The sequence below is a fragment of the Hemicordylus capensis genome, chromosome 2 (assembly GCF_027244095.1).
Source record: "Hemicordylus capensis ecotype Gifberg chromosome 2, rHemCap1.1.pri, whole genome shotgun sequence".
In the NCBI taxonomy this organism is placed as follows: Eukaryota; Metazoa; Chordata; class Lepidosauria; order Squamata; family Cordylidae; genus Hemicordylus; species Hemicordylus capensis.
Genome location: NC_069658.1, coordinates 311255512 through 311399690, shown reverse-complemented (window position 1 = coordinate 311399690; position 144179 = coordinate 311255512). Strand labels below are relative to the sequence as shown.

Here is a 144179-nt window from a genome sequence, read left to right as displayed (position 1 = left end):
TTATAGCTCATTGTCCAGTTGCTCAGACTTCAGTTTTGCTATCTCTGCTTTGAATTTTCATTCAACCTTTCAGCAAGTGTAACCCAAGTTGCAACTTTGTGCCATTTTATGCCAGCCTAAAGAAAGCAAAATGGATATAAATGACAATGGAATACTTTCCTCATCCAACATCCTCAGCCATACTTTGAAAGAAATTATTCAGAATGTTGACATAAAATGATTTCAATTTTTTAAAAAAATAGAAAACAAATATTGAAAAATAAGTTGGAGTTCAGGCTGCTTTCTTTTTTCATATTCAAAAGGAGTTTGATGAAAATTTTGAACCAGCTTTTATTACTGTGCTATGCAACAATAGTGAACCCCAAATATCTGTTTCCACCAGAGAAACTACCAGCAAAACAAGGTTGAGAAAAAATTGTGCTCGACCAAAATGAAAGGCTGTAAAGATACTGGCAGGAAAGGTAGAATGAAAGGCAAAGAATTCCAAAGCTGTGCATAGCACTAGATGAGAAGATAGCAGAAACAGGGAACATGAGGCTTGTTCACATGATTGTGATCGGAACCGTGCACACTCCTGATTTTTGGCTGTGTGAAAGTGAAAAACAAAGTAGGAGGCAGGGAGTAGGAGCATCTGCTAAGCCCCAGCTGAGTAGGACAGTTTCTCCTCCTACTTCATTCAGGAGTTGGCCACACAAACTGGGTAGGTTGGGCTCATCCTATCCAGCTAAGGCTTAGCTGACGATCACACCTACCTTGTATTTCACTCGTACATGATCAAAATTCGGGAACAGGCACAGCTCCTGAAACAGTTCATGGCTGTGTAAACAAGGTCATAAGAAGCACAGGAATGCAAAGTGAACACAAGAACTTGAGAGGCCTGGGGAGATGGGCAAATATCCTAGGGCCTAGTCTCTAGGTTACAAAGTGATGGGCCTAGCTGGGGCTGTTTGACAATGCAAGGCTGGAATATGCAATTTACCTCTAACATCACCCTGACCAGACTGGATCAGAGCTCCTCATCCTGCAAATTACGTGGTTGGAAAGTGTGGTGAAAAGGATAAGCTGGGAAAGGGCCAGTAACCAACAGGAAGACAAGCTGAAGTTTATACCTATGGCATTAGCATTGAGCAGAAGTGTGTAAATGCTTCTTACATACCATGTTCCCTGTTTCTGCTATCTTCTCATCCATTGCCATGTCCAGTTTTGGAATTGGTTGCCTTTCATATTACCTTGCCTGTCAGTATCTTTACAGCCTTCCATTTTGGTCAAGCAGAGTTCTTTCCTGGCCTCATTTTACTGGAAGCTCCTCTTTGGTGGGAACAGATTTTTAGAATGGAGGAGATGAGATCAGGCCCACTGCATTGCCTTTGCGGGGGCCAAAATTTATTTGATTGGCCGAGCCATAGGTAAACAGTAATAAGGACTTAGAAAGAAAACGGCCATGAGTCCATTAAAGAAGGGTAAGAGAGGTAATTATTTAGAATAAATAATGGTACAATGCAAGCAAATATTTGTGTGGATAAAATATGAAGTTTTGAAAATCTCCATTACATATACATATATTCACTCATGCAATGAAGATATATTCAGCAGGTCCATTTTTGCCGGTGCTCGTATTCATCCATGAACATTTGTTGATACAGGTAAAAAATCCAGATTTCTGAGAAATAATTACCCTTCCAAACTATTTGTGGGTATAGTAAAAGAACACAAGTATGTAGCACAATCCCAGGATCTAACTACAGACCCCACAAATAGAGAGAAGTTCAGGTCAATGTGTCTGGTATAAGAGGACTACTTTTGTATAATTGAACACATGCTGTGATGTAACGTAAATGAGCATCTTGCTTTGACAGGGGCAAGCCTTGCTGAGTCATCAAAGCATGTATGTCTTGGAAATTCTGGACTAAACTCTGAAACTAATTTTTGTTTATGCCAAGTGTTACTTGTATAGACACTTAGTTTGCATCTGTTTGCAAAAGGCATCTTTCCAAACAATAATTTGGACATAAATGAAAGGAAGGCATCACACCTATCATTGTGAACACTGTCAACTTAATGCCAGATTTAGAGAAAATAGACCAAGTACTGACATGTCCCTTTAGTGGTTCAGAGAATATTTGAGAGAAAGCAAGAAAGGTTAACCAGCTGTAGGATACAAAGCTGTCATATTCTGATGTCTTGTGTCAAATAGCAAAATACAAGCATAGATCTTTTAGCTTCAAGACTGGAGAGCTTCTTCTGATGTAACATTTTCCTCCATGGCAACAGTTCCTAAGAAGGTATACATTTGAAACATTACATTGGAGCTAGTGATTCTGCTGTCATTTTTTTCTGGAACAATCCCCAAAGTGGAAATAATTTATTTTATCTTTCAAGTAATGTGTTTAATTTGTGAACTTTATTAAGCCACAAAACATTAACAAAAATCAAGGTGTGCTTTTTTTTAAAAAAGGATTCAAATATGATAGTTCCACCCCCAGCTCCTAATAAGTTTATATACACATCCTATTCACAACTATATAGATTCACACATATCATACAGAATAAAAAGCAGATTAAAAAGATAAAATAATAGAGTATCATGAAGAAAAATAATTGGAGAAAAAGAGGTAAACAACTAGGTAAGCTGCCTAGGGTGAGACTGTTTTCTTTTATTCCCAGTGGTCTGCATCCAAAGAAAGTTCGTCATGAAAAAGCCCAGTGAAATTAATGAGACTTAAGTTAGTCATGACTCACCTTTCTTATTGATTTCAGCAGTGCTTAGTCAGGAATAACTTGCTTTGGATACAATCCAATGTGCTCAGTGTAAAACTTATTTTCAAGTGAAATGATCTTTACAAAAAAATACGCAAGTGTGCTGCTTTAAAGAATAATGCCTCCTGGGAAAAGTAGTAAGAGGGGCAGGAAGTGGGAATAAGGAAGAGGAGCCATGTGTGTATATTAATGGGGTGCATTCACTTATACAGGCTATAACAGCAAGGCATTCCATCTACTCATAGTCTCAATACTCATGGCCAAACAACTTCCAAGGGTCAAACCATCACCATTTTTGACCCTGAACTTCATGGACATGTCAACAGAAGATGGTTTTTTTTACCATGGGTAAGGGATGAGCAGAACCAACTGCCTTGGTCTTGTGGTAGCAAGCATGAATTGTCCACTTTATTAAGCAGTCTGACCTAGTTGGCATTTGAATGGGAGACTACATGTGAACACTGTCAGAGATTCCCCATAGGGGATGGGGCCACTCTTGGAAGATCACCTGCATGCTTGCATGCAGAAGGTTCCAAGTTCCCTCCCTGGCATCTCCAAGACAGGGCTGAGAGAGACTCCTGCCTGTAACCTTGGAGAAGCTGCTGTGAGTCTGTGTAAATAGACAATACTGAGCTAGTTGGACCAACGGTCTGGTTCAGTATAAACCATGTTACTATGCTTATAAAGAAAATGTCACCTTGAAAATAACCTTTATTGAATATGCTGGAAATAAAAGTTATTTTATTTTCTTGCATAGGTACTGCTGTTGCTTTTATGCAGACTTTATGTAGCTGTTTTGAACCTTCATAGTCTGGAATATTAAAAGCCATGAATAAAGCGGAAAGGGAGGAAGATGAATTAAGATACTTGGGAGGTAGTACTTCGAATTATTTCTCTTTTCCCTTCTTCTCACCTTAAGGTATTTGTTAGGTCTCAGAATGGATCTAGCCCTTGTGCTTGCAAAGACTTAAGCTTATCAAAAACGTTTATATCTAAACTGTTTTCTTTCAAAATCCAGTTCTAGCATTTGGTTCACTCCATCACTCAATGAGGAGGGTGTACTTAGATCTCTTTTAGTCACTGTGTTGTACTCAAAGGCTAGGGTTGCCATGTCCCCTGGAATTTAGGGTAGCCCCCGGATTTTGGCTCCTCTACCTGGCTGCTAAATTCCACCTGGATTTACATGGATTTCAAATGCGCTGCCCAGATTGCCCGGATTTTACTCTGAATCCGATCACATGGGAGGGCAGAGGAGGAGGGGAAAGTATGCAAACCTGTCAAATAAATAAATAAAATGCATATTAGTTGCACATGATTTGCATAATATGCAAATTAGGCCACCTGGATTTGGGAAGCTTGAATATGGCAACCCTATCAAAGGCGTCCTTGGTCTGGAAGAAACTTAATGGCCCTCACCCCTAGTTGCCTTTTTTCTAAACTGAAGGGGGATCGGAGTAAACGGAGTAGGGATGTGAATGAATCATGATTTGAAGAGCGATTCGCAGCACATCCAGGGCACCTTTAAAAGGGAGGAGAGTAGGTTTATACCTGCTCCTCCGCCATTCACTGCAGCTTCTTGTATTGGCAGCGCTCCCCCCAGCAACCACTGCATACTGCTGTCGTGCAAGAGAAGCTGGGGGGAGCTCCACTGGCATGCAAGGGTAGCTGGTGGGAGTGCCACTGATACAGCAAGCTGCAGCGAGTGGTGGAGGAGCAGGTAGGGACCTCCTCCCCTCCATCATCATCATCATCATCATCATCATCATCATCAATTCAATTTCTATACTACCCTTCCAAAAATGGCTCAGGGCAGTTTACACAGATAAATAATAAATAAATAAGATGGATCCCTGTCCCCAAAAGGCTCACAATCTGAAAAGCAACATCAGATAGACACCAGCAACAGTCACTGGAGGTACTGTGCTAGGGGTGGACAGGGTGAGTTTTTAAAGGTCTCAGGGCTGTGCTGCAAATTGCTCTTAGAATTGCAATTCGTGCACATCCCTATCTCAGAGAATTTGGGAAGGTGTTTTGCCCCAGTGTGATTCACTATACATTTTTTTTTAGTGATAGTAAGGCTTAAGGGGAGGATTAGGCCCCTGGACTAGGCCCAGTTAGAGCAACTGCTGGGTGGATGGGCCTTTCCTAATAAAACTAGCCTACCCGCACAAAGCATCTGTGCGCTTTTTGGGGCTGGCTGCTCCCTCCTGCCCCACTCTTTCTTGCCCCACTCTCTCTTGCCCTCCCTTCTCCTTCCTCCTGCCTCACACTCTCTTGCCCTCCTTCCCCCTTCCCTCCTGCCCCCCACTTTCTTGCCCTCCCTCCTGCCCCACACTTTCTTGCCCGCCCTCCCCCATCTCTCTTGCTCTCCCTCCCCCCTTGCTCCTGCCCCACACTCTCTTGCCTCCTTCCCCCTGCCTCCTCCCTCCTGCTCCCCTCTCTCTTGCTCCATGCCCTGCCCTCCCCTCCCCCTCCCTCCTGCTCCCCTCTCTCTTGTCCGCCTCCCCTTCCATTCCTATCCTCCTTCCCTCCCACCCGCACTGTGCATCTTACCTCAGTAGGTGGCGAACAGGGAACCTTCTCCCGGGCGGCAAAGTCCCACCAACTGTTTCCCTCCCACCCCAGCCTCCAACGGGAGCTGGGGCTTCGCGCCATCGCCTGTTTCCCACTCACCCCCTCACTGGCGCCTACTCTGCCTGTCCTGCCGCCAGCGTCGCCTCCCACTCCCCGAGGCCAGGCCAGGCTGGGCCGCCACCACCACGACCTTGTCCTTACTCGGGACGGCCTGACATGGCCAGGCTGTCCCGCTGCCTCCCGGCGGCCAGTTGAGCCCACCTCCTCAGGCCGTTTTGCGCCCTGCCGCTACCGCCTGCTGCCATTTTTCCTGTCCGCAACTCTCGCCCTTTGGCGGAGGAACTCTCGCAACCTGTCGCGAGAATTCCGCCGCCAAATCCTGGGCACGTATGCTGGCTAAGCAAATTAAATATATAGATGCCTGGGAACTTCAAAACTTAAGCTCCAATCCAGAGGACTGGGCAGGAACTACTTACACCTAGAGAAAGCTTTGCTCAGCTGGTTAGTTCTGTCACAGGAGTGCCCTGAGGAAGCAGCTGGCTGAGAGCTGCTGGGGAAATGGGAAGGTCACAGCCTATGAATAACAAGTTAGGACCAGTTCATTTAGACACATGAGGGAACTTATTTTTCTTTACTGTATTGCTTGGAATCTGAGTTGCCCAGTTTAATGAAAACTCTCTTACAATCTACTTTATGAAGAGACAATTATTGTTATTGCATACTGGTATTTTTATTTTAATCTAACCCCTGCTAACTTGGCAAAGAAGCACCTTTTAAAGTGGTGATTCTCTTTATTTAGCAGAGAGTAACTGGCCCTATCCACCCTCAGCACAGTACCTCCAGTGACTGCTGTGGGAGTCATATTTCTTTTAGATTGTGAGCCTTTGGGGGACAGGGATGCATCTCATCTATTTGTTATTTCTCTGTGTAGACTGCCCTAAGCCATTTTTGTAAGGGCGGTATAGAAATCAAATCAATTCAAATCAAATACATAAATAAATAAATAATCCTTGTTGGTAAAGTATGCTACTCTTCATTTGGGGCCTGCCTTAGTCACACGCCTAGGACTGCTCAGCCTTTCTAAGGAGGGTTTTTGCCACTTGAACCTCCCCCAGGAATCTTATGTGGAAAGAGGGGTTTGTCCCACATTAAAATAAAGTGGATGGTGGCAGCCTACTTGAATCCCTTGCAGTCAAGGATTTACCCCAGTGAACTCCTCTGGCTCTAGTAGGAGTCATGATACACTTAAATACATTGAACTATACTTGCCATTCTATTGCCCCTTTGGAAAGATCCTTTTGGAGCTCTTCACAACCCATTTTGTTTCATAAACTGGATAATTTGACTCAACCAGACTACCTGAGCACATCTTTGCTGTATGGGAGCTGGAAGACCTGCAAGAGTGAAACTGGTGACTACTCTGTATCAGAGTCAGTTCTCCAGATATGGGAACGAAAATAGCAGAAACAGATTATCTGCCATATCATCCTATGAGACTTAGATACCTGCACTGTAGTTAGGAGTTAAATATAAGTTTCCATGTACTGCAAAACCTATACTAATAAAGGATGCGGCCCTTGTTTAATCCAATAACTTGTGTCTCATCTCTTCATTCTCTGTCCAGCTGCTTTTACCTGCTGCACTACAAGCATCTGCTTTCATAAAGCTGTAAACTGGCTTGGGCAACCTACTTAAAAAACCTGTGCCTATCAAAAAGCAGCAACAACTGAGAGCTGCAGACATTGGTGCACTGAAATGCTTATGAATTTTTTCAAGCCTGCTGTCTGATGCTTAAACATTTCAAGTTCAAAATCTTGTTTTGGCTTAATGTCCACCGAAGTGTGGATTGTTAAATTACTTCAATACTAAGGCTCCCCTACGCATGCTTTCAGTGGAAGTAGCAGGGAAGAAATCATCCTTGGGATTTTACCTTTATCTAAGACTATCGTGAACATTCAGGAATTCTCAGCTGCCTTGCTTTGCCAAAAGTTAAATAGTTGTAATAGCTTATTTCCTGCCATTATAGCAACTGCCTCACTTTTTATTTATTTTCGCTCTGCATAAGGTCCTAAAAATAATTTCAGAGGCAGTTTGTAAACTCACTGCATTGCATTCCAAACTGCAATCACCACATGATTTGATATGACTGATGAGGACTCCCAGAGACTTTTTCTGTCTATCTAGTTGCTAAAAACTCTTCCATTGAGATCTCTGGTTTCACATGCATTTTAGCTTTCCAGCAGTTCAGGAGAGTTGACAGATCATGCAGTTACCTTGTAAGGGCACTTATCACCATTCATCCACCCACCAAGGTTTTTCCTCAGGATAATGGCTGTTTTGGCGATTCATCTTACAGACCCGGCCCTTCCTTATTTGCACAAAATATCCTACACCCTGCAATAATTTCTGGGTCAGGCTTACACCACACATGTGATTTCCTTTTGGACAGAGAGACAAGAAAAGATTAAGTTAAAGGTTAGACCTTTTTAGGTCAACCTACCCCACTTCAACTTCTAGGTTATTTCAAGAGCTATCAATAGGATGCTATCAGATCAGTGAATATTCTCAAGGGTCCAGCAGATTGTCTGTGTGAGGCAGCATTTACTGTTGTCTCACTGAGGGAGGAAAGGGAAAAACTGTTCTGCTGTTGTGCTGGAAAATTTCACCGTTTCTGTCTCTAGTGGAAAACAGTTATCACTAACACATCCTGGCATGTAATTTGCCTCATTTATTATTGTCTCGTATTGGCTTAGAAATGCACAATAAGCAGTAAGGTACTTCAGGGGGTTGCAGTTCTTTAAGGAAACATCACACAGAGATGCCAAGAACTTGCAGATTTTTTTACCCTCCCACTCAGATTGAGATACACCTTCAAAACTATGACAAATATTATTCAGGCAGCACCTTAAAGATGACAAAGAGAATGACTAAATGCAATAATGAGTAAGTGCAATAAAAATCAGTAGACATGGATTCTGTTCCTGTTTCCATCACATAGTCCTATAGGCATGGAAACATAATAAAAGACAACATTTTACTCATAACATATTAAATAATTGGTACAACTTTGTTAAAGCTTTAGTAACAGATTAAAAATCCCTGTCCCATCAACTATCAGAGTTGACTAAAGTAGTGATTTCAGCATTCATGTGAATGTTGTATTGCCTCCATATGCACTGCTAACATAGCAAAGAGGCACCTTTTAAAAGTGGTGATTCTCTTTATTGAGCAGAGGCAGAGCAACTGGCCCTACCCATCCCCAGCACAGCATCCCTCCAGTGGCTGTTGCTGGTGTCTGTCATATTCGTGGGCCACCTCCAGCCTCAAAGACAGGATGCCTCTGAGTACCAGTGGCAGGGGAGTAACAACAGGAGAGAGGGCATGCCCTCAGCTCTTGCCTGTAGCCTCCCAGTGGAATCTGGTGGGCCATGTTGTGAAACGGGATGCTGGACTAGATGGGCCTTGTGCCTGATCCAGCAGGGCTATTCTTATGGGGTTTTTTTAGATTATGAGCCCTTTGGTGACTGGGAGCCATTATATATATATATATATATATATATATATATATATATATATATATATACATACACACACACACACACATATATATATACATATACATACACACATATATACACATACACACACACATACATACATATACATACACACACCGCTTTGGGAACTTTTGTTGAAAAGCAGCATATAATTATTCGTTATTGTCATATTTGCTGGTTTGGAAGCATAAATATGGACTGCCCTGGTCGTCCCAGTCAGCCTTTCAGATCTTGATGCTAATAAGATTATTTTATCAATTATATATTTCAAAAAGTTTGTGTGAAATAAAGTCATACTTCCCAATTACCTACAAATAACCAAACTTTGCATACACAATCCTGTCACTGAAATTAGCTGAATGCACTACTTTTAACATATGCTGGGTCAAAAGTTATGTGTGTGTGTGTATGTGATAGTAAAAATGCTGAATATAATGATCATATTTGAACAGTTATTCTCAACAGTTTTCAAACAATAATCAGACCAATAATTCAAAAACAACATAATGCCCAAGAGAAGCAAAAGATCATTCTCAGATTCAAATTTACTACATATGGTAATTATTCAATAAAATATTCTTTGAAGCTGAAGTCCTACAAATTTAAAAACTGCTTTAGTCCCTTTTGCAAACACATTAATAAAAAATTCTATGACATAGATTTCATTTCTTGAACATTCCTATAAATGTAATCTACACAAAATGACTTTTCCCAGTCAATGACAGGCTGCACCTCCTAGTAGGCTATATTGACAAAGCCCCAGTCTCCACAATCAATTGCAAATTTCACCAGGGCAACTGTGAAGACATCTCTCTCTCTCTTTCTTCCTAATCTCAGCTTGGCATTGCATGCCAGCCTTGTCACTTTCATTTGCCCGCGGTCCTTTTTATTACAGGAAAAGCCATAACTTGATTCAGACATTATGTTATACGAGTGTACAGATGTCTGTACACTAGAACACGTGTTTGTGTGAATGACTGTCCCTGTGCTCAATCATTTTAAAAGTGAACCTGGAAACAGGCCTTTCAAATGCATGGTAAAGATAGGAATTGTACTAACGCGAATGAACCTAGAGAGAAGTGATCTTGTAAAGATTCTTTTTGAACCAATTTAGGTGGGGGAGGAGATGTGACTTACACAGCAGTGGGTCAAACAAAAACACATGGCTTCACATGCTTCATTCCATATTTACGACTCCCAAACCGAAATGCATAAGGGGTAACAACAGGGAACCGCCCCCACCCTCCAAAAACACAAACCATCACCGGCAGCACGACTAGGTGAAACCGAACGGCGTCGACTGCAGTCGCAGAGATGAGGGCGTGCTTTCCTTTCTGGGGTCACGCCCACCACATTCTAACAGGAACAAAAACGGTGGCCGCGCAAACTAACTTTTTACGAACTACAGTTCCCACAATGCTCAGCAACTCTGGAAATACATGTTCTGTGTTAATAGGCGGACAGAAGGGGCCGAAGAGACGCTGGTGCCTTATTTTAAATGAAGCAAACAAACAAACAAATGTCATCCGTCGACTTGAACGTAGATGGGATGCGTTTTTGCCCCTCATGAAATATATATATTTATTTATTTATTTAACATATTTTATACCGCCCAAAACTTACGTCTATGGGCGGTTTACAACAAGATGTTGTTAAATATTAAGTCAAATTGGATGATGGATAGCCTGTGTGAGTCTAGTTCTTTATAAGTCTATGCAGCTGACAGTATGGCTCTCCCGGGGGAGGGCAGAGCAAGAGGCTTCAGTTCTGTCTCAGTGTTTATGAAGCGCTACTTCCGGTTCAATGAATTGAGCGCTCAAAGTTGACAGACTTGGAGACCTCCTCTCCTTGCAGTGCCTACACCACCTCCCCGCCCACCAAAATTAAGTAGTGTTACCCTAAAACCGTGGTTCTTAACGTGGGGTCCGCCAGATGTTGATGAACAACAAATTGTGGCTGGGGATACTGGGAGTTGTAGTTCAGCGACATCTGGCGGACGAGCCCACACTAAGAACCACTGCCCTGGAATGATCCTATTTTGCCGTGTCGAGTTCACATCGCTCCCCGTCTGGCCACCCTACTCCGGGAAAGGCTCCTGTTTCTTTAACAGCCAGGCTTAAATTCAACTGCTGGAGGTGCAGTGATAGGAAGGAGGTCGCTTGCCCAAGTTCCACTTTTCTAGATTTTAAAGAAATAGAAGTTGTAAACTCTTTGAAAGCATCATGCTTTTCACTCGAAATACTTTTTTAAAAGTTGCATAGAGCTGAAATATTAGGACAGAGGACCTGTGACTTTAAAAGGCTGCCTGACGTGCAGGAATACGGTAGCTAGTATAGTCTCTCCCCCTCATTAATGAGATACAGTAGTACGTTTGAAAAGGAACCCGGAAATGGTCCTGGAAAGACTCTCTCGGATAGACATGAAAAAGTACTAGAATTACACACTCCTTGCTCTCGCTTCGATCTTCAGGACTGACACAGTTGGAAACGGCTAGCTATCACTTCTCTCTCTCTTGCCCACAGTAAGCCGGCTCTAAGAGTAGTTATGGCAGTGCTAAGAACAATGATGCTCTCCTGTTTCGTGCAGATCATGTTGATCTCAAAGCTAATGCACGGTAACTCATTTAGAAATCCAGTTGTTTTCAGTTGCCTAATAAGCAAACCTAAGGTAGCTTAAGCTTTTTATTATTGTGTGGGGTCTAGGGAGAGCATATTTAAGATCTCACAACAATAAAGTCCTGATGGAAGTCCTTTCGTTCACGCCTTTCATGGTTTTTTGGATTGGGTGGTCATTTTCTTCAATGGGGCTTATTTTCAACAAACCCTGCATAAGACTGCGGCATTCGAGTAAATCCTTCGCGTTTACTAGGAGTTCCGTGTGTTTTATTAGGGCTTAATTTCAGGTAAATGTGTTTAGGCTCCAGCTGCGAAAGGGTTATTCTTCTTTCACGTAGACATAAGGTAGCCCTGGAGATGGCCAGAACAGATTTCGCCTCTGCTTTTAAAAGACAGGCTTAACAGCGACCAGCCCTGCCAGTTTTGCTTTTTGACCGGCAGCGTAAGAGACGTATTAGCTCCGCCTTAGCTGCGAGCTCTTCCGATAAATGCACTTGGGTGGGGCGAGGTGAAAAAGAAACATCCTAGTAGTAGTTTGCTTGGGCGGTGGGCGGCTCCGAGAAGCAACATGAGCGGCGCCGGCGATTCACTTACCTTGGACTGCATTATCCACATCTTTTCGTACTTGGAAGTACCAGATCTACTCAGAGCAGCCCAAGTGAATAAGGTACCCGGCGGCGCCAGTTCAAAGGAAGGGCTGCAAATCCAATTGTGCGCGGGGTTGGCCGCTACTGGCACTTTTGAGTCGACGATTAGCGAAGAGGTTTTTGCCCAAGTCAAAAGCACGCATTGCGCATGTGTCTTTGATCTGGGCAAAACCTAGGCAACATTCTTCTCTATCTAGTCCTCTAGTCAAATGTGCTAGTAGCCACCGCACCCTAGAAATGGAATTGAAGAGCCTAAAGTTCTTCAAATACCTTCAAGAGAGTAATCTGCCTGGCCAGTGCCCAATTTATAAGATCCCAGAAAGATTCCATCCTGATTAAGTACTCCCTAGGGCAATATTTTTATAGCTGGTATAAATAGGTCTAAGCGTGGCACAGATTTTCAAGCACGGTTTCCGAAAGACCCAGCTGACAATGTCATCACATTTCCTTCTGTTTTCATTGAGGCTGTGCCTTGGATGTTTCTGCAGCACAAGCAAAATAATCAATACCCGTGGTGACTGTCTGATCTGCAGAAACTTGGTGGCTCAGCGAACATATTGGTGTGCAGAAGTCGATAGAATAGCGTCTAAGATTGTGGCTCCTGGCCCGCAGGTCTCTGAACCTTTATGTTCAGCATGAGCCAGCGTTGTGTAGTGGTTAGAGTGCTGGACTAGGACCGGGGAGACCTGAGTTCAAATCCCCATTCAGCCATGAAACTAGCTGGGTGACTCTGGGCCAGTCACTTTTCTCTCAGCCTAACCTACTTCACAGGGTTGTTGTGAAAGAGAAACTCAAGTATGTAGTACACGGCTCTGGGCTCCTTGGAGGAAGAGTGGGATATAAATGTAATAATAATAATAATAATAATAATGTTGTTGTTTTAGGACAAACAAACATTCATGTGGTTAAAGCTTTCCCCCCTCATATCTAGATTCCCTGAAAAACTTCACCAGCTGAATTTGTTCTAGTCCTATGGCTGTTACAGACAGAAGGAGTGGGAGAGATAAATTTCTTGTGTGTGTGCAAATACTTTTAAATTACTTTAAAGCAACATGTAATACATACATGTATCTAAAAGTGCAAAGAATTCCCCTAGCCCTAGGTGCTCAAGCATGGTGTGCTTCAATCCACTGAATTCTGAGATGCTGCTTCCTAAAATCTATCCTCCTTTTCCTTTGTAGACATGGAAGGAAGCAGCAGAAACCACTTTTCTTTGGAGGTGAGTGTGGCAATCAGAGGTATTAAATCATTATTACTAAATCATTGGTGTACATAACACTTTATAGTATTTGATAAGTAAGGAGTAGGTAGGTCCCTGCCCTCAAGGAGCCTACCATCTAAACTTTATACTGCTAAGCTTTAACAGAGAGAGGCAAGGAAATGGTAGCAATGTAAAGAACTTGGCAACAGCTGAGGAAGATAATTAAGGGTTAAGTCAGAAAGCAAGCTCTGAGGAGAACTTTGAAGGAAGAAGGCATACTTATTCAGGAAGGGAGCGTGCATTGGGAGCAGTAAATGAAAATGGATGGAATTGTGTTGGAGGGCAAGGAATCTGAAGTAGTAGAAGAGCAAGTCTGAGTATTGGGATTTAGTAGCAAACAAGAGCTGAAAGATAAAGTGGAGGACAGCTGTGGAGGGGGGCTTTAAAAGCAAGAACAAGGAGTTGGTATTGGATATGGAAGGAAATGGGATGCCATCAAAGGGTTTTTGAAGAGCAGTGACAGATGTGAATTGTTTTGGCAGCAAAGTTCTAACAGAGGTGAGATAACTGAGGAGTGATGGAAAGGTCAAGAGAGAAGGCTGAAGCCATTGGGAGGTGACCAGAACATAATTTTAACTGGGGAATAGAGAGGCAGGAGCAGATGTTTGGAAGATGCTGAAAGGCATCATCTCCTACTGTGCGGGAGATGGCAATGGTAATCCCTCCTGTATTCTACCAAAGGCAACCACAGGGCTCTGTGGTTGCCAGGAGCTGACACTGACTCCGCGGCACACTCTACCTTTACATTTAGCAGATGTTTGCAGTGCTGTGCATGGCAATAAAATAACATCTAGCTGTTAAACTTTCCTGAATAACCATTTCCTGTAGTTTGCAACCTGGAAGGGTTCACTTTAATGTTGTTTGTTCAGTGAAAGATTGTGCAAATGCTGTGCCTCTTGTACATTCCTTCTGCTCATCCTCTTCCCTCATCTCCTATAGCAAAGAGTGTTTTAATATAATTTGTCTCACAGAAGGTAGAGAGGAGTGTGAGCAGGAGGACCAGACTGGAATAGACAAAGAGTTGTGGCAGCTGAAAATCTGACTTTTTGCTTCAGATGCAAACATGTCTCTGGCCTGTACTGAATAGATATAAGACCAGTTCCAGAAACTAGTGAGCCTCCTATGAGACATAATGGATCTTCTCAGAACAACTGACTCTGGAGCAGAGCTTTTCAATCAATCAATCAATCAATCTCTCTCTCTCTCTCTCTCTCTCTCTCTCTGTGCAAGTACTGTAGTATAGCTGCTTTCAGAGTTTCCTGCAGTATTACAGATCCCAGAAGTCTGTGCAGCAGAGACCGGAAGTGGCAGCCGAGATAGGAACACAAACAGAGACTCAAAGAGACTGGTAGGAAACAAAAGGCTTAGTAATAGGGTTGTCAGTCAGCTGTCCCGCATTGTGCCGGATGTCCCTGCTTTCTGTAGGAAAATGGTCGATTTCTCCTACTCCTTGACCTTTTCTTTAATCTTTTCTCCCACTTTTTTACTTTTAAAGCCGCTGCTGCACGGTGGCGATGGCAGAGCTGGGATGGTGGAGAGAACGCCTCCCGCCTCCCAAACTCCGTGAAGTTAGGGGCTCGGGCGACAGGGACATTGCGACTGAAGGCACTGACTGCAGGCGGGACGGAGAGAAGGCGGCAATAGAGTTCCTTACCCGGGCCTGCTTCCTCCCAAATGAAGCAGATGTGTGCATGCACAGAAGCCTGAAATCTGCCCGATCTGCCTCATTTGGGAGGACGGCAGGTCCGAGTAAGGGACTCTTTCACTGCCTTCTCTCCATCCCACCCAAGGTGCTCCCCCCAGCCCCCATTCAGTGTCCCCGTCCCGATTTCAGCCAGTGCAGCATTGGCAACCCTACTTAGTAAATATGTTAATTTAAATGTTGTTAAAAACCTTAATAAAATTCACATCACTGGAGCTATTTATTAAAGATTAAACAAGAGCGTACCAACAACTAGTGACGAAGCTGCTATATCAAACAATCACATCAGCATGTCTACCTGTACACTGAATACAAGCTATGGATGGACTCCTTTACATTCTATGAAATTGCTATTAGATAAGGAAGATGCTATTAGAAGAGCAACATTGCTGCATTGTCTGGGAGCTCCATTACAGTACTTTTTTTTTTTCAGTCTGCCAGGGGAAAAGGATACCTTTTTACAAGCTAAAGCTGCCTTAGAAAAGTATTTCACTTCACCCAGAAAAGTCATGATGGAACAGTTTAAATTTGGACATAGTATCCAAGCACCTGGTGAATATGGAGATACATATGTTAACACACACATAGAATTAGCTAAATCCTGTGAATATGGAGAGTTAGAAGCCCATTAGATTCAGGATTAAGTAGTGGGGAAATGTATATACAGAAGAACCCTGTTATTCGTGGGATTTCACTCTGCGAGGGGGCGCATGGATAGCAAATCCACAAATAGTAGGGCATTAGGGCAATAGGAACCAGGGAGTTAAATTCCTGGCTACCGAAAATGGGCCCCAAATCAGCCGAAATGGTGGGTTTTGCCCCGTTCCCCGCCTAATCATGCCCAATCACCCCCAAATGGCCTCTCATGGTGCTCTACCATACCCTACTGTGCTGCATCATTACCCACGGGACAGAAAATCAGCTGAAAATCTCATGTTTTGCCTCCATTTTGAGCCATAAAATGGCTCCTGATCGCTCTGGCAGTCAAAATGGCCGGATATGAGCTCCGAGTTCATTCCCACCCCCAACCCATGGATTTAACCCTTTTTTCTCTCCACCTTTTTCCTGCATATACCAAGGTCGGCTACTAATTACCCAGCCGCGGATATATGAAATTATGAGTGCTGGACCTGCAAATAGTGAGGTCCTCCTGTACAAAGATTTGAGATAAATATTTGCAGAAGGATAATCTGACATTAGATAAAGCAATTAAAATGGACAAGCTGTATGAAAGTGCTCAAGGAGAAAGCTGCTTAATGACTGCACTAAGTAGTGACTCTGCAGACACTTCTGTTAACCATGTCACACATCAAGTAAAGACAAAACGATGTGGTAGTTCGAACTTCCAGGGATCCAGCATTCCATGATAGGAATCAGCAAGGTATAGACACTCCATGTTATTGCTGTGGATTATTGAACACTAGAGAACAGTATGGTGCCCTGAATGCTACTTGCTTATATTGTTAAAAGGTTGGGCATTTTGCTTGTATCTGTCAAAAAAAAAAAGAGCCAAGGATGCATTACACAACCAGGACACAAAGCAAGCACAGGCAAAAGGCAAATTGGTTAGAGCGCTCGGAACATTGAGAGCTGTCTTGGCAACTGAAAGTGAGGAGGAGGAGGAAGAGTTTGTTTATTTTGTGGATTCTGAAAGAAAGGAAAGTGTGCAAGTTAATGGAAAGCAACTGAAGATGGTCATTGATAGTGAGAATGAATGGAACTTTATTTGTACTGAACTTTATTCTACAGTATTTGCAGCCACGCAACTAAAGTTGCTACCAACAAAGAACACATTTTTTGCTTATGGTCAGTCCCATGTTTGTGTTTTGAGGCATAATTTGCTGACATTGAGCCCCTCATCAGTTCTAAGAATACAAAATATGACAAATATTTATATACCGCTTTTCAACCAAAGTTGCCAAAGCGGTTTACATACAGAAATTTAATTAATTTATTAAATTAATTAATTAATTACTTTAATGGCTGCCTGTCCCCAAAGGGCTCATTGTCTAAAAAAGAAACATAAGAAAGACACCAGCAACAGCCACTGGAGGGATGCTGTGTTGGGGTTGGATAGGGCCAGTTGCTCTCCCCCTGCTAATTAAAGAGAATCACCACTTTTAAAATGCCTCTTTGCTCAGTTAGTGGAAGTAAATGATATTAATAAAGATATTAACATCTTTACCCAGAAATAAAGCTAGGCCCATGTTGTTAGGGGGCTGGTTCACAAAAATGCTTGGAAAGCATTTGAAAATAATGACTGATACTAACTCCACTTACCTGCACGGTGGCGATGGCAGAGCTGGGATGGTGGAGAGAACTCCTCCCGCCTCCCAAACTCCGTGAAGTTAGGGGCTCGGGCGACAGGGACATTGCGACTGAAGGCACTGACTGCAGGCGGGACGGAGAGAAGGCGGCAATAGAGTTCCTTACCCGGGCCTGCTTCCTCCCAAATGAAGCAGATGTGTGCATGCACAGAAGCCAAAGCAGTTTGGGTGATATGGTATGATGGGTACTACCTACCACCCAACCTTCAAAACTATTGGGCAATCAGGTGATTTTTAATGAATTTTTCTTTTTTATGAGTCAGTAGGTCAACCCCATCCCTACTCCAATGAGGGGGGAAGTAGTAGGTTATGCCAGCATGTTGTGGTGGTTAAAGTGATGGACTAAGAGCGGGGAGACCTGAGTTCAAATCCCCATTCAGTCATGATACTTGCTGGGTGATTTTGGGTCAGTCACTTCTCTCTCAGCCTAACCTACTTCACAGGGTTGCTGTGAGGAGAAACCTAAGCATATAGTACACCACTCTGGGATCCCTGGAGGAAGAGTGGGATATAAAATGTAAAAATAAATACATAATTAAAAAATATGTATGCCCCCTGCATGGAGGCAGAGCTGTCCTGACAACACTTGGTTTTGAATGTCAATAAGCCAACCAGAGGAAAGGAAATCAGAAGCCAATTGGAAGACAGTGGCAGAAAACCAATCAGTAAAGAAGAAAAACAAACATACAGAAAAATTGGCAGCCACCATAGCCACTCAAACCTTCAAAATGGTTTGAACCAGTTTGCATCAAACCGGGTTTGATCATGCACCAGCCACCTTTCCTGAGGGCTGGTCCAGCCCACAATTGAATGGATGAACTGGCCAAGTTCGAGGAGAACCAGTTCATTTTGAACGATTTGTGAACACTGAATCTGAGACGTATACCATATACCCTTTTAGAAGCTATGAATGAAGAATTAGACAAGATTTTGGAGAATGGCATGTTAGGAAGAAGTGTTATCTTTCAACAACTTTTAAAAGCTGGACAGTGTTTGGTGTTTGCGTTTATTTAATCTAACAAAGGCAGGGATGTAGTGTAGCTGCTTAAAGAGTTTCCTGCAGGACTGCAGATCCCAGCAGTCTGTGCAGCAGAGATAGGAAGTACCAGCTCAGACAGAGACTGGTAGGAAACAAAAGGCTTCGTAAGTATTAAAGTTAAATGTTGTCATTAAAGACCTTAATATAATTTACAAATCTGGAGCTATTTGTTAAAGATTGAACGAGAGAGTACACAAGTATCATTGTTTCTAGGGACAGCTGCTGCATACAGGTATAGGTGGCTTACCACACCGTTATTCCTACAGAGAAAGAGAGAAAGGCTTTTGCAGTGGCTGCAGCCTTCTGGTCTTCCATCCATTCTGCACTCACCTTCCCTATCTTGTGCCTTTTTTGAAGGACGGGGCCTGGACATGTAATTGGCAGCACACTGCCATGCTGGCCATCTTCATTCCAGTGGAGTCAGGCCATTGGCCCGTAGCAGCAACAGTGCCTCCCAACATAGAATAATCTACATAGCTATGTACCACACCATACTGTGAAGTTCCACCAGTGGAACTTGTACCACTAGCTGAAAATCTCTGTTCTCGAGATGTTGGGAGTTCAGCATATTCTTCAGTATATACATCTTTAATAGGGGTGTGCAATTTGGGTTTTCGGTGATTCGGTTCGGGACCCGAACCGAATCACCCCCGTTCTGTTCTGTGCCCGAATCTGGGCTACCCGAATCACCCCTGATTCACCCCTATGTGTAAATAGTGCACATAGGGTTCCAACCCCCAACAGGGTTCTGTTGTTTCAGAGGTATTCTGAGTGTGGATTTTATGATAGCTAATGAGATTTTCAATGAAACACCATGAATCCACTCTAATTTGCTATCATAGAATCCACACTCAGAATACCTCTGAAACAACAGAACCCTGTACTCCATGGGTTAGAAACCCATGGGGGTGGTTGGCACCCTATGTGCACTACACTACCACTCGCTCTGGGCCACCCCAGCACGCCCCAAGTGCAGTTATGGGGCTGCTGAAAGCTCCATGTATACCCTATGAGGAAAAACCTTAAAAACGCGTAAACTTCAACAATTCCCCAAAAATCAGCCCTCTGCCCAAATCCTTTGAAAAAATTCAGGTAGCTTCCTTGACCCTACCTGGCACTACCACCAACCCCACACTGCTCTAGGCCACCCCTTTGCCCCCCATGTGAAGCTATACATTTGCTGACACCTCAGTGCTTCTCTATGGGGAAAAACCTTAAAGACGCGTAAACTTCAACAATTCCCCAAAAATCATCCCTCTGCCCAATCACTCTTAAATTGGGGTGGTAGCCTCCACCCATTAGGCACTACCACCCCACCCCACTCTTTTTGACCAGATCCCACGCTATGCCCCCGAACTGCCCCAAAGACACTAAAACTTCAAAAATTCCCCAAAAATCAGCCCTTTGCCCAATTCCCCTGAAATTTGGGTGGTAGCCTCCATCCATTAGGCACTACCACACCACACCACTATTTTGCCCCTGGGACCTGAAATTCGAGCTGACGTCACATCAGACCTTTTTGCATTCAAATCAATGGAGGCAAAAAGGCGGGAAATTCAAAGAGACGTCATCCCGAATCACCCGAATTTTTCAGGCACGAATCAGGGGTGATTCGGCTCGGCCCCGAAAAATATCGGGGGACATCGGGGTGATTCGGTTCGGACCCGAATCACCCGAAATTGCTCGTTTCGGGCACAGATCGATCTGTGCCCGAAATTTTTTGCACATCCCTAATCTTTAATATTCATAATATAATTTCAAACTACTGAACCTCTTAAAGCACAGTATAATTGAACTGTAGAAAAATAATGAAAAGACAACTCCTAAATTTGCTTCTAGCAGGGTGGCTGTAAACCAGAAAAACCAGCCACTATATCTTCTTACTTGCTTAGTATTTCTGCTATTGCCAGAGAGCCCATCCATTTGGGTTTTTCTTCTGTTCAGTCTGTTAAACAAAGTCAACTAATAATTGGACTTGGCAGTCTGCCTCAGAGGCAGAGTACTTGTTAGCAATCTCACCATTGCTTGCTATACTTAAAGGTTTTATTTCTCAGATAAATTAATATTTATATTACCCCTGCTAATGGAGCAAAGAGGCACCTTTTTAAAGTGGTGATTCTCTTATATTTAGCAGGGGGAGAGCAAATGGCCCTATCCAGCCCCAGCACAGCATCCCTCCAGTGGCTGTTGCTGGTGTCTACCTTAAGTTTCTTTGTAGAATGTGAGCCTTCTGGGGTCAGGGGACCATCTTATTTATGTATTATTTATTTTTCTAGGTAAATGCTTTGAGAACTTTGGTATAGATATGTGTTGCTGGTGTATTTGCAGTGAGTGAAACAGGGTTTATTTCCACTGCTTGCTTTGTATGGAGCTGCTATAAAGTGTAGGACTACTGTCTGAAGGTCCTTCAGCTTACAAACTTTACATTGCAACTCTAAAGATTTGCACCTGAATCCATAAGTTACAGGTTAATACAGCCGGTGTAAGTCTGTACTTATTTTTCCATTGAGAATCTTTGACAATTGCTATGTAATTGGAAGCAAGGCCTCAGTATTTTACTAGCCACTTGGGCAGTTCATGTGACCATGAAATGGGTATGAGAGGAGTCCTACCCAGTTTCAGGAGTGGGGAGAGCTCCTGTTCTGCACTTGTTGCTTATAAAAAGCAAGGTTGGAGGCAGGGAGCTTGATCATCTGTCAAGCCCCAGCAGAGTAAGCTGTGCACACCCTCCCCAGATTCTGTCCCCAACTTTGGAATAAGGTAGGCAAAAAAAAAATTAAAAAAAAATTGTCCTTTACAACTGGGGCTTGACAGACTATCAAGACCCCTGGCCTTGCTTTTTACAAGCAAACAAATACTGCTTTAGGATTTGAGAATATTCCAAACAAATGAGGACCTTAAAAAAATCAGTTCACCTAACCAAGACTGGCCAACTATGTTTCTGTTTGTTTGTTTGCTTAACATATTTATATTCTGCCCAAAACTCTGGGCAGTTTGCAATAAAATTTCACAATTCTAATCGCAGAGGGTAGTTATCACACATTTCTCACCAGTCTTTACTACGATGGGAACAACTACTAATTCAATGAAACAATTCTGGAGAGAGCAATTTAAGATTACCAGTGTCCAATTTAAATTTTAGAAATATGTGCCTAAGTCGGTGGGCCTTCTGCAATGTCTCAGTAACCCCAAGAATGCAGACTTGGAAAAAGTACTATCTCCACCGCAGCAAGCTTGAGAATAAAATGGAATCGGGGAGACCTTCAGCTGACTATGTATGTAAAGCCATGAGAGGACATGAAGGTACGTACAATGTGCTTGAAACCTAGCATTTCGTTTTCTGAAACATAATTAAAACTACATTATTTATGATAGTGCTTTGTGTTTAAAAGCATTTAGGAACAAAATTCACTCTAAATCAGGGATGTGCACATAACTGTGTATTATCACTAGCATTATGCAAGAGGCAGTTTCCCTCATAGCACGTGTAAACACCCCGTGCGCACCCCCGCACACACCCCTCCCCCCCGCACCCCTCCCACACAAACACCCACGCCCACCCCACCCACAGATCACTGGAGGCTTATGGTATTTTTGTAATGATTTGATTTATTCACAAGTATACAAGTTGAACATTAGATGGAGCTGAAATAGTCAGCAACCAAGGTCACATCAGTTACCCAGAAAGCAAACCTTACACACCTGTCCCTACTCAGTTTCTCCATTCCATGCTCAGTCTGTGCTTCTACCTCTACCCTGCCCACTGCATTGCTTCTACTAACCAGGGGCGTAACTATAATAGGGCAAGAGGAGACAGTTGTCTGGAGGCCCCCCAGAGGCAAGTCACATGACTGACTCCCCCAGCTGCGCACCCGCCCAGGCTACGCTTCAGTTGTATTCATCCTCCGAAATTGATGTGAGTGTTAAGACCTGGAGCTACCAGAACAGCATGTCTTTCTCTAGTACCATTAAATGACTTGCATCGTTGACAATTTACAAAACCTTTTAAAAAATAATTTAGGATGATGTTCTATTGTGGCACATAGGAGATATATATATATATATTTGTGACCACTGTTCAGCCTCTTTTATGATTTCTTTACTTCATGAGCTGAGCTTCAGTGAGGGAGTGCCCATTTTAAAATCCTGTCTCTGGGCCCACTCCAACCTTGCTACGCCCCTGCTACTAACCACACACATCCAGTGGGGGCTGGGCTGGAGGTAGAGAAGGAGGAGGAGGTGACTCACATCCCACCAGGTGGCTGAGATTTCTTGCCAGCAATCCTCCCTCCCGATTGATACCCATTAATGCCAACTGGCACCCTGTTCTATCGGCCAGTATTCATAAATGCAAGCTCAGTGCCCTTTTACTTTGAAAACTCAAGGAAATATGAATCTGGGAGGTGGGGGTGGGGATATGAATCAAGGGAATATGAATCAAAGTTAGATGGGAGACGCGAGGGAGCTGCTGCTAGACAGTTGCTAAAAATACCATGTGTTGTGTACCTTAGTATTGCATCATGTTTGCTGCAGGTATCTCTACATTCATGTTGTGCTGAAAGTGACAGGAAGGTCATTTTTAAAAGCAATTCTCTTCCTCAGTAGTGTTTAGCATTCAGTGGCTGATAGTCTACATGTAATTACTGGTTGTGCGTGCAGAGAGGCATTGGTTTGGGGAAGATTTATGTGCACATAATTGTATGTGTAGGATAACAGCCAGTATTTGTTACAAAGATAGTGAGCAAGAACATTATAAATCTCATTTCATTCCAGGGCATGTTCAACATTATCCTTTTCTGACAGTTTTGTTTACTCTTTGCAATAGAGATTATACTCCTTTCGTATAGGGAGCTGGGAGTTGCCATACAACTATAGGGCTGCTCATAAACCACATGATGTATTTTGTGAGTTATATCGTACAGCTGTACATTTCAAAAGCTGCTTGCAACATAGCTTAGGAGGGAAGTCAAAAAGCTCCGCTGCATTTGCAGAGTTAAGTGTTCTCTGGATAAATCCATTTTCATTATGGCAGCATCCAGAATTAGTCATGACTGCATCTTACTGGAGCAAAAGAAAACTTTTGGATCCATGTGCTCAGGGCACTAACCCCAGAGGCCTCAACCTATACAGCACCTGACATCTCAGCAGCAGCCTCCAATCCTAGACTGCTAAACATGCCATCGAGGACATTCCATAACAGTCACTGAAGCTATAGTACCTTTCACATGACATCAGAGCAGCTGAAGAAGGTGGAAGCTGAAATGTCAACAACTGATCGATCAATCAATCAGAACTTCCTTTCAAAAAGAAACATTACCAAATAGATTTTAACCTTACAAATTAAAAGTGTAACGTTATCTTTTCATCGTACATGTTATAACTTTGCTTCCCAAGCACACTGGGATTTCTTGGGATTATACAAAGGCTGCAATCCTAATAACACTTACTAAGAAATAAGTTCAACTGAAATTAATAGCTCTGGCTTCCATATAAATATATTAGGATTTAACTGTAAGAAATGATTGAGAGGATGAAAAGCTAATATTTAATTAAAAAACCGATATGAATCACACAAGTTAAGATGTATGCAGTAGGGATGTGCACAGAACTGGCATGAGCCGGTTTGACGGGGTGGGTGGGGGGTCTAACTTTAGGGGCAGGGGAGGGTGCACTTACACACACCCTGCCACATTTCCCCCACTGGCGCTCACTGAAAAACCAGTCTGGTGGGGTGGCAGTGTACCTCCCTGCCGCCCCATCCACTCCTCGACTGGAAGTGACAGGAAGTAGCGTGTGCGCATGTCGGATGCGTGTGTTGGGTACACTCACAGAAGCATTTCAATTTATTACATAACTCAGATTTCAGTATTGAGAATAAAATGGTGCAATAACAGATGCATCTATTCATTAATAAATACAAAAGCATTGGTTTGGTAAGTGTATTTGAAACATTTTTGTATTTTAGAAATATTGTGAACAGTGTCTTTGACTCTGTGATTATGTCTTATTTGCAGTGTTGAATTTTAGAGTTCTGTAATCAATTATACTGTATAATGCATGTCCCTTAACTCTTTTGTAATTCTATATTAAGCTTATTGACCTAACAGTACAAAGCAAGGTGACCCCAATACTAGAAAACAAATATTGATATTTTATTTTATTTTATTAAATTATGTTGTTGTAGGACCAATAAATACTATGGCTTACCTGTCGGACAGTGACCACATGTTTGGCACAGAAGAGGTCAAGTCAGTTGTGTGTACAGCATCGGTAGATGGCACTGTCAGGGCATGGAACGTCCAAGAGGTAAGACAAAAGGCTGCATAGAAGACAAATGTAAAGATCTTAAATGTTGCAGATGTTAGTGCATACAAAATTCAAAAAGAAAATGGAACAAGACTTCTAACTGGGAAAACTGGATGAATATATATATATTCAGAATTATTTTGAACAAGAGAAGAAGGTAAGCAAGGGGTGTGTGTGAAGTTATTTGTGCCACTCTTTAAGAAGGCTGTAGACAACTTGAAACACGTTCAGAGAAAGTTAACTAACATGAACCAGTCCATATTCAGCTAGTTCTTGTACTAGCAGAATATATTTATGCAAAATCTTGCACAGTCACTGTGTACCCTTCTCACACGTTGCACAATATCATGCAGAACCACAAGTTTGCACAGCTTCACTAATGTCTTTAATGTTTGCAACTTCTCTTGTTGCAGTAGTGTATCACTAGTCTGGATGTCAGATACTGTATTTAATGAGCTGATAAATTTCATACTAAAACTTCTAAAATAGACCATTATTGGACCAGGTTGTAATGTACACTCTACAAGTTGTTTGGTATGTTCAGATACAGATTGCCTGGAAACCAGTTGGAGCTGCCATACTGTACCTTCCTTAACTGCAGATAACAAATGATTAAGAGAAACAGAAGGGAAGAATGAAATGTAAAATGCTGAAAGGCAGATATATGATAAATTTTAAGGCTGTTTGAATGGTAATGGAATTTTCCAGATCTCCAGTATTCTCAATCTTTGAGTGTGACACAAAGCACAAGCAACATTTTGATCAAATGAAAAATATCAGTTAACTCAAATTATATAACTTTTGTTAAAGTTTTTTGATTTGCTGATCAGAACTTTGAATTATAATGAGGACAAGCAAAACATCATTATGAACCAACAGATAAAGAAATTTAAGATAACAAGGTGGAGGCAAAAGAAATAAATGATTAGGTGATATTTTATATAGCAATAGCAAAATAATGATCTCCACCCACCCCCAAATAGATGGCTGTTATAACATATAGAATACAAGAAAATATACCTTCAGGGAAATATATTTAAAAACATTAGTACAAAACTTGCAATTCTGATAGCACTTACAGGAAGTAGGGATGTGCACAAAACCGGTTTGCCTGGTTTGGTTTGAATTCAAACTGGGTTTGAACCAGGAGGGGGTGGTTCGGTTTTGGTTTTGCTCAATGCCCCCCTAGTTCGGTTCGGTTTTGAACTGGTTCAAACCTCCAAAGGTGGGTGGGGTGGTAGCTGGCAAACATGGGTACCTGCCACCCAAACCCCAAAGCAATTGGACACTTGTACGATTTTTTATGAATTTTTGAAATTTATTTTTTGTTTTTTCTCATAGGGTATAATGGGACTCGAACCAGCCCATATCCCCTATTGTGGAGCATCTAGGGGCACAAAAATGGGATGGGTTTTGTTGTTTCTGAGGTGTTCTGAGTGTAGATTCTTTGGTAGCATATAAGATTTTTAATGACAAACCATGAATCCACTCTCATTGCTAACCTTAAAGACACACAAACTTCAAAAATCACTTAAAAATCAGCCCTTTGCCCAATTCGTTTCAAATAATTCTGGTAGCTTCCTTGCTCCCCTTGGGCACTACCACCCACCACACTCCGCTCCAGGTGGCCACCCCTTTGCCCCCGACGTGAAGCTAAACATTTGCTGCAATTCTCATTATTCCCTATGAGGAATTGAAAAATACTTTTAAAATTCACCAATAATCAGAGGAATGTCCGATTGCCTTGGGGTTTTGTGGGTGGTAGGCATCCCTGGGTGCTCCACAATAGGGAATAATGGGCTGGTTCAAGTCCCATTATACCCTATGAGAAAAAAATTAAAATAAATTCAAAAATTCCACCCCACTCACTTTTGGAGGTTTGAACCAGTTCAATCCACTTCGAATTGGTTCGAATTCGAACTTGCAGCTTGAACCTGATGGCTGGTTTGGTTCGAATTCAAACCATCAAACCACCCTGGTTCGAATTCGAACTGGTTCGCACATCCTTAACAGGAAGCTTATTTTTAATTTTTTTAAAAAATAGATCATATCTGCTGACTGTGTTTGTTTCCAATTAGGGTACACAGATTTGGTCAAGTCCCAAACAGGAAGCACTAATAGTAAATATGATCACTCTCCCTCATTACAAGTTGGTGGTTACAACAGATTCGTGTGGCATGATCAAACTCTGGCACGGAGACACAGGAGAAGAGCTTGCAGCATTTTCAGCATCAGCATCCTCATATTGCTCTTTAGTTGCCTATGCAGTAAACAATAAGCCATTCCTCACAGTAAGTGAGTAGTCCAATGGTGGACTGTTGTATACCTCTTGCATTCCTAATCTATAGTAACTGATGTTTAGAGATTGATGGAAACTCTCAACATGCTTAAAATCTGGAAACAGACAGGGCTACCATTGGGCGAACGGGTTCAAAGAACCTGGGCCACGCCCAATTGGGCCACACCTCACGGCCCTGACACGCCCACCGCGTCTGACGTCAGACTCAGGGGTGCTGGTTTAGCTCCCGAGCAGGGTCCACGCAGCCCCTGTTTAGGAGTTAAATGGCTGCTGCATTCACGGCGCGGCCAGGAGCGGTTCTTCCCTGCCTTTAAGGCAGGGAAGAGCTGTTCCTGGCTGCGCTGCGAATGCAGCGCCAGCCTAAGTAGCTCCTGAAGGGGCTGTGCGCCCCCTTAAGTAGTTAAATGGACGATGCTGCACTCGTGGCTTCGCTGCACACGCAGCACCAGCCTTCGTTTAGCTCCCAAAGGGGCCGCATGGCACCTTTGGGAGTTGGACTCCATCTCCCGGATGGAGCCTTGCGGCTCTGTTCAGGAGCCAGACCATACACCTCGCTTCTCATGTCAGACGTGGGGTGAGCGGGGGCCGCCAGTGGTCAGGCTCCATGCCTGTCTGGAAATTAAGGAATTTCTATGTAAAGATACTTTTCAAACACAACATTTTTGACAAGGGGCAAATTAAAATATTTGTTGGGGATTACACACATTTCCTGGTTTGAATATGACAAAAATTCCCAAATGAAAAAATGCAGAGTCTTTGAACAGCCAATATAGAGGTTAGAGAGCCAGGCCCTCTCCGTTAGCCTGGCTGAGACCAACTAGCTAGCTCCTCCCCTCAAAGAACAGGATCTACCTGCAGCACTACCATTTGCAGCCAGCCAGCTGGCCACCCTCCCTCAGATATGGAACATAGGAAACTGCCATATACTGAGTCAGACCATTGGTCTATCCAGCTCAGTATTGTCTTCACAGACTGGCAGCGGCTTCTCCAAGGTTGCAGGCAGGAATCTCTCTCAGCCCTATCTTGGAGAAGCCAGGGAGGGAACTTGAAACCTTCTGCTCTTCCCAGAGCGGCTTCATCCCCTGAGGGGAATATCTTGCACTGCTCACATATCAAGTCTCCCATTCAGATGCAAGCAGGGCAGACCCTGCTTAGCTATGGGGAAAAGTCATGCTTGCTACCACAAGGTTAACATTTTAATGTATATTTGTATTTTGTTGATATTATAACCTGCGTTGGGAACTACAGTTGAAAAGAAGGATAAAAATATAAACAATAAATATGGACTCCATATATTGTTTGTCTAAAATGTATAAAAAATTCTTACAGTAGGGAAGAACAAGTAAAAGTTTATATGATTAAACAGGCACAACATGTTGCTAAGGCCTTCCTTTGGCCTAACCTATCAAGGTTTTTCATATGTGCCAGGTTATGCTGTGCAAAATGTTGGACATGAAATGTCTCATAATGTTGACAAGTGGGAAGAGAATTTTAGCCATTTTGCAGTACCTCTGAAATTATTTGCTATGGTACAAGTTGGAGAAGAACAATAAAAGTGTAATAACTGGAGACTGTTAATTGTGTATTGGCAGAACAAGACCCATTCTTAAATTGATTTTAATCATATATTTGATTATGATACATGGATCTATTCTATAGATTTATCTATGTGTATATTCATTGGGTCTTTGTCTTAGTGGTAAAGGTTTATTTTTTTATTGATTGATTGATAAATTTGTATACCGCCTTTCATTAAAACAATCCCAAGGCGGTTCACATAGAAAAATCAAAACAAGACTATAAAATTGCACAATTGAAATATTAAGCGAGAATAAAAGGTTGTCACTGTGTATTAAATCTCTTATTTTATTTGAATTGTTGATATGTTAATTTGAGATAATTTAATTATCTCTATATTTATTTCTCCTAGGTGTACCAGTTGCTAATCTCATGTGTGGCAGCTCTCGCGAGAGTTCATATGCAGCTGCTGATTAGCGACGGGGACAGGGAGAAAATAGGGATGCTGGCCAGCTGGCTGCCAGGAATTGGTGGGCGGGCGGGAGGAGGTGGCAGGCTGGCTTTGTGGCCGGCCTGCCAGCCAGAAAGCATTGGGGGGTGGGAAGCGGGCTGCTCCTGCCAGTGGCCAGCTGGCCGGTGGGAGCAGGTGGCGGGGAGCAGGCGGGGGCGGGCCAGCTCGGCCGCTGGGAGCAGCAGGTGGTGGTGGGCCGGGCTGGCCACCGGGAACTGGCAGGTGGGAGGAGGTCGCAGGTCGGCTTTCCGGCCAGCCGGCCTGCCACAAATCGCAGCGGGGAGGGAGAAGTAGGCCGGGCGGTGGGGAGAGGCGGAGGCACAGATGCTCTGCAGCCAGCCCGGCTTGTATATAAATATTTTTTAGAAAGAATCTCTCCTCATGCCTGACTATTGACCATACTCTTAATATTTTCCCCTTTTGATTTAGGTAGGTACCGAAGAAGGTAGACTCTATACATTGGCAGCTACTGATCTAAGCCAGATCTCATACACAAAAGCGTTTCAAAACTGTGGCATGAATGTGTCACTTTGTTCCCCAGATGGGCAATGGATTGTTGTTTTCCCTACTGATTATGCTCAGTCACCACCAAAGGTACAGTTATACTACCGTATTCTACACATTTGTTCCCTAAATACAAATGATCACTCTTTTTTACATTTTATGGACAAATTCATTACCACCAATATTCATGTATTGAATGTGAACTGGAACCTTACTCTGCAGTTAAGAAATAAGTATTTTTGTTTTGGGCTAGAACCCAAATAGCTATTTTAGGCGTCTCCAAGGGTTCAGATGTGCCCTTAGGAAATGTACAAGCTTTTTTTCTTTGAGCAATGGACTCCCATACCATAACTGTAAGATGAGCTTGAGCCTGCTCCATTTCAAGAGATTTGCCCAGCAGCATTTGGTAGGAGAGGCTGCTGTTTGACAAACCCAATTTCACAGCTCACTTGGGCACAAGAACTAGTGGTGCAGTGTTTTGTTTTGTTTTTGGATGCAGCCCTTTTATGTTCCCCACTTGTTTTCTGATCATGACATTATTCTGGTCCTGGGTTTATGAGGCCAACAGGGCTGTAGGTTTGGTCTGTCTTGATCCTGTTCCCTTCCCCTGCCTCCTGTAAACTGTTTTTGAACTGATGGGTGTTTCAGTAGTAGTTGGTGACATGTTCTTTGGGTGGGTGAGATCTTCCATTCAAAGGAAAATGCCAGACATCGCATAGAGCTAGAACAAGGCCCTTGCACATGTATAAGCAGTTTTTTGGATCAATTTGTATCTGTTGTACAGTATCTTTTCCCCAGCTATGCCACCATACAGCAATCTTTAAATTATTCATTCAGTTACTGAAAGTGAACATGAAGCAAAATCTCACATTTCTGAAACTCATAATAAGTATGGGGATTTATTTTTAAGAGCGGTATCAACCATTTTTTCTAGAGCAGGGGAAACAGCTGTATTAGTGCAGATGCATTTACTGTTGGATCAATGTTATCCAAATTTCTGTATTGATCCTGAGATTACATAACCCAAATTCCCATGTTCAGCTACTTGATTTTTCAAACTGGGTATTTTTGTATCATTGATGTACTTTATTTTCTCGCTGGCATTTATGTATAAACTCCAGAATGCAGATAGAGCTGTAAGCAATAGTTACGTGCTATGATAGTGTTTAGTCTAGTTCTGTTATTCATAGGCCTTTCAAACTAAGAGAAGCTGATTCTTGCAACCAGTCACTGTATCCTCCTGTTCTGGGAGATGCATTAAGATATGACCTTGACCCTTCACAAATACAGCCACTGCTACCAAGAAGAATAAATTTGTGTGATAAGAAGCGGTGAGAGAGAGTGATGTAACGGGTGAGCTAGAAACTTAGATTTCAGCTGCAACATTTAGGAGTGTTGAAACTCTAAAACATAATGAGTAAATCACAGATGTAGCAGCTGAAATGCATGGGTTCCCAGCTCACATGTTAGGGTTTATTTGCAAAAAGCTGGTTCATGCAGTTGTCTTCATGTAATAGATTGTATTTATAGACATACATTGACGTGGAAAGATCCTGGGCCTTCTACAAATCCCATCACACTTGTTCCACCCATTGTGATCACACAAATTGCTTCTTGGTAGCAGCAGTGGCTGGATTTGTGAAGGGTCAAGGCCATATCTTATGTTTCTCAAGCAAATGCATCTCCCAGAACAGCAGGATTCAGTGATTGGTTGTCTGAATCAGCTTGTGAGATGTCAGTGAAAAACAGAACTAGCCTAAACACTCTCATTGTTTAACATAGTTACCCCTGCTAACTTGGCAAAGAGGCACCTTTGAACGTGGTGATTCTCTTTATTTAGCAGGGGGAGAGTAACTGGCCCTATCCCTCCCCAGCACAGTACCTCCAGTGACTGTTGCTGGTGTCTATCTTATGTTTCTTTTTAGATTGTGAGCCCTTTGGGGACAGGGATCCATCTTATTTATTTATTGTATCTCTGTGTAAACCACCCTGAGCCATTTTTGGAAGGGCAATATAGAAATTGAAATAATAATAATAATTATTATTATTATTATTATTATTATTATTAATCTGTTCAACTGGAAGCTGTTTGTTAGTTAATAAGTGATGCAACACTTATTAACTAACAAACAGCTTCCAGTTGAACAGAAAGGAAATTGCCCGAACACCAGAGGCACAAAAGACCAGCTGCTGATTGACAAAATGATTTTAGAAAACTGCAAGAGAAGAAAAACCAATCTAAGTGTTGCATGGGTTGACTACAAGAAAGCCTTTGATTCATTGCCTCACACATGGATACTAAAATGTTTAGAAACAACTGGTGTCAGCAAAAACATTCAGATATTTATTTTAAAAAGCGAATGAGCATGTGGAGTACACAGTTAACAATCAATGGCGAGGCACTTGGACAGGTTAGCATTAGAAGAGGCATTTTCCAAGGGGACTCACTATCCCCTCTATTGTTTGTAATCGCCATGACCCCACTTTCACAAATACTAAACAAAACAAGCCTCGGATACCAAACATCTAAAACATCCAGTAAAATCAACCATCTGCTGTACATGGACGATCTGAAGTTGTATGGAAAGTCCCAGTCAGAAATCGAATCACTGCTAAACACTGTCCGTATATTCAGTAGCGATATAGCAATGGAGTTTGGACAAGACAAGTGTGCTGCATTAATAATGAACAGAGGGAAAATAACAAAAACAGAAGGAATAGAACTGCCCAATGGAAGCAACATCAAGAACCTGGAAGAGAAAGAACATTACAAATACTTGGGCATTCTCCAGACTGATAACTTTGCACACACTGAAGTTAAAAGAAAAATTGGAAGTGAATACATCAGGAGAGTCAGAAATATCCTCAAGTCCAAACTCAATGGCGGGAACATCATACAAGCCATAAACACCTGGGCTATACCTGTTATTAGATACACTGCAGGAATAATAGACTGGACTCAGGGAGAGCTAGAGACACTAGATCGTAAGACCAGGAAAATCATGACCATCAATCATTCTCTGCACCCCCGCAGTGATGTCGATAGGCTATACCTCCCTCGCAGCTCAGGTGGAAGAGGAATGCTGCAAGTCCATCAAACAGTAGAGGAGGAGAAAAGAGGCCTTGAAGAATATATAAGGGACAGTGAAGAAGATGCACTTCAAATGGTCAAGAACGCGAAACTATTCAACACCAATGAAATAAAACAGGCCTTCAAGAAAGAACAAGTCAAGAACCGAGCAGAAAAATGGAGAAATAAGCCCCTGCATGGTCAATATTTACACAATATAAGTGGAAAATCAGACATCACCAAGACCTGGCAATGGCTTAAGAATGGCAACTTGAAGAAAGAAACAGAGGGTTTAATACTGGCTGCACAAGAACAGGCACTAAGAACAAATGCAATAAGAGCCAAAGTCGAAAAATCCACAACAAACAGCAAGTGCCGCCTTTGCAAAGAAGCAGATGAAACAGTGGACCACCTGATCAGCTGTTGTAAGAAGATCGCACAGACTGACTACAAACAAAGGCATGACAAGGTAGCAGGGATGATACACTGGAAGATCTGCAAAAAATACACGCTACCTGTAGCCAAGAATTGGTGGGACCATAAAATTGAAAAAGTTGAAGAAAATGAAGATGTAAAAATATTATGGGACTTCCGACTACAAACAGACAAACATCTGCCACACAATACACCAGATATAACTGTAGTTGAGAAGAAAGAAAAACAAGTCAAAATAATCGACGTAGCAATACCAGGGGATAGCAGAATAGAAGAAAAAGAAACAGAAAAAATCACCAAATACAAAGATCTACAAATTGAAATTGAAAGGCTGTGGCAGAAGAAGACCAAAATAATCCCAGTGGTAATTGGCGCCCTGGGTGCAGTTCCAAAAGACCTTGAAGAGCACCTCAACACCATAGGGGCCACAGAAATCACCATCAGCCAATTACAAAAAGCAGCTTTACTGGGAACAGCCTATATTCTGTGACGATATCTATAACCATTGACAATAAAATTCTGGCATCCCAGGTCCTTGGGAAGGACTCGATGTCTTGATAAAACAAACCAGTCAATAACACCTGTCCTGACTGTGTAAAAAAGAAATAATATTTTAAAAAATATCATAGCACATAACTATTGCTTAGAGCTCTATCAGTATTCTGGAGGTTCAGCTGCAAATAATGGCCTAGATCCATAGCTCCAAGTGCCGAAGGGGACATTATACGTGTGGTTTTGAAAAGCAATTCCTGATGCCATATCACAAATGACATTTGAAATGGAAACAAGTTTCAAAAACTGTTTGACATGGCATGGCACTCTGCAGTTTAAAGCAGAAAAGCCCCACTGAATATCCCCAAACACTTAAAGTAGCCATTTCGACGGGCCTATATATATACAAGTCTTATTTTTGTATGCTAGGTGCTTTACACCCATTGTGCAACTAATCCAGAAGATGATGAACTGATGTTAACTAGTCCTCTACCAGTGTCAAATCAGTGTCTTGTATCCTGCTGGTTACCAACAGAATCAGCAAGAATAGCCATACTGCAGAAAGAGCGACTGAATTTTCACATCACAAGCTTCGATATAGTCAGTGAAAAGTCTAAATATAAATTGAATATCACAGGTAGGTTTCTTCAGACTGTTGTCGAATAGTAGTAGAAGTGTTCCAGAAGATGCCCCAAAGTGATACTTACTTACTCCTTTTATACATTGCTCTTTCCAGATATTCATTGGTAATTATGTTAAACTCAGCGTGGTGTAGTGGTTAGAGTGCTGGACTAGGACCAGGGAGACCCAAGTTCAAATCCCCATTCAGCCATGATACTAGCTGGGTGACTCTGGGCCAGTCACTTCTCTCTCAGCCCAACCTACTTCACAGGGTTGTTGTGAGGAGAAACTCAAGTATATAGTGTACCACTCTGGGCTCCTTGGAGGAAGAGCGGGATATAAATGTAAAATAATAATAATTAATAATAATATAGGCAAAACTTCTTTAGGCATTTAGTTTTTAAACAATAGTTAAATCTGAGCAATTGCTTGGCTTTCTGAAACTCTCCAATTATATAAACAAGCAGCTGAATTTTGTGCACATTTGTGGCAGCAAGCCTGGATCATTGATTTCCTTTTTAGTAGCGGATAAAGTTAGCAGATGGACACTTTCTTGTATGGGGTAAACAGAATATGTTTGGGGGAGAATGGTAAGCTGTAACAACAGGAACCATCCACTTCTGTATTGCTTTGAAGGGTTAAATATTAGAACTTTCTGTTATGGGCTAGTTAAGACTCCACCCCTTGGACTTTCCTTTGCTCTGCTTTTCGTTTTTAGTTTAGTTGTGTTCTCTACTCAGGAAGCTGCATGTTTGCCTGTAATTAGAGAAGTGCAGAATGTTTTGATGGTAAGATGCCTTGACTTGAAACAGAACACCCTTTAAATAAAAGGCTGTTTCGAGTTTGGAGCAGAACAACCCCATTTCGATCGATACATTTCAGTGTTTCGAGTGCAATTTTGGAGGCCTGTTCTTCTCTTGATTATTTTTCTGGCACTGGCTTCCAATTGGCTTCTGATCTCCTTGCTTCTTGGTTGGCTTGTTTTCACACAAATCAAATGTTGTCATGGGCAACTGTGCCCCAATTGGCCGGGGGGAGGGAAGGGGAACACAAAAGATTTTGCCAGCACTGTTGTTTTGCGGGCTCCCAGAAGCCTCTCTGCTTATGTCTGGGACTGTAGACTTGTAGTTCCCACTCTTAACATGTTAAGTCTCATGGGACTGTGGGCTCACTGCTTGTCAATATATGGGGACAGGTCACTTAGCAGGCTGTGGGACGATCGTTCCCAGGTTCGCCAGCTCTCAAACAAATTGAAAGGGGATTAGCCTCGCGCCTTTCGCTCTATTGGGAATGTCTGAGCAGACCTGAGTTCGCTTTCAAGTTAAGGTCAAGGAGTCTCTGTCCAGAGACTGACTCTACCACCACCACCCCCTTGGTTGCATCAAACAAGCTAAACTAATTATCTCAACAGGAAAGCAGATAAGGCACTGTGAATGCTACTCCTCTCCCCAACAAAAGAGGCCGATGGGCCATAGGAACTTGGGAGATGCGCTCATTAACAATACTGATTGGTTTACTGGGTCCTTCCAACCTGACAGATAGGTCCTTGCATGTCCTTTCAGTCCATTGACATACAGCTGGTTCTTGACTTATTAACACCCATTGTGCTTACTCTAGCACACCCAACAAAGAATGGATTCTTTTGCGATCCACCGGAATTCCTTGCCTCAGGAAGGAGGCGGAATCAGTTTTTCACTTCAGAGCACATTTTGGGGTATAACTGGCCGTGGTTTCATGAACCAATGTGCTTCATTTGGTCTCTACACTTTGGAGTCACCCACTGTTTGGACAATTGCCCTGTCACCCGCCATAAGACACCCGCCTCTTTGAGAGTTATCCGGTTAATTTCTGTAACGTGTTTTAGTAATAATATTGCCTTAATCAAATCTCTTATTCTGCTGTACCCCTAAACCCTCAAAGCCATGCTTTATTTTTGAACTCCAATCTCTTTGTTCAGTTCTTTCAGTGACCTAAACTTTGAAGAAATTATTATGAAGGTGGGACTACTCCATTCAAAATAGCTAATTCTCTCGCACAAGCCTAAAATGTAGCTAGGGCTGTTCTTGCCGATCACCCTAGAGCAGTTCTATTAACAGAGGGGATTTCAAAATGTGTTCAAAGGAACTGGGAGGCAGAGAGAGCACTTATACTGTGCCACTCTTGAAAAGGATACAGTGGAGGAGGAGGAACTGAGTATAATATGCTGTGATATTGCTGCTATAACTGTCTGGTTTTGCTGGATCTCAGATTGACAAAGGCAGAACTTAAGTGCCTTCCTTGAGTTGTGGTTTGTTTTGTGTTTGAGATGGTGTTGAGGGTGAGATGGCAGTGCTCTCTCACATGTTTCTTGGTGATTGCTGTGATGAGCTCCATGTCTGGCCTTGAGACTAACTTATGCTTCATTCACTGCTCTACAGTCTGCAAGGCGTACTCTGTCAAAATGTGGCTGAAGCTGTTCTAGCTGAGTTTATGGCTATGCTTGCTGCTAAGTAAGGATGCTGCTGCTGGAATACTAGGAAGTAAGGAGTCATAATTGTGTGAGAGAGAGCCATTTGTACCAATTATGTCACTGCAACATAGGCACTGTGACTGGCAGTGGATTCTGGGTCAGTGGTTCTTTAGAGGCCATTTTTGGACTGTGTTTGAAATGTGTGTTCTGTGTTGGGAAGAACAGATTCCCTTTTACTGTGTGTTCCTGCAATGTTTTTCAAGGCAGAGTTGCAAAATGCATTGCAAATTGTGATTCAAAACTTGTGTGCACTCTGTGAATGCAGTTTGTTCCATTCATAGGGACCAATGAGGAAACTGGAAACACCCTATTGTTCCCCATGTGTAGGTCCTATGGACACCAAAGTGGGTTGTGTGATAGGGCATCATGGGTGCTACCTACCACTCAACCCACAAAAAGATTGGGCAAGCGGGCTATTTTTAACAAATTCTTTAATTCCCACCCCCCCCAAGGATCCTACCACAAAACCTAATTTTCATTTCCCTAGGAGCTACTCATGGGGAACAATGGGGTATTTCAAGTTTCCCCATTCTCCACTCGAAAAATATCGCGTTTGTTCCATTGAAACAACTGTTTGGACAAGTTGTTTCATTTTGGCCATTCGTTTTTCATTCTGAGCTTGAAGCAGAATGCAAAATCAGTTTCATGCACATCCCTAACTGTAATAAGAAGGAAGTTAGTTTGTTCTGTAATCATAACAGAGCAGGGTTAGGGTCGTAAAGGGTGCAATAAAGAGGTGACCTAAAATGATCTGGATAAAAACCTACTTAAATTGCCCATTACTTTTTAAAAGCACCCATTATACAATGAGTGGCACTGGAGCACATAATGATGGCAAAGCTCACAGGGCTGCACAACTTTGGCCCTCCTGCAGATGTTGGCCTACAATTCTCATAATCCCTGGCTACTGGGCACTGTGGCTGGGGGTTATGGGAGCTGTAGTCCAAAAACAGCTGGGTGGGGGTGGGGCTAAGTTGAACAGGCCTGCATACTACTGGGCACATTTAACAATAGCTGGCTAGCCATTTATACTGTACTGTACTATACCCAGGTCAAGACTTCAAACATTACAAAGTTGCACCATTTGCCCTAGTATTTCTGGATTTTCTCAAATGTGTACACAGCAGCAAGAGTCCTTTTCAGGATTTCTGGGCAGTAAAATCTATCCAGCAATCAGTTTTTAAAAATCCAATTCTTTTCCATAATTAGTTTCCAATTGCTGAATGAGTCCTTTAACATGGCAACCAATTAAAAAGTTGTCCCTGGTCAGGAACAAGACTAGGAAGAGGAACCCTCAAGGGAGGACTTAAAACATAACCCAAGGTCCTGATTTCCTCTGTCCTTTCAAAAACTATTAGGAGTTGTTTATGGCTAAATTTGTTGTTTGGGTGGAATCTGAAACTGAGATACTTAGTCCAGCATCAAAGCCAAGCTTAACATCCTTATTTCTTATGAAACAAAAAATATGCCAGTCATTTAATTACTGATGCTCGTAATGAATTTTCTGCTAGCTTGACTTACATATAGTCCATTATATAAGTTAACACTCTCTGCATGGAGGGGGAAGGTTGCTGCCTTTCCCCTTCCCCTCACCTCCTCCTCCAGTAGTGAAAGAGGGAGAAGTTTTATTTTCTCCAGGCTAATACTCAGCTCCAGTGTTCCCTCTTAACAGGGATTCCAAAATGTCATTGACTACAACTCCCATAATCCCCAATCAAAAGCCATTGCAGCTGGGAATTCTGGGAGTTGTAGTCAATGACTTCTGAGAATCCCTGTTAAAGGGAACACTGCTCAGCTCCTTCAATCATTTGTCCACTGGACTTGATTTCTAGACTTCTCAATTTTATTTGCCCTCCTCTGAACCTCTTTCTAGCTTATCTATATTCTTTTTAAAATGTGGTGCCCAGAACGGTGTATTCCTAACTCTTGGATTTCTGTATCGGTCCCTTAGCTGCATTAGGTAGTGGAACAAAAATCATTAAAGAGTTTTCAAGAAAATATACTTCATTGTCTACTAGCAACAGTGGAGACTGAAAACATACGTCGTTGGCTGATGCATCACTTTCTTGTTCTGCTCTGGGGATACTGCTGGGGTGAGGGAACTGAGGAATTCTGTAATATTGCAGGCCTTTGGTGCATGAGCTGGGGCAGCTCTGATTTGGGGGGGCGGGATACTGAAGGGCTGAGGAACTTTCTCTACCACCATCTCTAGTGATCCTGGGGGTGGAGTTGGAGTGTGAGGGGAACAGAAGGCAAGCTACAGACCATGGGGGTGCTTGATTAGTTACACTGAAAGATCAAGGAAGCTGTTTCCCGAGTCTCTCCTATGTTCCTAAAGGGAAAAGACCCAGAGCCGAGATGGCCAAGATGAAGATAGGAGCAGAGCAGGAGGGGGCTGGCTAACATGTATGCAGAGTGCCTTTTATTTTTGGTGTGGGATTGGTGGTAGTGGGGGCAACCCTGATCTTATGGTACTTCCGCTCCAGAGATAGCAGGCAGATCTGTGGCATCACTTAAGGTAGGGATAAAAGCACCCCCACCACCCCTGCCAAGAAATATTCTTTCTGTCTTGGAATTCCTGCTCTCTTAATCCTAGGTGTATGAAGGGAGGGCACTCTGCAGTTATTAGTAACAGTGAACAAGAAATGCACTCTGCAGTTAATGTGGTAGAAAGAAAAAGGCACTCTGCACATGTGTTGGCACAATGGTTAGTTATTCTTGGGCTTTTTCTTCCACCATTAACTACAGAACTGTGTTTCTTGCATTAATGCCAAGTTAACTCCAGAGTATCCTCCTTCCACACACTCAGGATTAAAGAGTAGGGATTCCAAGGCAGATGGAATCTTTGACAGGTGTGGTGGTAGTTGTGGGGTGGTATCCTTGCCTTAATTTAAGTAGTGCCAGAGATCTGTCTGAGCTCTCTTGAGCTGAAGCACCATATGAAGCACCAACAATCTAACAACTTGGGGAGAGGAGGAAAGGACAGTGGGCATTCTTTACACCTGGGCTGCTACTGAGTTGGTATTGGTGTCTGCTTTTCAGGTATATGGAGGGGAATCCTAATAGATCTTCCCAAACATCAGTACAGCAGGAATGTGGCTATTTTTGATGGGGAGTCCTCTGAGCCACCCAAAAATGTGTCTGCTGAACCCTCAGGGACACTTTGGGGCTCCCTGGGGAAGGCATCAAATTGCTGCTTCCCTATTGCAGTTGGCTGGGAGGTTCTACTAGGCTACTCTCTCACTGCTCTAATGCAGCCTTGCTTTTTATATAAACCAGTATTCCAAGGCCTGACCCGTGTAGAATAGAATGAAACTATTGTTTATTCTTGTGATAAGATTACATTAGCTACATGAGAGAATCAGGAAACAAAATTTGTTGGTTAACTGAACACTCTTGCAGTACTCCTTGGGAGTAGAACATTGGGAGTCTAAAGTGTTGTTTCATGCCACAGCTCGGCAGGTTGCAAACTTCACATTACCAAGACGAGAACAATGGGTGCCAGAGATGATTATCAAAGGACATGGCAAACAAACCATTCTTATAGCATCAGGACTGGAGCTGAAATTATATTCTCTGACTGGGACTGAATTAAAGATTTTCCAGGATCATCACAAGATTATCACATCAGTCTGGGTGGTATATACAATCATTTTCACTACTTCCACTTTCTGCTCTGTATACTAGGCAATCTTTAACTCTGTGTATGGTTTGTAGGATCCTTTTCATGTTATCACATCATCCATGGATCTCTCACTCCGTGTGTACTCCTGGAAGAATGAGAACAAATCTTCTTCACTGGTTAGTCTCTATCAGTTACTCGGAGGATCCCACAGATGGTCAAGGTGAGGATTACCTTTCTAATCTTTAAGATGAAAAAATTAAAAACACATGTATAAACCTATTGTTTAAAAATGAACACTCTTGGGCACTCATAAACCATGTGTTAGGGAAATACTTCTATGTATGTAGAGGGGTGGTAATCTGATCTCTTTCTTGTACATGGTTTCATACATGTCCAACCATTTGCTATTTATATCATTTCCAGTGTACACAAATGAAATTTCAACATGCAAACTTGGGACACTTAAGCACATGTCTGGTGTTAAGTCATGCTGGGATCAGTGGCACTTACAGCACAAGCACCACTTGTTCAGCTGCAAATAACTAAACTATATACTTAAGTATAAAACCTTCCCAGTTCAATCCTATTTCAAAGTTATCACTATATACTTAAGTAGATAGTGATAACTTCTGAAATAGGATTGAACTGGAAAGGTTTTTCTGGAGTACTATAAATATTCCTTGTTAAACATGGGACAAATTTCCATTAGTGAACAAGATGTTAAGAGTTTTCTGACTGTGACAAGACTGTTAACTGCTAATAATTAGATTTTATTGAGTATTGTGATCTGCTTCTCCCCACTATCTACTAGTGGCTTCCGAAGTGCGGCTTGTGACAATGTCAGCATCGTTGGTGTTGTGGCTGGAACTGATGGGAGAGACTACTTAAGATCATACTCCTTTAATTTATAAGATTTAATATTTGACATTCTCATTCATCTAACAATCAGTCTCGACAAACTGTATAACAAGTCTACATATGCACATAATGTACATATGTCTAGATGAATTAACATGAAATCTTTTATAAAGGATTATCTGAAAACAAGTAAAAGCCAAGCTTTTATTTTGTACTAAAAATTATAGCTACCTTTTCTACACTTGAGTCTTAAGTCCAGGATTAACTTTACACAAGTATATTAAAGTTCTATTTTTACACTGAAAGACACCTATAATAGTTTCTTTATTCTGTCAGAAAGCATCCAGAAAGGTTGTACTCAGGTACTTCCTGTTACCACAATAAGGAAGCAGGAGAGCAATTTTCACAAAATCCTCTGTTAGCACCAAAAATACATTCAAGGGTTGAAGAATGGGAGGGCTGGACCTGCAGAAGAGCTGCTTCTCTTCCTCCATGTGCAAGCAGAACCATTCTGCTCATACATTTTACATTCAAGTTCTGTTTGCATTGTAAGTTTACATTAGCAAAGCTTTTTTGCAGTTTGAAGAAACAGAAGAGCTGCGGGCCAAGTTATGGCACATCCCCCCCCCCCACCCCCCTTGCTGGCAAAAGTAACATTCATTTAAAACCAAAGTTTGGTATTTGACAGTCCTAATGTGACATCTCAAATTTTAGGATGAGACCACACAGTGGATATCTAAGATCCTAGCAAGCTTCACAGATGTGTATATGAGACACCTACTTCTGTCAAGGGGGAAGTGAACAGCAACAGACTGCTGCACAAAAGACAAGTTATACACAGTGCAGCCGATCTCCTTTGTCATGGAACACTATACCCACCCAGCAATTAGATTTTTTACTTTACTGCAAGGGAGGTCTCAGAGGATCAAGGATTTCAATCTGTGGAAAGCTGATTTCTCCCAAATTCCCTTACAATTGGGTTAACTAGAAGGAAGAGGATGCTTACCAGTTCAACACGCCCAAAAGTAGCTTGTACAAATACTGCAAGTACACCAATGACGAGATTAATCTCTGCACACCAACCTTTTAATACTGTAGACGCACAGAAAAACATTAAAGGGCCTTCTGGTGCGATTTCCATATTTTCCAGTTTTATCCAACAAAGGGTGCTTAGCTCTAAGACATAAGCATGCACAAAGTATTTTTATGTCTGCTCTGTTAATTTTAGATCCTGCTCAGATTGAATCAGGAAGACCTCATTTTGAATGTATGTGTTCACATATTGTTTTGATACTGCCACTCAGAACAAAACTCATTCTGCGCACAGTGAAAGAGAGGGAACACTGGTGCTTAGACAAGGTAACATAAGACAGGAAACAGGATGGACCTCTGAGTTTTTCTGCTTTACAATGTAGCTTGTTAGACAAGAGCTAAACCCACTTTCCCCTAGGCTGGAAGCAAGCTTTTATTTATTCACTTATTTTTATACTGCCTCGCCCAGATGGCTCTAGGCAGTTCACAAATATAGAACCAGATAAAACTCAAAAACAGTTAGTATTTATTAAAGGCCAGGCTGGAAAGCTGGGCCTTCCAGCTACTATGGAGAGTGTCTAAAGTACTCTAACAAAGAACTCTTAGCAAGAGAGTGAGAGAGAAATTCGACTGGTTGCAAGACATTCCCAAGACCTGGTTTCCTCAGGCCACCTGAAGTCTTTTCTAGTGATCTGGCAAACTTTATGCCATTCCCTAGTGAAAGAAGAAGATTTGGGCTGAGCCACTATGATCCTGTTGTAATATTAAAGCCCTAAGAAAGGCAGCAGGTTGTATAGTTAACTCCTTGTGGGCAAAACCACTGCCCTAAAACTATGCAACCTACTACCTCTTCCTAGGAACCCAGCATGTCTTCTGCAATTCTTTACCCCAAAAAAAGGGCTGTAGTGAAAGATCAACTGAATATATCAAAATGTACATGTGCACTTAAGTACAAAGGCAGAGCTTATAATTTTGGGCAGAGTTAACATGATTTCAGCGAGTACAGTGTTTAGTATTTAAAACAGGGATTAGTTTAAAACAGTGATCAGTACACACACACTTCACCATACCCCCATGCAACTCAAACACAAAGGAATGCTTTTAAAGGGCATTTTCCAAATGTAGTCACTCAAGATCATCGTGAATCATGTCAAACCTGGATCATCCACCCGCTCCAACAAGTGGGAGAATCCCACTGAAAGAGTTATCAGAATATTTGTACACGGCTCTGTGTGTGTGTGTGTGTGTGTGTGTAGACAAAACTGTGAAACTATTCCTAGCAGCAGTAGATCAGGTTTCTTCTCAATATTCAAGTGACAGAAAAGCACAAATAGACACAACAGCACTGAACTGTAGTCTTGCCCATCAAGCATGTTTTCAGGGCAACATTTTTTAGCATTAAATTAAGTAGCATTATCCAGTTATACTACTTGCATGCAAACAGATTTACTATGAACAGAAATCCAGTTTATGCTCTTAGTAACATAGCGAGAACAGGATTGCAGACTTTTTACTCCTCAGGGAAGGCAATAGATTGTATAGTTATCTCCTGAAGAGGGCAAAATAACTGCCCTACAACTATACAATCTACTACCTCAACCTGATTAGAGAAAAATTACGAGAGAGAAAGTTCCATTTTCAGTTAGTTTTCCATCCAAGAATCTGCTTTTGAAGGTGATGGGCAGTACGGCAATAGGAGCTTCCTTGCCCAGTGAGCCTTCTGAATTACCCAAGAAGCAAAGTTAAGTTTTGGAAACACCCTGTTGTCCACAGTCTATTTTAAACCTTCCTTTTAAGCTAATGAAACCAATAACTCCAGTATTTAAGTCAAAGTTGTCGCTGCTGACCGTCTGCCTCTTTAGGAAAGACAGTAGACTGTATAGTTATCTCCCAGTGGTGGGTGTGACCCTAAAACTATACAACCTACTACCTCATCCCACAGTGCAGGTATCTTCACTTAACAGATGGCAATAGTTTTCAAAATCAAGATTAAAAAGCTGCAAAGGTTAACTCTCAAAACATTCAAGTTTTGTCATTTAAAAGAGTTTTTTGCAAAAGCTTTGTCCTCCCAAACAATAGTTTATATACAAGAATTGCTGAGCTTTTGTTCTCAGGACAGCAAACCTCAGCCACAAGAACAAGTTACAGTATTCTTCATCCTGCTCCATGCTGAAACCTAAAAAGAGGAGGAAACATTTGTTAAAACCCTTCTAAAGAAGCCTAAGCACATCACTACAATCTCAACAGAGTAAAATGCCAAATGTCATGTTAACCCATACTGTGAAGAATGATGCAGTTTACTGGTAAGCACTGCTTTTTACAAGACACATCTGTGTTAACTGAATATCAACATTTGGCAAAAGTCAGCATTCACATAGGTAGTGATAATCCCAGTACACAAAATTTTGTGACTGTCAGAACTTACTAATGCAACGTTTTACTTAAGAACATAGGAAGCTGCCACATACTGAGTCAGACCATTGGTCTATCTAGCTCAGTATTGTCTTCAGACTGGCAGCAGCTTCTCCAAGGTTGCAGGCAGGAATCTCTTTCAGCCCTATCTTGGAGATGCCAGGGAGGGAACTTGGAACATTCTGCTCTTCCCAGAGCGGCTCCATCCCAAGGGGAATATCTTACAGTGCTCACACTTCTAGTCTCCCATTCATATGCAACCAGGGCAGATCTTGCTTAGCTAAGGGGACAAATCATGCTTGCAACCACAAGCACAGGAGTTGTGCGCACAGTCACACACACATTGCTCCCTGTAACTGACAAATAATAAGTATATATTTAAAACTATAGCTTCTCTAGTTACATCAATATGCAACGAACTGAGGACATGAATGCTACAATTGAAAATGGGACCAAAAATCAACATACATTGAGTGTCTTCTGTTAACAAACAGAATATCACTGCATGACACTTGAATAAGATGTTCTACTCAAGAACTGTTTCACTTCATTTTAATTTAACTTCAACTTTCAAACACAAAACATGAAAGCTTTTCACCGGAGGGGCATATTACCAGGTATGGAATATGTACACCTACTAGGAAGTAAAAGTGCTACTTGAAATATGCCTAAGGGCTTGGGTGATGCCAAATGGCATTTAACTATATAGATGTTTAAACTGTAGGTCTTCATATTCCCCCAACTTTTAAAAGTCCACTCAGTTTCACAAGAGTCTTGCCATGCAGACTGCTCTTCAAGAAACACAAACACAAATCCCCCCCCCACACACACAAACAAAAAACCACAACTGGAACCTTGTCACAAAACAGAGATATACCAGGAGTGATTATTAACATCAGGATGTTTGAAGGCAGATGCTTTGGAGATTAAAACTGAGTACATCCATGACACTAGTTATATGCAGAGCAAGGTTTTTTCTACATCCTGAAGAAGTCATGTAGGTGCACAATTGCACTGCAAGAAGAGATAGAAGTTAGACAGGCAAGGAAGAATATTGCAAATTAAGAGGAATCCTTTGAATACTATGCTCTTAAATCTCAATCCATTCAAGTCAGTGGTATATTAAAGTATTTTAACTTGGTATAAAGAATCTAAACCATCTAAATTTTGACTTTAAGTGTTTATACTTGCTCCTCTGCTGGAAGATGCCAGAAGTCTCCATGGTACAGAAGGCTTGAGTAGGGATGTGTATGGAACGGATTTTGTGTTTCATTCTCGAAATGAAATGCAAACCCCTAGAATGTTTCGTTGGAACAACCAGTCGAGCTGGTTGTTTCAGAATAATTAGCTCAGACTGTTTTGAGTGTTCCAAGCACCATTTTGGAGTGCAGTTCTTTCTGGGGAGCGCTGGTCTACTGATCGGGGTCGGTGGGTAGACCAGCCCTCCGAGACAGGCCGAGGTGCTAATTCCGGGGGGGTTGGCCTAGTCTACCCACCAATCCCAAACAGTAGACCATCTCTTTCCAGAAAGAACAGCCCTCTAAAATGGTGCTTGGAACACTCGAAATGTTCAACATCAGAACAGGGTTGTTCCGAGCTCGAGAGGCCCTTCTTTTGAAGGGTTTTTTGTTTCAAGCTTGGAACACTCAAAACGGCCCATTTCAAGTCGGAACATTCTGAGCTTGAAACGTTTTGCACATCCCTACTTTTGAGTATTAGAAAGGCTTTTGCAACTGATTCATAAAGTTCTCCATGATTTAAAAAAGAGATTTGGGGTGAACACTTTTGTCCATGTCCAAAATAGGAAGATAGAAAGTGGCCATATACCAAGTCAGACCATAGGTCCATCTAGCTCAGTATTGTCTACACAGACTGGCAGTGGCTTCTCCAAGGTTGCAGGCAGGAATCTCTCAGCCCTATAGCTTATCCCTGGCCATTAGACAGCACTATCCCAGGCTTTCCAATTGCTTACACTGGCTCAGAATGATGCCAACGTAAATCAAGATAGAAAGACAATGTAGAGAGGTCTCTCTACTGTTGAGAAGAAAAATACAATATGCTAACCTTACTTGGTGGGTTTTTATGACTTATTTATGGGGGTGGAAGCTACCATCAAGAAGGAGGTGGTATTAATATTTACAAAATCTTTGCCCATCACCAAACATTACACTGCGACACATCTGAGGAAGACATTCAATCTTTAAAAACCTATTCTAAGAAGCACTCTCAGAACAGAAACAACTAGCTTCAAGCATTTCAATAACTTCAAAAACCAGATTAACACAATTCTACAGAATTCCTTCCTTATTCTATTCCTCCTCCAACCTCACTTTGGCACATTTTTTCAGCTGATACAGTCACACCTGCCAGGTTCTCTCTGTTGAAAGTCTATAGGATTTTTCAGTCACACCATTCTTATATTATACATGCACAGGAATCAGTTTACTGGGCCTTTGTTGTGACTAGAACAGCAACACTCAAATGCTTTAATGTCATCCCAGACATTTCTTCTCAATTTGTTGAGCGCTTACATTTATTTCAATAAGTTATATTCAATGACTTGCTAATGAATTCCGCTTATATTAAATATTAGAGTGCTAAGATAGGTAAGTTACTACACCTGGCTCCAGTTTATTAATTAGTATTGGACAACCGAGTAGTCCTTTTATCTAACAGGTAAAGAAAGAAAAACTGTAACACAAAGAACTGTAGGTGTACAGAAAGTTAAAAGATTAGACTTCCAATACAACACTATACCCACTCAACAGTGAACTCTAGTATCAGCAGTGCTAGCCCTTGATAGGCTTTTGAGTCTAGGGAAAGTGTGCATACTTCCTCCTGCAACTAGGAATACACACACTGAAGTATTCTTCCACAGCAGGGTCTTTCCTAGCCTTAGGGGAAAAACCAGGGACCTTCTACATGCACAGCTTGTGCTCTACCACTGTGATACAACCCCTCCTGCAATTGCTTTCATACCTGTATGGCATTAGCTGGACTAGAGGTAATGAAATTTCAAGTGTCCTCAACTGTGACAAAGTTACAGCCAGAATTAAGTGCTTTTAAATCTCTGTATTTCAACTGAAGGCTTTAGAACAGTTTTAACCCTACTGCTTTAATCAACACCAAGTACGAATGTTCAAATTCTGGCTAATTATGCTCAGTGATTGAATTACTTCACAGGTGGAAAAATCACAAATGAGTTTAAGGTGAAAAAATAAAGGACGTATGCCTGCTTAGGCTAAAGCACATCTAAAATCACACTTTAAAGATTAGCCTTGGGTAACAAAAAATAATAAATAAATTCCTTATGGCACTGTTTGTATCCAAAGGTTATCTTCTTTCAAGTCACTCTGTGCCATTTCCTATCACTACCCAAGCCAGTCTATCAACATAAGCCTTTAGCCACATGGGACCTAAAACCTCTCCACATTATCCTTACTATGTTGTCCAGCAAAACTTCACCTTGACATGCAAACACCATCTCAAGTATTTTGAATTTATAATCTAACTGCTGTGAAAACTGCTATACTAAACTGAACTCCTCATCCTCCCACAGAGTTCAGTACTTGATGAATTCCCACAATCTCCCACTCAGCTTCTAAGCCCAAACCTGCTGCTTTGCCTGAGAGATGGCAGTACACATACCTTGCACACCATTCTCCCGTTATTTGAAGTGTTTCAAAATTTTTTGTAAAACATACATCTAACAACTTCAATATATTCTGTAACAAAGCAAACTTGTCAAATTATACGGAGATCAATATTCTAAGACTTAAAATAGGTTTCTGCTGCAGTCTAACACTATAGACTGGATCCAACAATACCAAGGTAGTCAAACAATCAGCATTTATTCTATGATCTATCAAAGGATGTCTTTCTATTCTTCAAAATTTTATTTTACTTTCTACCTTATCATTCGAAGCCAAAATCCTGTTTTTCCACATATCTGATTATTTGAGTAGTTCAGCAACCTGCTTTAAAATACCCTTGCAGTCAAGGAGCAACCAGAAGTAAACACAAATTGCTCCCAATTACTTTCCTGTATTCAGTGCAAACTCTGGCTACCACATCTGAGACTAAGGTTTCTGCTTCCAGAGCTGTATTAAAAAAGAAAACAAGTCATCACAGTCTTCAAGTACATAATTGTATTTTTCTGTCTATATTAATGTTTCTCCAGAAAAGCCATATGAAATTCTTTGCAACTTTTTTCAAATTCAAAATTACAAGTGAATACCCCGAATACATATTTTTGAAGCACAGCTATGCAAAGGCTGCTTCAAAGAGGGTGATTAAAATACTTAAAATAAGTAAGGAGCAGTATGGATGAGAAATATAGAACTGTGTGGATTTAAAGACATTATTCCCAGATCATCATGTTTAAAATCTGAAGCTTTGAACTTGGAGGTTAAGCTGTATCAGAACAGCAGCACTAAAAATTTTCAGCAGGAATGGGTCAGGCTTCATCTGAATCTGGGGAGAGGAAGAGAAAGATAAGGTAAGATAACAGGCAGGTGAGAAGGAAACTCAAGATTTTGTTACCCTTCACACGCAGGTATAAGTCACAACTTGACTAAATCGCTAAAATAGGAGGTAGCTTACCACTCCCTATCTATGAAGATACAGGCAGTTCTTAGATCAGAGGCAGGCAGGCGAAATTTGGCAATCCCCGCCGGTCTCAAAAGAAGCGCCATTTGACTTCAAGGGAAGCGCTCTTGCAGCCCGATCACTTCGGATGGTTTACGCAAAAGCGAGCTCCGCCGCATTCAACGGGGCTTACTCCCAAGTCAGCGCGCAGGAGGCTGCAGCTTTGGTCTAACGCCAGAGAGAACGCGCGGGAAGGAGAGACGAGGCGCCTCGTGGTAGGAGAGCCGCTTGCCAAGAAGCTGCAGCCCGCCCTTTCCCTCCCCGCGCAGAACTCGGGCCAGTGCCTGCTAGGGATCACCACGCGGCGCGGGTCGCCCAGCTGCAGGCCCTTCCTCCCCTCTCCCGCCCAGCGCTCCCGGGGCCCAGCATTCCAGCTGCGGGGGGGGGGCGCTGAGAACCAGCGACGGAAGGCAGCAGCGCCGGTACTCGGCCGGCAGCAGGCGGGAAAGGGTGTGTGTGTGTGGAGGGGGGGGTGTCTGGAGAGACGGGGCGGGGCTTTTCCCTCTGGCTTGGGAGTCCCCGCCGCAGCATCACCTCGCGCCCCACCCCCTTCCCCCAGCCAGCCAAGGTCTCTCCCTTGCCCAGCACGAACCTGCTAGGGGAAGTGACGTCACACATACAAGCAGAGCTTTCAGCCAACCACAGCAGAAAGTGAAGCCAGGCAACCAATCAGCAGCAGCCAAGTAGGCGGCACTTCCCGGAGCCTCAGGTTTGTCAGGGAAAGCGGGGGAGGGGCAGGGGTCTGAAGAGGAAAGCCGCGGGGGAAGGTTTCGCTAGAGTAGGGAGAGACGGTGAGGCACAACGTGCCGGTAGTTTCTGCTTCGCAATTCGACTCAGCCCCCCTTCAACCAGCTCTTCCCTTTCCCGCGCAGGGGGAGAGTAAGTGAGAGCAGGAAATTAGCACCCGCCCCCTTGCGAAAGGTTGCCTCCCCCCCGATCCCAGCCTCCCTCCACTCACAAAGTCCTGTGGCGGTCCGCGACCGTTTCCTACGGCAGGGTGACCCAGCCGATACAGCACCCGGATGGAGTCGCTGGTGCTACTCCTGCAGTGGTGCTACCGCCTTTCGCCGCACTGGATCACGGGAAAAGATGTTCGAGATGACGCCTCCCGGCTCCGCCTCTAAGCCGTGTCGCGGGTTGAGGCGAGAGCATGACCTGTCCATCACCTTCACTTGGCCGTACTCATTGGAGCAAACCACACATGGCTCCGCCCCAGGGCTAGATCCTGTTTTCTGATTGGACAAGTGCTGTGAGAAGGCCAGCAAGGCTCCCTTGTCAGCCAGTAATTTCTTACCTGGTTGGAGAAGGGGCATGAGTGCCTCTCGAGGGAGCTCGTGTTCAAGTTCTACAGCCCCCAATTCGTCCTCTTCTTCCCCCGCGCGCTGCCCTTTCGGGCGGGAGAAACTCTTTGGCCACGCCCACGTTAAGAACGTTAGACTCTGGAGCAATAAAACAATGGAGAGTTCTGTAGCGCTTTAACACATTTCGAGCTGCACACGGTAAACTAAACCTGTTCGCCTTTAAAGTGCTACCCACCAGGCTTTTTGTTCTTGCTGCAGTGCCGATTTGAAGCGCAATAGAATACAACTTAAGGCTGCAAATCTGCCTATGCTCACTCACCTGGGGAGTAAGCCCTCTTGAACTCGGTGGGAGTCCTTAGCAGGGGGGGCACATGGATAGGACCAGGTTTCAAAAAGCTGGGCTAGAAGATATGAGGAAAGGTAGATACACTGCTGTAAGAAAACTGCGAGTTTCTCTTTTAAAGAAAAAAAACACAAGAGGAGGGGGTAGTAATGGCAGACCTGAAAAATATATGGAATGCAAAGAAACAAAGGTTCTGCAGGGGCAAGTTCGTGTCTTAAAAATTAAATCGAGTGGTGTGTGTGTGTAGAAATTCCGTTTGTTCGTTCAGTAGTTGCAATTGCAGCTATCATTACTGCTCTGCCTGTTACGTGCGGAAGTAATTTGGCAGATGATATCTTCCTTTCTCCATTAGTGCATCCTGTGTTATGAAGAAAGATTTAGGATGTATTTATTCTTCACACCTAGTCTCCAAAATCTACACAGCACCATAGGCAGCCTGCACAATATACGTGTATATTGTTGATTTAGGAAACCTAAGCCTACAATAGAAGTTCTGTGTTTTTTAAAATATACTCAAGACATTGGTAATTACATTGTTTGTGGGCAGAATCGAGTAAATATTGTTTCTTACTGTAAAGAATTATCTGCCTCAAAATGTATGATGTTACTGTCTCTCATGCAGCGATCCCAAGATTACATCCAGTACTTGAAATAAAGCAGAAGTTCACAGAAGGAGACCCAGGCTGTTAAGGAAAGTGTGGTTTCTGTACTTTCTTGCTTTTTTGACTCCTTTGTAAAAGGTTCTCCTCTCTACATCAGCTCTTACTCCTGCCTCCACCTAGCACTGACGTTGAATCCAGTATTATAGAGTTAAACAAAGCAGGGGTGCATATTCTCCCCTAATTATTTCAGGAGTGCCTCACTTTACCAGACTCCCTCTCTGCAAATGTAATAATCCATATCTTCAGTCTCCAAAACACATTTTTTCTCCACCTAAAAAGTGGTGTTCCTTCCCACCCTAAAAAAAAAAAAAGAATTAAATGATGAATTGCTCCTTAAGTGTTCCCTCTGTTTGCACCCCTGAAACAAAGGATCTTATTTGGCTGGCTTTCGACCTTGGCACCAAGGACATGTGACCACAGGGAAATCAAAAGGGGACATTGTGTCCTTTTACTCTTATTAGGATTTTTGTGGCCTGTTACTGTTGATTAAGGTGGTTTGGATCATTATTGCAAGAGTGCTGAAGACTGGGATGAGAACAGAGAATCAGGTGTAGAACAATTCAAGGACCTGACAAGCAGACGCTATAGGAAGACTCCAGGAGGGCTTACTGCTCAGAAGGTCTCTTTAGATATGCTCTGAGAAGAAGTCTGAACTCAAGGACAGTCACAATCATAAGATGTCAGAAAGCCGAATAAAAAGTGAAGTTCCAAGAGCTAGCTAGCTTAGTCCTGGGGCAAAACAGACAAGCACTCAGAGACCCACTTCCGCTGGGTGTGAAACCTGCCTTGTGTTGTGCCTTCCTCTTTACAAGTAGTGGAGCAACAATCTGCAATTGGATCAAGGCTATGGTTGCTTAAGCGCTCCAGTTCTTGATAACCCTAACCCTAATGATGCAGCAGGAAATGACTTGCATAGCAAGCATGAGGTTGCCAGTTGGAATCCCCACTGGTACCTATATCGGGCAGCAGCGATACAGGAAGATGCTGAAAGGCATCATCTCATACTGCGCGGGTGGAGGCAATGGTAGACCCCTCTTGTATTCTACCAAAGACAACCACAGGGCTCTGTCGTTGCCAAGAGTCAACATTGACTCAACAGCACACTTTACCTTTACCTTTAAGAGATATAGTATTATGACGATACTATATAATAGTATCCCTGCTAACTTGGCAAAGAGGCACCTTTTAAAGTGGTGATTCTCTTTATTTAGCAGCGGGAGAGTAACTGGCCCTATCCACCCCCAGCATAGTACCTCCAGTGACTGTTGCTGGTGTCTATCTTATGTTTTTTTTAGATTGTGAGCCCTTAGGGGACAGGGATCCATCTTATTTATTTATTATTTCTCTGTGTAAACCACCCTGAGCCATTTTTGGAAGGGCGGTATAGAACTCAAATAAATAAATAAATAATATAAATCTTTGTTTTGTCCCTTTTGCTCTTGTACCTTCTTGGACTTACAGGATTATTATTTCATAATAAGCTGTGCTGTTATGCCAGTACTGAGACTGTACCATTTGGTTCTACAAACAGTTGTGTCAGCACAGCTGTAATTCAAACTACTCTGTCAGAGATGGGTGATAGGGCTACAACCGTACTGTTTTTCTGTCACAAGAGGGAGCATGAGTCCCACATTGCAGAAAAGTTATACACTGAGGATCCTGTGCTGGGCCAGTGGGTGAGTTTCTGGTCTATTTCAGCCCTATGATTCTGTGAATTGCAGACTATCAGCACTCTTGAACTTTGCCCCTTGAAGAGGAAGAAAGCACAAAAACATCTGCAAGAGAGAGAGAAAATCTCATTTATAAGTGATGGATGTCAAATTGTATGAGTCACAAGGATCAAGAATGAATTCCATTGTGTTCTTTTAGTCTTGAAGGGGTCCTTAGCATACTGAGAAGATTTTATGCTTGGCGTTCACATTTTATCTATCATCTTTCTATAACACCTGATATGTGCATCTCTAGGCGGTGTACATAAGTTAAAATACAACAAAAATTAAAACAGAGTAAAATGATTAAAATAATTATGATATAAGCCAATTAAAAGCCTAAGAAAACAGGCATGTCTTAAGGGTCTTTTTAAAAACAGCCAGAGATCAAGAAACTCTGGTTTTAATGGAGCATTCCAGAGAAGGCCTGGTCCCTAGCAGCCAGTGGTAGCCATAACAGGACCTCCCAAGATGATCTTAATAGGCAGGAGGGTTAATGACAAAGGAGGCATCTTAAAATGCATTTTACTATATGGTAATCATTTTTTTCTGGGGAAAGGATGTTAGATCTTTAATGTGCTATAGGGCCTCCTAGATCTCTGGGGCACAGTAAAGTGTACACCTCTATCCCATACTTAAGAACATAAGAACAGCCCTGCTGGATCAGGCCCAAGCAGTGTTCTCTCTCATTTTTTTCATCTGTGTGTGGAATGAGTTTTGTTCTGGGTGGCAGGATCAAGGCAGTGTACATGCACATGCATTCAGAATGGGGCCTGCCTGATTTAACCTGAGCAAGATCTAAAATTTATTGAGCGGAGATTAAAAAAAACATGTGAGTGCATGTGCACATGTGCCATAGGGGGAACCCTGGGTCTGAGGCCTATCAGGTCCAGCATCCTGTTTCACACAGTGGCCCACCAGATGCCTCTGGGAAGCCCACAAGCAAGAGGTGAGGGCATGCCCTCCCTCTTGCTGTTCCTCCCCTGCAACTGGTATTCAGAGGCATCATGCCTCTGCAGCTGGAGGTGGCCTCTAGCCACCAAACTAGTAGCCAATGACAGACCTCTCCTCCATGAATTTGCCTCAGCCCCTTTTAAAGCCATCCAAGCTATCCATGTGATGGCCACCACATGGGATGTGGTGGCCATCAGCACATCCCATGGCAGAGAATTCGATAGATTGGTTATACACTGTGTTGAAAAGTACTTCCTTTTGTCAGTTCTCAATTTGCCTACCTTCAGTTTCGTGGGATGGCCTCTGGTTCTAGTGGTGTGAGAGACGGAGAAAAATTTCTCTCCACTCTCCCTACTCCATGCATAATGTTATACACCTCTATCCTGTCTCCCTATAGTCTCCTCTTTTCCAAACTAAAGAGCCCCGGATGCTGTAGCCTTGCCTCAGAAGGAAGGTGCTCCAGGTGCCTGATCATCTTGGGCCCTATTCACACAAGACACAATTATGCTTTTTAGTTTTGCGCAGAAATATCCCAAGCATATGTGATTGGCTAAATTGATGTATCAAAGTAAGTTTCCCTGAAGCGTCAACACAAGCTTCAGGATTTATTAAGCACTAGTATTTTTAAGCCTGTTATGATAACGGGCGCTAGCTTTCTATCCCGTCTTTTCTGTCTCTCTCTCTCTCTTTCTGTCTCTTCCCCCCCCCCTTGTCCCCTCTCTCTTTTTGTTTTTTGTTTTGTTGTTGTCTCTGTTTCTGTTCTTCCTTATTTTGCTTTTACTTTTTGGGGGGGGGGTGTGGATGAATAACGGCCAAAATGGCCCATGAGAAGGTGGCCGCCCCCTCCTATCGCCCTCCCGCGCACCCAGCTGCCGGAGCCCACCTTACCCGCTCCAGCCCGAAGGAGAAGAGAGGAACTCGGAAACAGAGCTATTCTCTGTGTTAAGCTGCTGCCTATACTGTCGCAATGGACGCAATAGGCGTCCTTTGCGTCCATAGCGGCAGTTTGAGCAGTGACTTAGCACAGAGAGGAGCTCTGCTCGTGAGCTCCTCTCTTTTCCCTCGGGCTGGAGCGGGTAAGGTGATCTTCAACAGCTGGGAGGGCGATAGGCGGGGGCGGCGACCTTCTCATGGGCCATTTTGGCCCTTAATCTTTTTGGGGGGGGAGCGGGGAAGGTGATTTTGGGCAGCTGGGAGGGCGGGTGAGCAGGCGGCGGCGGCGGCTGTGAGCGGGCGGGGGCCTCGTTGGCGGCTTCGCCGCCACCTCGCCCAGCTTCATTTTGGGCAGCTGGGAGGGCGGGTGAGCAGGCGGCGGCGACGGCTGTGAGCGGGCGGGGGCCTCGTTGGCGGCTTCGCCGCCACCTCGCCCAGCTTCCCTGTCCCCCGTCTCGGTCTTCCCCCGCTGCCATTGCCCTCGCCTTTTTCAGGGCGGCCGCTTCTGGTTGCCTCGGCCTCCTCTCGCCGTGCCGCAGCTCATGGCTGAGGCGGCAGCTCCACCGCCGCCTCGGCCACTTTCCCCCGCCGCCACACACCGGCTAATGGCCGCCCGTGGCTGTGGGACACTGGTGTCTGAGGTCCTGTGTCCCTTGGGCTCTTCTGGGCCTGCGCTTCGCGCAGGCCCAGAACAGCCCAGGGAGGCAGGGACGCAGATCCCCAACGTTCCAAAGCCACGGCCACTCACTTAGCCTTTTATTATATAGGATGCTGACAACTTGTGGTTCTTTTTAGAAACTGATATTGGAACTGTAAAGAGTCAGAATTTCTGAAAACTAACCCATAAATTAACCAGAGAGCTCAAACAACAGCAAGTGCATATTAATTGTTGTTACTGCTTTATTTTTTTATTATCCCTGCTAACTGGACAAAGAGACACCTTTCAAAGTCATGATACTCTATGGGGCTATTCACATGGTCTGCAAAAATCGGGCTAAGGGAGCCTAGCCTGGTTTTTGCAGTCCTTGTAAACCACCGGGTTCAGCTGCGAGCCTGGTGGTTCCTGAGTGGGAAACCCGCTCAAGTAACCCACCCCTTAAACCGGGCTTGCGGAGCGAGCTCTCCACAAACCCGGTTTTTTGGATCATGAGTAGCTGTGGCTACTCACAAGGAGACCCCTGACCGGGAGGCTTAAAAACAGTCTCCCGGCTTGGGGGTCCCTCTAGTATGCCCTGTGTGCTCGCGCAGGGCAACTGGAGCTTCTGGGGGCCGCGCAGCCCCCGATCCTCCCAGCTCCGTCACGGAGCCAGCAGTCGTGTGGGTGTTTGATCCAGCCACCCAGGGCTGCCGCCCTGCTGGCCAGCCCACCAGCAGCAGCGGGCTGCACACTTCTTTCCTGTCCCTCATGGTACACTGAGGGGAGCAGGAGAGTGAGGACCATCTGGTGCTGGTGGCATGGCCAGCCCGTTTAATGCAGCAAAACACAGGTGGGCTCTGCTACATGTGGAGGTGCTGGACACTAACCACATGGCAGAGGAGCTGTCGGTGGCCATGGATCACCAGGTGGAGGGATGGCTGTCTGGGCAGTCAAACCTTCAACGAGGGTTCATGGTGACCGACCATGATCTGAACACAGTGAGGGCAGTTGAGTAGCTTCATTTTGTTTCCATCCGTTGTGTGGCGCACACTCTGAAACTGGTTGTGCGGGATGCGCTTGGCCTTTCTGGGGCTGCGGCCAGGCCAGGCATCCCTGCTGAAGGCAATGAGCTCCAGTGCCATGGCAGCTCTTATGGACAAGTGTAGGATCGTAGCTTACTTCCACCGGAGTGAAAAGGGAAGGCAGAGAGGAGAGGCAGCTTGATCTCGACCTGCTTGAATACGTGATCCCTCAGGATGTTCTGACCCAGTGGAACTCCATCTTTCTTTTGCCCCAGCACCTGCAGAAGCAAGAGCTGGCCATCTACAGCCTGACAAAGTTGCGTGGCTTGGAAGTGTGTGACCTGGGCACTCCTTTCTGAGGTTGTGTTGACATTCAAGCTATTCTTTGTTGCCACTAACAGCTTGTGTGCCGAGACAGCAACGCTGAGTCAGGCTTTGCCTGCTGCTCTTCTTGAGAAGATAATGAGTAAGTTACAGTCCAAACCGAACACTGAGGAAGCAATCGCCTTGGCAGGTCAGCTGAGGACCGGAGTGGTGGATCAGGTCAGGACACCATTGGGTGCATTGGCAGCACATGTTTTGTCCTGCCTATGTGACCCAAGGACGAAGGGCAAAGCAGTCACTCCTGCCCAGCTGGAGGGACATCCTGGTTGAAGAGGTTAGGCAAGCCCAGAATTGGAGGCTGGGGCATGACCAGTAGGAGGGTGCTGGAGTATCTACTGCTGGTGTGCAGTCCACCCCTAGCAGCAGTATCACCGCTGCTTTCCGGTTCAGCAACGTGGTGTCCCTGGCAGGTCCAAGGGGACCAGAAGTTCTGCTTCAGTGTTCCACCTGGTGGTTCACAGAGGGCTTCCTTGGCGCCTTGCTAGGGGTACAGAAGGACCCCACAGAGCCCTGCAGCAATGCTGAGCAGTGTGTTCTGCAGTACCTGCAGGAGCCAGTAGCAGGCCTGGAGATGGAGCCAACGTAGTGACACCCATCACTCACGCTTGGAAGCTGACATGGTGGATGGCTTCCTGAAGGCCAACCTCATCCTGCTGGGCTTTCCAGAGCTGGCCATGGAGGGTGAGTGACTCATGGTAACCCCCAACCCACTGCAACACCACAGGCTGCTCGCCTCACCCTAGCCAGCCCCTAAACCAGATGTCACAGTCTGCCCATTACTGCAGCTGACACACTTAGGCACGCACACACACAACCCCATGGCCCATGATGAGATGGACTGGTGCCCTTACCCATGTGTCAGACTGTCAGCTGAGGCCCAGCATCAATCTGAGACCACAGCATCCAGACACATGCAGGCAGGCAACAGTGTTGTGGGATATACACTGGAGAAGAAAGAAGAGATCTTCTCATGGTAAGAACCTAGAAGATTTGCTTCTTGTCAGACCTTTGATCCACCAGGCTCAGTATTGTCTGCACCAGGTCATGACTGCTCTGACCTCCTGTCTCTTTGTGGCTGGCAGGAAGGAAGGAAGGAAGGTTCGATTTTGTGGTTTTCTTTTCTCAGCACTGAGTATAATATGCTGTGCTATTGCTGCTATAACTATCTGGTTTGTGTTTTCTGAAATGTGTGTTCTGTGTTGGGAAGGACAGATTCCCATGTACCATGTGCTTCTGTAGTGTTTTTCAAGTCAGGGTTGCAAAATGCATTGCAAATTGCATTGCAAAACTTGTGTGCACTCTGAGTGCAGCTTGTTTCAGCCATAGGGAACAATCGAGAAATTCAAAAAACCCCTTTGTTCTTCATGGGTAGGTCCTAGGGACATCAAAGTGGGTTGTTTGATAAGGCATGATGGGTGCTTCTATCTACCACACAACCCACAAAAGAAATGGACAAGTGGGTAGTGATGTGCACAGACCGGTCCGGAGGCCATTCTGAAGGCCTCCAGACTGGTCCGGACATGAGGGCTGTCTGGCGGTCTGGCACTGGGGTGGGGGGCTCTTTTTAGGGCGGGTGTACTAACCCCTCCTGCTGCGTTTCCCCCGCTGGCGCGTGAGTTATGGAAAGCTTTTTGGGCGGCAGGATACCTCCCTGCCGCCCCTTCCCCCAGTCGTTGGCAAAAAGCTTCAGAAAGTCTTTTGCACGTGCGCATGTCTCTTGAAAAGCTTTCCAAAACTCATGCGCCGGCGGGGGAAATGCGGCAGGAGGGGTAAGTACACCCTCCCCCTGCCCTTAAAGAGCCCCCCACCCCAGTGCCAGACCACAGCTCCACAATTCCGTGCACATCCCTACAAGTGGGATGTTTATAACAAATGTTTAACCTTCCCCCAAACCCCCATATGGGTTTTTTGAGGAAACGTTAAAAACTTGCTTAATTTTTTTTAAATTTTGCCCATTTATTTTGTGGGTTGGGTGATAGGTAGCACCCATCATGCCCTACCACACAACCCATTTTGGTGTGCATAGGCATTACCCATGGGGAACAAAGTGGTGTTTCAAGATCCCCATTGTTCCCTATGGCCAGAACATTCGAAACATTTCAAGTTTGTTCGAGCCAGCTGTTTTGACAAAACAAACTTGAAACTTTTCAGCCATCTGTGTATTGTTTCAAGCTTGAAACAATACACAAAATCCATTTCATACACATCCCTAACTGCAGGAGCGTAGCAAGGTTGGAGTGGGCCCAGAGACAAGATTTTGAAATGGTCCCCCCCCCCACTGAAACTCAGCTCATGAAGTAAAGAAATCTTAAATGAGGCTTAATAGTGGTAACAAAAAGCATAGTCTGAAGTAAGCCCGGGCGGGTGTGCAGCTGGGGGAGTCAGTCATGTGACTTGCCTCTGGGAGGGCCCCCAAGGCAGTGGGCCCCCAGACAACTGTCTCCCCTTGCCCTATTATAGTTCCGCCCTTGCCTAACTGAAGCCTTTGGGGACAGGGAACCATTTTCTTATTCTTTTTCTATGTAAGCTTCTTTGAGAATATTTTTGTTGAAAAGCAGTATATAAATAATATAATTATTTTTATTGTCCTATATCTAATATGCAAACAGTGCAGAATCCTCTTAAGTGTCTCAAGTAACTTTCCCTGTGCTATTGTTATCTGTTGTGTTCCTTTCTTTACTCCTGCCTTTCAAATAATGTTTTGTAGCTTCTGGAATGATAATTAACAAGGCACAGTATGATATGTGTCAAGTGCCACACCACATAGTTTCATTTATAAATATTTTATTTGATAGTTAGCAATGAAAACCTGTAATGAGGACATTTCCTTAAAAAACAAAACATTGTACTTGCAAATTGTAGTTTCTCAAACTTTAATTACACTGAGGATTGTCTTGGTAATGGTTCTGTTTCAAGAAAGGTGTTCATCTCACTTGATACATTGTTGTCATGACGATAAGATACTTTTTGAGTGTGAATTTGCTTCATTTCATTTGATTTCTGGAAAAAGTCCAGTACTTTTTGGCAGAAAGATTCATTAGGAACTTCACCAGAAAAAGAAAATGCAGGACATTCTGGACTGAACACTTCAGACAGTTCATTGAAATTTGCAAGTATTTCATCTGAATTAGAGGAGATATAATTGGTTATATGGATGCCTCTTATCAAGTCTTTAAAATATTGCCCAACTGAAATTTGATATTCTTTTGTGTCTTGCTGTAAGGAATTTCCTTCTATAAGTTTATCTATCTTACTTCTGAGCATTTTGTCCTCTTGAAGGAAGTGCACTGGATTTGAATGCTGTTCCAAAAGAGTTTTCATTTGGTGATAGAGGTGTCTGGGAATTTGAAAGTCATTTGCTGCTAGTTGCAGCTTTTCTACTTTTGTAGAATATTCTTTGCCTAATTTTGTTTTTAGTTCAGTCATTCTCCATCTGATCCCTTTCAGTAAGCTAGCCCCAACGGCATCAATCATAACCTTGACATCAGCAATGGTATATGTAAGTTCATTGATAATCTTTTCTATTTCCTGTTGAAATGAAACACATAATTTCTTAGTAATATACAGAATACTATTTTGAACAATTTTTTTAAAGGAAATTTTTAGTATTTCTTCTAAAGTTTCAACTTTGCTAACCAAAGCTGGTCAACAACTCTGGTCACCAGCTAATAGCTATGTGATAAAGGCATCCCTTTGCCACATATTTAAAATACAATACTAGTCTCTTTTATGTAAGACTATGAGAACTAAGACTTTTCAGTTGGCATGCTCCAGTACTGCCCACTGAAAAGACAGCACTCTGTTCTTTACATAAATGATCATGAAATAGCTCAGAGGGATACAGAATTGGTACCCTGTAAGTTACGCCCACTTTAAATTGTGGCTTTATATATTCTGCCCATGTGGTTGCTGTATTCATGGGTTTGATATACGAGGGCTGAAAATATTGCAGTCATGAAATCTTGATGAAAAGGGAAAAACATCCTGCGTGGAAGTTGCCAAATATCCAGACAAAGTTAATCATGTCTAAATTCCTTAACGGGGCTTAAGTTAGTCATGCTCACATCTAATTGATTTCAGTGTTGCTTAGTCATGAGTTACTAGTCTGGATGTAGCCCAATATCTGCAAAAACCTTCTGCAATTTGTTATTGCCTTTTTTCCTTTTTTGCTCCCCCCCCCCCCCCGTTTAACACTCTAGGCTTTTCTCTTTTATTTACTGGCTTCTGGGCCCATAACCCTTTGTAGGGGAAGAATGGCAGTTCAGTCCCTAAATAGCAAAGCAAAATAGCAAAATCAGTTTAGTGAGAAAGCAGCAAAGCAAGAGGTCTTGAAACAGTTCTTTATCATTGAAGAACTACAAGGATTTATTTAAAGAAAAGGATACAAATGTGAAAAAACCTGCAGCTTAATTTCAGTTGTAGCTCATGGCTGAAGAGAGAGATCAAAACAAACAGCCATCTCTGGAAAGACAAAATGGAGACTAACACTGGAAGAACAAAGGGGGGAGGAGTCCAGCACTTTTATTCATGACCCTACCCCCCCCCCGGGGGTCACTATTTATTTCATTTTATTTATTGTTAAATTTATATACCGCCTTTCATTAAAACAATCCCAAGGTGGTTTACAGCAAAATTTAAAAACAAGATTGTAAAAAAAGACACAATTAAAATATTAAGCTAAAAATATAAAACAAATCTGATTAAAAATTTAAAACAAAGGCATAAAAGCAATACAGAGTACAAAGAGCAGCAGCAGAGACAATCAAATAAAAGTCTGGGCAAAAAGCCAAGATTTTGCACTCTTTCTAAAAGCTGTGATGGAGACTGAGGAGCAAATAACCACTGGGAGAGCATACCAGTGTCTGGGGGCAGCAACAGAGAAGGCCCTGTCCCGCGTGCACAACAACCGAGCCTCCCTCATTGTCGGCACCCTGAGCAGAGCCCCCTCAGATGACCTCGTCAAGCGGGCAGCAACCCTTGGGAGCAGGCGGTCCCTCAGGTATCCCGGGCCCAAACCGTTAAGGACTTTAAAGGTCAACTCCAGCACCTTGAATTGGACCCGGAAACAAACTGGTAGCCAGTGCAGCTCTTTCAAAATGGGTGTGATGTGCTCCCACCGGGCAGCTCCAGATAAAAACCTAGCTGCCGCATTTTGCACTGAGACATTGCAGCTGAGAGTTGATGCTGTCAGTGTCCTAGCTCCAGCACTTGGGTGGATTTATATGTATATATACTGTGCACATATGTTGGAGAGTTGTTTGCATTTGGGAGTGGAGTCAGCTTCCAGGGCTCAACAATGTCAGGAGCGTCCTTGCTGTGTCTTCTCCACCTGTTTGTCTCTAATTGTTCTTTCTCTATCTATCTATCTATCTATCTATCTATCTATCTATCTATCTATCTATCTATCTATCATATTTTTATACCGCCCCAAACTTGCATCTCTGGGCAGTTTACAACTTCTTGAAGTTCTTTTTGCCTTTCTAGTCTATTCTCTCATTCTGCAAGTGCTGCTCTGCGCTGCAGTCCCAGAACTGGGGATTGGTGCCCTCTGGTGGCAGGAACTAGCCTCAAAGAGTTTCTGACCTGTCTCGAGCCGGCTCAGTACACAACCCATACTGAGGAGCTCCAGTCACAGGGAACAGAATCCTTCATGGTAAGTCCAATGTTCCTTTCCTCCAAGTCTGTTCATAACTGAAAATGCAAAGGGTATAAGCACTCTGAATAGGAGTTCCAGTAAAACCTACAGTATACTATTCCACTTTCATTTGTGTGTATGAGGAGGACTTTAATCCTCCTTTTCCCTTGTTCTGTACTGCTCTGAATATATAGAGCATAAGCACTTCCTAGCTTAAGAAAGGAAGAAATATTGACAATAGATTTATTGTAACCACAGAGGGAAGCTAGAGGATACAGCCAAACTCTTCACTTGAGTCAGGAGGAGATGAAGCAGCGGAAGTTATATCCGTACTGCAGAGTTAAGATGATGTAATAGTCTCTCTCCCCAGGTCACTGGAGATTGTGAAGAGAAAAGACTGTGGATGTGAGCTGTACAATCTTTAGACATCTCTGTTCATGCTTTAGTCTGTTCTTCTCAAGTTGTAAATGGTCTCCCCTGGCATACTAAAATCTGTTTGTTTGCTGGTGACTCTGAAGAGGAACATTTCAGAAGCATCAAAACTGCAGCTTTTGGGGAAAGTAGCATACTCTGTCTAAGAGTACAAGACTTGTTTCTCAAAGGTAAGACACAAAAGCAATGGAATCCTTGGTCTTCAAGGATGGACAGAATGATTGCTTAGCATCAAAATAAAAGGGGTTTGGTGTTTTTAAAATACATTTGAGGTGAAGAAAACTAAGTGTACTGTACCTTCCTAGCTTGTTCAGCACGTTCAGATTGCTGGAACACCCAGTCTAAATCTTTGATGAATCGTTTTTTCCTCTCTGCATAAACCTCAGATATTTTTGCTATATTGTGGGGTTCATGGTCTCCAAAGAGTTTGCAGATGGCACAAATTGGTTTATCATCAGTCAAACACACCTGGGTGAGAAGAATGCAATGCAGGGCAAGTCATGTCTGAAGGCTTTTGGCTCTGTCAGCTAAGGGCCTTTTAAGACAACTAATAAAAACCACAAGATTCTCATTAACTTAGTGCCCATAGCAAGCTATTCCAACTTCACATAATATATGGATGAGGATACAGGAAGTTAGTTATTCACTGCTTTTTTAAAAATCGGGATGTCTCCCAAATCTCAGATAACATATTAGTAGTATTAACCCATTAAGCAGCTCACCATTCAGTAGCGCTACAATTTTTTTTTACAACCTATGTGTATTGTTTAAAAACTCTGTTTAAAGATTCCCATTTCCCTGGCAGAGCAAAAATGCTCTCCCATTGGCAGAGGGGCTTATGACATCAGTGGAACTCAACTTCCCTACAGCCTTCTGATCTGTGTGGGAGAACTGAAGGGTTGTGTGGACTTATTTTGTGCTGATTCCTGAAAATGGCTGGAGGAGCCTATTGTACTGGGATAGTAGACTAATAAAAGGCCCTCAGCCTATAAACAATTTTTTTTAAAGGCTTAGAAGAAGGTTACAAGGTTGTGTGGATCTAGTGATGAGGAGTTGTCATTTGTCCCTAGAGATGTCACAGATTTATCAATAGTTGCAGTATCCCATGATACTTGGGCAACCATCTTCTAGTCACATGTGCAAAAGTGGAGCATACATTCACCATAGCCACTGCGATAGATTCACAACAGAACAACTTACTTGAGGGATTCTATCTTGATTCTAAGAATTCTACTGAATCAAACCAAGGCCTAGCCAGTGCTGCATTTATTTCTGTATTTAACACATTTTTATACCATCATGCTTCCCAGTGGTCAACCAGATGCCTCTAGCAGGAGATGAAGGCAATGTCCCTCTCCTAGCAACTGGTATTCAGGGGCATCTGGAGGTAGCATATCACCATTATGATTAGTAGCCACTGATAAAGGCTATGTATTCACACGCGTAGCCTAACCCAGGCTAGTGTGAGTGAGGCTGTGTGTTAGAAGCACCAGTCGCGAGGTCCTCCCACCCCCAGCGTCTCCCTCCGCCGCTGGCCTCACCACTGCTTATGTGGGCGTGTGGTGTGGAAGAGGGGAGGACAGCAGCTGCTGGGCTACTGAGGAAGGAAGGCAAGCTTCTGCCTGCCCCTCAGCCTGTGTGCCCCCCCCCCATGAGGTTGTGTGAAAAACCTCATCGTTTATAATTTGTTGAGTCCCTTTTTAAAGCTGTTTAAGTTAGTGGGGTAAAGAGGCTGTTCTGGTGCTAAGGATTCAAAGCCATGCCTCTAGGTACAGAATGCTTCTCATCTGATGTGGTGAGCCATGGCAGTTGTGAATAAAAACGTGCCGTACAGCAACAGAAGCTGCTGGAATTGGAACTAGGAACATTCAGATCATTGCATTGCCACCCAGTGTGGCAAGCCACCAGGGTTAAGATGCTGCTGCTCAAGACAGAGCATCCCAATGCTTTGGGCATCATTTTTCTAACTAGCCTAGTGAATCAAACTACAATTGTCAAAATTATGTTCAATATATTAGGGTGGGGAGAGGGAGCTGAGAATGTAGACAAACATAAATTGTAATCTTATAATACCATGCAACTGAATTAGTGTGCTAATAATTAGAAAAATGTATGGAGAGTTATACCAAATTCATACTTTCCCCATGCTCTTGACATATTTGAGACAATTGGTTTTGTTCTTTGGCTTGCAGGCTTTCAAGTTCATGCTTAAATTTTTCCAGGATACTCTCCACCAGAATATTCCTTGGCAATCCAGTGATTCCTCTTCCCCTCAAGTGTATAATCTGAAAGTAGGATTAATTCATTAGATGCATTTGTAACACTTGGCTTCTAAGGTTTAATGTAGGAATGGTAAATCATTGTTTTGTACCCAGGTAAGATAATTTCTATTAACTGTTCTGTACCAAGATAACTTTTATCAGTAGAGATTAATAGCCATAAACTGAAAGAAAATACTGATAGCAATTTCTTTTGAATACATGTCTTCAAGGGTGGCAGATTCTAAGAAGCATTTGCCCTTTTTACACAGCAGCTATGAAACTGCTGCCTGAGGAATATAACAATTTGCTTTTTAGCAGAAGCAACATAGTGGGTTCTTGTGATAGGGTCATTTCTATAAGCCTAGTCAAATGCACTGTATGGAAAAGTCAGGTCTTGTTTTTATGAATAAGCAAGGGCTATCCTGTCCTGCATCATTAAATTGAAATTACAAAATGTTAATAATGTGTTCATGCAGTGGAAAACCCACATGCACAATGTGCAAGTTACACAGTGTACACAGACACACCTGTGTCTTGTCCTAAAACCTGTCAGACAGTATTCAAATCTTCTTAGAGGCTAGAGGGATGTCAACATGTCCATGCTTATTTTTTCTGGACTGCTTGATGTTGTTTGTGCTCTCAGGTACACTTTCCAAATATAAATTGCTTGGCATAATTGCCCACTTAGTTGTATAAAAATGAGTTTCTGGGGCTTTTTGTCTGAGCAACATTTGAACAGGATTAATCAGGCCATGAAGAGGAAAGCATTATAAATGTAGCTTTAAAACACACACACACACACACACACACCCCACCTCTACTTACTTTTCTGCACATAGGGCAGCAGAACTGTCCATTGACATGACTACAATTCTGGCGAATAAGAATCTTTTCCAGGCATTTCTTGCAGAAATTGTGAGCACAGGATAGGACCAGCACTGGGGGAGTGAACAGCTCCAAACAGACTGGACATGAAAGGACCTGAGCCAAAGCCTCCATGACTTGGCAGCACTCCAAAGGACTAAGAACACCACTCTTCCTCTTCCAGCAGCATCCACAATTAAGGTTCTAGAATGGCACTGAATGCATCCAAGCGGTTTGTCACAGCAGCTCCATAGCAACAGAAACCAACAGTCTTCCTGTAATCCTCACAAAAGATCCTGTGAATTCTGCACCAAAAACTATCCATTTCTATGACATCGATGCCCAAATGCAACCAGGATATATTTTGTAAATTAATAACAGGCTGGGTGAGTTCGATTGTGAGGAGTGTGAGGAGTAGGGAGTTCACAAAAGTGAACTTCCTTGCTCCTTCCTCGGCATAGCAGTCCCCAAGTTGCACTCACCAAAAATCCACCCCCAACAGTCCCTCTGGAACAGGGTGCTATGGAGACACAGAGAGGACTGCAGAGAGAAGGGGGATCGGATCATCAGAAATTGCCCTCACCTCTTACATGAGCTAAAGGAAGTGCCTTCTGTTTGTGCAAGAGCCTTTTAGGATCTAACTCAGAATCCTTTAAAAAAACAACAACACTATTTAGTTACATAATTTTTATTTTATTTATTTAATGTATATAGTACCTGACTCCAAAGGCTCTAGGCGATTGATTTATACAGACATTGTATAAATCACTGTTGTACAAGGGGCCATCTCTGCAGTCATGCTGATGAGATATGTGCTTGCACAGAGCAACTTCAGAAACTTTAGAGCTTTAGCCAAGGAATTGGTCTTCATCTCCCCGAGACCAACTGCTATCAGAAAGAGAAGAGGGTTGCTAATAGTGGGAAGGAAAGCAAATTGTGTGACTATACATGATCACCTGAAGTCAGTTACAGGTAAGCAACCTGTTTTAGTTCATTTTGGTCTATGGGTAGCCACACTGATGTGAGACTAGCAAGCTGAAATACTTGGAGGTGCGTGCTGTGGCCTTCTACAAAACAAATCCTCTGTAGGCTTGATCTTCCAAAGAAGGCATCGGCTCTCAAGCACAGGACGACAATGCAGCCCACAATAAAGGTGGGTGAAGTCAGTCATTACAATTTCCAGTGCACTGCTTTTAAACAAGACAGATGAAGTACTAATTTCTTTGACAGAAACAAGGGGCGGGGGAGCTAAGGGAGAGCTCTAAATGGATGCTAAAAGTATTTCTTGATGGAGATGTTAGAAGCTAGTCATCTATATTTATTATTTTATTTATTTATTTAAAATATTTGTATACCGCCCAAAACCTGTGTCTCTGGGCAGTTTACAATTAAAATCATTTAAAACACCAACTCAATTAACAAAATAATTTAAAACATCAAAAACATTTAAAACCCAGTATTAAAATTTTTAAAACTATAACTCTAATTAAAAGCCTGGGTGAATGTGTCTTCAGTGCCTTTTTAAAATATGGGGGAAGACAGTAATCCTTATTTACAGAGATGTCATGATCGACCGCCCTGAGCCATTTTTGGAAGGGCGGTATATAAATCACATAAATAAATGATCAGTGATAACCACCCTGCATGTGGTAAATACCTCAAGGTACCAAAGACAGTCGAAACAGAATGAAACTATATTGGTACATCTCAGATCAGATTGAAAGCAGAGCTATTACCTGTACGGTGGGCAAACTGAAATAAATATGAAAATACATATCTTCCAAATACATTGAAGCAAGCCAACCTCCTTCACTCAACAGGGGAGTTATGATGGATAGTGAATCCATATAGAACTTCTTTGGGGAGGGAACATTGCTGACTCGATGGAAGCTGAGAATAGGCCTCAAGGTGCCATACCACTTTAGCACCACAGAGTACCAGGAAGGGTAGAAGCCTGTGCAGAGGTGTGATTTTGGCACTCGGCCTGCCCCTTTGCAGGCAGAGACTGTGCTTTCTAAATGTTGGAGATGCAGTTCCTGAAGGCATCGACTCTTAGCACTAGCAACCTCATTGACCACTAGGGGCATTAGGAAATCGAGAGGTAGTGAGGCCATGCACATGACCTCCAGCCATCGCTTGGAAGGGCTGCAGGGACGGCAGGAGCTCACCTGCCTTCCCTGGCAGCCGTCTGGGACTTCACTGCATTGCGTGCCCACACGAGTGGCAGCGTGGCTGAGGTCAAAGCTGTGATCAGAGGAGGAAGTCCTCCCACATCCCAGGGTGCCCTGTGCCAGCAACACAGTGGCTACTCTTGTTAGAACTGTGGCTTGGCGCAGCCATCCCCCCTGGTCCCAGCTCACTGCCCAAGATGGCAGTGGGCCGGGGAAGCCTTATACCCAGCAGCAATTGCCTGCCAAGGCAATCTAAGGTTCATTCTACCTTAGTAAAAAGCCGGGTAGAAGACTATCCTGGGCTCCCGGCTCTCCAAACAACATGAGCCACCCTGGGTTACTCCAGGCAGCACACCGCACTCTCTCTGCCCTGATTCCCCTTTGTTACACTGAGTCTCAGGTTTCATTCTCTCTCTGATGTATTTCCTAAATAAACTATACTTAGAACTTTAACTTCATGTCTCCCGACAATATTAATTAGCAGTGCACTTCTTACTTATGCACTTCTGCTGCAGGTGGAGCTGAGATAAACAAGCTAACCCCTCCTAACTCTAACACTAATGTTCTTAAATTGCTCTCAGCAGGGAGTTCTCCACACATCAGGCTTTACTGTGAATTTTCTGCAAGGCTTCACTGAGAACTCAACGCTATCAAAAAAAAAACACCCCGATGCAAAAAGTGGATTTTTTAAAAACACCGAATATAAATTGGGTTGCACTCTAATGAGCAGTGAAAAATAGAGATGTGTAGACTGGTCCGAAGGTTCAGGATTGGAACCGAACCTCCGGAAAGGTCCACAATTTATTTATTTTTTAAAAAATTTAAAAATATATTCTTAATACCTGTAGCCCCTGCGGGGGGGGGGGGGGGGCTTCCTGTAGGCCGCGGGAAGGGGAGTCCACAAAGGTCCTCCTTCCCCCACTGGCCTCTCAAATCACCGCCGCGGCTGGGTAAGTTGAGTATTTTCGGCCCTTTCAGGGGCCGAAAGGTGCACCCTTTTGCTTTTTCCAAAATGGCCACCACACATGCACAAATAACCTCTGCGAGGCCAGAGGCCATGCCAGGCCTCGCTGAGGCCACGTACACATGCGAGGCAGTGGCCAAAATGGCCACTGGGCACCTTTACGAAGGCCCACAAGGGCCAAAAATACTCAACTTACCCAGCTGCGCTGGTCATTTGAGAAGCCAGCGGGGGGAGGGGGAACCTTCACGGACAATGCCCCCCATGGCCTACAAGTAGCCCCCCCAAGGGGCTACAGGTATTTAAAATATTTTTAAACAATTAAAAAAAAAATTCAGAACCTCCCCCCCGGTCCAGACCGGGGGGGGGCATCAATGGGGGCCGGATCAAACTTGGCCGGTCTGGTTCAAGTCCACTCCAGACTCGAACCAAACCAGGCCAGCCAGTTCCGTGCACACCCCAGTGAAAAATCCAAATAATGTGTGAAGCGCTCCCCTATAGTTCACAGGGACTTCAGGGTAAATCTGCTGAATATGTGAATGCACCCGCTCCATTCCAGAGATGCAGGCTAGAAGTCGGTTGTAGAAAACTTCCAGGTACAGTCTTTTCGGTGTAACTGCACAGAGATGAAGAAGAATGCCTAGCCGTAGGATTTGTACTTACAATAAAAGGTGGGGTGGGGGAGTGGAAGGAAGCCAATAAGCAGTGCAAGTGCATAAAGGAGGATACCATGCCACTTGCTTTTTACAGCTCACACTGAGAAGCTAATAGGGGGTGTGTAGGTAAAATCATGGATTAAGCAAGTATATGTGTATAATGAATGCATAATATATTTGGCAAGCATCTTAACACAATTTTCAGGTTTTCATTCAAAAGAAACAAAATTATCTCTTCCATGTGCACATAAATATTTTGGCCATCTGCAAAATACATTCTTTTCATGGACCACAAGCAGAAAGACATGTCTTGATGGATTCTTCATAAAGGTGTCAGAGTAATGTGTTCATGTTTGCCATCATCGTCTTCCTCCCCCAACCTGCCACACTTGAAGTCAAGAACAATTAAATTTGTTTGGTGTTTCTGTATGATTACTAAGTATGGATCCATCTCTTCTGAAGGCGTCTCTAATCCCCAACTTTCAGAAAGGCTTGAAGACCTCTAGGGAGAACTAGGAACCCAAATCAAAATGATCAGACATATTCTCAGGCTGCTTAAAGAGTATAGCTTTTCAGACATTTGGAAAGCAACATTTTCAATATTTAAAAGAATGGGTGGCACACTCTCTTGTTCTGCTCTGCCTATGGGCTCTGGTATAATTGATTTTTCAGCTTTTTATCACATAACCAACAAGAAGTTATCCAAGAAAAACTGAAACTATCCTATGACAGAACAGCTAGTACTGTTGTAATAGATATGTGCATGGCTATCATGGGTCCTAGTGAATAAGATCTGGAACATCACTAGTGATAAGTAACATACACTCACTGCCACCTGCAGCCCCAGCAATATCTAGGTCCTTTTAAAAAACATGGATGTGTTCATATCCATTTATCCAGATTTGTGTATATCTATGTGCAATGGAACTACTGTAGTTGAAGGGACACGGAACATGTCTTCATGGGACTTCTTTCCCTTGAAGACCACCCAGTTTCATTTTCTCTGCCTGTAACACAATTATTGCACCACTTTTGAAAATGGGGCAGTAATTGTGTTATAGGCAGAGAAAAAGGAACTGGGTGGTCTTCAAGTGAGAAAACCATACTATTCCCCCTTATGGCTTTCAAAGCCCCACAGTGGTCTCAGACATCACTGCATTCTGAATGGAGCCAGAATCTTCGTGGATACATGTCTGGCCAGGGGGGTCTCCAAGTCATTGCCAAGGGCCCTGGCATCAGTCCTGCCCCTTGGAAGGCACAGTTATATGGGTCACATGGTTAGCACCAAAGGCCAGATGTCATGAGACAGAAGACGACAGCATGAAAACCAGGCCAGTTCTAGAGGGCAGCATTAACTTCTTTAGTAATGCCTTTTGTATACATTCCAGTACAAAACTGAGCAAGTGGCAGTTCTGAACTCTTATGGAGATAGTTTCAAGCAGTTATCTAGGAAAAGCTGAAAGTAGCTTGTCACAGCACAGCACTTGGAGAAGCAGCAATCAAAAGTCAGAATGGCTGCTTAAGCATGGAACATTTTGTTGTGTTGAATCCTGCCTTAACAACGAGGGGCTATTTAAGGCAGGATTCAACCAAAGGATTTCAGCCCTAAATCTTTGAAAAATCCCAAGGCAGCACATCTCTCCAAATAATCTGAGTAGGAAACAAGAAGTCTTGAAAATATTAAATGCTTCTTTTTATTTCTGTTCTGATTTCTGAGACATTAAACTAGAAGTCTCACATTTCAGTTTCCCCAACAAATGGGAAAGTTATAAATTTACAGTGTTTAAAAAGTCAAAAATTCCAGTTTTCTAACAAGAACATATATGAACTGTTGATTGACACTCTTTGCACTGTAAATTATGTTTGTTTCCTAAAAGTTTGTTTTGGCATTACAATAAGTTATTTTATTATTACCAAGGAAAAGCCATACAGATGTACAACAAACATTAATATAAGTCAATGTTTACTCATAACAAAGTAAAATGTAATACCATTGATGTAAACATCATTGTGTATACTTAAAATGTTAATACACAAATATTTAACTGAATAAACCATTGTATAACATGGCACCAAATATATGGCAATAGTTCAATGTCAAAAAACATAGCTTATTTATAAGAAAACTAAATAAATAAATACATTCTTATTTTACAACAGACAAATACAAAATGTTGAAGTATGAACACAAAGTGGCAACTCATTAAAAAGATCAGCTTATATACATATGCAAACAAAATAAAGGGCAGTTATTTAATAACCAACATTAACTGGAAATTTAGTTAACACATACCAAGGATGCGAAATATAATTGTAGGTAAATGAAGATAGGTTTGGAGGGCTGCAGAGAACTACAGCTTAGAGGTGAAAACATCAAAAGACTGTTCCTTCGCAAGAGTTTTGTCTTTGGTGTTCCAGTATCTGTTTGAAAACATTCTTTAGAGTGTTGTAAACATATGCTCCACTTTCAGAATCGGAATTCATCTGCCAAAAGCAAACTCAAAATTACCTTCTTAAAATTATAACATTAAATCAAATATTAGGCTTTATCAAAATACAATAGTGACTAATTTAAAATACAAGATGACTAATGACAAATGCATAGATTTGTTATTACAAAAATTCAGATTGCCTGTTTTTACATATATTTAAATAATTTCTACAATTTATCACCTCAAGGTTTGAACTAAAATAGACATATTTTAAAAAACTGAGTAGTAGGAGTACAATTTAAAATATTGCTTCTGAATTATCTGTTCAAAGCTATTGTGAATAAGAGTTCCCTCTCTTCAAATTACTCTTCAGTATCCTATGTTCTGATGAAGCAATTTTAAGAGGATTATTATTTATAATTTTTTCCTGATGCCCAGATAAAAACAATTTGTTCCTGAGCACACTGGAAACTTTAAATGAAACAGTTATTCTATATGCGTAAACCTACACTGAATGAGCTCTAAGATGTGCAAAAATAAGAAGTATCTGCCTTGATTCAATGATTTGCCATCTGTGTGTTAACTGGCCAACAAAATGGATGCAAGTGAGCATTTACTCAGGCATGTGTACATGTGGAGGCACATGCACATCCTCCAACAGCAATGACATCCTGGGTATCAGCTTCAAAGGGCATGCCTTGATGTATATTCTAAACCAAGGCTGACCTTCTGTCAACCAGCCTCACAGAACCAACACTCAAGGGCTGTATGTCATTAATGCAGTGTCCTGTCAAGCTCTACCAGAGCAAAGAATTGAGGCCCACCCCAGGGAGCCCTTCTGTAAACTCTACACTCTACTGTAAGGAAAACATGAAAACAAACACTAGTAAGTGCCATCACCAGTGACCAAGCATCATACTCTCTAGACTAACGTTTCCCAACTGATGTGCCATAGCACACTAGTTTATGCATGACACTGCCTAGTGTGCCACTCTGACTCACTGAGTCAGCTCCAAAAACAGGGACTTTAGATCCCTTGCTTTTGGAGTTGATTTGCTTCATAAGTCAACTGGGATACTATAAATATGCTGAGGACACTCAGATCTATTTCTCCATGCCAACTTCATCAGGAAATGGCATGACACCACCACCCTACAATGCCTGCCTGGAGGCAATATTGGGCTGGATGAGGGATAACGGGCTGAAGTTGAATCCAAACAAGACAGAGGTACTGTCTGTAAGGGTTCCGGATCCGAGAGATGGTTTAGATCTGCCTGTTCTGGATGGGGTTACACTCCCCCTAAAAGATCAGGTTGGTAGTCTGGGAGTGCTCTTGGATCCCCAACTCTCCCTGGTTTCTCAGGTTGAGGCCATGGCAGGAGTGTATCAGCTTCGGCTGATACACCAGATGCATCCATTTCTGGAGACAAATGACTTTAAGACAGTGGTACATATGCTGGTACCCTCTAGGCTTTACTACTGTAATGCACTCTACGTGGGGCTGTCTTTGAACATAGTTCAGAAACTACAATTGGTACAGAATGCGGCAGCCAGATTGGTCTCTGGGACAACATGAAGAGACCACATAACACCAGTTTTGAAAGAACTGCACTGGCTACCGATATGCTTCCGGGGAAAAACCAAGGTGCTGGTTATCCTATATAATAAAAGGCTAAGTGAGTGGCCGTGGCTTTGGAACGTTGGGGATCTGCATCCCTGCCTCCCTGGGCTGTTCTGGGCCTGCGCGAAGCGCAGGCCCAGAAGAGCCCAAGGGACACAGGACTGCAGACACCAGTGTCCCACAGCCACGGGCGGCCATTAGCCGGTGTGTGGTGGCGGGGGAAAGTGGCTGAGGCGGCGGCAGAGCCGCCGCCTCGGCCATGAGCTGCGGCACGGCGAGAGGAGGCCGAGGCAGCCAGAAGCGGCCGCCCTGAAAAAGGTGAGGGCAATGGCGGCGGGGGAAGACCGAGACGGGGGACAGGGAAGCTGGGCGAGGTGGCGGCGAAGCCGCCAACGAGGCCCCCGCCCGCTCACAGCCGTCGCCCCCGCCTGCTCACCCGCCCTCCCAGCTGCCCAAAATCACCTTCCCTGCTCCCCCCAAAAAAAGATTAAGGGCCAAAATGGCCCATGAGAAGGTCGCCGCCCCCGCCTATCGCCCTCCCACCCACCCAGCTGCCGAAGACCACCTTACCCGCTCCAGCCCGAGGGAAAAGAGAGGAGCTCACGAGCAGAGCTCCTCTCTGTGCTAAGTCACTGCTCAAACTGCCGCTATGGATGCAAAGGACGCCTATTGCGTCCATTGCGACAGTATGGGCAGCAGCTTAACACAGAGAGTAGCTCTGTTCCCGAGTTCCTCTCTTCTCCTTCGGGCTGGAGCGGGTAAGGTGGGCTCCGGCAGCTGGGTGCGCGGGAGGGCGATAGGCGGGGGCGGCCACCTTCTCATGGGCCATTTTGGCCGTTATTCATCCACACACACCCCAAAAAGTATAAGCAAAATAAGGAAGAACAAAAACAGAGACAACAACAACAACAAAAACAAAAAGAGAGAGGGGACAAGGGGGGAAAAAAGAGACAGAAAGAGAGAGAGAGAGACAGAAAAGACGGGATAGAAAGCTAGCGCCCGTTATCATAACGGGCTTAAAAATACTAGTTACCTATAAAGCCCTTAATGGCTTAGGTCCAGGGTACTTAAGAGAGTGCCTTTCCTGTCGTGAACCTTGTCTCCTATTAGGATCATTTGGAGAGATCCGGTTATGGTTGCTGCCAACTTGTTTGGTGCCAACTCTGGACTGGGCCTTCAGTCTGCCCCAGAGCTTTGGAATGTGCTCCCTGCTTAAATAAGAGCATCTCCTTCTCTTTTTGTTTTTAGGAGGACCCTGAAGACGTACCCATTTTCCCAGGCTTTTAACTGAAATTTTAATTTGAATGTGTTTTTATCTATTGTGATTTTTATCTTTTTTGTGAATTTTAAATGTTCTATATTTTATATTATGTTTTAATTTGTACACTGCCTAGAGATTCTATATAAGGTGGTATAGAAATTTAATAAAATAAAATAAATAATAAATAATTAAGCAGGAGGGATACATTCTCCCTGGTACATTTATGGGGCAAGTCAGCTCCAAACGTGGAGAGTTTAAACTTAGGAACATAGGAAACTGCTATATACTGAGTCAGACCATTGGTCTATCTAGCTCAGTATTGTCTTCACAGATTGGCAGTGGCTTCTCCAAGGTTGCAGGTAGGAATCTCTCTCAACCCTATCTTGGAGAAGCCAGGGAGGGATTGAAACCTTCTGCTCTTCCCAGAGCAGCTTCTTATCAAGTCTCCCATTCAGATGCAACCAGGGCAGACCCTGCTTAGCTAAAAGTCATGCTTGCTACCACAAGACCAGCTCTCCTCTCCTCAACTTAAAAGTAAGCCTAGCACACTGACAGGATAGTACACTGCTAATTGCTTGCTATTGTGTGTGGGGGGGGGGCGGGGCAGGGAGGTGTCCTGCACTATTTGTGCCCAGCAGCAACACATGCTACTGGGCTGGAGGAGGAAGGAAGCAAAAATAAATTGCCTGGTGGCTTGGCTGCAGCAGCAAAAAATGATCCCTTCCTCACGATCAGGAGAAAGGACTCAAAGGGCTGAGGGGAGGAAGCCTTGAAAGGCTTACCTCCCCCACAGACAATCTCCCTTTTTGTTGCTGGGCAGCAGACCATGCAGCCAGCTACTGCTGGCCACATGGAGGACTGGGGGCTGGGATAAATCTTCCCAGTCCCTGGAACTTCTATAATGCACCGTGTGAGAGTGCAGTGCATTATAGGGATCTTCCCAGTACTGGCTGGGAGGCTACTTGTGTGTAGGTATTGTGCAGAGCTGCCTGGCACCAACACACACTCAATTAGCCTGGTTTCTGGGCGCCCTCACTAAGCCGGCTAAGCGGTGGGCTCCATAAGCGAGTCTGCTACCATGCTGCCGCTGGGAGCCACGCTGCTCCCCGGGGTTCACACACACCAGCAAAACAAGGCTAGGCTTCATTAGCCCAGTTTTGCCTGTGCTTGAGAACCGCCCCAATATGTGTCTCTGTTGTGGGGGCAGAGCACCCCCATTTTCTTTTTTTTAATGTAAGTGTTCCTCAGGAAGAGAAAGGTTGGGAATTACTGCTCTAGACTAGTTCAGATATCCTCAAGGCGCTGAGCTTATGAAGCTGCCTTATACTGAGGCTGTGCATCAAGCTCGACCCTGGCCCTGCCCTCGCAGGTAATCCAACTTTTAACCCTGGTCATGTGTATGCTCAGAATGCGTGCAGCCCGCACATACACAAGAGTCGGGTGCTCTAGGGCTGCTCGTGTGGTGCATTTGGGGATTCCTGGAGGCCGGGACTGGTTTTCCCAGCCTCCACTGATCCATGCTGCCAGAAGAAGCATGGATTGTGTGGATTCGTGAGGCAAACGTCTGGGGGGAAGGAAGGTTCCAGCCTGCTAGCCCAGTCGTGTGAATGCCCTTTTTGAGTTCTATCACTGGTCCATCTATATTAATATTGACTGCACTGACTGGCAGTAGCTCTCCGGGCTTTAAGACAGGCCTGAGAAAGCCTTAAATCACGCTAGCCCCATTCTCCTTTAGTATGGCAAGTGCACAGACAGCAAGGCAAATCTTTTAAACCAGTGTTAAGGCTCACTAGGTTCCTTAGTTAACCAGGATTTGAAACCAGCTTCAAACACTGGTTAATTATGAAACCTAGATTATCTTATCTGTGATTAATGTCATTGTAGATATATCCCTTAATTAGTTAAATGGAGGGAAGGTTACTCCAGGGAGAGGCTGCGGGGAGGGAGTACATGATTCTCAGACTCACTCCTAGAAGGATCCTGGCTAGAAGGATTTTACGAAAAATAGAGAGACCCAAACGTTCATTTTAAATTAAATGTTTTACGCATTCTTGCATAAAATGTCAGTCTAAAATCCTTACTACCAGGATAAGTATGGTTAATGTACTAGGCCGAGTTTCAGCAGTTGAATTACCCATTAAAAATGATCACAATGTCCCACGCTACTTGCCTTTGTGAATGCTTTAATGGCACGTTCAAGAAGAAGCTTCTCAACATATTCTGGTATTGTCTGCAAATTCACCACGCAACTTAAAATACACAAAATAGTGTGATACTTTTCCTGACGAGGCAAAACATAAATTATTAGGAAATTCATGTTTTCAAAAGATCCAGAAAAAAGACATTTTGGCCACAATCCCACAAAGAGTTAAACTTGCTTAAGTCTGCTCGGGTCAGTGGCTTACATGTCCCACAGCATAACATGGGCATTGCAGGACCACCTGTGCCGCTGCAGGGCTCGAACACTTGTGGTGATGCTGCTGCACAGGAGGGCAGTACCAGAACTAATAACCTATTGCGTGATTGCAAGATGTGCACTTCTTCCCTTATTCCCAATGGAATAAAATGCGACATCTGATCGCACAAGAGGTTGGTAGTTCCAGTACTGCCCTCTTGTGCAGCATCATTGCTGCTTGTATTAGAGCCCTGCAGCAGTGCAGGTAGTTATGCAACAGCTGTGTTACATATTTGCCATACTAAAAATGTGTCATTCTAGAGGGGTCACTTCATTCCAGCGGCTGTCAAGGTATACCAGTCCAAAGTATTTGCACAATTGCTATATGGGGTGCAGAACTGTTCCATCTGCAATTATAGACCCATGGAAGTAGTGCTATCCAGATTTCTTTGTGCAATATTTCAGGTGCCTAGATGTGTCTCAAATGCATCCAACACTTGGAGGTGGGTTTAACCAGAGTTGAGGCCCAGAGGTGGCTTCACACATTAAGTTACTGGCTTAAATTTTAAATTTTGCCATCAAGGTCTTGACCCCCCAGAACTGAAAGATGAGTTCTACTTTAATTGGTGTAAGGGCCTCTATGATAAACTGGGGAGATATGGACTTTCACCTCAGTTTCTACTTCCACTGAGACACGCATAGCAGATATGGAGAAGCAATCCGATTTAAGTCTTATTGCCTCCAGCAGCATTTCAGGTCGTTTTTCAAACTACCCCCAGCCGGCTGCATCTCTTACAAATCTGACTACCTTAAATCAAAGGTGAGCTTTTTCACTAGCGTGGTTTAAGGCTTTGCCGTCCGCTGTTTTGGAAGGCAGACCCCTCAGTAACTGGTTACGTCTGTGTGATACGGGTAACACAGAGTCTATTACACACGTTATTTTCTACTGTCTATCTTACAGAGAAATTTTCATTACTGTGAATGAACCACTTATAAAGAATATGCCATGTAGATTGGATGAGAGTTATGTTTCTTTCCTTCTGGCTGACTAGCATGCACCAATCACAGCTGGGGCCGCAAGATTTTGTGCCGCAGCATATATGTTGAGACAGGAGTTAGCTGGCAAATTAATAACTGAGATTCCTGTATGCATGTTATGACTTTTTCTTTTCTTTTTCACCCAGCTCTGTTGTTCTGATTTTGACTTTTAACTCCTGGTTGCTGACTATAATTAAGTTTCATCCATTCATCAGCAAATGGGCTTATTGCATCAAGGTAGCATAAACAGGAAACAAAATTTATTAAAACAGGAAGTAACTCCTAAATGTTGCCCCACTGCTGCTTGCCAGGTACACATCTAACAAAGACAGGCTATAAAAAACTAAAACTAAGTGAACAAGCATTAGTCTATCTAATTGTAAAGGCTTTTAGATATGAATCTGATAAGTCAGACTTGCATTATAAAGAAAATGTTGTGAAGGACAATGCTAGAATAAAGGTGGGGGGAATAGCAGCCCTTGTATTGGGAGAAAATACACAAAGGGCCCACGGTAGGGTCATATGAAGGAGGGTATATGGAATTTAGGGAAGGATCCAGCTACCACGAGACAAGAGGACTCACCGAAAGTAAGCATGAAATGTTGCCTGCAAATGTACATACAATGTAGCATACACCCAATCCCTACCATTCTTCAATCCTTTCCTTTTTAGGTCAAATGATTGAGGGGATTGTGCTCAATTGAATTGTCAAGTCGTAAATATTGGGGGGAGGGGGAGAGCACCTCATTTTTAGAGATAGATAGATAGACAGACAATTATTGTATGCACAAATCCTGGATTGATGCACACAAGCACAATAAATCATATATGAAAGCAGGATAAAGTAAATGTATACACTACTTACCTTATCTAGTAATCTGAGTGCTTCCAGTGAGTCTGTGCTATTTTTTGCTATCACATCAATATCATCTTTGGTTAGAAGAGGTTCTTTAAGTTGCTCTATCCAGGACCACATCAAACTACTGAGGATAAAAGGATCTCTCTCAGTGCATATCTTATCCCAGGTTCCATTTTGAGAATTCAGCTCTTTCTAACAAAAAGTAAAAGCACAAGTCAACCTTCTGTAAACTAACTTTGCTTTGAATAATTATGTGGCAAAACTATGTTAGCCTGGCAAAAAGTGTGTTCTCAAAGCCACGTGTGTCAAGAGAATGAGGATGCAGGCAGGGGGCATTTGTTGGGGATAATCAGAAGGTGCAGGAAGGATTAAGCATTCCATCTCACCACTGATTATTTGCCTCACCTCTGTATGGGGTTTAGGAAGCAAACACAGGTAGGGAATTCTGCATTCGCCTCATAAGAGGTACTTTCCATACCCACCAATTCTTTTCTACAAATGCCCCTGCAGACTATTCCCCCCAACCAAGTAAACATTCCTGTTCTCTGAGCCCACTTGGGAAACAAAGAGATTTAAAATGGCCTGTGATGCATTTGCAATGCCAGTTCCATCTTAAGGGTCCTCAGGACACTCTCTCAGTAGAAAAAGGGAGGAGAGACAGAGCTGAAAATTCTGTCACACAGCCTCTAACCTTTTGGCTGCTCCATGAAAAGTGGGCATGCGGTTGGGCAGTGGCCCCTTGGTCAGTCTCAGCGTCCCAACCTTGCCACTATTTCAACCTAGCTCTGGGAACGTGCAGGTGCAGGAAGGGTTAATTCCCTTCCATCCACCAATTATCCCCTGGCCCTGCCTTGGGGTTATTGTGAGGCAAATAGAGTTGGGGACCCTGTGTTTGCCTCATACTATGAAGTTCTGACCTTCGATGGCATTGGATTTGTACAGCCAGAGATGATGTTTCAGCGCATAAAGTCTTGTGCTCTTGCTTGTCCATTTTGGTTTGAAGGTGTGTTTTAAGCATCCAGTTACAGTTACTATAATTTCCAGGAGAAGCAGAGGCAAATTGTTTCTCCTTTCATAACATTCTTATGCTGCTCTTTATGGGTTTGCCATTTGTGCCCACACAAAGCAGCAGGAACATAACTGGCATCCGACTGGGGAGGAGAAGGAAAAAATGACTCCAGCCCACTGCTTGAAACGGTGCTGCTTTTCAGCCAGCAGATCTGCTGCAGGTTTTGATTAGGAGCAGATCCAGTCTCTCTCACAATGCCTACTCAGGCACTGTGGAGAAGAACCACTGCAAGGAAGCACACACCATTTTAATGAGGCACTCACTTCATTTTCCTACAAGGAAGCCTGCAAGAGGAGCACTAATCTGTTTTCAAGGACCACAAGCTTGATTCCAGCCTATAGAGCTATTTCATACATTACTAGCCAAGCCCGCACAGAGCATCTGTGCGCTCTTTGGGGCCGGCTACCTCTCCCCACCTTCTGCCCCAGTCTCCGGCCGGGCCGAGTGCCGAGCCCAGCTGATTGCTGCCGCTGGGGCTGGGCCCGCCGCCTCCGCGGCCAGGCCTCCTGCTGCAGCACCCAATTCTCCTGGCTGCGCTTCAGTCAATCAGGTGCCTCCGCCGCCCAGCCAATCAGCTGGGTGCCAGGACGCACATTCCAAGGCTCATCCAGGAGAATTAAATATATAGATGTTTATGTAAGAACAACTCCTGCATGTCATTTCCAGGTTTTATTAACAAATCATAAGAACAATATGGCAATACTTGCGAGACTAACATTTCACAAAGGTGTGAGCAAGTTTTTGAGTTGCCCAGAACTCTTCCTCCGAGTGGATATTAAGCACAAGATAAGAAGGGGAGGTGGGTGAGAAAGAAAACCGGGCCTCAAAGTCTGCCGTTTATAATAGTCTTAAGATGAAGTGCAAGAGGAGTTTATACAGAAGTAATTCAATTGATCTCACTAGGTGCTAGACACATTTCAAGATGCACCCTGGGCTTTGGGACATACTAATAATAATGGCTGCTGTTTCTGAGTAACTGCTAAATTTTACATTTTTAAAAAACATGTAAAATGTAGCAGTTACTTGGTTCTTTCTCAATGGGGAGCAGCCCTTAAGCCTCCTAACTCGGCAGGCCAAGATGTAGAGTATAGTAAACACCCTTGATGGAGTGCCTGTTCCTTATATTTTATCTAATTTATAATAGCACTAATAGTCCCAAGCTCAGCTGGAGGAATTGGCTCTTTGCTAGAAGAATACTGTCTACTAGCACCTAAGAATGCCTTATGCACAACAAATGAAAAGTGCCTCTTTCTGTTTGGAGGCGTCTACCTAAGGTACATATCTATAACAGACAAGCACACAACAGGGGTGATTTTTGGCAATCCCTGTTTCCCTCTGCAGCCACCTGTGCCTCCTGAAATGATCTCCCTGAGCGACCCTTAGAGGCACAGGTGACTGCAGAGGGAAGAAGAGGTTGACAAAAACTGCCTCTCCTCTCTCATGCAACAGAAAAATGTGGCGCGTCTATGGAAGGTCAGTCTGGATGTCAGTCAGGAATGTTACACATTGAAAATACCTGCCACGTTTCCACCTTGTGCTTTACTTCTTCTGCTCCCGTAAATTCATTTAGATCTGCAAGAGCTTTGGCTGCCAACGTTCTTCGTGCCTCCAGACTTAGTTCCGACTGCACAACAATATGGGGGATTGTTTCAGAAAGGTTTCTAATTTTACGGCGCTCTCGCTCTGCTTTAGGAGAGTCCGAGTCCTCAGAGGACCACTTTGCTTTACCATACATATTAGTTTTTCTGGCAAAATTATAGTTTAGTGCTTTTAGCTCCTCGTCCTCTTCCTCTTCCTCCTTTTCTTCTTTCCGATCAGATGTAAGGCCTGTAGAAAAGGTTTTACTACGCTGTACTTCTTTGGGATGTCTGGCTTTAAGGTAAAGTGGAGAACTACCTTCTTTTCCATCTGAACTCAGTTTTCCCTGATTGACAAAAGTAAATGTGCTACGAATTAAGAGTTCTTGGTTCAACTCAACCCGAAGAGTTTGACAATTCTCCCTGTTGTTCTGCAAAGGGGTCTTATTGCAGAGTGGCACTTGCACAGGCACTGACCAGGGCGTCTCTCCTTGTTCAGAGACAAACACAGCCCTCTTTAAATCAGAGTCACTATAGCTCAGGCGCCTTTTTGCGTGACTCAGAGGTTGAAGATAATCAACATTCCTCCTCTTCCAAAGAGGATCGCATTTATTTTCACTGTCATGAAGAGAATTGGATCCTGAGAGGGAGAATGGCTCTGAAGTATTGCTGTCTTGCCTTGTTAACTCTTTATCGAGCTGGGTAGAAGCTAACTGTGAAACAGTCTCTTCAATTTCTGCTGACAAGTCTGGAACATCTACTAGTTCCTCCTCTATCACTTGTCGGTTTTCAGCCAAATCCAGCAGCAGCTTGCAAACCAGATGAATGAGTTTTGGCACATGCTTGAGATGTCTGCTCTCATAACCATGCAGCAAATGCCTCTGTCGGATCAGGTACTGGGAAAGAGTGACTGCGTGTGCTTTAGGTTCACAGGAAGCAAAAACATTCCTCAGAGGAATTAAGAACTGCGAAAACTCCCTTACACACAGCAACTGTCCTCGGGTTTGAATAGAATTTGCCCTCTTTGCCCTAACAAAAAGGATTGCTTGGTCCGCAGTCATTCTTGTTGCAAAAACTAAGTAACAAGCTATTAAGACACCTGGAAATAAAAGGCAAAAGGGGGGATTAACTACTTAGGCAAAAACATTATACACCATACAGATACAGCTTAATGTCCTTCAGCTCACAGCATGGCTATTTATTTTTAATATAACGTTAGCTTGAAACAGTTATAGCTCTTCCAGATAATCCCCCCGCATTGGCTACCTTGTTTATTTATGTAATATTCATGCATTTCCTATCTATAAAAAGTACTCAAAATAATCGAGAATAAAAATGATTTAAAACCAACACCACAGAAATGTCTACCATATGTGGAGCAACAAAACAAAACCAAAACCAAAACATCACAAAACACTGAAAGCATGAGAAGACTTTTTGAAACAAAATAGGTCTTTACTTGCTGATGAAATGAGAGAAGGCACTAGGTGAGCTTTTCCAGGAGTGCAATATCTCATTCCCACAAGGGATGCAATAGCTATGCTCCCAATTGCCACTTTAAAAAAATGGGAACAGTGGAGATGTGTACTTCAGTGCTTTGTGGTGCTGGGGTGGTGGTGGTTTCAAACAATTAAATGAAAACAAAGATTCACAAAAAGATAAAACACTGATGGTAACTTTGTTCATATTTATCACTCCCCTCCCCACCACCGCTAGCATTCTTATGCTAGTGTGATAACTTGAAATTGAATGAATGGATAAAATAAATAAATAAATAAATAAATAAATAAATAAATAAACTTTGGGGAAGAACTCAGCCTCTACATTCATGACAACTGGGGTTTTTTGTTTTTTTAAGATGTGAAGAGCGGGTAGAGTTCTAAAAGCACATGTGGGGGGAGGGGCTGACATAAGAGCTTCTTAAACAGCAATGCTTCTAGCAATACTATTTCCCCCAGGTTTCCCCTTAACAAAAGCTCTCCTGCCAAATCCCCAATCTGCTCTTTGAGCACAAAAGGAAAAGAGCAGATTGAAAGTTCAGCAAATCATCTTCGGAGAATAAAACTGGCAAAAATCCAACGTGCAACCCCCTTCTCTGCATTTCAGCCTTTAGAAATAAGTGTTTTGAGCTGCAGGGGCCAGGAGCATAGCAAGGTTGGAGTGGGCCCAGAGACAAGATTTTAAAATGCCCCCCCCTCACTGAAGAAATCTTAAATGAGGCTGAATAGTGGTAACAAAAAGCATTATACACACACACACACACACACATACACACACACACACACAGAGCTTTTTTTTAACCACTATTCACTATTAATGGTACTAGAGAAAGACATGCTGTTCTGGTAGCTCCAGGTCTTAACATTCACATTAATTTCGGAGGATGAATATAACTGAAGGAAGCCTGGGCGGGTGCACGACTGGTGGAGTCAGTCATGTGACTTGCCTCGGGGGGGGGGCAAGGCAGTAGGCCCCCAGATAACTGTCTCCCCTTGCTCCATTATAGTTACGCCCCTGCCAGGGGCACAGTTCTAATTGAATAAGAAGAGGCAAATGTTCCTGGACTCCTGAGGGAGAGGGCCCTCACTGGCTGGGTGACAGCTTGCTCTTCACTCTCCCCATCCCGCTTCCCAAATACACTGGCAAGCTGCTGGCTCCTGATCACATCCTCTCCTGGAAAGTGGGCGGGGGGCGGGGAGAACTGTCAAGCAGCATCCTTCCCTTCTCCTAACTGACCAGCTAGTGCTCAGCCTATCCCTGTCTCAGCATGACTGAGGAGCTTAATAGTGAAGGAAATGCTGCTGATCATCAGTCAGCCAGCCACAATAAAGAGAACAGGGTAAAAGCATCATACTTCTTTTCTCTGCTTTCCCCTTCCCAAACGTTCCTTAGCAACTGGGTTTGGTTCTCCCTTAAATCCTGGGATCCAGTTTCCTGGGGAACACTTTGACTGGGGTGTGTGTGAGTGTGTGTGTGTGTGTGTGTGTGAGTGTGAGAGAGAGAGAGAATGGATAAATAAGGAAGATAGAAGCATTGTTGATGTTGTTTGAATATATGCGGTGATTGTAGTAAGTATGCTTCTCAGCCAAGGGAATGTGCACACACAAGTGTGGGTGTGAAACTGTCTGTGCATGTGGGGAATGTGATAATATTTGCATAGGAGTTACAGAAAGGGTATGCCTTTTTCACATCTTTTTCGCTATGTCTTTACAGTTCTTTTGCAGCAAAGATACAGAGAGTGGGGAGGAGAGGGTGGAAGGGCATGGACACATCTTCATTTCTTGTCTCAGGCCCACTCCAACTTTGCCACACCTCTTTTGGGCTGGCTTTCCACCAGAACAGACTTTATTATACTCATCTAGGTACAATATCAACGATCTATGAAGAGTCATACATTGCCAAATAATTTTCACTGAACTGGAAACTGAGTATTTTTACCTGTTCGGCCAAGTCCTGCGTGACAATGAATAGCTACTCTCCCTTCCTGTAAGGCAAAAGTCATCACTTTTACCATATCGAGGATAGTAGTGAGAGAAGCCACACCATAATCCTTCCATCCAAAGTTATAAAAATAAACTAGAAAAGACATTTTAGAATATTATTATTATTGCAGAAGACCAATGACAACTTAAAATATTCGTATGAGCAAACATGCTAGAGTACATTTTCTGTAAGAATTTCAAAAGCCACACTGCAAGTTAGCCCAAAGATGTTACACAAAGCCTCAGCTGGAATGTAAAACCTAGAACAAAACAAAATCAGTTATACTCTGTTTACTGAGTTATCTACATGCACAAACAATGCAACATTCTGTTTGGGGACTAATAGTATCCCTAATTCAATAATATTTTCTCAAACGACTATCATTTCCATCAAAATAAGAAATGGGTATTTGCTGGGGGAAATCTCTTTTACTAGGAACAAAGACAACAATGTGCTTGTAAATATTGTCAGTGTGTGAAACGCAGGTGAATGTTTTAATATTGCTATCACAATTCAAAGTCACGGATATGGCTGAACACAGTTAATCACTCTCTGTCCATTCTATGAATGTTCGTGGCAGTGTGCAATGCCTGTGCACTGGAGCTGTTTATTTTTCAATTGTCTTGTTAGCTCCAAGTTATCTTCTCTGGCAACCATTCCTCAACTAGTTGTTCTTAACCTAAGAAGTAGGTGGCAGAAACAGCCAGCAAGCACCACACTTTATAATTAACAAGGAACAGCAGCGGGAGCAAACTTACTTCCCGCCTCCATGAAAGCTTCAGGAAGGTAGGTGAAACCACTCTCTTGTTCCAGCGGATTCCCGCAGCTAGCATGCTCCCCAGGACGCTGAAGGTTAATTACTGTTTTTATGCCACATCTTAGGCAAAGAAAAAGAAGACACATTGTTGAACAATGCATGCTTTCACAACCTCTCCCCCTCCTCACACCCCCTTACGTTCCTTCTTAGTTCAGAATAAATTGTTACCAACAATCCAAACACACACAGGAAATAAATACTAGATTATAGCAATAAGAACTACAGTAATTCACTATTGGTATATATATTTTTACCTTTGGAACTGCTCGATAATATTATACTTTTCAATAATTTCTGTTGAGGGTCGAGACATGGCTAAAATGTTATCTGTTATCCTGGTAGTGGGGGAAAGAAGAAGTAAAAAGTCATGGATAAAAATAACATATAGTTGGTGTTCCCCAAAAATGTTCTAGCTAATAAACCATGGCATTTTAAATGTGTTTTCAAACCATTAAATGCCTATTATTCCGCTGTAGCTGAAACACTTTATGTAACAAACTACCATTAGGAGGTCGAGATACAGTGATAAGAAGAATGTAGATAGCGTAGGATATTCCTGCAGTTTTATATTCCTATACAACTATGCAAAATAATTATACATTTCTTTAGAGTGTTCTTTTAACAGCTTTATAAAATGTCCCTGTATCAAGCACATTTCAGTAAAAAAAGCTTGGTGTAATGCTTTCATTACAACTAAATCCTATTACTCAAGCTTAACATTTCTGTGACATTTAAATATGAATACATTTCAAATTCAGCTGCATTTACGTTGTGGTAGAGATTTCTGAAACTCAAGTCATGTATTGAAATACAGACAATACTCAGCTCATGTAAACTGTGCATGGTTACCAGCACTTCATTTCAGCTGACTTGCACGTATGGAAAATACAGTCCTTAAATCTATACAAACATTTACTGAATCTTCGTGTGCTTACTCAGATGTAAGTTACACCAAGTTCAATGGAGCTTATTCCCAAGTAACATGCATAGGAGTTCAGCCTTAGTTTTAAATAATAACAACAAAATTTTTAGAAGTCTACTAGAAACAAATGATGTATATTACCAGGAAGAGTAAAGCCCTTTAATAGCTTGTTCTTGATCACTCCACCGAGTTGGGTTTTCATATTTACAAGCACGGCCACCACATGCCATGGAACACTGCATATGACCAGGAATAACATGGCGAAGGCGTTCGCCAACCTTCGTGTATTTTGCAGTTGGGCGCCTAGATCTTCCTGCAACGAACAACGTGAGACAAAATAAAACCTTTCAACAAGCTGAAATTCCTAACCAAAACTTTTGTGCAACATATCAACAAAAACAAGTGTGTACAATATATATTTAAAATGGAACATAATCAGCAAGGTCATAAAAGCTGAGAGCTGGTTTCTGTTGCAACTTTTTCTGCTTGAAGTCTTTCTATGTAGCATTTTCCCAATGAAGCATCATAAATTCTTACCTAGAACAAGCATGTGATTTGTTTAGTTTGTTTCTCATGAGGAACAAAGTTGTAAAAGTCCTCAACTAAAAATGCTTACATTAAGTTTTTATTATAAAGTGCTAAGCAAAAAGTCAAACATTCACTATGGTAAAAACATGTTGAAATCCTTTGATCATTTATACATGCTTAATTATTAGAACAAGTTTACACACACACACACACACACAAATCATAAAAACTCAAGCATGGTTTACAGAAAGGAAACTGACAATACTTTACTTTTTTTCTCAAGGAAAGCAGCATTTAGTTCCTCGGGACTGATAGAGGAAATGGCTACCATAACTCTGTGTGTAGAAGTCGAAAGGACCTCTACCACTGAGCTCCGTCGCCTCTGGAGCATCCGGAGATGAGGATCAGAGGAAGAATGTCTCCGGCCCTGAAAGAAGTTGCTAAAAATATCCACTGTCAAGCGCCTCCTGGGTGAACCTTGCATGGTCTCCTACTTCTTGGAGCAGTTTAGAGGAAGGAAGACAAACTGAATGAGAAACCTGATTTGCCTGATACTGAACTTGCACAGAGACATGCATCTTTCTGTATGATCTAACAGCTTTTCAGGATAGGCTAATCTGTCTCCATGGAAACCAACAATGAACTCACTGATGGCAGCTACCCTTTTGGCAGCTAAATTCTATATACATTGATTCTGTATGGGACAAATTGTTCCACTGCTGATGACGATTAGAATCATTTGAAGCAGATAATTCTGAAATGGACCAGGAGCTCCCAAATAGTTTCCCATGAACAGATAGGATTTCTGGAAGTTGAAGCACTAAATGTTGATATCCTTGAGCAAGAAGAGGCTCCTTCATAGCTCTCTCAGACATAAATACTTTTTGGTGGGAGAGGTCACAAACAACCTATTGCAGGATTATAGATGGAAATCAGAAGTGTATGGAGAATCTATAAATTGATACAAGAGGAAATAAGTTGCTCTCTGAAAGACATATAACATGCTCATTGTTTAATGAATTATCATCTATTTTGTTTAGTGTTAGTGTGGAAATAAAACTTTCCAAAGAAACTGGGGAGTTCTGAAAGGCATCCAGCCAATCACTTACATGTAATCTTCAGCACAGAAAGGCAAGATTCCTCTGAAAAAACAAGTTTTAAAGCAATGTGTAGATACTTCATACTTGAAGGATGGACAAATGTGGAAAAAATACATCCATATCCTGAATATCCTCGAATCAAACGCAAGAACAAAGCAACCCTGTTAATGTCTGGATGTACTGATGAACAGATATTTCAGCAATCCCAAAATCAATTTGAACATTCACTTACCACGACTCCAACAGTGTTCTACATTATGGGGCTCCACCATGTATACAGACTGTGTAATTAAGGATAGCACACTCACTATACCATACCACTGAAGATGAGTTGTGTGAATACACCTTAATTGCTATCTGAAAACAGTAACTTCAGTAACTGTCACTGAAGGGAGCTAAACAGCCTGTTAAGTAAAACATGGCAAATGTTTTAAGCCAGTTTAAGTTCAGCTGGGTTACCAATCTAAACGCCTCTACACCCCTGTTTATGAGTTTTAAAACCCCCCATGCAGAGAGAGCATCACACCCTGTCATCACAACTACACAGAGAAAATGTATGGGCTTGGGGGCCATGCTGGTGTCCAATCTTCGGAAAGCTCTGCTTATATAATTTCTCCCTTATGGTTATGCAATTTGTTGGGGGGATTTATAAACATGTACCAGAGCTTCAGGGGTGTAGCAAGGTTGGAGTGGGCCCAGAGACAAGATTTTAAAATGGGCCCCTCACTGATATACACACACACAAACACACTTCACAATATATAGTGCACTCACATCCCCATTATGAATACGGTGAATATCCAGTGCACATTGAATCTAGTTTTTTTACTCTCTGCTACTGCTGATCTCCAAGAGACTCAACATAATTCATAGGGGGTGCAACATGGGTGGGTGAGGAGTCATGTGACGTGCCTTTGGGGTGGCCCTCAAGGGTGGCCCTGTCTCAGAGCATGCAGAGGCTGACAACCCATCACGTTGAGGATGCCCTCCCTATACCATGGGGAAAGTATGGGGTTATATTAATTCATCATGTAATTGACGGCAAACACAAAAAACCTTTCAATCGTCTTCTTTTATTCTACCAAGCATGTTTTTGGGGATGTGGTGGCTGATATCAAGGGTAGCCCAACGTTGACATTAGGGACCTGCTGGGGCTGCTGAACAACTTGAAAGGCTGCCATGACAGTGTAGCACCACAGAGCTGTTGTGGAACAACTTAAAACTGCTTCTAGGCAGTCACAGAGCACTTTCCCCATCATTTCCAATGGAAGGAGCACTCCATGACCGCCCAGAAGCAGATTCAAGCCATTCTACAGCAATCCTGTCATGGTTATCTTTCAAGTTGCTCAGCAACCTCAATGGGTCCCAAACGTCAATGTTGGGATGCCCATCATGTCAGTGTTCTTGCTATATGCATCTAACCTGCGGCTTAACTGCTTATTTAGTCAAAACTGACATCAGTTATTTCTATACAAATTCTGCATATTTAACATCATTGACATATGGGAATCAAAAGCAATGGATTTTAATGGTGGTCATTACTGCTTAATTCTAACAAATTATATCAAATAATAAACCTAAACAAGTAGAGTAGTTAATTAGAAATTTAGAATAAAATAGAATTTTACTGATTCGTCTAACAACCATATCAAACGAGTAATTAACTAGCAAGCGAGAGATCTGCACATTTTTATCTTCACTGACCGTACAAATAGTATGCCAAAATGGTGAGTCAGAATTACAAGCCATGACAATGACCATTTGTTAGCCTGTGTTTTCAGTATCATTCCACGTTTATATTGTGCTATTATTCCAGCACTGCTCCTAACACAGCTGCCTATCTTCCATCCTATTCGCATGTGTACATCTAAAGGAAGGCCTAAGGACCAAATTACACATTATGTTAAACTCAGTTTGGCTTTTTTGTTTGAATGCTTTTTTTGGAGGGGGAGTTAAAAATCAGCTACTGGGTGTGTGTGCCAATCCAATGTTTCCTTTCCATCAATTCTATTAGGACTCCTTGTGCCGAGGGATGTGTCCTCCCAGAGGAAACAGCAGCTATATCTCAGAAGAATCCCCATCCAGCTATATGTTTAACAAATGTGTAGTTTGGCTTGAATTTGGTTCGACTTTTGCTGCTAGAGCAGTAAATTGAGAAGGACGGCTTTTCCACAGATGTCCCCATTAAAGTGGCTTGTTCTCTTTTCCTTCTCTGAGAAGGGCCTGGCTTTTCCACAGATGTCCCCATGCGCTTTGGTTGCTCAAGAAGAGCAGGGTTAAAAGGACAGGCAGGAGTGCTATTGGGGTAGGAAGGTTAGAAAGGGTGATGTAACAGGCAAGGGATTCCAGCAACAGTGAGAGTTCATGATGGTCAGTAGATGGTAGCTTACTGCCACATCTGACACATTTTTTGAACTTTTTTTTAAAACTGTCCATAACCCCTGCTAACTTGGCAAAGAGGCACCTTTTAAAATGGTGACTCTCTTTATTTAGCAGGGGGAGAGTAACTGGCCCAATCCCCCTCCAGCACAGAACCTCAAGTGACTGTTGCTGGTGTGTATCTTTTAGATTGTGAGCCCTTTGGGGACAGGGAGCCATCTTATCTGTTTGTTATTTCTCTGTGTAAACTGCCCTGATCCATTTTTGGAAGGGTGGTATAGAAAGCGAATTATTATTAATTATGATAATAATAATAGAGTCAATTTTATGCTCTGAAGTGAAACAGAGTGAAGTTGACTAGAGAGTGGGGGGGGGGGGAATACAGAAACACAAAGGCAGACTCAGAACAAGAATTTCTCTCTCACTTTCCAGCGATTGTAAATAGAAGAAGTACTACTTCTCCAATTTCCATTTCTGCAAGCAGTTGGAAAGAAACTAAAGAGACTGGTGGTCCAACTATATTGGGGCTTAACTAAAGGACATGTGGTGCACAAGAGGGCAGAGTTCAAGTACCCTAACGTGCCTGCAATCTTCTTGAGCAAGTTACTGTGCAGGTGTGAAACCACTTAGTATGAATACACGAGGACCATGACAAAGATGAAAAGGATCATGGCAGGGGAAAGTGGCTGTGAAGAACAGGTTTCTCAAAAGGGTGTCACAGCACACCATCAAGTGAGTAAAGCTACCATCTACTGACCATCATGAACTGTTGCTGGAATCTCTTGCCTGTTGCATCCACTTTTTCTAACCTTCCTACCCCCAATAGCATTCCTGCCTGCCCTTTTAACCCTGCTCTTCTTGAGCAACCAAAGTGCATGAGGACATCTGTGGAAATGCCAGGTTCTTCTCACTTGGAGAAGGAAAGGAGAACAAGCCATTTTAATGTTGTTTTGCTAGAATGTTCAAGCCTAGATCTGATTTTAAGGAATCTCAACTTGTGCCATTTTCCTGTGGGTGCTATATACAGTCTGTGGATTGTCTGCTAAAACATGCCTTCAGGGCACCTTTTCATCAAAAGTGCTCCACCATAAACTTAATTTTGGTCATTCATTGTTTCAACTTCCCATGTATACAATTGTTATAATTACTCACACTTATACCCCATCTTGCATCTAAGGACTCAGGTACATAAGATGCTCCACCTTTCTCCCCTCACAAAAAACCTGTGAGGTAGGTTAGGCTGATAGTGTGACTGATCCAAGATCACCCAGTGAGATTCATGGCTGAGTGGAGATTGAACACAACTTCACAAATGATTGGTCTCCTCCTAATCATTATTCCATACTGGGAATAATATTGTGTTGTAGGGTTAAATTTTAATAGTTAATTGATTTTAGTTTTGTTTTAATGCAAACCACCCCGAGCCATTTTTGGAAGGGCGGTATAGAAATCAAATCAATCAATCAATCAATCAATCAATCAATAAAATGATAAACAGATTGTTGAATACTGGAAAGATATAATTTTATTTCTCTATCTATCTAACACATTTGTATACCACCCCAAACGCAAGTCTCTGGGTGGTTTACAACAAAACAATAAAAACAACAGATAAAAAGATTAAAACATTAAAACAATTAAAATTTAAAGTGTTAAAACTATTAAAAACACAATTAAAACATTATCTAATTAAAAGCCTGGGTGAACAAATTGTCTTGACTGCCTTTTTAAAAGTTGTAAGAGATGGGGAGGCTCTTATTTCAGCAGGAAGTGTGTTCCAAAGCCTTAGGGCAGCAATGGAGAAGGCCCGTCCCTGAGTAGCCACCAGACAAGATAGTAGCAAAGGCAGACGAACCTCTCCAGATGATCTCAATGGGCGGTGTAGTTCATAGAAAAGAAGGTGTTGTCTTAAATACCCAGGGCCCAAGCTGTTTAGAGCTTTATAAGCACAAAACCTGAGGCACAAATGACTGGGCTCAAACAATCATACTTCAGACACACTGAGGTCATTCACACAATCAAAAACTGTGTTCTACCCAGGTTTGGGATCTGTGTGTGCTCCCAATTTTTGCTTGTGTGGAAGCAAAGTTAGAGGAAAACCTGGGTAGAAATGATTGTGAGGAAGCAAGGTAGGGGGAAAAGCTACCCAGGTTTTCCTCTAACCTTGCTTCCACACATTCACTTCTACCCCAGTTTCCCTCTTCTTGCTTTCACACAATCACTTCTACCCCAGTTTTCCTTGCTTCCACACAAGCAAAAATTGGGAGCAGACACAGCTCCCGAACCTGGGTAGAACACAGTTTTTTATTGTGTGAATGACCTCATTATGTGAAAACCCAGCTCCCTTGAGTCCATAATGCTAAAGCTGAAGAAAAGGGAAGAAGAGGATGACCAGCAGCAAGGAGGATGGATTCGATTACAACAGCAATGAATGCACCACTGAGAGACATTAAAGGCCAAGTTGAAGACAGTTCATCCTGGAGAGAATCTATCTATGTGGTCGCTAAGAATTGACACTGACTTGATAGCACTTAATCAATCAATCAATCAAATCAATCAGATTATAACCAAAACATTGTATTTTGCTCAGAAACTTATTGGCAACCAGTGTAGATCTTTTAAGATAGAAGTGATATGGTCTCTCCGAGATGACCAAGAGACCAACCTGGCTGCTGCATTCTGGACTATGTACAAAGGCAGCCCCACATAGAGCGCATTGCAGTAGTCAAGTCTGGAAGTGACCAGCAGATGTTCTGAGGTCATTTATCTCAAGAAACAGGCCCAGCTGGCATATCAGACGAAGCTGATAAAAGGCACCTCTGGCCACTGCCTCAACCTGGAATACCCGGGAGAGGTGTGTGTCCAGAAGCACCCCCAGACTGCGTACCTGTTCCTTCTGGGGAAGTGTGACCCTATCCAGATCAAAATCATAGCCTGAGTTCCGACCCTGCACAATAAGTACCTCTGTCTTTATCTGGTTTCAGCCTCAGCTTGTTATCTCTCATCCAGCCCATCACTGCTTCCAGGAAGGCATTTAGGGAGATTATGCCTTCTCCTGATGATGTTGACATGGAAAAAAAGATTTGTGTGTCATCAGCATACTGATAACACCCTGCACCAAATCTCCTGATGATCTCTCCCAGTGGTTTCATGTAGATGTTAAACAACATTGGAGACAATATGGAGCTCTGAGGTACACCATACCGAAGTTCAGTTTTTGAAGAACAACAATCCCCGAAAGACACCACCTGGAATCTACCCGAGAGGTAAGAGTGGAACCACTGCAAAGCAGTGCCTCCCACCCCCAACCCCCTCAGACGCTCCAGAAGGATACTATGGTTGATAGTATTGAAAGCCACCGAGAGGTCCAAAAGGACCAACAAAGTCACACTTCCTCTGTCAATTCCCAACTGGAGATCATCCATCAGGCCACCAAGGCAGTCTCCACCCCATATCCCACCCAAAAGCCAGATAATCAGTCTAGATAATCAGTTTCATCCAAGACTTCCTGGAGTTGGGAGGCCACCACCATCTCAATTAGCTTACCCAACCACACAAGGTTGGAGACAGGCCTATAGTTGCTCAGTTCTGAGGAATCCAAGACAGGCTTCTTCAGAAGTGGTATAATAATTACCTCCTTAAGGCAAGGAGGCATCTTGCCCTCCCTCAGAGATTTATTATCTCTAATAGGCCTTCGACAACAACCTCCCTGCCAGATAGTAATAGCCATGTCGGGCAAGGGTCAAGGGAACAGGTGGTGGGATGCATTGCTCCAAGCAGCTTGTCCACATCCTCACGAGTCACAAACTGAACCTGATCCATCCTGACCACATAAGAGGAATCACTTATACAATAAGATTTTATCCACACAAAAAACTCATTAAAGACGCCACAGAGGGTAATAGATGGTTCCAAACTCTGATTCAAGGGAGGAGGGGCACTTACTAGCCCTCTCACAACCCTGAACAACTCCGCTGGATGTGAATTTCCAGACGCAATACAGGCGGAAAAGAATCGCTTCTTTGCTGCCCATATTGCCAGAGCATAGATCTTCGAATGTGCTCTATGTTGTCGGATTCGAGTTGAGTCTTTCTCCACTGTGTTCCAGTCGTCCACCTTGCTGCTTCAGCCCTCACTGGTGGCGGGTCCACCACCACAGGGCAGCAGCCATCTCTGGGACGCAGATGTTAAGGTGTCTTCCTCCCTACAAGGCTCCTGGCAACTGAGGCACAGGGCAGCAGCCATTTATAAGCCCAGAAAGATAGCTAATCTGGGCAGTTAGTCCTCAGAAACTGATGACTCACTCCCCCCAGGCCCCAATCCAGCACAGACTCACCCACAGGGCAGCAGCCACAGCCCCACACGTTAGGGGGCACTCAGGCTGGCAGGCTGACAACAGCAGACAGCAGCTATACAGGCTCTCACCACTGGACAGCAGCTGTCTCTGGGAAGCAGATGTTAAGGTGTCCTCCTCCTTGCAAGCCTCCTGGCAACTGAGGCCTTGTGTATAATTGCGTTAACACGATACTTTAAAAACAAAAACTATTGAGGCTATTCACACACACACATGCAAAACTGAGCTAAGGGAGCCCAACCCAGATTTTCACATGCGTGTGAAGCACCAGGATAAGGTCCAATCCCGGCAGCACCACGGTGGCAAACCCATCTACAGAGCCACCTTTGAAAATAGGGTTAGGAAGCAAGCACTCTACTAATCCCGTTACCTTGATCGTGTTTCAGCCATGGCTGGCAAACTCGGGGAGGGGGGATAACCATAATGCACCACGCACTCGTGTGGTGCATTATTGGAGCTCCAGGGGGTGGGGCGACACGTGGCATCACGTCCCGACACCCTGGCCCTCGGAACTGCTGGCAGCAGCCAGTGCTTATCTGGCCAGGCGATCTGCCCACCCAGGAACCGCGGAGCAATTGTCTGTGGGGAGGGGCTTCCTCGTATGTGGATAGGTAAGTGTTTTGGGGCTTCCTCCCCACAAACTGGGTAGCACTTTCTCACTGCTTGTGAGAAAGGGCTCATAGATTCACACCTCCAATTTATAATTTAGAGTGGTCAACATAAAAACTAGACATATTGTGCAAGACATAATTCCCTCGAACCCTGAGGATATTGAAATAGTATCTCTTGCGTTTCTTTATTCTCTACTGGTCCTATTTTCAAGATTTCATGTACAGTACTAAAAATCGTATTTTAAAAAGCAATTACCTGAACTCATGGCTGCAAGATAGGAACTGCTGTTGACCAGAGAACAATAAGGTAATTCACTTTGCAACAAGACTCCTGCAGCCATTGCAGTACCTGTTGAAACAGAGCATTTGTCATTCTAGCCTTGAATACTTTTTCTACATTTCCTGCACTTTTTGACAGAACAGTATCCTTAAAAAGAACCACAGGAGGGAAAATTAGGATTGAAAATGCAACAGACATCATCAGCACAAGCAGAAGGTTGGGGGGGGGGGGCGCTGTTAATCTTTTAGATTTCTATGCTGTAAATACATGTACACATATATAATATTTTATATACAAAAAAAGATAAAAGAAATTATTGAAACTCCTTGAAACTGAAATGTATTAAACCGCCTTGGGGTTGTCTTTTAACGAAAGGCAGTATATAAATGCAACAATAAATAAATAAAATTAAAAATAAAAACTCTGCCTTGTACAAAAATGTATACAAGAGCACCAGTTGCAAACTAAATCTTGAAATTACATTGATGGATTCATTCCAGCAACATACAGCTCAGTATTGTCTTCTACACAGACTGGCAGTGGCTTCTCCAAGGATACAGGCCGGAGTCTCTCTCAGCCCTGTTTGGAAATGCCAGAGAGGGAACTTGGAACCTTCTGCATGCAAGCATACAGATGCTCTTGCCAGAGTGGCTCCATCCCCTAAAGGGAATGACTTACAGCGCTTACATGTAGCCTCCCATTCAAATACAAACCAGGGCAGACTCTGCTTAGCAAAGGGGATAATTCATGCTTGCCACCACAAGACCAGCAATCCTCCAATGTGCTCTCTAATTTTTTCCATCTGTTTGCGGAATGAATTTTGTTCTGAGCAGCAGTATCAAGACAGTAGGTGTGCACATGCATTCAGAATGGGGCTTTCTTGATTCAACCTGAGTGGGATCTAAAATTAACTGAGCTGACATTAAAAAACAAACATGTGAGTGCACGCCTTCGAGGGAACACTGCTCTCCTTCCATTATTCCCAATTACTTCTGTATTTTCAAAAAATACCCACAGGGTATTTGTCTTATGTCATTTCATAAGACAAGGTGAGGCAGTCATCTCTGGCAATAAAATTGGGGTGCCAGCAGGGCAGCAAGCTCCCCCCCACCTTTGAAGCAGCTCTTTGGACTGATCTGAGCATTGCAAGCTTTGTAAGGACCACCCCTCCTCACAATCTTTACAAAGCTTGCAAGAAGCGAGAGGAGAGGAGTGAAGTCTTCCTTCCTCCCCATCCCCCCGTTTTTGAAGCTTTCAAGGGTTTGTTTTTAAAGGGGGCTGTTCCCCACCTGAGGCATGGGGCAAGGCAGCATTTCTTGACTCACCTCAGGTGCTGCAATACCTTTGGCTGCCCCTGGATACCTATATGCCCCTAAATATGAGGACTTTGTATGTCATCACCTTGAATTATGCTTGCATCAATAAGTGGAAGTATAGACTCTAGAGCAGGCCTGCTCAGCTTAGGTCCCCCAGCTGTTTTTGGCCTACAACTCCCATAATCCCCAGCCACAGTGGCCAATAGCCAGGGATTGTGGGTGTTGTAAGCCAACATCTGCAGGAGGGCTGAAGTTGAGCAGCCCTACCTAGAGCATGGATATTAACATGCTCCTCACAAGAGATGAATGAATGACCAATATATTCTACATCAGCTGAAGCTCCTAAGCAGTTAAAAAGACAGCACCCCCACTTAAAAGGCATTACTTGATTCTAGCACTGAAAATACAAATCTGATTAATAAGGTGCAGAAATTGTATGAATAAAGCAGTATACAAATATTCTCAAGAATAATCAAGAATGATATATTTATCATATTTATACCACCTGTGTATCTCTATACACAATTTAAAACACAACAAATATCAAACAGAATAAGAACAAAACAATTTCACAGAATAAAAAGTTAAAACAATTTCATGGGATAAAAACATTTAAACCATTTAAAATTAATTTCAGTTAATTTGAGAAAACAGATGTGTCTTGATTGGCAGGGAGCATATTCCAAAGCCCTTGGATAGTCACACAAGGCCAAGTCCAGATTCTATATATCATAAAATCAGAACAGTGCACCATACTCAAAATTATGTTTAAGTTGTATTTCTGAACATCAAAATGACCCATAGCATGAGAAAATGCACCATGGGCAATCACTGCATGAGAAAGTGCACCATGGGCAATTAAATACAGATAATTAAAGAGATTTAGCTAGTTTCTTCTCATTAAATATTTCCAGACTTTGGAATTCCTTGCCGCCGCCGCCCCCCCCACACACACACCCACACACCCTGCCATCCCCACAAACTCTGAATTGGTATTTTCTTTTTTACATGGGCAATGCTATTTAATTCAGTTTGCTTGTTTCCAGAATCCTGCAAAGTTTGGCTGTTGGGGAAAAGAGAAAGAAAAGGACCTGCAGATTCCAAATGCTGTCAGTCAGCTGTTCTGGCTTTTGTATTATGAGTAATACTCAGCCTCTGCATTTGTATTAGAAAGGTAAGTGGGATGACTAACCTCAATAGAAAACAAGAGGTTTTTAGAACTTCATTTGCCTATTCTCATCAAAAAGTGACAGGGAACAGAATTCTTCCCCCATGCAGCACTACATAGTTATTATATAAAAGTGCCTCATCCTCAGTCACTCATTAACAGGTTTGTTCAAAATTACTAGGATACTTTAAAAACACATCACCAAAATCTTACACAAACGTTTTCTAAACACCCTGCTGATGAAGAGTAAAATTGAAAAGGACTTTTTTACTGTTCTCCCTCCCCCAGAAATGGAAGTCTTGAAACCTTTCTCAAACAGCAGCAGCAGCAGCTTACACACTGCCACAGAGCAAGCCAGGGCACAAATAGGAAGGACCCCTTAACTGGGCTGCAGGAGTTCAAATCCAGCTTTATCTTGGGGGTGGGGGGACTTCTAGTGACAGCCGTGAAGATATCCACACCCACAGAAAGCAAATTTACAGAGATGTGGGTTTTCCATAAAATTTATAATTGAAAAATGTATTAAGAGAAAAGCAAGCACTGTAAGTTCATAGAATGCTTTAGTTTTACATCACTAAAGGTTAAGGAGGGTTTTTTGTTAGTTTTCTATGAAAACATAATGTCATGATTATGAACAAAAGTAACTCGCATCAAAAACTGCTTCTTAAATACATAATTTTGATAAGTAATCAAATATTGCATGTTATTTCAGGCCATGTTCTTAATTCTCCTGACAAGCTAATAAAGCCATATGCCTTTGGATAGTCCGGCTATTGGGCTAATCAGATCAACCGCATTTATCCATGTAACATGCAGCTCCACTGCCATAACAGCTAAGAAACAGACCCTTAATCTCAGAAGCCTGGTTACGTGCCATTAGCAATGTTTTATCAGAGCACATTCAACTGTATTTCCCCCACCTCCTGCAGTTTTTAATTTAACACGCGTAAGGCAAGCAAAGTATAGCAATACAAATGTATATTTAATCATTGCCTTAGGAAAATTTATCACTTACTGTCTACATACATACCCTTGACACCATCCCCACCTCAGAAACCCTTATTAAGCTATGGAGAAACATCACATACTCAAAAGTTTTGTATCAAAAAATTGTTGCATTGGTTACACTTAGTGACTATTCAATACACATTAATCATTAAGAGAGAAAAGCATCCCAACCAGACCTCGCCCCTGAACAAGCCCCATCAGTCAGAGCATCATTGGGACTAACTGATGGGACATATTCAGGGATAAATTGTGTTTGGGATTTTTTTCAATGATCATTGTTCATAATTTGCACTAAACTGATCACACTTGATTAGACTGATCTGTATGCCTTGCTATCAATTAAACTCCGGCAATTTGGACCGAAGTGATACCGAATCTAATGTTGATATATAATCTATGATGTTCAGATTATTTATGTCATTTTATCCAAACAAGATAATTAACCAGTGACAATACTTAATTTATCTCAATGTCAGCAACTGACTCCCTTTCCCATGCCTTGTCTTGTGCTTAACCACTGGATTTCAACTGTATTGCTTACGCCAAATATTTCCTGGTTTCCAACGGACTGCTGTGCTAAAAGCATGATTCACACATAGAGTTCAAGAGGTTACAGGTTAAATCCCAGATTAACCCTGCTCCTGTGTGGAAACGATGCTGAGAGATCTATGTATATTAAGGCAATAGTCTCTGAGCTGGGGCAAAAGTGGTCAAGAGTTCTAATCCCACTTCGCTGCTGACTGCACTTCCTTCTTTGCCCACATCCATTTAGGTAACACTGTGAAGTTACTTCTAAAAGAGATCATTGATTGCAAATGTAAGCTATGACGAAATTGCTCAACAGCTGCTTCATAATCTGTCTTCATAAATGGGACAGATTACAGGCACTCCCCAATTTACAAACATCCAATTTACAAACCAACAAACAAAGCTCCATAACATATTAGATTACTGAAGTCCCCAGTTTACATATGCCAGCCCACACGTACAAACAAGTTATTCCGCATAGGAACTATATGCGTGCTGAGTTATGAATGTATTATTCTAACAAGTTAAGTTTATTATAAATAGTGTTTTGTATTGTCTCTCCCCCCCCCCTTTTTTTGGTCTGTTATGATTTAATGTGTTGTATGTTTTGATCTCATGTTTAAATGTTGTGTTGTAAGCCACCCAGAGAACAATCTGTTATGGGACAGCTAACAAAGTTTATTTTTTATTATTGAATTTACAATTAACAAACTTTTGGAACACAACCCGTTTGTAAATTGGGGACTCCCTGAATTGACCAAGACTGCAATTTTGCTCTATTAGAGTCACTGAAAGTTTTATTTGTAAACTTCAACAGATTCAGGATTGCACCCCAGGGCTCTGATGATCCAACAGATCTCTTGCACCTCAAATGTTTATGCATCCACCATCTTGGATCAGGGTGGATGACATCATTACAAACTACACCATTGGGGTGTCCCTGTGTGTCACTCACTACAACTGTATCAAATCTGGTTCAAATTGGTTAGACAGTCTTTAAGTTAGTACACTTGCACCTAAAAAGTTCACACATTCACCATCTTGGAAATGGGTGGATTACATCACCACAAACTACACCACTGGGTCATCACTATGTGTCCATATAGCTGTATCAAATTTGGTTCAAATAAGTTAGACAGTCCACAAATTAGTGCACTTGCACCTCAAAATTTTACTTGTCTGCCATCTTGAATTGGGTTGGATGACATTGTCACAATCTACACCATTGAGGTGTCCCTATGTGTCCCTACAGCTGTAGCAAATTTGGTTCAAATCGGTTAAGCGGTTCACAAGTTAGCCCACTTGTGCCTCCAAAGTTTACGCATCTGGCATCTTGAATCGGTGTGGGTGACATAATCACAAACTAGGTGACTGAGCTGTCCCTGTGTGTCATTCTCTGCAACTGTATGTAATTTGGTTCAAATGGGTTAGACAGTTCACAAATTAGCCCGCTTGTACCTCAGATGTTCACATGGCCACCATCTTGGAGTGGATGACACCATCACACACTACGTCATTTTGGCATCCCTATGTCTCCCTGCAGCTGTAGCAAATTTGGTTCAAATCAGTTAAGTGGTTCACAAGTTAGCTCACTTGCACCTCCAAAGTTTACGCAGCCACCATCTTGGATCAGGATGGATGACACCATCACAAACTATGCTGTTGAGGTGTCCTTATGTGTCCCTACAACTATACCTGATTTGGTTCATATTGGTCTAGGCATTGCAAAATTGATGGGGGGGACCACATGGACACACACAGAATGCCAGGTGATCTCATAAGCCTACTGGAAAGTAGGCTAAAATGGTTTCATTGTGAATCTTGCATAAAAGATAAAGTGTGGGGTGGGGGGTTTGCTTTCCAAAGCCTGTGAGCAAAGTTTTTCAGAGATGTAACTTGAAAAACTGCATCTCAGAAGCAGACTCTAATCTATGAAAACTCATGCCACAAATGAGTTGACCATTTTTAAGATGCCGTAGGACTACTGCCTCTTTTAAAACTTGCAATTCTTTCTCCACTTTTATAATAAAGTTTCTTGGACTGAAAATTAAAATAAGAAACTTACTAGTCAAAATCTATACTTTCTTCATATTTTGGGTCTTGTACCAGCAAACAAGTGTCTCCCCTTAATCATCAACCGGAGTGGAGGGAGAAAGCTCCTCCCTTGCTCCAGCTGCTTTTATTCCATTAAAGGAGGAAGCCCCGGCAGCCAGCTTCCCCACCTCTCTGAAGTTTCACTGACTGCAGAGAGGCAACTCTCCAGAATGTTTGAATTCAGACAAGAGAGCAGGGAGAGTGGGTCCACTGGACCCGTGGATCTACATTACGTCCGCCTCTGCTAGCCCGAATTTTGTTGATCGTGAGAATCGCCCCAATGTCTGAGAACAAAATAACTCACCACTTGTCAGCTTGCTATAACACATAGAGTGGACTGGAGAGATTACTAATGGCAAATTATACACTTTTCAATCTCCATTTCCACATCCCACTGCCAAAGATACTGCAGATAGCCACAGCACAACCAAAACATGACTAAGGGTAGGAATTTCATTTAGCATCAGGGAACTCCTACCGCAGTGCAGTGTCTGCTATTGGAATCAACTTGTTCCACACGTAAAATTGTAACAATTGTCTACCATGCATTGGAAGATATAGTAGGAAGGTGGGTGCATCCTATGCCTGTATCTCAAACAGTGCAGCAGTTGAATTCGCTACTTTTTACATTTACTTGTGTAGTATATTTACTTCTGCAGAATTAAGAATAAATTTAACATTAACTTTTTATGTGATAGAATAATCATAAGACCAATGTTACCATTTCATTTTCATACAGCCAACAGTTATTATGAATGTGCCCTGTGTGGAGTTAAGCTGCAGGAATCAGTCTGTTTGGCCAAATCTATGAGTTCCTATGGTCCCACATCAGTTCATATATTTGAACAGTAATAATGGATCAAAGTACAGACTCCAGGTCCATAATTAGTGCTGATCCATTCAACTCTACGGCAGCACTGGACTAACCGTAGTTGCTCTTGTTCTGTACTGCAGGGTCATCAAGAAAACTTGCGGAGTATAGGCTCAGGTCTGCGGATACCATGCTACCATTGGGGATGTACAAACAGGTTCAAATTAAAACCAAACTGGGCATTGCATTGGCAATGCTGGTCCAAGTTAAAACCATGCGGCCTGGTTCAATTCAAACTGGTTCGAAGGCTCGAGCCTCCATTTAAGCTGCTATCCTCCATTTTGTGCCACTTGTGTTGCTTGATTTCATTTGCCAAGCTCATGTTTCCCTGATTGGCCAGTTAAGTCAGCCAGAGTGGTGTAGTGGTTAGAGTTCTGGACTAGGACCGGGGAGACCCAAGTTCAAATCCCCATTCAGCCATGATACTAGCTGGGTGACTCTGGGCCAGTCACTTCTCTCTCAGCCTAACCTACTTCACAGGGTTGTTGTGAGGAGAAGCTGAAGTATGTAGTACACCGCTCTGGGCTCCTTGGAGGAAGAGCAGGATATAAATGTAATAATAATAATAATAATAATAATAATAATAATAATAATAATAATATGAAGAAGAAGGTCTGGCTCTCTGGTGGGCTCTGCAGTGGTGCCACTCCTTGAGAACTGGCACCCTATTGGCCAGGGGGGAGGGTAAAGGTGGGGGCTCCAAAAGGAGGGAGTTTCAAGTTTCATTTAAAGACAAGCCTCTGGCCTTGCAAAATCACTCTCGCTGCAGTCCTTGGCTTGCTGTGCTGGCTGCTGCTTCTACTGGTGAGAGATAGAGTTTGCCTGCAGACTTGTGCTGTGTTTGTTCCCTGGCCTTCAGTCCCACCCCACTTGCCTGTTTTTCTGCTCTCCCCACACTTCCCTCTGCTTTAAACAATTTTCCCACCTGGTGTGAATGTTCGCCTCTACTGCTGTTTTTGTTGTTGTTGTTGTTGTTTGCAGAGTGAGTGAGTGAGTGACTGCCTCTCTCTCCTGTCTCTGGGCCAGTGGTGAGGGGCAGGCGCTTTGGCCTGAGAGGCCTCTCTGGCCCATTTCTCTCACCCCCACCTTTTTTGCTTCTGTGGTGGCTGCTGCTTTTAATTCTGGGCTGAGTTGAGATTAGATTAGAGTCCTCAGCTCAGCAGCTGCCAGTTGTTTTGTTTTATTGGGGGGGAGGGGGTTGAGGCAGGGTTCTTGTTTTCTCTGGAGCAGGTGCTTTTCTTGCTGTGCTTAACACACCGCCTGCTCCAGAGAACTCCAGCAGTACCTCCCCTCTTTCCCTCCCTCACCTATTCCCCACTGTCCTCTCCCCACATCCAGCTTTTTATTTTAAGTTACTCAGTGGTTATTTTAATTTGTGTGGGTGGGCGGGCAACTGGAAGGCTGCTCATTCTGCCCTCCTCCCACCCTAGCTGTGCCCACCTGCTGCCAGCCTGCCACTGGTCAGGAAAGGTTTTTTTTTTCTTCCCCAGACCAGTGTGTGGGGCAGAAGATCTTCTGGATGATGAGGAAGTAAGTGGGTTTTTTGTGGGTTGGGTTTTTTTTTTGTGTGTGTGTGCTCACTTTGTCCTTAGCTTTTGTTAAATAGGGCCTCCTTTCTGCTTTGGGTTGGGGGAGGCATTTTTTCTGTTTTCTTTTTTTGTTTATTGTTTTCGCAGATTCCCTTCCTTAGTTGCCCCCCCCCAATGTATTGTTATTGTATTTTATTGTATTGTTGTGGATGGGTAGGTTTTTTTAACTAGGTTTTTTCAAATAGGGTTTTTTAGATTCGCCCCCTTCAATTCCCCCCCCCCTATTTTTTTAAGCCCCCAGAGTTTGGGAGAGTCTGAGCGCAGTGTGGTGAGCAGAGCTCGCAGCAGGGTGGCAGGCAGAGGTGGGGGGGCATCTCTAAGAAGGTACAGGAGGCCAGGGTAGGGGCAGAGAAGATGGCATGGGGTCCCACCAGTACCCATTGGTGAGTTCTTTGCCCCAGGTGAGGCAGTGGCATGAAGGCTCTCCTATCCAGAAGAGCCTGTTGCCGCCGAGCCAGGTCTAGGACCAGTGGCTGGTCCATCGGGTGCACCACCAGAACGCACCCATTAATGATCCATGGGTTGGGTAATGAAGAGGTTTGGAAGGGAAATGGCTTTCAACTATCAGCATTTTAATTATTTCCACAGAATACTTGAGTATATGAATATTTTTATACATGTGCTTTGCACTTATTAACTTAATATTAAAATCTGAGATTAGTTCAAATTTGCTGCCATCTATGTTGTTATTAAATCTGTAAACAGAACATATTTTCTCTGCTTGAGGATGCCAATATCTTTATCTATATACTTGTTGCCAAATCTTTAAATACCAGTAACTGTAGTTGAAACTTCAATAGAATGAATGATGGGGGGGGATCATCAGGGAAGTGGTGGGGAAGGAGAGGAGAGCTGGTCTTGTGGTGGCAAGCATGACTTGTCCCCTTAACTAAGAAAAGTCCACCCTGCTTGCATATGAATGGGAGACTAGAAGTGTGAGCACTGTAAGATATTCCCCTTAGGGGATGGAGCCACTCTGGGAAGAGGAGGTTTCAAGTTCCCTCGCTTGCTTCTCCAAGAACAGGGCTGAGAGAGATTCCTGCCTGCAACCTTGGAGAAGCCGCTGCCAGTCTGTGTAGACAATACTGAGCTAGATAGACCAATGGTCTGACTCAGTAGAAGGCAGCTTCTTTTGTCCTATGTTCTATGCTCTATGAAGTCATCAGCATCTCAACTGATGTTTGAGATATAAGAATACTATACATTAATGTAGAAGCAAAATTTTAATGCTTCTACATTATTTGAAAAAATAAGTATAAACTGATTAAGAGTCTACTTCTCCAACGGTCCTCAAAGAAATTTAACTGTACTCATATGTGCTTCATGTGACCAAACAATGACATTGGGCAGAACAGACTTTACTACTTGAGGCAATCTCAGAGATACACACATACACAGTGTATATGAAATACTCAGCAAGGGCTTATGCAAGATTAATAGCACAAAAACAGGGACAATAAAGCGAAGAATTCAAAATGGTGTCAGCTGACTGAAGTTAGTGTCATTTTGTAAAGAAGTTTGAAGATAATAATTCATGCATGTTTAAACTGCCTTGGTCACTTTATCAGCCAGGAGAGCTGAAATGTCTAACCAAAATACAGCTTTCACTGACCAAAAAAACCCCAGCATTAAAATATGAATAGTAAAAAGAAACAAATTACACTAAATTTGTATGACGTACACTTGGACACTTTTCTCCAATTAGCAAGTATTTAGAAATGAAGAGAAGTGGATGAAGACTGCGCAGATCATAAATAATTAATAGTGATTCTGTTACCATTTTAAACAATTAAGTAATCAGTGTAGAGAAATTCAAATCATTGTAAGCAAAGACAGCTTTCATGACCCAACTTGCCACAGTACTTGCATTCATTATATTTTAAAATCTCTCCAAGATACACAGTAACGGAATCATTTTTCATAGGAATCAGCTTCCTGTTTGGCTTGAGCTTGCCACATGCACAGTCCAACAGAAAGTAGTCAATCCTCTATATTTGATCATCATTCACAAGGCCATAGCCAGTATTCTGACCTCAGTTACAGAAGTTCTACTTGTAAAAATACTTTACAGTGATTAGTGTGGTACACGAGCTTTGTGTTTCTAACGAGTTGCATTCAGACCCCAAGAAGAGGCAAGGCACCTTGTACAGAGTAAAACTTGGATCATCACACTTTAATAATCAACTATAAATATCTGTCTGCAATATCAATTACTGTGGACCGCAGGTACAAATTTATGACTGGGGTAGAAGTCACCTTGTAATGACGGCCACCTCCTTTCTTGGGAAGGGAAACAGGACCAGCAGCAGTCTCCTGCCTGCTCAAGCCATACACTTGGCTGTGGTAAGGGAGGTTTTCCTGCATTCCCTCCAGCCACTCACACAACTCAATAGCTCAGAGTGGTTGAGAAAAGCAAATCCCTAAAAGTGGGTCAGTTCCCAGACACCTCCAGGCCACAAAGCCTTGACAGGCCATTCCACAAAGAACCACCCCACCCTATTATTTCAGTATAATAGTGGCTCTGTTTGCTCAACAATGATGCTGCTGTGGTGATCCTGCTGTATCCACACTCATCTGTCATTGTGATCAAAGGATGGTCTAATCAACTAATATTGATTAGCTGATTAGATTGTAATTGTTTTTGCCTATTCCATACTAATGTATTTCATGGGCATGGTGATATTTCTACAATTTTTCATACCCAGCACATAAGCAGTATGGGCTGGACTTCAGCACACCAATTTTCCAAATGCAGTATCTCAAACTTAAATTTTTCATGTTATTGAAATATTAACAATATTAATAATTTACCTTGATAGCTAGCAAATCATACTACAAAATGATTCTATTACTGCATAAGGTGATTTTGTTACCTGTAAATTTGCTTTTCTTTTGATTAGGTTAAAATATACAGAGAAAACCTAATGAGTGCAAAACTTGGAAAGCTAGTTCAAAGTTTACCATAGTTAAAAGGAAAAAAATAGTGCCTTAGGCTGAATTCGCATATAATTACACTAAATGTAGAAAGAGATGCCCAAAGATGATTCTGATGTGTAATCATTTTGAATGTTTTTGACACTGGTCATTAAGTCCAGTAGCATTAGGAGGGTGGAGCAAGAGATGTGCCCTCACAGAGAGGCTGCCGAGGAGCTTAGTTAAAAGCTCATGCTACACCTGAGTGCATACATGGGGGGAGATTGTAACTGCTCTCCCCTCTCCCTGCACACAACCGGCTGCAGGACAAACCTCCGGCTGAACCTCTATGGCCTCTATGCAAGAACACAGCTCATCAGTGTTTTCTTGTGTGGCTGTACTCACTGATACTGAGTAGTGGCAACTTCTTCCAGCTAGGATTGCAGCACCTGCAGGCAGGTTTTTCTCTTCATTTTGTCTAAGGCAGCAGCACAGCAAAAGGCAAAGCAGGTCATCCTGCTGCCTTCCTCCCCACACCTTCCTGGCTGGCTTGAGCTCCTCCCGCCCAGCAGAAGTGGAGGCCCCTCATGAGCAAGCAGCAGGGCTGGTCACCATTTGCTTTGATGCCTTACCGCACCTGCCTTCTGCCAGCTCAGAGCTTATGCATGTGGCATGCACAGCAGCAGACTGCCTCTGAATCAACTGCAGCCAGTTTCCCCTCTAAGGCATCCGCAAGTAGGTGCGCTCACAAGTTATTTTTATGTCAGCTCAGTTAATGTTAGATCCTGCTCAGGTTGAATCAGGAAGACCCCATTCTGAATGCACATGCACACACACTGCCTTGATACTGCCGCCCAGAACAGAACTCATTCCGCACACAAATGAAAAAAATTAGAACACTGGCTGCAGCATACACAGCACATGGTGAGGCATGACAACTCAGGCAAGGTGGGACGCACAGAGCAAGGCTGACTATTTGAGTCTGGAGAGTTTGGCCCCCAGGTGCTGCCGGCCCCCAACCTCTGCCACTCTACTGAGTCAGCCTGGCTGGTTTCTCCTCCTTGTCCCCTCACCGCCACACTAGTCCAGTACTTCTTCCCTGCCCCCAAAACACAGTGCATGCAGTGCCAGCCTTCCCCAGTTCCCAACAGCCCACTGCACTGTACCAGTCTTCTTCTCCCCAGTCCCACAGCCCCCATCTGAGCTCCTCTGAAGGAGCCTGTTGCCAGCAAGTGCCACTACCCCAGCACTTCTCCTTCTAGTGGATGACAGACCCCAAGGCAGAATGACAAGTAGTGAGTCATCATGGAGGCAAAAGAGGCACACACTGGAGAAGGAAGGGAAGAGATAAACCGAGGAGAGGACGGTGAATAAGGGCCCTGGGGGATTCAGGAGGCACTGATTTCTAAGGGTTAGGAGGAGGGCTTCTGCTTTGAGGCATGTTGTTTTGGAATTCTTGATCTATTTACTGATATGTTGAGAACAATATAACAAGACTATGTTGAGAACAATAACAGTTAAAATATGTTGATAATATTGAGAATTTGTTCTTTAAAATATATAGTTTTTAAAATTCAGCCTTTCCTTTGGTATATTCTGAAGTAAAAAGTAGTGCATTCCACTAATATAAGTGACAGGATTGTCAATGCAAAATTTGGTAGCCACAGGTTTTCAGGAAGCATGCTGTTCAGTAGAGATGTGCAAATTGATTTGAGTCAAATTAATCTGAGCTCTAATCAGGCCAATCCGAGTGATTCAAGCTCAAATCAAATCACCTTTAGAATAAAGGGCCTGATTTGAGTTTGAATCAGATCGACCCTGATTCAAGCTTGAATCGATTTGAGTGATTCAAGCACCATTCTGGTGGGCTTTTCCCCTAGGGGTGTGCAGAACTTGTTCGAATCAAACCCAGTTCAGTTCAAACCAGTCCAGTTGACTGATTTGAGGTAAACCGACCCGGCGCCCGCCAAAAGGGTGTTGGTCCAAGTTCGAGCCAAAGCAGGCCCAGTTCAGATCAAACTGATTCAGGATACTTGTAAAGGGGAATTCAGTAAGGATCTCAGATTGACAAAGCCAGAACTTGGGTGCCTGCCTGCCTTCCTTTAGTTGTGGTTTGGTCTGTGAGATGGTGTTCTGGCAAGAAATGGACAGTGGCAGCTCAGTGCGCTCTCTCTCTCTCATTCTCACTGTAATAGTTTTTGCTGATTGCTGAAACAAGCTCCATGTCCTGCCTTGAGACTAAATTGTGTTTCACTCACTGCTCTGGTCTGCTCTACAATCTGCATTGCAAGGTATACTCATTCAAAATGTGGCTGAAGAAGAAATTTTAGTTGAGCTTATGGCAATGCTTGCTGGCTGCTAAGGGCGCTGCTGTGGCAGCTATTGCAGTGCTAGAAAGAAATGCAAGGAGTCATAATTGTATGTGAGAGAGCAATTTGTGCCAATGATGTTACTGCAGCGCAGGCACTGTGGCTGGCAGTGGATTATGGGTCAGTGATTCTTTTTTGGACTGTATTTGGCAAAATATGGTGGTCTGTGTTGGGAGGGACTATGTGCTTTTGTTTTGCAGTGTTTTTCAAGGCAGGGTTGCAGAATTTGTACCCTCTGTTTGTATTGGCCATAGGGAACAATGGGGAACTTGAAACACGCAACTGATCCCCATGGGTAGGTCCAAGGGACACCAAAGTGGGTTGGATGGTACAGCATGATGGGTGCTACCTACCACCCAACCCACAAAAGAAATGGGCAAGCAAGCAATTTTTACAATTTTTTTTAACCTTACCCCAAACCCCCATAGAAAGGTTAAAACATTGTTGTAAGTCACCCACTTGCCCATTTCTGTTGTGGGCAAGGTGGTAGGTAGCACCATCATACCATACCACCCAGCCCACTTTGTCTCCCTAGGACCTACCCATGGGGAATAATGGGGGTGATTCAAGTTCCTCATTGTTCGCTACAGCCAAATCACTCAAATTGATTTGAGTTTATTCATTGAAACAGTAGATATGGAAATTTTCTCACGGTTACAGTACTTAAATATTATCAACACAGGTTTCTACTATTTAAGTACTGTAATCCAGAGTTGCCAGAACCTAAAGGGTATACTCGTGGGTCAAATGGGCCGTAAGCCAGAATTTGGCTTTTTAAAAGCCAAATCTGGTCACCTAGCTGTAATCTCGAACAAATTTATTCCTTTACCCTCAGAATTGCCCTACACCCCCCAAGTCAGCAGTTCCTGAAGCTTAAAATTTTTCTGGAAAAATATTTCATTACAAAAAACTTAATATGATTTTGCCACAATGGATTGAGAGAATTAAAAAGCAAGTATCCCTTCAGTGGTAAAGCAAGGACCAGAATAGACAGAAAATGCAGCCTTCCCATTCATAATGAAAAATATTTAACTATTTGGAGGAAAGATCAGAATATTTCTGCCGCAGATAATATTTTTGAAAAGAATAATAGAAAATCCTTAAATAATCAAACCATTTTCTCAATATATAAAGTTATTCAACTTTCTTACACTTGTAAACATTCATTTTTAACAGAGACAGTTATGAAAACAGAACATGAGAAAAATTACTTAGACTCTTTAGTCAAAATAGAACTATAAAAAGAAAGTAATGTAAATTAATTGCCTCACAACGTTTGAAAGAACATGTGATATAAATGGTCACTCACAAGATCGATGAAAGTTGTTTTTGTTTCAGTTACTTAAGGTTAATCACTGCACATGTCACAAGTAAGTCGTGTGTGGTATTTGTTATTGTGGACTTCCTATTGGACCAGCAAGACATTAGAGCTATGAGAATCCAGCAGATGCCATCTAGCATATCACAGCCAAGCTAGGGGTGATCATTGCACTTCTATTTTACGTACTCCAACTGCCTGAGCTCTGCAATGTGTTTGGATTTAAATTCTGAATTTCAAACAGTATGGACATTTACTTTCCAACTTAATTCAGTTTAACTCAATGGCTACCAGTCCTTGCTTCTGGAAAGTTCTGGAAAGCTAGTCAGACCCTATGCAAGTTTATTCAGAAAAACCCCACTTTGTTTAATGAGACTGACTGCCCAGTAACTATGCATAGGATTTCAGACTTAGCCTTCAAAAAAGCCATCTTGTTAAATGTACCCTTGCATGTGTACAGAAAGTGCCAACCAGAAATATATATTTTGTCTGAGACAGAATTAAGCATGGGGGCTACACAGTCAAAGGCTTTGGATTATGCTCCCATGTTATAAATGCAGCACATCAGATGTGTATTTGTTATAGTACCAGTAAGTATGCATGCTTGTTCAGGAATGCCAAAATGAGAAAGCAATCCACCTTCATCACCCCATATGAACCATTTAGAGGCTATTCACACACACGTGCAAAACCGGACTAAGGGAGCCCAGCCCGGTTTTGCACTCATGTGAACCACCAGGATCAGGCCAATCTCGGCAGCAACATGGAGGCAAACCCACCTAAATAGCCACCCTTGAAAACAAGGTTAAGGGATAATTTGCAAAACTTAACTATTGAAAAGACAAAAATGAATTCTATGCAGGCTCTTTCGTCGGAATGGGCAATAAAACCTTCTTGGTTTCAATACTTACAACTAAGTAGCATGGTTCAGAAAAAATGTGTTGTTTTTTTTAAAGGTGGTAGCCTCAGAGATCTGACAGAATTTGAAATAACAACTAAAAATACCAAACATTTACTGGGTATTATATATAAGTAGTTAGTGAAGTATGGTTCAGAATCAGAACAAGTGGAAGATTGTATGATTAAATGGATGCAGAATCTGAACAAAACAATAGATATGCAACAATGGGAATTTCCATTGAAAGTCAATATTAAATTTACAGCAAATACTACTCCTAAGAGAAAATTGGGATAAAATGTTTTTTCGTTGGTATATGACTCCAATGATTATTTCAAAGATAGATAACCAGTATCCCCTTAACTGCTGGAAACCTTTTACCATATGTGGTGGACATGTCCTAAAGCTCAAATTTTGGAAGTTAATTCATAGTAAGATGCAGCAAATGTTAAAAATAGATTTTTGCTTTGCACCAGAGATCTTTTTGTTAAATATTACTAAACCATATATACCTGCAGAATATACGGAGTTATCTTTATATGAGATAACTGCTGTAAGAATTCTTTATGCTGCCTATTGGAAAAACCATAGTTTACCGATGCTAGAGGAATGGTATCTTAAACTCTGGGATTGTGCTCCAATGGCTAGGATTACTTCAAACACAAAAAACAAATCAGAGGATACATTTCATGTTACTTGGGAACCTTTTATACATTACAATGTGTAATGGGGCAGATTCCTCACCCGAGATTTGGATTTTCTTTGCTAATGAATCCATGAAGTGGTATTTTTTAATATCAGCATGGTTTAATCATGATAATAATTTACTTAACTGGAGATTTTATTCAGATACTTTTAAATGGTGGCTTTAATTAAATATGGTGGTTTAGATAGATGCTGATGTGACAGAGTTGAGTCCTGCGTTGATGTATAAAACGTGAGATGTTGTGTACTGCATTTAACTTTTCTCTCTTTTTTGTATTTTTCTCTTTTTACACTCATTTAATAAAAACTTTAAATTAGAAAAGAAAAGAAGGTTAAGGGAACAAGTGCTCCCTTAACCTCATTTTTTAAATTGTCTGGCAGCCATGGCTGCTTGCAGCCATTGCTGCCAAACTGCAGAGAGCCCGTGGAAGGGGGGTCCCCATGATGTACTGCAGACGCGCATGGTACGCCATGGTATTTCCGGGGGCCGGGATGACACATTCTGGCCCTCCCAGCTGCCTCGGCGTGCAGGGAATCATCTGGGCACACAGAGTGCGCCCAACAATGGCACCTTGATCGTCTGCAAAGAACCCGCCTTTTAACCCGCCTTCCCTGCATCCTGATCTGGAGCCCTTCTCACGCATTGTGAGAAGAGGCTCAGGTTGAGACGTTTCAAGACCAGGATCCAGAAAGCATTGTACATGCATGCGAAATGTTTGTGTATTACAGCATGCTGCTCTGAAGGGCCCCATTGGTTGAGGAAGCTTTTCAAGGGGCATGGGACTGAATGAGCTAAAGAGTCCAAGTGCAAAACACCACACATAGCACTATGGATCCTGGCCAAGGCAATCTTTAGAGGAGCTTAATCCTATAGATCCATACCACTGCAATTGATGGAAAGGTCACTTACAGCAGGCAAGAAAGAAAATCTCTTTTGCAATACTGCCTGTCAGCTGAAGTTAGCTTAAAGTCGTAGCTGGCTCTACACTGGCAAAAAGGTCACTAGGATGGCACATAAGTGGGACTTGAACTTGCCACTACCTTTTATTGGCTTGCACATTGCCATTGTGCCACTTCTGTCAAGAAAGGGCTATCCTTGGAAGAGAAACACTGATATACAGTGTGCAACACTGTGAGGTGGCACAATAGCCATTGCACACAGTTCTACATACATAAAGTTTGTACAATCCCCTCATAGAGGCAAACTGCATCTTACATGCATAAATTACTGTTTCTGAAGCCAAGAAATGCCTGTTTAGAGGAAAATTTTAGCCACCACAGTTCCTGACCTAAGAAGCTAAATATTTAGATTAGAAGTATGAGAATATGACAGAGGTGGCAAAACAAAGAATAATTTCTTGTGCAAGACTAAAGACAAGAAAACAGCTGAAAGTTACCTTTTTCCTTGCTGAAAAGCCATTCACCATCTGTTTTAGTCACAGATGACTTTCACTTAATCATTAAGCACCATGTTTACATAGAGCCAGGGCTGCTTATGATGGACCAAATACATACAAGACGAATAAAGGCATACACTTTGGGAGACCTGCTGTTCTGTGCTAGTTCAGCATAATTACCTTGCCTTTAACAGCAAGAACCAGAGTGCTAAACTGGAATTAATTAGCAGCAAGTAATCCACTGTCAGCGTGTCATTATGATAGAGGCCAACATAACAATTTCCACATATTTTACTGTATCTTGAGCAGGCAGGCAACCAGTAATTAGTACTGAAAACAATAATGGAACCGAGGAAACTTGAATACATTAACTCCTTCAAGAACAAAACTAGTGACATTTTTCACCTCTTATAGCTTTATAAGGGAACTGGAATCACTCCATCCTAAAGTTCTATGAACAAAACAATTTTACAATAAGTAAGTTTTATAACTGACCTACTGCACAATTCTCTTTTACTTGCACATTTCAAATGCCCAGAATGAAAGATTAGTAACCTCTTATTTAAGAGGACAAGAGCTTAATAAGCAATTACTTTACAGTATTTTCAGTTTGCTATGCTTACCTGTAACCCAGTAAAATGAGTTGGTGACAGCTGATCCTTTCATTACTACCAGTTTTGACCAATCACAAGAAATGTGCTGTGTATATATACTTGTTTACAGAAGTGGGTTCCAAATGGTGTTGCTGCTGTTTTTTGCTGTGGTTAATTGGATTTGTGAAGGTAATCTGGGAGGAGCTACTATTTTTCCTCCTCAGGCTACATGTGGAATTCCAAAGGAGCTATGCAGATAAGGACCTCATCTACAGTTTGTGTATGCCTAAGTCCATATTTTGAATGGTTTTAACTAAACAAAATAACCGGATGCAATATTCTTCCTTGGGGTTTTGTTTTATTTTAGTTCAAGTCATTACAAATTATTATAGAATTAAACCATATATTTACTCCAGTACTGTTAGATCTACAACCATCCCTTTAAACCCCTTAGAAATAAAGTTAACAATGAAAGGGTGAATGAGGTTAGCATTAATTTTTAAATGTACAGTTGTGCATTTTAAAAGTGATAATTTTCACACACATTTATCTGCTTTTGTGATTTTTAACAGTTTAGCAGACAGAACAGTTGACTATACTCTGAAGTGTCCCTGAAATAAAGAAACAGGGGCTTTAAAGACCTTTATAGTTCCTGAAATAAAGAAACAAACTTTTCTACACAATTTTGACTGCTTTTATATTCACTATGGCCTAATCCTTTTCTGGGTTACGGCCCATTTGACCCACGAATATACCCCTTAGGTTCTGGCAACCACCAGTACAACTGCAGATACAGAAACCACAAATATTGAGTCATTCTACCGATGAAGAATTGGGCGTTAAACTGATTTTTTATTGTGGAAAACTTCATTAAAATATCAAATTCCAGGTGTGTGTGTGGCGGGGGGGGGGAGAAGCTACCTACCACATTTAGCTGCTCCCTCAAGACACACTGTGCCCTGGAATGCCCCCACATCAGCAAAAAATTGTCAGGGTTTTTTTCTTTTTCAAAAAAGGAACCATTTTGAGGCTCCAAAACACAAAATGGCAGCCAGAAAATACCTTCCAGCCACCCTCGACCTGCGGATACATGAGGTCGACTGTTTTCCCCTCCCCCCCCACCGCACATGCCAAGGTCTGGTGTCTATTACCCAATCGCGGATACGTGAATCCGCGGATGTTGAATCCATAAATATCAAGATCCTCCTGTATTCACAGAATTTCTCAGCAAGAAATATATTTTATATTTACACAGACAAGAAGGTTCCAAAGGCAGCTATGCCTGAGGTCTAAACCTGCAACCTAATTAAGCCTGGAAAATATTGTGTTGGCTACGTACTGGTCTTTGATTAGCCAGAAAAGACATTGGGGAAAAGACAGAAAAGACATTTGCAGCAGAACTAAAATGTTGGTTCATTCCAGGACTAGAGACATCTAATGTGCATAATCAGAAAAATTTAGAAATTAAGTGGGGGAATCCAGCAGTTATTTATTGCCTCTTGCTCTATATTATATTTAAATAATACATAAAATAAAGTTAAAAATAGACCTCATTGCTTCTGAATTGCAAAATTTGTCTTATACCTGTGGGAAAAGGAAAAGGCATTTGTCAAGGATTACAACCAAGATCATACCATAGAGGCCTGCTGAAGCCCTGCTAAAACCACAGCATGGAAGCGGTGTGTCGCCAAGGTGGCTTGTTTCCAAAGTGTGCAAATTACAGACAGCTTTCCCGCTCTTGGTGCTTTCCAAGACAGCCTGCTAGAAATAAGCTAGCAGGAAAGAACCTAATGACTTTTCTTTGCCCGAAAAGGAATTCACAAACATTTATTTGTTTTACATGCTATTATCTTAGTTATTTTAGAAATTTATTGCCTCTCTTCAGTCCACCACCAGGGTAGCTTACAAGAAAGTGTGAATTTAGTTAATTTTTAAAAAGAAAGAAATAGCAAAAAGTGAGGCTTTAAGAAAAGACTACTTCTGTTCTCATGTTCACCTTAAAGGGACACTGGGAGGACATCCTACACAGACTTGTACAGTGCATGGTATGAATGGTACACAGAAAAAAAATTGGAAAGAACTGACAGGAACCCTATTAAAGTAGCCCCAGGGGTGTAGCTATAATTGAGTGGATGGGTTCAAAGAATCCAGGACCCCCAGCTCCACCCCTGCCCCTCCTGTTTTCTTCATTATCTCCCTCACTCTGAGGGGCCCCCAGGGAAAGGGTGAACACAGGCTCCCTCTCCCCTAGCTACACCCCTGAGTAGCCCTATGTGAACAGCCTCTAGGTTTCTTTGAATTATCTGTATTGCACATATCTGGCTAATATATTACCTCATAACTCACTCTACTTTACCCATTAATTCCTCAGTTAAGGTTGCCATCTGGGAAAGGCCCATTAGATCATTGCTGGTTTCCCCCCCCAGCTACACTCCTTCGAACAGCAACAGCAATAGCTACTGGGAATAGCCTCCCATATGTCCACATGCCCCTGTGAACTAACTGTACCCTTCCCTACCATTGCTGTTGATAAGAAACTGTATATCTCATCATCTCAGAAGTGCAGATATGCAAAACAGCGAGATGGCTAGATAGATATGCTGCATGTTGAATACTTAGTTTTGCCTGCAAGGCAAAGGGGTGCCTTCCTACCCTGCCATACTGTACTTCATTCCTCTGTTAAGAATTACATGGTATTTCTATTTGTTCACAGAATTACTGAGTATCTATATTATCATACATGAAACAGCTCTCTTTAATTAGGGTGACATCCCTCATTTCCTATAGGCAGAGCCCAGGATCACAGATGCATGAAGTATACTTACATATTTGAAACTGGTGGTAATAGTTTGAAATAGTTTGAGATAAGTGTTTTGGATGAGGTTTTACTTTCCAGGACACACACACACACACACCACCTGTTTCTATTGCCCCATTTCCATCTCTAATCAAACAGATTTTGCACGTTTTTGAAACACAAAAGCCTGCGATAACGGTTTATCAGAGCAAAGGTGGGGTTAGCAGATACACCCTGAGCTGCGATTCCTCTTTTAAACTGCCAACAGCTTCTTAAGAACCTCGCAACTGGTTCCAGCTTTTCTTCTTCGCTGAATAATTCAAAGGGCAGAGGGGGCGGGCGAGAGGCGTCCTTCCATTCACATGTGCCCCTGTTTGAACACACGTTTAGGAGCACCCCCTGCCTAGAAACGGAACTAGCTAAACCCACAGGCTGGCTGTTCGCCCCCGTTAGATGCCAGGCGACCCTCCCGACGGGTCCAAAGGATGAGCGGACAGAGCTGTCTGGTCACCGTCTGCGAGCTACGCCCGCCCTGCAGCATCCATCACAGGCCACCTGGGAGCCCCAAAGGAAAGGGAGGGAAGGATCGCCGTTTACAGGGCGAGGAGGAGGAGGAGGAGGGAGCGAGCAGGGGCTGCTGCGAGAACAACGGGGGGGGGGGCAGAGAGGCCGGCCCCGCTGCAGACCGAGGGAGGGCGGTAGGAGAGCCCTGGAGCAGGGACACCGAGGCGGGGGTGCCCAAGAAGTCGGGGGCGCACTGACGCTGGGCAGCATTTGGGTCGCTGGGAGAGACCCAGGGGCAGAAGCAATGGGCAGCCCTCGCTCGGGATGCGCGGAGGACAAAAGGGAGCCCGAGGCGAGGCGAGGCGAGGCAGGGGGAAACCAGGCGCCAAACGACAGACTAACCCACCTCGTCACTGCCACCTGAAAACACACCCGTCCGCTACTCCTGCGCCTCCTCTCTGAGCCAGGCCGGGCCAGCATTGGGGAAGGCCCGAGGGAGGGGCGGGACCGTCCCGCCTCCCAGGCGGGGGTGACCACAGGAGGCAGAAAGCAAAGCGCCGGCCGCTCGCCGGAGCCAAGGCAGCGGGAGTGCGCCTGCGCAGCTCGGAAGCGACAGCCTTTGGTTGGGCCAGTTGCTAAGGCGATAGTGGCGGGAAATTGGAAAGTGGGAGGAGGGAAGGGGAGAGGCTCCGAGGGAGGAGCAGGCTGGCCCTGCACTGCAGCTTGGATTGTTTGTGGGCGGGGTGTGTGAGCGAGCGAGCGGCTGCCGGCCTCGCTCGGGGATTTGCAGGGTCCCTGCTTTCTCGGTCCCCCGAGGTCGCTCCTCAGAGAAAGGTTCGCGTTTAAGCATGCACCTCAAGTTGAACTGTCCTCCTGGTTGCCCTGGGAAGAGCAGGTCTTGGGTTTCGTTTTGCCTTGGACCTCTTGGGGTCTCTGCAGTGCTGAAGCTTTCACAGCTCCTTCAACAACCAGCTTCATAGTAGTAACAGTAGCTGTAGCACGGAGCACTGACCTTGGCAATTTGGAAATGATGGTCACTTGATGTTAAGAGTGTGGAGTGCACAGCCTTCTTTAGCTCTCAGCCACCTGCAAGGATGTTGCTACTGTGCGCGCGCTAATAAATGAAGATTATGCAGGTGTTCAGATCTATACGTTTATTTATTTTATCATTTATTCTAGATCAGGGTGGCAATCAGCCTACAATATTCTACTACTATCTAATACTCTACTAATTTTTTGTCCAAAGCTGGTGCTCACGGTAGTAGGTGTAGTGTTGGTGAGTCCTTGATATGGTAGCTGGCTTTGAGGGATGGAAATACTTGCTTCTAGAATCTGAAAATATGGTAGGGATGCATTTTGTTTATGTATAATGTGTTTGTGTGTGTTACAAACATAGGAAGCTGCCTTCTACTGAGTCAGACCGTTGGTCCATCTAGCTCAGGATTGTCTACACAGACTGGCAGCAGCTTCTCCAAGGTTGCAGGCAGGAATCTCTCAGCCCTATCTTGGAGATGCCAGGGAGGAAACCTGGCACCTTCTGCATGCAGAAGCTCTTCCCAGAGCGAACCCATCCCCTAAGGGGAATATCTTACAGTGCTCACATGTAGTCCCCCATTCAAATGCAACCAAGGTGAACCCTGCTTAGCAAAGGGGACAATTTTTGCTTGCTACAAGAAGACCAGCTCTATAAACATTTGAGAATCAATAATTTGTGAGAGGCAGAAACAGTCTCCAAGCTTAGGGTGAAACTGAGGCAGAATTAATCTCTGCTGAAATTAAAAAATTTTAGATTAAAAGTGTGTGCTCCTGGGCTCCTACCACATGAAGGGGTTTTGTCACCCAAACCGTCTGAAACTGCCATCTTTGACTTAATGAGTCTCCAAGCTTGTTATTCTGCTGCACAGGATGTTTTGTAGAAATTGCAGCAAAACTGCCAAATTCTGAACTTGTCTATCACTGTAGAATAAGAAATATGTCAAAATCTCTAAAAGGAATTTGAAAATGTAATAATTTACTATTTATTTATTTATACATGTTTATCTTGCCCTTTCTCCATGGAGTTCAGGGTGCTTTATCCTATCCCCTTTATCACCATCCCCTTTATCCTATGATTGGTTTTGGTTGCATGGTGTGCATGTTTTTTTGGGTTTTTTTAAATTCATGTTTTATACATTAGGATAACGGATAGTGACTCACCTAAGGTCACTCAGTGAACTTTGTAGCTAAGCAGGCAGTTGATCCCTGGTCTATGTTCACCATTCACTAGAGACAAACTCCTATATTAGGAATAAATAGTTAAAAAAGAATACAGTGATGTAACTCTGATACCATCACTGGCTGTGAATGAAATAAAGTAAGCAGGATGTACAAGTAGCAGGGTATCCTTATTTCAGCCTTTGAATTGTGTATCATTCGTGTTTTTTAATTCATTCATCTCTAGGTTTGAAAATACTTTGTCTTGTTTTCTTTTTCTCCTTTAATTCTCTTTGCCCCTGGAGACCTCTGTATTTTTACCTAAGTGAATTCAGCTTTCCCAGAGACAGCATTGTTTCTCTCCAGAGGCCTCTCACTTACCCTGTTTACAAAGACACAGCACACATTATACAATAGCTGCTTGTTTGTGACAAAACTGAGAATGGAACAAAACAAAAAATAGGAGGCTAGTCAGCAGATCCAGTAAAACATTTCCTAGGACAAGGCAACACAGAGTGTTTATGAACTCTAATTCTGTAATAATATGTAACAGATTAGAGCTGTTCTTTCCCATGAAGTATCACATTTGTCTCCTTCAGAAATGTTCTGAATATGTCCATGAAATCCCTTGCCTCTGTCTCCACCTATGCCCTGTCCGATAATAATATCAAAAAGTCCAAATGAATATTTCTTCCAAGATTTTCAGTCTTGGAAATCAAGTTAGTGACCAGGATGACATACATCCTGGCATAATGTGATCAGGGATGAATTACAGACATTAAATAATCTCAAGGTTTAAGATATTATTTTTAAGCCTGCAGACAAAGGGGAAACCCTGGTGATTTTAGATAAGGAGAATTGTGTGAGAGAGGTTGAACATAAACTGAGCAATCATTTGCATCATCATCTTATTTCTCAGAATCCCACTAATCAGATACAGAAGGATATTACATGTCTAGTAGAGGATTGGGGTGGGCACAAACCGGGCCAAACATGTTCAGTTTTGGCACCCTCGGAACACCCTCCCAGTTCAGAGTGGAGGTTGTCATGGAGAATCCATGATATTTTTTTTTAAAAAAAAATGTTTTTTAACTTTTAAAAGTTAAGTTTTATTTACTGCCACCCAGTCCGGGGGCTTAGATTCAGCCAAGGGGGTGGGGAATCTCCAGAAGTTGCCCATCCCCCTGCCAGCCTCAATTTATGTCCAAAGCGCCCAGTTCGGGTGGTCTCCAGCCTATTCCGGGCCTGCCTTCAGTTGCGGCAGCCATTTGGAAGGCCACCCCACATGCCCGATGGGCCTCTGCGTGGCCTGGTGACCCAGTGATGGTCATAAATGGAGGCCAGCGGGGGGAGGGGGAACTTCTGGAGACACCCCCATGCCCCATGGCTGAATCGCAACAAAGAATGCCTGTTTTCTACATTTTGCCAAAAGTACACAAAGGAATCAGACTAGTTCCAGGCAAACCCATAGATTCAGGCTGTGGATCAGGGCTGCACAATTCAAATGTTCCAGTGGGCCGAAACCAGGGGTGTAACTATGATAGGGCAAGGGGAGACAGTTGTCTGGGGGCCCACTGCCTTGGAGGGCCCCCCAGAGGTAAATCACATGACTGACTCCCCATACCTGCCCGGGCTTCCTTCAGTTGTATTCATCCTCCAAAATTGATGTGAGTGTTAAGACCTGGAGCTACCAGAACAGCATGTCTTTCTCGAGTACCATGAAATGACTTGCATCGTCCACAATTTACAAAACCTTAAAAAAAAATAATTTAGGGTGATGTTCTATTGTGGCACATAGGTGTGTGTATGTGTATATATATAGATATAGATATAGATATACACACACACACACACCCCAATGCTTCTTGTTAACGCTATTCAGCCTCATATAAGATTTCTTTCCTTCATGAGCTGAGCTTCGGGGGGTGGGCATTTTAAAATCTTGTCTTGGCCCACTCCTACCTTGCTACACCCTTGGCTGAAACCAACTGTGACTTGGTGTGGGGAGGATGATGTTAATTTTAGTGCATTGATTATTGAATTAAAATATTTATATGGAGCTGCCTTATATCGAGTCAGACCCTTGGTCTACAGGTGAAACTCGGAAAATTAGAATATTGTGCAAAAGTCCATTAATTTCAGTAATGCAAATTAAAAGGTGAAACTATGAGACAGACGCATTACATGCAAAGCGAGATAAGTCAAGCCTTAATTTGTTATAATTGTGATGATCATGGCGTACAGCTCATGAAAACCCCAAATCCACAATCTCAGAAAATTAGAATATTACATGGAACCAAGAAGACAAGGATTGAAGAATAGAACAATATCGGACCTCTGAAAAGTATAAAGTGTACTGTGCTTGACTGGCCAGCAAACTCGCCTGACCTGACCCCATAGAGAATCTATGGGGCATTGCCAAGAGAAGGATGAGAAACATGAGACCAAACAATGCAGAATTGCTGAAGGCCGCTAATGAAGCATCCTGGTCTTCCATAATACCTCATTAGTGCCACAGGCTGATAGCATCCATGCCACACCGCATTGAGGCAGTAATTGCTGCAAAAAGGGGCCCAAACCAAGTACTGAATACATATGCATGCTTATACTTTTCAGAGGTCCAATATTGTTCTATTCTTCAATCCTTGTCTTCTTGGTTCCATGTAATATTCTAATTTTCTGAGATTGTGGATTTGGGGTTTTCATGAGCTGTACGCCATGATCATCACAATTATAACAAATTAAGGCTTGACTTATCTTGCTTTGCATGTAATGCATCTGTCTCATATATCAGTTTCACCTTTTAATTTGCATTACTGAAATTAATGGACTTTTGCATGATATTCTAATTTTCCGAGTTTCACCTGTATCTAGCTTAGTATTATCTACACAGACTGGCAGTGGCTTCTCCAAGGTTGCAGGCAGGAGTCTCTCTCAGTCCTGTCTTGGAGATGCCTGGGAGGGAACCTGGAACCAGGTGCGGAGCCTGACCCCCAGCGGCCCGTGTGCTGCTACGGCGGTGGCCCCACTGACCCTGCCCCCCATACCTGATGTCAGATGGGGGGGCCATGGTCTGGCTCCCAAACAGAGCCTTGAGGGGAATGAGGGTGCACATGCAGGGTGCATACACACCCCAGCAGGCTCCCAGACCAGATGGAGAGACTTGGGAGTCAGGGCAAGTGGTGGGGGAGGTGGCTGGTGGCAACTATGGTGACAGTGAAGGGAGGCAACTGGAGGGGGAGAGCTGAAGGCTGCCTTCCACCGCAAGGGAGGCAGCGTGGACAGCGAGCAGGAGGTGGGAAAGAGACTGCTGGCAGACTTGTGGCCCAGCAAAAAGTGAGTGGCAGGAATGGTAGTGAGGCAGCCATTGGGGTGGGGGGCGCCAATGTGAGAGCTATTTCTGCTGAATAAATTGTGAGAGCTGTTTCCGCTAAAGGTAAAGACACATAATGGTGCAATGGGGGAATGACTTGTTTAGCAAGCCAGAGGTTGCCAGTTCGAATCCCCGCTGGTATGTTTCCCAGATTATGGGAAACATCTATATCGGGCAGCAGTGATATAGGAAAGATGCTGAAAGGCATCATCTCATACTGCGTAGGAGGACGCAATGGTAAACCCCTCCTGTGTTCTACCAAAGACAACCACAGGGCTTTGTGGTCACCAGGAGTCGACACCGACTTGACAGCACACTTTCCCTTTCCCTTTATTTCCTCTAAATCATTGAGAAATTGAGGTTTCAAAATAGACCTCTTAATCGGAGTCAGTTCAGTGATATGCAATGCCTCATCTTGAGGAATATTACTATACAGTGAGATAACATCTGTGGTCACCATAATAAATTGTGCAGGTAGTTCAAGCTTATCAATATAATATTTCTTAAATATCAGTGGTATCCTTTAAATAGAAGGGGATTTGACCCACAAATGGTTTTAGAAAGGTTTCTAAAAACATAGAAATAGGTTCTAATATGGATCCACATACCGGAGAGAACATGTGATTTATTTATTTTTTAATGTAGCTGATTCGCAGTGTGAAAATAGTATTTCAAATTTTTTGAATGAGTTATAACATCAAACCTGCAAGTAGAGTTCAAATTAAACCAAAACTTCATGTTGCTTTAGGTGTGTACCTGCCATTAAAATCAGCAATCACGTTTTTAATTGCCCCTGTTTCCCACTCTAATGTCTAAAATGGTATCCTGTATATTGTGCAGACTATATATTTATAACCTGACATATTGGCTATCATTAACTGAGGATGAAAAAACACACAACACAATGTCAGGGCATGTTTTAGACTAGGCCTGCACTACTTCTGACTCACCAAGCTCAACACAGTCCACCAGCTTTTCCGGTGCTTGATAATCTCACTGCTTTGGCAAATCCAGACAGGTAGCAAAATCAGGAAGTTTACTGTGCAGCTTGTGAGCTGTCGTACATGACTGGTGGATTGAGTTGGGCTTAGTGGGTCACAGCTGAAACAGGCTTGTCCTAGATAATTACGGAAGGAAAGGGAGGAATTAAACACATCCTTCTGGGTTTGGTAGGTGTGTGTTGCCTATTTATTCCTGCAGGGACATCATCTGGGATGAGATAGCACCAAATGTTCAGAGTAGATTATAGAACATATCTGGTGAAAAGCAGCTGGTGCAGTTGCAGAACAACAGATAAAGGGAATGATAAACAGCCACCTGCTGAAGTCTGAACACAGTTCATTCACCCTATTACATTCTACCGAAGGGGAATACCAAATCTGTCCATCAATTTGAGGCTTCAGTTGCTGTGTTTAATTTCTGTTTCATGTTGCAAGGCAACACTATCAACAGCTAATTATGTTATCACTCAGCATTCTTTATGGAGGTGGGTAGCTGCGTGAAGTCATTGTCTTGATGCAGTTCACTTGCACATACCTCTCTTATCTTACCTTAAATGTCATCCTTTCCAAATTATTTTTAAACAAAGTAAATACAAAAGCTTGTTTAAGTTTTCAAAGTCAGTAGCTCTCTCACGATCTAAACCTCAACAATTACCTGAAAGTTCCAAGAGCCCACCATCTTGCTCTGCATGAGTGTAGGCTTCCTAAGGCAGAACTTGACTGAATTATATTAGAACTTGTCTGATTATATGCATATTTTAGAGGCCCTTCAGAACCTCTGGAACAAAAGTAACCATAATGCAACCAATTATACCAATGTTTATGCAGCACAGGAATTTCGCCAAACAGCTTATGTTGTTGAAAAAAATCTACATTGTGTATAAAACTCTACAATTCACAGTTCCTTCCAGAAAAGAAGAAAATTAACCCAGGATCAGTTTTAAAAGGTTAGTTTCTACGGAGAGAACAAACTCATCATTTAGGGCAACTTCCAATGTAATATCCATGCTATATCAATACACATAAACATTCACACACATACATACAGTACACATAAATAGACAGGCATAATCAATCTCTCATGCTTCCATTGGCACTTATGCCATCATAGTCTGTCCTGTCCTAGAAATCCACCATTTTGAGAGTGTTCTGCTTCTCCTGCGGACTAGAAATTTAGGCAGGATGTCAACCAGTGTCTTTAAGGATGTCACAAAAGTGAAAGAAAATCCAGTGGCAGGCAGCTTCCACTCCCTGTCTCCTTGCCCACTTCCTCGTCCTTTCTGCCATGAGTCAAACAAGTATCCTGTAAACGCCTAACGCTTATCTAGGGTAACATAACTAAAGCTGCCCAGAGCACAGCAGCAATACACTAGTCATAAATGGTTTCTCCAGTCCTGGAGCTGTCATGGTCCAGAACCTATATGAGCTGGATAAAAAGTTGTGGAGACAACAGAAATACAAGATGCTTAGTGACTGGGTGAGTAGTTTGAGACACAAATATCCCCGAGGGTCAAGAATAGGGACTGAAGGAGATGTGAAGGAAAAGAGAACTGCTATTCTTAGCTAGGATGTCATCTAGCTGGCAAGTAGATTTGATTGGTTCCCATCCAGGAAGGGCTTCCGTTCCTTTAAGAGCTTCCTAACAGACAGGCCCAATCTGGTCCCACTGCTATGATGCTGCAGTAAAATGAGCACTCATTAATAGAGTGTTGTGACTAGTGTCACAGATTTCCTCTAGTTGGGCTTTTCACACCTGAGCCTAGACATTTAGATTGCTGTGGTATTTTACAGCCATTGAAGGACCAGGATAATTGTCTCTGGTAGGTGTTTGTAAGTCCATTGTTTGGTTGAAAGACTGGGTCCATTCTGGGGCATTTCCTGTCACATAGTGGAACTGAATAATGTTGGATCCTGGATGTTGTTCACAGGACAGAAGAGGGGAAATGTTCACTTTATTTGTATTGCCTTTCTGTTCCAATGGATTGTGTAGCCCTCTCCTGGTCACAGCTGTTATTTCTCTGCGACAACTTTGAAAGGTGTGTTAATTACACAGAGGCATTCCTCTGTGTAACTACACCTGATGCACTCCAAGCAGCTAAAGGGGAGATGTGCCACAGATATCATACATGACATCCTTGCATTTATAAAAAGTTATAGAGAGATAAATGGGGCATATAATTTAGGAAATGGATGCTATAAATTTCTAGATTGATTAAAAGCTATTCTAAATTAACATAGCAATTTACATTGGATAATGTAATACACACACAATACACACAGATCTGTACAGATTGCTCTGAAAATATCATGTTGCCCTGCTTAGCAATTCTGTTGTGACTCTGTTGTGAGTCATCCGGAGAACAATTTGTTATGGGGCAGCTAACAAATAAAGATGATGATGATGATTAGCTGTCAGTGTTGGGCAAAAAAGACCTATGCTGCTGAAAATAAGGCCAATCTTCTTAATCCAGGACACTTTAGCATTGACCATGGAGGTGTATTGGACACACTCTATTCATTAGGTACAGATTTCAGTAAAATGCTGTATAAGATGTGGAGGAGGTTTCATTTTGTAATTGACTTTTTACAACAAAAGAGAGCTTTTACTTTCTTTTTTCTTTCTTTCTTACACAAACTGTAAGTTTGTGTGATACTAACAACTATACAGTGTAGTGAATTCCAAACAAGTCTGATTCTATTTCTACTCCATTTGGGTAAATAACGATGATTTATAGCAGTGCTTTTTGAGCAGCGCAAAGGACCTCACTCATATCTTGATGTCATCCTTACAACAATCCTAAGAAAAGGAAGTATTATCCTCTCTAATAAAACGCTTGGTGTCTGTCCGTGGACGGGCACCAAGCGTGTGTTCATGCCTCCCTGCCCTGTTCTGCGCCTGCGCAAAGCGCAGGCGCAGAACAGGGCAAGGGAGACACGCTCGCCGGTACCCGGCGGACATCTTGGGCGGCCAGAAGCGGCTGCTCAGAAGAAGCCGGGAAGAGGCGGCGAGGGAAACGGCGGGGCCAGAAGCGGCCGCCGCGAAGATAGGAAAGAGGCGGAGGGGAAAGAGGCGGCGGGGGAAGCCGGCCGAGGTGGTGGCGGAGCCGCCGCCGAGGCCTGGCGTCGCCGCTAAAGCCGGCCAGGGGGAAAACTTTGGGGCCCGACTTCCCCACACTAGAGCCCGACATCCCCGCACCCCCCCCCCATGAACAAGGGCCAACATGGCCCAGGAAAATGCCACCACGGCGGCCGCTGCCAACCCCCCTCCCAGTAGCCCGATCCCGCCTTCCCCGCTCCCCCACACATGAACAAGGGCCAACATGGCCCAGGAAAATGCCTCTGCGGCCGCCGCCACCAACCGCCCACCCAGCTGCCCGAGACCTCCTTACCCAAAGAAGAACCAACCCCGACGACCGAGGAAAAAGGAGCTCACAAAAAGAGCTCCTCTCTCGGCAAAGACACTGCCCAGACTGCCGCTGGGCGTCCTTTACGCCCAATGCAACAGTCCAGGAAGAGGCTTGCCCGAGAAATGAGCTCTGCTTGCGAGCTCCTTTCTCCGTCGCGTTCAAAACAGTGAGTAAAGTTGCCAGGTTGGGGGGGGGGGGAGCGCAAGACTCTTCTGGGCAGGGGAGAGGGGGAAGGGGGGAGGGCAAGTGGGGGAGGGGGGAGGGCAAGAGGGAGGGTTGGAGGGGGGAGGGCAAGAGGGAATGGGGCAGGGAGGAGGGCAAGAACGAGTGGGGCAGGGGGGAAGAGGGAGGGCCAAGAGGGAGTGGGTCAGGGTGGAGGGGCAAGAGGGAGTGGGGCATGGGGAGGGGAGAGGGCAAGAGGGAGTGGGGCAGGGGGGAAGAGGAAGGGCAAGAGGGAGTGGGGCAAGAGGGAGTGGTTCAGGGGGGAGGGGGGAGGGCAAGAGGGAGTGGGGCAGGAGGAGGGGAAAGGGCAAGAGGGAGTTAGGCAGGGGAGGGGGAAGGGAAGGGCAAGAGGGAGTAGGGTGGCAGGAGGGACTGGGGCAGGAGGCTGACAGGAAGGGGAGGGTGTGAGCGGGGTGGGAGGGGGAGGAAGAGAGGCCAGAGTGTGGGGCAGGAGGGAGGGTGGGACAGGAGAGACAAACACACACACACACACACACAGAAAAAAAAGATGAAGAACACATAAAGGGGGGTAAAAAGGCTAGCGCCCGTTGTTATAACGGGCTTTAAAATACTAGTTATTCTCATAAAGTCCCAAGGGAGTTGAGACTGAGAGGGAACGGATTGCCCAAGACCACTTAGTGAGTTCTGAGCAGCAGGGGCGTACTAGGGTGGGGCAGGCACGGCATGTGCCCCGGGCACCACTTGAAGAGAGCCGCCATTTTTTAAAATTAAAAAAAAATTTTAAATGGCCACCAAAAACAAAATGGCCACCGCACATGCTCAAATGGCCTCTGTGAGGCCCTAGGCCATGCCAGGCCTCGCAGAGGCCATTTGAGCATGCACAGTGGCCATTTTGTTTTCAGTGGCCTTTTTAAAAAAAAAAAAATTTTTTTTAATGGCCACTGCACATGCTCAAATTGTCCCTGTGAGGCCCTAGAGGCCAGCGGGGGGAGGGGGAACCTTTGCAGACACCCCCCCACAGCCTTTAGAAAGCCCTCTGAAGGGGCTACAGGTAATTTTTAAAAAAATTAATATAATTTAAGTCACTGTACACATATTTAGTTTGGCACTATGTACAAAGAATCACGGCTTGTAAATACTGAGCTGAAGCTTATGAGCTAGGATTGTATTCATTTGCTCTTACTTTGCTTCTTGTGATAAGTGAGTTAAATGTGATGTCTTAATAATATGGCTATTAATGGTGAGTTTGTCTTTGAATCAGTGTGAAATCCTTAGTAGTAAGGCCCACTAGGAGTTTCTTGCTCTCTTTATCTCATTTTAACTGTCTTTCTGAAATACTAGAATATATTCCAAGCAGTGACACAGTTTATTCTGCATATCCTTTAATTATTTTCAGAGTATCTGGGAAAAGTCCAATTCTCCATTTATTTTTAAAACTTATGTAATAGTGATGCTACAATGCATAGTAGAGAATTAGACAGGCACTTCTGTTTAGTTTCCCAAGTACACCTCCACATAGTATTTCGGTATTTCATGAGCCCCAGCATACTGAAATTTGTAGTTTCCCAGCATTTTTTGGTCTGGCTAAGTCCACTGCTAAATAGTTTTTGAAATATTAAAAGATTAAGGAGCTTGACTTGTATTTTGGAGCTGATATTACGGTAAAGTTATCTGAAAGATGGGTGTTAGATGTTTGGATAGGGGGTGTAATTTCAGTGCTTGCTCTAGGCGTTATTTCCCTTAGACACGCCTCTGCAGAGCAGAGGCAAGATTCAAACTGGTGGAGTCCTGATCCACAGCTCAGTCTTTCAGCCACTATGCTACCTACACCAGAGCAAAATTTCTGATGGCGCAAGTGTCAGCAGTTCAGACTGCACACTAAACTGGCAGTAAGCCCGATTTAACAGCACCCTGAGCACAAGCCCTACTAAACACAGGAGTATGTTTCAGAGGAAATATGCATAGGGTTAGTACACAACAGAGGAGAGATTTCTATGGAACTATCTGCATGCTGCGCAAGCTGGCCATGGGAAGGTCTGATACCTTTCTTCTAGAATGCCCCCACTGATAGAAGGAAGCAGGGGCATATCTAGGGTAGGGCAGGCAGGGCACGTGCCCCAGGCGCCACTTGAAGGGGGCGCCATTTCTTAAAATTAAATTTTTTTAAAGGCTGCTGAAAACAAAATGGCCACAGCTCATGCTCAAATGGCCTCTGTGAGGCCCTAGGCCATACCAGGCCTCGCAGAGGCCATTTGAGCATGTGTGGTGGCCATTTTGTTTTCAGCTGCCATTTAAAAAAAAAAAAGATTTTAAATGGCCACCGCACATGCTTAAATGGTCCCTGTGAGGCCCTAGAGGCCAGCAGGGGGAGGGGTAACCTTTGCAAAAAACAACAACCCCGCAGCCTTTAGGAAGCCCCCCGAAGGGGCTACAGGTAATTTATTTTTTAAAAAAATAATATAATATAAGTCACTTTACACATATTCAGATATGTGACTTGTATGTGACCTTCAGACTTGTATTTTTACGCTGATATTATGGTAAATTTATCTGAAAGATGGGTGTCAGATGTTTGGACAGGGGGCGCAATTTCATTGCTTGCCCTAGGTGCTATTTTCCCTAGATACACCTCTGGAAGGAAGTTCTCATTCCTTCATATCTAATTTATTTCCTGCTCCAAGCCTTAGGACAGATTACAGTTTTAAACCACTGAAAATATTTACCTTGTAGGCGCGTTATGAAAAATCATGTTTATCTTTTCCCCTTCATCCATATCTCATATACCAAGACCAGCTGTTAGGACTCACCAGTCTTGAACTAGTAAGCTTAGGATTGGTGGCTTATTTCCTACTTCCAGCAGAAAAAGATTTGCAATATACTCTGTTCTCTCAGGCCCCCTTCTCCCTCGCTCCCTCCCTCCCTCCCTCCTTCCCCACAAAGTGGTGTGGAGCAATTTCTGCAGGTTGTGACCCCATTATATCCCCCGCCTGTTTGCTTCTCCTGCTGCCCCCCTGTCTCTTATCTGCCCTCCAGGACTGGCTGCTGTACTGAAATGAGGCCTTGCAGGATTGGGGCCGGGGAGGAGGGTGACTTGGCAGTTTCCTGCATTCCATCTGCCTAGAGCTGCCTGCTCAGGGCTATATAGGCTTCTGCCAGTGACTTCAGCCTGCAGAAGCTTGCAGGAGAGAGAAGAGGAGAGACAACATCTGCTCCTAGGTAGACCCCCGGGTGTGAGACTGGGTCCCTGCCTGTTTGCTTCTCCTGCTGCCCCCTTGTCTGTTATTTGCCCCCCAGGAGTGGCTGCTGTGCTGAGGTGAGGCCTTGCAGGATTGGGGCCAGGGAGGAGGATGACTTGGCAGTTTCCTGGATTCCATCTGCCTAGAGCTGCCTGCTCAGGACTATATAGGCTTCTGCCAGTGGCAGCGGGCCTGCCATCGAAGGGGTCACCACCAAAGGTGAGGGACCTATTAGGATGATCCGCCCGAGAAGGTTATTGGATCCAATAGGATTTCAAGAAGCCTTGGAGGGATTTAGTGTTGGCTCTGCTGGTGATCCTGTTGATGCCCTGGTGGAGAATTGGAACAGCAAACTCACTGGGGCAGTAGACATGATTGCTCCTAAGCGTCCTCTCCAACCTGCTTCAGAATTGGCCCCTTGGTATATGGAAGAACTATGGGAGCTGAAGCAGCGAGGTAGACGACTGGAGCGCAAGTGGAGAAAGACTTGGCTTGAATCTGACAGATTGCAACATAGAACTCATTTGAAGACCTATGCTCAGACAATACGTCCAAGAAGCTATTCTTTTCTGCCCGTATTGCATCCACAAGTTCACGTCCAGTGGAGTTATTCAGGGTTGTGAGAGGGCTAGTGAGTGCCCCTCCTCCCTTGAATCAGAATCTGGAACCATCGATTACCCGCTGTGATGTGTTTAATGAATTCTTTGTGGGGGGAAATCTCTCGTATTCGGGCCGACTTAGACTCCATCTCCACAATTACTTCAGTGTCTGATGTGGAGGTATCCAGTGACTCCTCTTGTGTGATTAGGTTGGATCAGTTCCAGTCTGTGACTCCTGAGGATGTGGACAAGCTGATTGGAATGGTGCAGCCTACCACCTGTTCTCTTGACCCTTGTCCGACATGGCTTATATTATCTGGCAGGGGGTTGTTGTAGAAGGCCTGGTAGAGATTATAAATGCATCTCTGAGGGAAGGTAGGATGCCTCCTTGTCTTAAGGAGGCAATTATTAGACCGCTTCTGAAGAAGCCTACCCTGGATCTCTTGGACTTGAACAACTACAGGCCTGTCTCCAACCTTCCGTGGCTGGGCAAGGTAATTGAGAGGGTGATGGCCTCCCAGCTCCAGACAGTCTTGGATGAAACTGATTATCCTGATCCATTTCAAACTGGCTTTCAGGATGGCTATGGGGTGGAGACTGCCTTGGTCGGCCTGATGGATGATCTCCAATTGGCAATTGACAGAGGAAGTGTAACTCTGTTGGTCCTTCTGGACCTCTCAGCGGCCTTCGATACTATTGACCAACGTATCCTTCTGGAGCGTCTGAGGGGGTTGGGAGTTGGAGGCACTGCTTTGCAGTGGTTCCGCTACTACCTCTCGAGCAGGTTCCAGATGGTGTCCCTTGGAGACTGCTGTTCTTCAAAATCTGAACTTTTGTATGGTGTTCCCCAGGGCTCGATATTGTCTCCAATGTTGTTTAATATCTACATGAAACCTCTGGGAGAGATCATCAGGAGATTTGGTGCAGGGTGCTATCAGTATGCTGATGACACTCAAATCTATTTCTCCATGTCAGCATAATCAGGAGAGGGCATAACCTCCCTAAATGCCTGCCTGGAGTCGGTGATGGGCTGGATGAAGGATAACAAACTGAGATTGAATCCGACTAAGACGGAGGTACTCATTGTGCGGGGTTGGAACTCAAGAGATGATTTTGATCTGCCTGTTCTGGATGGGATCACACTTCCCCAGAAGGAATAGGCACACAGTCTAGGGGTGCTTCTGGATCCGAGCCTCTCCCTGGTGTCCCAGGTTGAGGCGGTGGCCAGAAGTACCTTATATCAGATTCGGCTGATACGCTAGCTGTGTCCGTTTCTTGAAGTGAATGACCTCAAAACAGTGGTACATCTGCTGGTATCCTCCAGACTGGATTACTGTAATGTGCTCTGTGTGGGGCTGCCCTTGAATGTAGTCCGGAAACTGCACCTGGTCCAGAATGCGGCAGCCAGGCTGGTCTCTGGGTCATCTTGGAGAGACCATTTAACTCCTGTATTGAAGGAGCTACACTGGCTGCCGATATGTTTCTGGGCAAAATACAAGGTGGTGGTTATAACCTATAAAGCCCTAAACATTTTGGGCCCTGGGTATTTAAGGGAACGCCTTCTTCGGCATGAACCTCACTGCCCACTGAGATCTGTTGGAGAGGTCCGTCTGCAGCTGCCACCGGCTCGTCTGGTGGCCACTCAGGGACGGGCCTTCTCTGCTGCCGCCCCGAGGTTTTGGAATGCGTTCCCTAGTGAAATAAGAGCCTCTCCATCTCTGACCGCTTTTTAAAAGTCTTTAAAAACACATCTCTTCACCCAGGCTTTTAATTAATGTTGTTTTAATGGTTTAAATGTTGTTTTAAAATATTATTTTAAATTTTTAAAATTGTTGTAATGTGTGTGGCCCCCACCCCCATTTTTGTCTTAACGAATGTTTTACTTTGTTTTTATTCTGTTGTAAACCGCCCAGAGACGTAAGTTTTGGGCGATATAAAAATGTTTAAACAAACAAACAAATGAGCCATTTTTGGAAGGGCAGCATAGAAATTGAATTATTAATAATAATAATAATAATAATAATAAAGATATTGGATTGAATGCATGAATAGAGTATTCATGTGTCTGCAAGCACATGAAAGGGGGCAGTCACCTGGCATCAGGTTCATTGCCTGGCATCTTCTGTTAGGCCTGGGAAAGACCTCTTTTGCCAACTCTGGAGAGCTGCTATCAGTCAATGTAACCTAGATGAACCAAGGTTCCATCCTATGCAAGTTTCACCTAAGTCTTCCTCCACCCATTTGGGGCTGTCTGACTCCAGAATGTCCAAGTTATCCAAAACACATCCAACTTCCCCCTCAGCTCATACTGCACAGCCTATCTTTCCAGGGATAATTCCTGCCCCATACCCATCCAAATCTTCTCAACCTATGTCATACTCAGCCCCACCCAACTATTGGGAATGTCTGTGATGGAATTCCTCTGAGCCACTCCAAACAGCCTATATACACTGCACATTGACTAGGGATGTATGCAAAATATGATTTGGAAACAAAATTGCAGCACATCCCTTTAACACAGAGAGATTACACATCCCCTTTAACACAGAGGAGATCAGGTCCATACCTGCTCCTCCACCACTTCTTTAATTGTGGCGCACACACAGTTATCAGCACATGCCGGTGGCACACTTCCCCCTGCACAATGCCGGCACGCACATGGCCGGTACGCATGCACGATGGCCATTTGCATTGTCAGCAACCATACCAACCATGCAAATGGCCGCTGTGCATGTGTGGAGGTCATTGTGTGCTGGAGTCATGCAGAGGCAGCTGTGGGAGAGGACCGCTGGAACACACTGATAGTTGAGGGAAGTGCTGTGAGTATGGCAATATAACAAGCAGTGGAGGAGCAGGTATGGACCTGCTCTCCTCTCCATGTTAATGGGGATGTGCTGCGATTCTATGTCCAAATTGTGTTTCGTGAACATCCCTAACATTAACCCTCACTTTGTTGCACAACAGTCCATGTTAGAAAGTTTGATTGCTGGAGAATCAATACAAGCTGAAGTTTCATGCAGGAGGACTAAATATGAGGCATGCCCCTATGTGCCCAACAACATCTGAAAAGCCATACATGACTCAGAATCTTAACATCTTCTCCTGCTATTTTCCCTGCTCTTTTTTCACCTGCAGTGCAGGACCAGTGCAGGTCCTGCACCCTTATCTGTTCATTAGCTTACATCTAGCTTGTTCGTATAATGCACTGCAAACTCTCCACTGCACCCCCACCCACCCACCCCCACACCCAGTTCTGCCTTCTGTAATACAATATGCTACTTGGATACACTTTGGACTTTAAACAGGGAAAACTCAGGCAAAGTTAAGCACTTTTAAGTGTTACTGATTTCAACGTAAATATGTGCTCCTACGTCCTCTCTCATTGAGATCACCCCATTTAACTTTGGCTCAGACAGTGTAAGCTGTTTCAGAGGCCAAATCAAATTGGGAATTCAAATGTTTAACAAGTTGTTCTAGTAAAAACTAAGCAGCCTACTTTCCCTTCACTGTGTCTACAACTGGACTATATTTGGTTCAAATTGAGGTCCACAAGTTAGATCTCTTGCAACTCAAATGTTTATGCACTCACCATCTTGGATCAGGGTGGATGGCATAATTACAAACTACACCACTGAGGTGTCCCTGTGTGTCACTCACTACAACTGTATCAAATTTGGTTCAAATCGGTTAGACTGTCCACAAGTGAGTGTACTTGCTCCTCAAAAGTTTATATATCCACTATCTTGGATCAGGGTGTATGACATCATCACAATCTATGCTATTGAGGTGTTCCTGTGTGTCCCTAAAGATGTGCAAATGTGGTTCAAATCAGTTAAGGGGTTCACAAGTTAGCTCACTTGCACCTCAAAAGTTCAGGGTGGATAACATCATCACAAATGACACCATTGAGATATTCCTGCGTGTCACTCACTGCCATTGTACTTAACTTGGTTCAAATTAGTTAGACCACAGTTTCTCAACCGCCGGTCCCCGGACCACTGCCGGTCCCCAGGGGGTTGAGTGCCAGTCTGTGCAAGTCCTTTAACACCCCCTCCTTTTCAAGCATGCCAGTCCTTTAACACCCTGGAGATTAGCTCCCTGGAGCTAATCTTTAACCAGGCAGCCTTCGCTGCAGGGCTCTGTCTTCCTCCGGAGTCCCAGACAGCCTTTACTCACTCCCAGCTAATCTCTCCAGTCTCTTTGATGAGAGGAGATAGCGAGAGCGAGTGACGTCACTGGTATGCAGCTGGTGAAACACACACACGAGGCAGGTAGCAGGGCGAGTGAGAGGGAGTGCTTGGCTTGGCTGGAGTGCTGCATGCATAAACTCTCTTCTGAACTTCTGCATGCATAAACTCTGTTCTGAACTACTACAGAGGAGGAACAGAGGAAGGCAGGCAGGCAGGCAAAAGATAAGAAAACAAACAAAAGTAAGCAACAGTGCTGATCAAATGAAAAAAGAAGGGAAAGATAAGAAGAATGAAAGGGGTGGGGGTGAGGGGCGGGCTGATCATGTACTGACTCAACAAAAGGGGATGAAGATCAAATAAAATGGGATTTTTAAAAGCAAGCATACAGGAGAGAACAAGTACAATCTGTGTGAACTGAGAAATAAAATGTGGGCGGGGGGATGAGGGAGATGAAGAAAGGGGTGGCTAGGGTGAGCTACTGACTTACCAAAAAGGGGATGAAGCTAACATAAACTGGGATTTTTAAAAGCAAACATGCAGGCAGGAGAGAGAACTAGTGCAATGTGTGTGAACTGAGAAAACCAGTGGAAAAAAGAGATCACGAGAAAGGGGATGGAGTGGGGGCTGGGTGTAGCAAGGTATGAAATGGTGAATAGAGGAGAGAGAAGGAGGGAAAGAAGGATGAAGAAGAGACCCACTAAAAGTCTTCCCACTCATGTGTGAGTACATAGTACTCCCCCCCCCTTAAACCTCTGCCTAAAAATCATTACAGTTGTAAAAACCTGGATATATATGAATGTGTGGTATGAAGCATTAAATATCCCACCCCATTCCCTGTGGTTTACTTTCCTAATGTGGATGCCATATTGATGTGTAAAGTTCATTACCATAACATTACCTTTTCAAGGTAATGAGTGTTTTAGTTCTGAGTGTACTGCTTGGAGGTTTTTTGGATGATGTTTGGTTACACACTTCCAGTATGATATGAGATGTCATGTTTTAAGCTTCCTGTCAATTAAGTTGATAAGCTGGTTTTATGGTAGCAAACATGCATTGTCCCATTTGCTAAGGAGAGCAAGGGCAGTGATTACCAAATGAAGAGAGGAGGAAAGCTGGAGGGGGAGTACTGTGTGTGTAAGAGAGAGTACTATTTTAAAAGCAATATTAAATTACTATTTTAAGCATTTAATAAGCAAGATATTATGTATACAGGAACTTGACACAAGTTCCTGCCTGCATGTGTATATGCTTAATAGATAGATGAGAAGTAAGAAAAGACAGAATTGGAAGAATGGGGTGTAAGGTTGCAACCTATTTTTAAAATATAGTAATGTTAAATCTGGACTGGACAAATCTCAGGTGCCAGGGAGCCATGATGTCTTATCCTTTCCTCCCTCCCCCTTTCGAGCCAGAACTTCAAAAGTTAAATATTGATTAAATTCATTTTCATTAATTTCACTTTGATTTAATTGATTGATTGTTATTTTAATGATCAGCACCCTAAAAATTGACCTCGGCCCCCATGAGCCAAGTCACAGTCAGTTTTGGCCCATCAGGACATTTGAGTGGTGAACACCTGTGAACGCCTGTACTAATAGATAAACTTGAAACCCCTTTGCTAACTGCTGGTCTGGGACTAGAAACTGCACACAAAAAATGTAGCAGTCCTTGAAACTCTGAATGACGAATTTAGCGGTCCTTGAGTCCAAAAAGGTTGAGAAAAACTGGGTTAGACAGTCCACAAATTAGCTGGCTTGCGCCTCAGATGTTCACATGACTGCCATCATGAATTGGAGTGGATGACATCATCACACACCACACTATTAGGGCATCCCTAAATGTCCGTATAGCTGTAGCAAATGTGGTTCAGATTGGTTAGGTGGTTCACAAGTTAGCCCACTGTGCCTCAAAAGTTCACACATTTGCCATCTTGAATCGGAGTGGATGGCATCATCACAAACTACACCGTTGAAGTGCCCCTATGTCATGAGAGGAGAGCTGGTCTTGTGCTAGCAAGCATGGCATGTCCCCTTAGCTAAGCAGGGTCCGCCCTGGTTGCATATGAATGGGATTCTAGAAGTGTGAGCACTGTAAGATATTCCCCTCAGGGGATGACACCCCCCCCCCCCGGAAGAGCATCTAGGTTCCAAGTTCCTTCCCTGGCATCTCCAAGATAGGGCTGAGAGAGATTCTTGTCTGCAACCTTGGAGAAGCCACTGTCAGTCTGTGAAGACAATACTGGTCTAGATAGACCAATGGTCTGACTCAGTATATGGCAGCCTCCTATTTCCTGTGTCTCTACAACTGTACCTGATTTGGTTCATTTTGGTCCAGGTGTCACAAAGTTGGTGGTGGGAGACACACATACGGACACATGGATGGACACATACACAAAATGCCGGGTGATCTCATAAGTCTACTGGAAAGTAGCCTAAAAACGGGGAAAGGGACAAAAGCTGAAATCTTAGAGGGTAATATATTGATAAACTTTTGTTACTGCTGATGAAATTAAGTCACTGAAAGCCAAAGAACAATTGCAGGAGCGGCATCTGCCTCACACACTGGTACAGTATTTGTATTTGGAATCTCTCTGTGCTATAATACCAATTAGCCTGCAGAGGGTGCTCTTGCCTACAAAACAAGGCAGAAACAACTTCCACTAAACCTACAACAGCATAGGTAGCCTAGTACGTTTCATCAGTCCTAGGAGGAGGAGGTGGATTGATGATGGAGAATAATAATTAATAATACATAACAACAAAAAGGTATTTATTATTTTTAAAGTCTCACTTTTTCAGACTCTGATCTTACTGGAGTTCAGATGTTATTGTCCTCCCAGACTTTTGATTCCAAGCTTTTAGATCTGTGTTTGGTTTCCCTTGAAGAGGTCACTGCTGTTAGGAAATGCTGACTGAATTGCTGATTATTTTCATTGTTGTTTTATGTCAATTTTGTTAGCCACTTTGTGCATGTGTTACTGAAATGCAGGATAAATATATTTTAAATAAATAAATAGTATTTTCATTTTATTGATTTGTTTTCTGAATGGACATGACATGTTTGCATCCATGCACTTGTCACAGAGGAAGGATACTTACTCCCTGACAAGTATATACAGGGAGGGATGAACCTTAGAAACAGGTATATATTTCATATTATTTCATATATCAAGCCTTGCATGATATCATCATTCATCGTTTGTCAATCTGTATTTTCCTTCATTCAGATAATCTCTTTGAAAAACTGGATTTCCCTGATTCTTTTGAGAATGGTAATAAAGTTACACCATGACCGCAAAAGTGGACTCTTTTCAGTGCTAGTGTTCTATCTTTTGATATAGGTGATGGGCTTTTTGGATAGTGCTATAATTGTGCACAAAAACAAACTGGGTAGAAGTAATGATGTCATTCTGCTTGCAACTCAAAGTAGAAAAGGAGGTTCCATCCGGCCACTGTGACATGTTTGCTAGATTCTTCGCTGATAAAGTCACTCGCCTTGGACAGGAGTTGGACTCCAATTGCACAGGATCTGATGAGATGACAGAGACATCGTCTTGTGATATCAGTTGGGATACGCTTGAGCCTGCTGAGGCCAAGGACGTGGACAGGATTCTCTCTTGTTTGGGTGCTGCGACCTGTAGCCTGGACCCTTGCCCCTCCTGGCTTATTAGAGTAAGATCCTGGCTTCAGGAGTTGGTGAATTCTTCTCTTTGTGAGGGGTCTATGCTGGCAGCCTTAAAATAAGCTGTGGTGCGTCCTCTTTTGAAGAAGACTTCTCTAGATCCTAAGGTCCTAGATAATTATAGACCAATCTCCAACCTTCCTTTCCTTGCAAAGGTTTTGGAGAAGATTGTATGTGCACAGCTTGAGAGAGCTCTGGATGAAGCTGATTTTCTAGATCCTTGTCAGTTGGGTTTCAGGCCACGGCTTAGCACAGAAATGGCATTGGTCGCTCTGGTTGATGACTTGTATCGTGACCTTGATGAGGGTAGCGCCCCTCTCTTGGTCCTTTTTAGATCTCTCAGTGGCTTTTGATACCATCAACCATGGTATCCTTCTGGAGTGCCTGCTCAGGTTAGGTATTGGGGGCACTGTTTTGGAGTGGTTCTGTTCCTCCCTTAGTGGGCGCTTTCGGTCGGTGTGTGTTGGTGGCGAGTGCTCTGCCCTGTGGCCACTCCATTGTGGGGTGCTTCAGGGCTAGGTTCTTGCACCCATGCTTTTTAACATCTACATGAAACCATTGGGGCAGGTCATCCATTGGTTTGGGGTGAGATTCCATCACTATGCCAATGATACTCAGTTGTATATTGCCACCCCAGGCCACTCCAGAGATGCCGTTTCTGTGCTTGCCCAGTGTCTGGAGGCTGTCAGGGTCTGGATGGGCCAAAACAGGCTCTGACTTAATCCCTCCAAGACTGAGTTGCTTTTGCTTACTCGATCTGGCCAATTGCCAAGTCTGGGCGTCGATCTGGCCAATTGCCAAGTCTGGGCGTCGATCTGGCCAATTGCCAAGTCTGGGCGTCGATCTGGCCAATTGCCAAGTCTGGGCGCCCACTCTCCCTGGACAGAGTTGTGCTGCCCCTGAAGGAGGGGGTCCTCTTGAACTCTTGGCTCCTGCTTAAGCAGCAGGTAGAGGCTGTGGCCAGAGGTGCCTTTGCCCAGCATTGGCTGGTCCACCAGTTGCGGCCCTATCTTAACCGGCAGGCCCTGGCAACGGTAACTCATGCCCTCATCATCTCTTGTCTGGATTACTGTAATGCGGTCTACCTGGGGTTGCCTTTGAAGATTACCTGGAAGCTTCAGCTGTTCCAGAGTGCCGCAGCCCACCTGCTTATGGGCACTAGGAGATATTATTATTATTAACAATTATAATAATTAAACTTCTATACCGCCCAAACTTTTGTCTCTGAGCAGATATGATAGTGTGGCACGTCTCTTGCAATTGCTGCATTGGTTACCTGTTTGCTTCCGGGTCCAATTCAAAGTGCTGGTTCTCACCTTTAAGGGCTTCAGGGCTTAGCACCTGCTTACCTTCAGGACCTCTTCTCCCGGACAGTTCTGTCCCATCCTGTGAGATCTTTTCAGGTTGCCCTTCTTTTGTTCCCTGGTCTCAGAGAGCTCCGTAGTACTAGGGCCCGTGAAAGGGCATTCTCTGTTGCCACCCCCTTCACTTTGGAATTCTCTTCTCCCCTCCCCCACCAGATTCATTCTGCCTCCTCCCTTTCAGACTTTAAGATCTTATTGGAGACGTTTCTTTTCCACCAGGTGTTTGCCCTTTAAATCTCTCTCTCTCTCTCTCTCTCTCTCTCATCTCAGGTGCTGTTCTTATATAAATAAATAGATAAATAAATAAATAAGCAAGCTAGAGTGTCTCTAGGGTGTGAGGCCCCAGTGGTCGAAGGGCAGGGCAGACACTGACCACAGCTTCTCCCTCACTCCCCTCACTCCCTCTCTCCACTCCACTGTGGCTGCCTCTCTCTCTCTCTCTCTCTCTCTCTCTCTCTCTCTCTCTCTCTCTCTCTCCTTGCCCTGGATTTAACTTGGCCAGGGCTAGCTGAAGGATTGCTGGCTCCCCAGGCAAAGCCCCGCTTTGGCACCCTTCACCTGCACAGATGGGTGCCATCCAAGTGGGTGGATGGGTAGGTGGACAGGCAGCCCCCATCACCCAAGAGGGTGGGCCATCCTCATCAGCCTACCACCCAGTTGCTGCTCTCTCCGCTCTGCTCCCTTCACCCACCACTCCTGCCATTGTCATCTGCTTTGGGGCAGCCAGCGTGCTGTGGTGCTTTCGAATGATGTTGCCGTGTGATGTGGCAATGTGATTATAACATGTCATGACATGCTGGGTGCCCAGAAGGAGGAGGAGGAGGAGGAGGCAGCAGAGGCAGTGAGGAGAGCAGGTAGGCAGCCAGGCGGGTGACAGGAATGAGGAGCACCCACTTGGTCACCCACCCACTTGCTCATTTGGGCAATGGGAGGTGTGCATGAATGGGGGTGGGCGGGCACACATGTTCTCTCACCAGGAGCACATGGCCGTGGCCATCAGCACCCCTCCCCTCTTGGCTCCCTAGCCGACCGCCTAGTTTGCCTAGTAGATGGGCTGAATGTTATCAAGATAGCCTGTTTGGGGGCTCTCCAAAGCACCCCTATACTTGATTCAGAGCTACAAGCTTGTAGTTTCCATTTGGACTCTTTGAACTCACTGAACTCATGGAATCATGAGCTCACCATTTGCTTGCATGAGCTAGCTCACGAGAGTATGCCACTTGGCTGGTAGCATGGGGAAAGGTGGAATGGGTTTAGTTCTGAGCGGCAGTATCAAGGCACTGTGCACACACATGCATGCAGAACAGAGCCTTCCTGATTCAACCTGAGCGGGATCTAAAATTAACTGAGCGGACATCAAAAAACATGTGAGCACAGAAGGAACACTGGTCAAGCCTAACCCGCAAATGAAAGAGGTCTATTCTTCGTGCTCCTCTCTCTGAGGTGGTGTGCTTGTTAACACATTCCAGCACCTATCAAAGTCCTTCCTGGACATGAGATAAGCTCTAATGTGCCCATTTTGCTCCATCCTGCACAGGTTTCTCAAACCTATTCACGGTGCTGGTACAGCACACCCACCAAACTTTGAACAGGAGAAAATGTATTCTTTTGTCTATCATGGATATCACTCTTTTCAGCAGAAAGGTGTGGTCAACATTTACCCCCAGATAAGATGTTCCCAATTCTGTCCCCAAGACCACCAAGCTGTGTGTGTCTTCTCTGGATTCACTTTTTGCGTGTGTGTGCATCTGTGAGAAACTGGTCCCCTGAGATCAGACCTCCTTTGGACTATTCCTGGCTCCCTAACCCTCAAGTGGCACTCGGGTCCTCACTCCTGTCTTCTGCCTTCCCACTTGTCCTGGAGGAAAGAGATCCCTTGACATCAGTCAAGCAACAAGTGTCCAAACACACCACC

General features: G+C 43.5%; 3 protein-coding genes and 1 long non-coding RNA gene across 13 annotated transcripts; 1 reads left to right on the top strand and 3 right to left on the bottom strand.

The window, feature by feature from the left end:
• The first annotated feature begins 11898 nt into the window (after positions 1-11898).
• On the top strand, positions 11899-41532 carry FBXW12 (F-box and WD repeat domain containing 12). Of its 2 annotated transcripts, XM_053296509.1 has the most exons (10): positions 11899-12170; positions 13332-13369; positions 21622-21782; positions 24664-24785; positions 26864-27076; positions 29543-29707; positions 34044-34251; positions 40199-40383; positions 40462-40589; positions 41181-41532. In XM_053296509.1, exons 1-10 carry the CDS (start codon positions 12072-12074, stop codon positions 41278-41280), a joined length of 1419 nt encoding a protein of 472 aa, XP_053152484.1. In that variant the 5' UTR covers positions 11899-12071; the 3' UTR covers positions 41281-41532. The 2 variants fall into 2 exon arrangements, with proteins under 2 accessions (XP_053152484.1, XP_053152485.1); XM_053296510.1 differs by lacking the exons at positions 11899-12170; positions 13332-13369 and adding an exon at positions 14640-14759.
• Positions 41533-42295: 763 nt separating this feature from the next.
• Positions 42296-50504, bottom strand: LOC128345105 (uncharacterized). Of its 2 annotated transcripts, none has more exons than XR_008316268.1 (2): positions 49274-50504; positions 42296-49144 (listed from the first exon to the last, which is right to left on the bottom strand). It is a non-coding gene; the product is annotated as an uncharacterized LOC128345105 (long non-coding RNA). The 2 variants fall into 2 exon arrangements; XR_008316269.1 differs by having other exon boundaries at positions 50277-50504.
• A 9526-nt stretch (positions 50505-60030) lies between these two features.
• Positions 60031-66905, bottom strand: LOC128345431 (tripartite motif-containing protein 54-like). 2 transcript variants are annotated; one of them, XM_053297334.1, is made up of 4 exons: positions 66417-66905; positions 65457-65615; positions 63628-63798; positions 60031-60791 (listed from the first exon to the last, which is right to left on the bottom strand). In XM_053297334.1, the coding sequence occupies exons 1-4, from the start codon at positions 66588-66590 to the stop codon at positions 60141-60143; spliced, it is 1155 nt and encodes a 384-aa protein (XP_053153309.1). In that variant the 5' UTR covers positions 66591-66905; the 3' UTR covers positions 60031-60140. The 2 variants fall into 2 exon arrangements, with proteins under 2 accessions (XP_053153309.1, XP_053153310.1); XM_053297335.1 differs by lacking the exon at positions 63628-63798.
• Positions 66906-71912: 5007 nt separating this feature from the next.
• On the bottom strand, positions 71913-119636 carry PTPDC1 (protein tyrosine phosphatase domain containing 1). Of its 7 annotated transcripts, none has more exons than XM_053297328.1 (11): positions 119444-119636; positions 96946-97038; positions 94687-94779; positions 87859-88030; positions 87050-87130; positions 86737-86855; positions 85934-86071; positions 82435-83594; positions 79856-80041; positions 77728-77838; positions 71913-72727 (listed from the first exon to the last, which is right to left on the bottom strand). In XM_053297328.1, the coding sequence occupies exons 2-11, from the start codon at positions 97028-97030 to the stop codon at positions 72617-72619; spliced, it is 2256 nt and encodes a 751-aa protein (XP_053153303.1). In that variant the 5' UTR covers positions 97031-97038; positions 119444-119636; the 3' UTR covers positions 71913-72616. The 7 variants fall into 7 exon arrangements, with proteins under 7 accessions (XP_053153303.1, XP_053153304.1, XP_053153306.1 ...); XM_053297329.1 differs by lacking the exon at positions 119444-119636 and adding an exon at positions 118562-119077; XM_053297331.1 differs by lacking the exon at positions 94687-94779.
• Between the last annotated feature and the right edge of the window lie 24543 nt (positions 119637-144179).

What these genes read in the sequence shown, in the direction of transcription:
- PTPDC1 (XM_053297327.1), bottom strand. Translation starts at nt 88,729, where the DNA reads ATGCAAGGTTCACCCAGGAGGCGCTTGACAGTGGATATTTTTAGCAAC. An exon ending in CGCAGGACTTGGCCGAACAG is followed by an intron (nt 83,595 to 85,933) that starts GTAAAAATACTC and finishes TTTTATTTCCAG; the next exon opens with GTGTCTTAATAGCTTGTTAC. An exon ending in CACTCAGATTACTAGATAAG is followed by an intron (nt 77,839 to 79,855) that starts GTAAGTAGTGTA and finishes TTGCCTCGTCAG; the next exon opens with GAAAAGTATCACACTATTTT.
- FBXW12 (XM_053296509.1), top strand. Translation starts at nt 12,072, where the DNA reads ATGAGCGGCGCCGGCGATTCACTTACCTTGGACTGCATTATCCACATC. An exon ending in TTATCACATCAGTCTGGGTG is followed by an intron (nt 40,384 to 40,461) that starts GTATATACAATC and finishes TATGGTTTGTAG; the next exon opens with GATCCTTTTCATGTTATCAC. An exon ending in GGATCCCACAGATGGTCAAG is followed by an intron (nt 40,590 to 41,180) that starts GTGAGGATTACC and finishes ACTATCTACTAG; the next exon opens with TGGCTTCCGAAGTGCGGCTT.
- LOC128345431 (XM_053297334.1), bottom strand. Translation starts at nt 66,590, where the DNA reads ATGGAGGCTTTGGCTCAGGTCCTTTCATGTCCAGTCTGTTTGGAGCTG. An exon ending in GCTGCCCTATGTGCAGAAAA is followed by an intron (nt 65,616 to 66,416) that starts GTAAGTAGAGGT and finishes TCCTACTTTCAG; the next exon opens with ATTATACACTTGAGGGGAAG. An exon ending in GTGCTGAACAAGCTAGGAAG is followed by an intron (nt 60,792 to 63,627) that starts GTACAGTACACT and finishes TCATTTCAACAG; the next exon opens with GAAATAGAAAAGATTATCAA.